This window comes from Euprymna scolopes, chromosome 25 (assembly GCF_053919585.1).
Source record: "Euprymna scolopes isolate OS-2025 chromosome 25, ASM5391958v1, whole genome shotgun sequence".
NCBI lineage: Eukaryota > Metazoa > Mollusca > Cephalopoda > Sepiida > Sepiolidae > Euprymna > Euprymna scolopes.
The window spans coordinates 65752935-65868503 of record NC_136506.1 but is presented as its reverse complement, the minus strand read 5'-3'; the positions used below and the strand labels follow the sequence as shown (position 1 = coordinate 65868503).

The following is a 115569-nucleotide window of genomic DNA, read 5'->3' as shown; positions in this document are numbered from 1 at the left end:
ACAGTAGTCCCTTAAATCTCAGTGGCAATATACCTTATATAGGGTGAATATAATTAAAAAAAAAATAACTTAAATATAAAAAACAAACAATTCTTATCAGGCTGTTATTGTTTTCACGTATTTACTGATGTAACCTCCGATCTTCTTCAGGGGTATCTTTTTGATCTTAGGAATCTTTATATCGAATTAACTTATATGCAATTTCGAACTGAACTAATGATTCATAGTGGTTAGATTGTTCTCGTTCCGTCAACCATGTAATAAGTGTTAATTATTTTATGCAATTCTTAGTTACACCAAAAACAGACTATTTTATGTGAAACAAAATGCTTTAAAAATATTTTTTTACGTTGATTGGATTTTAAATTGATAGGAATTGAAAGTATATTGGATTAAGGCGGATAAAAGTGACATTCATGTTTTGCTTTGTGAAGTAAACCCGCGAGAGTTATCTACCCTTGATTTTTTTTTCTTCTCGTTTTGGCACGTAGAATTATGGGATACATTTGTCCGCCATTTATTCGGAACTCTTACGGATTGACTATTATTATTATTTTTTTATAGAATCAGATAAAATATCATCGGGTAAGTAAACCGCTTCATTTAATAAGGGTTGGTCTCTGATGCAAAATGCACACTTAAAGGATCGGCAATTAAAATTTAATATCAACCCTTATTTTATATCGTCTAATAATCTCTCTCGATTACATTCCGCGCTTACTTCATTTGCATAAAACGGTTCGGTAAAAATTACAGGACGAAGAAACGGATACAAAATTTTCTTTCAGTTTTTTAAAATTAAGAAATTGTTTATCCCTGTTTGATCTTAGTCGATCAAAGATTTCACCCGTTTCTAATTTATCATAGTGGCTTTATATTATTTTAATTCTGTATTTTTTTTTTATTGTTGTGAATTTCTGAATGTTTGAAGAAACGACGTCAAATTACAGGCTCGCACTCGACCGCCATCATGGCCGCGTGCTATCTTGTCTCCTTTTTTAACTCGAGCGCATTTTAAAAACCTACACTACTTTATCGGTGTGTCTTGTTATCCAAAGCCATATCTAAAATCACGAAACAGATTAATTTTAACCGAAATAATCACCGCACGATGCAGATATTGCCTAAAAATAGACTAAACCTGAATTATACAATGTCCATTGTTTGAAATTTAACATGTTTTTGTTTTTGTTACTTTTTAAAAAATGTAATGAAATCTTACAATAGATGTTTTTTTTTGGTTTTGTTTTTTCATTGGATACCAGAAAAATGCTTAAATCATTAAAAAAAAAAAAAAATACTCAGATGAAATTTTTTCTTTATTTATTCAGTCAAATGTTTAATTAGCATTAAAACTAATCAATTATCTCATTTACTAATAACCGCTTCTTGTTTCCATTTAGGAATTAACACTAAACAATGTTATTTTAAAAACTTAGAACCATGTTTTTGTTCAATAATAATGTAACACTAAAAACTATTAAAGCAAGTTTTATTTACGGGAATAACTGACAGAGTAACACGGCACAAAAAAAAAACATGAGCAATGTATAAATAAGTAAAAAAGAAAAAAAAAAAAAATGGAGCTGACATCGGTCGAAACGTGGTGAAATATAAAATGAATTGTAGTTCCATATAATTTACATTTTTATTCATTTCCAGGACAAATGTACTGTTATTGTCCAAAATCTATTAAGTTGTTTCACTTTTTAGGTGCTTCTACAGAATGTGAACCGAACTAAACTTTGTAGAAATACATTTTAAAAATTTTAAAGCTTAAAAACGTTTAACTAAATACTATTTTTGCAGTTTATGGCAGTGCTATTTTTTTTAGATACGATTTTCAAATTAAATCCAATTTCTACTGTATCTTTTGATTATGGACTCTAATTTTAATAGTATTTTCAAGTTAAACTCGAGTTTTATGATGTCCTTTTTTTTTTTTTAAATTGGTAGGTGAAAGTACAGAATAATTACAAAATGCCCTTCCTTCCCCATGTTAAGAATGGCTTGCTAAATAAATTTCAGCATGGTTCAATAAGTGCATAAAGTACCCTTTTGTTTATATTTAAGTGAAAGTGCAAAATTTGGTATTAATGCAGAAATAACATTTAAAAACTCATCCCTAACATGGAAGGGGAGAGCGTTTTGTAATTCTATACTTTCACCTAACAATTTAATAAGCAAAATATATCGTAAAAATTAGATTTAACTTGAAAATCCGAGTTTAGTTAACAATCCACAGATACGAAAAAGGTGGTAAAAAGAAAACCAAATAGAAGAGTAACTTGTATTTATTTGTTATACATTTGTTTAATAAACAATGTTTATTGACCACTTTTTTCCTACCTCTGTGCATTGTAAAACAAACCCTAAAATCCTATCTAAAAATAGCGCGGTCCTCTAACCCCCGTCTGGCCGTCTACATCATGTTAAAAATAGATTTCTAAATATTGATTCAGCACGGTCCGTAAACTGCACAAGTACCAAACATTTTTATTTTTTAAATAATGGTTCTTTTGTTTTTATCACTTGAAAATTATTTTATTAGGGTTTCCCGGTTTCAGTTTGTTCTGTTTTAAACAATTTCTAGCAAAAGTTAAGTGAAGAGAAGAAGTCCTTCTAAACTGAGTCAATTTTTAATTTTGTTCCAATCTAGCCCCCCCCCCCTTTTTAAGCTAAATTTTTCCACAGTTAAAAAAACAAAAAACCTTGTGTCTAATTTTGCCCTAGGGAAGTAAATAGAAACCGACATTTCTTCAAAAATGTCAAAATTCAGAAACATTTCGTTGAAAAACAATTTGATTTGCTTTTACACTAAAAAGTTTGTATTTGCTGTTCTTACAAGAGAGGAAAAAAATTTTCTGTGGTTTATAAAAACAAAAACGTGTTCAATAATAGAATAGTGGCGCAGTCAATTTTTTTGTTGTTTTAGGAACCATAATAGTTGCCGCTAACTTGTCAATTTTAACGTTAATTCCTATTTCAGTCACTTAAATTATTTACAGTGAATAAATTTTGACAGTATTCTCAAGCAACCTTTTTTTTTTTTAATTTACTTAAAGGAAGTTTTAACACTAAAAAGATTCGGTGCTTATTCAAAATTACACTTAAAAATACAGAAAAACCTTTATGATGTACATACTCGTCATGGAACAATAGGGACTGCTAAAATTCACCACAGAATACCCCTCCTATATGTAAAACAATGTAACTTTATTATAAGTTAATATTATCAATATAACTTCTTTTGTACTATTTAAAAGAAGGGCAAAATAAACTAGTAATAATTTTGGGTTTGTATTACTGTACACAGATTCGAAAAAGTTGTCAAAAAACAAATATATAACAAATAAATGTTATCAAAGGCAAGATAAGTTACTTTTCTACCTAACTGGATATGTTTTTAGTGTTTTATTTAATGTAACATGTTTATTCAGCTCGAAAAACATACTGTGTTTACCGATGTATTGGAAAATTCAAAATGGCACCCGACTCTCTCTTTAACCCGGTAGGTTTGGGAAAAGGTGCTATAAATATAAAACTAGACAAAATACTGTTAGAATCTCGCTCAATATATATTCCTGTGACATAGGTTGACATATATTCGGTGTTTTTTTAATAGTATTTTGTCTAGTTTATTATTTATAACATCTTTTCCTGAACTTACCGTGTTAAAGAGAGTGTCGGGCGCCATTTTGAATTTTCCAATACATCGGTAAACAATGTATGCTTTTCGAGCTGAATAAACATGTTACATTGAATAAAAACATGAAGCATATCCAGTTTGGTAGAAAAGTAACTTATCTTGCTTTTGATAACATTTATTTGTTATGTATTTGTTTTTTTTTGACAACTTTTTCGAACCCATAATTTAAAAAAAAATTTTTCATCATACGAAAATAATGAAATTGCGAGACAAAAATCTTGTTTACATAATTGACGCTTTAAAACGTTCCCATGTAGTAGACATTCCGAATGTAAAAACATACTTTAATAAATCTAGCAAAAATCAACTAATGGTCAGATTTTCGTGAAATTTTCGATACTTATCCATTTTAGAATGAAATTACATATAAAATGCAGTTTCCGTAAAATATGAGAAATATTTTTTTGTCCCCCCCTTTTTATTTTTTCGAAATTCGAACAAAATATATTTAAATCTATTGAAATTTCTATTTGTTATGAAACATAAGAGTTTAAATGAATAAAAAATATTTTTTTAAAGTTTAAATACACGTATTGAACAAAAACTTACCTTGAAGTTGCAAATAAAAAATTGATATGAATTTAATAGTTTTTTTTTTTTAAATAGCAATGTTTCTAATTAATATATACTATAATCAGTTGAATTGCTAAAAAGTAACTTCTTAAAAATTAACTGATTTTTAAAAGATTAAAACGATTAAAATTCCATTATTTTAAAATGTCCGCTACAACATAGATTTTTAATTAATTGTGTGAAAATATTTTTCAAAATATAAAGTTATATAAATATCACTCTTGCCAGCTATTTTATGCCCAGATTAAAACCGATTCAAAATTAATATTGCATTAAAATCCAGTTTTTGTACCTGCGATATTCTTGTATGTCTTGTTTTATGAAATAAAATATGGAAGCCGGGACTGAACCAAATGAATTGGTTGATTGGAAAACATTCACTTCCGCAGTTGCGTTCGCCATTCTAAAACTTCACAGCTTAACTCAATTATTCTGTTAGTGTTTACTAAAAACTAACCAAAGTTAAATTATTTTTATAAATTTTTTTCTTGTGTTTTATGTTTAATTTTAAAGTTTATTAAACTTTTTTTCCCAATTTTAGATACTTTAAAAACTCAACTTTTTTCATTAATGTTTGTTTTTAATTTTAGTAGTAATGAAGTGGTCGGAGGCACCAAACTGGTAAAAGGGGAAATTATTCCCAAGTAGCATTCAGGGGGGAAAAAATACTCTTTCGTATAAATAATTTAAATCGTTCCAAAGTATCCAAAAACTTAAATCAGCAAATAACATGTGTAGTGAACTAACAAAGTATTTTATTGTCGCTTCTACTCTTCCGTAGATGTCAAAAAAAGTCGCGTAACATTTTATTTTTGTGTTATGTTTTCTACCCCCACTAAAAAAAAAAACAAATTTTACTTAATTATTTCTAACGAAAATAGTGATCTTTTTTTACATTTCGATAATTTAATCTTTAAGTAAACTATTTGCATGTAAAATAAATTCCTATTAAATTACAGTAGTAAATAATAGTTAAAAAAAACAAAATCGTTTGCCGTGGCTCTGATCAAGCACATCAATTGATGACGTCACTAGATCATGTGTACATTTTGGAAAAGTTCACATAAAAATGGTAGTGCCTATGGAACAAACATATGTGAAAAATCATGTAAATTGATCAAGTATTTTTTTTGTTGTTTTTTCAAACTAAGAAAATAAAAATGTACGATTTTTTAACAATTTTAATACTAAATTTATCAATTATAAAAATGGTTTTGATTTCGCTAGTTCGAATTAAGTTGTCTTCTTATGACTGATCAAATCATTTGATTTTCTTAGTTAAAATAAAATACTTGATCAATTTATGTGACTTTCGGAATATGACATTTTCGTTCCATGACGAGTATGGACATCATAATGATTCTTGTTTTTAATAAATGTAATTCTAAATAAGCACCAAAAATGCTTATGAAAAGTAGACAACACATTGTGGATGTGTTCTCGGCAGCCCCTGTAATACTTGCTTCTTTTAATTTGTCCATCAGATCTCGTCTTGAATGAGTGATATTTCTGACAAAGGGAGAAGAAAAGCTGTACACTAGGTCGACAGACCTTTTGCATGAGCAGTCGCTTGATGCCTGAATTTTTCTCTTTCTCTTCCTATCTTCATGGCTATGTAAACGTTTTAATTGGGCTGACATTATTCACCTGATAGTCAGGGGCCCGAACCCTGGATTAACCCCTAAGGAGGCCGTCCTATCAACAGGTGCAAAGTACTGGGGCTGCTATATTGCTATTTGGTGAATGAATTCTTGATCATGCAGTAGTTTCTGGTGGAGCTTCTTAATCGCATATTCGTGAGTAATGTTATGACATTACCTTATCAAAAAGAAAAATCTTTTGTCACCTTTTCTCCCTTATTTTCCCTCTCTTCCTTGCTCTAACCAACTCTGCCGATCTCTTCCACATATCCCCATATTCAATCATGAAAAGTCTCAAAAAACAATACAAGAGTAAACCCAGAACTCCAACTTTTAACGTAGATCTCCACTATCAGGTCTCCTTCTCCAACATCAGGGGGCTACGTTCCGAACTACCAGAGGTTGAAATCTAATTATAGCAGACCAAGCCAGATCTATTGTTCCCATGCATAACTGACATTGGACTGACTGTTTTCTAGATGACTCTGTGATTAAAGAATACTCTAACTTTACATCAAAATCAAACTCTCATGATTGCCATGGACATGGAATATGTGTCTACATTAGAGACTAGTGGGAATACCCGGCATTGCCTGGGTGTTTGAAGGTGTAAAGAAAAAAAAAGTTTTGGTAGGTAGTTAGGCTTGAACCCGAACCCTTGAGGTTAATAGTCTGATGACTTCTCACCACACTACGAAGTGAGAATGTGTGAAATAAAATCCTTAAAAAGTGATATGACATGTGCTGGTTGAATGAGGTCAAACATCATGCCACAGTGAATGAAACGTTCATAACCGCACAAGTGGCAGGTGCGTGCGGAATTTAATTCCGCACTTTATTTTAACTGCGAGATAGTTCTGTTGTTTTTTTTTGTTTTTTTTACCCAACTTTGTCTTGTTTTGTTTCCCCAATGGAATTATTAGGGGAGTGTCCAAATGGAAGCAATTGTCTGATATGACAGTGAAAACCGACATTGACCAAACGTCCATCGCTTTCTGGATGTTCCTGGCCCATAGCCAAGAAATGTACTGTATCAATCCAGGAGGGGCAGAAATAGCAAGAATTGTGTAAAAGTCGCTGTAAATAAATCTAGACACAACGCGCGTTCGCAAATCCTTGATATTATCTAAGGGGTATATAAACACTTCTAAGCGATAGTAACCCCGGCGAAAAAAGTCTTTCTTGGACATACAAAAACTTGCGCGCCCGTTTTGTATTTTATATATATATATATATATATATATATATATATAGATGGCTTTCCATATAGTAGGCACATCTCCAGAGAAGACACAAATTTTCCCTATGTGCTTCTGAGTAGCATTTGCTCACAGCAACACGCTCATATTTACCCTCTATCACCTCCAACAACAGCAGAGTTACTATTTTTAAGAGCATCTCTGAGAAAATTGATTGCTTCCTGTCTGCTCATCCTTCGACTAACATTCATGTCTGTGGAAACTTCAATGTTGACAATATGGAATGGTTAGCCCACTCAAACAAGACAGATGGTGAGGGGAGGTTCTATCATGATTTCTCCATTGCTTATGACCTAACTCAGATTATTCATGAACATACCCATGTGCCTGACACTGACGGTCAGTATGCAAGTCTCTTAGACTGTTTTCTCACAACTTGCCCAGAGCTATTCCCATCCTTCATTCTGTCCCCCACTGGGATCTTCTGACCACTCAGTTGTCTTGGTTAAAATAAAAACAAAATGTAATAAGTCCTCTGATGTCCTCTCTATTGTATAGTATAACGATATTCTATGGCTGACTGGGATAACTTCTGTACATTTATATCAGATATTTCTCTGTGTTCTAGGTTTAAAATGAACATGTTCTCTATAGTATCAGACTTACTGAATGGTTAATTGTCGATTATAAACCACTTAATATCCTACAAGAAATTCCAGAAAAGACCTAACAACCAATCCTGATTCTCTCCAAAATGTGCCGCTGCCATTGTGCACAGAAACTGTACTTCTCTCTGTGTCTGAAAACATACTATGCAACATACAAATAACTGTGATGTTGCCAAGTTCATCAAAAGTCTTGATCCCAGTAAAGCAACTGGCTCTGATGACATTCCAATTATAGTGCTCAAAAAGCTTCAACCAGAACTAGCCCCCATACGTACAAAGCTGTTTAAACGTTGTCTTAAGGAGAAATATTTCCTAACACCCTGGAAAACCTCATCAGTCTGCCCTGTATTTAAAAATTCACACGATCAGTCATCTCCCTCTCAGTACAGACCAATCAGTCTCCTGTGCATCGCAAGTAAGTTACTGGAATCTGTGTTAAACAGAAGTGATCAACCACCCCAGCAGAAACAACCTACTCAGTGAAATGCAATATGGTTGCCATTCTGCTAGATCTACAGCTGATGTACTAACAGTAATATCTCCGAAGATTAATGAATCTCTCAACATGGGCTTTATTTCTAGGGCAATTGCTGTTGACATATGAAAGGCTTTTGATAGGGTGTGACATAAAGGGCTACTCCATAAGATCTCCAACTATGGAATAGCTGGAAATGTTTTCTCAATTTTTAAATCCTTCCTTTCTGATAAGTGTAAAAGAGTAGTGGTTGATGGGCAGAAATCAGAAGCTCACAGTATTAATGCTGGCGTCCCTCAGGGTTTCATCCTGGCCCCAACTCTTTTCCTGATCTTCATCAATGATCTCCCAAATCATATTCATAGATCATTCATAGACATTAATGCAGACAATACTACCATCTATGGCAACACTTCAAAGGCAGCAAATGGCCAAGTTCTCTCTGATTCTCTCTCCTTTGATCTTGGGCACATGGTACAACGGAGAAAAAGATGGCTGGTTATTTTTATGCATCTAAAACGAAGCTTCACTCTTTCCATCATCAATGCTTTGACTCGCATCTGGCTCCTGTTAAAATGAATCACTCTCATCTTGGGAGGCTCCATGTTAGGTCTTTCACTCCTGATCTAAAATGGAGCACATATATCAAATCCGTTGCCAAGGTTGCTGGAAAAATGGATCATTTTTCCGCTCCAGTAGATATATCACTGACAATGCAATTGTCTACCTGTATAAGAGCCAAGTATGTCCTAGAATGGAGTACTGTTGGCACATCTGAGCAGGAGTTGCTCAGAGCACCTATTCTGCCTTGACAGAGTTCAAAACCAACTTTGTAATCTAGTAGTTGCAATACCAGAAACCATAACTTTCAGTGCTGGACAAGGCACACACTGCTACTTAATTTGACACTCATAGTCTTCAAATCAGTAATAAGTACATTTCTCCTACCTCCATCAAAATGAAACTTATATGACTGGATTCACAATAAAATTTACTTTAAAACGGTATTTTCATATTTATGTTGTGATTTGAAGAAATCACTATTTAAATCCGACTATTAACAATGAAACATGCCAGCATAGTATGCCCACTGATGGTAGATCACTTTTTGCAAGTAAGCGGTCGGGTTGCATTCACATAAATACTCAAAGCGGAAGTTGCACCTGTCAACGATGTTTCTAGTTTTTTTAGCTAATCAGAGAAAAGAATTTATTTGCTACAGAATTTGAACTCAACACCTACATCTTTTCAGTCAAAAGTTAGAATATCTCAGAGTCGACACTTTGTAGTACAAAGATAAGTATAAAGATAGAAACTGTTCAAACGCTATTTAATTGTGAGTATATTAATTTATCCTAAAATTTGAAAATAATTTGATAAAAACTTATGCACGAGTTGATAGAAATAGTGACAAATGCATATAAACATGAGAATTGTTGTGTATAGTGACGCACACAAAAAGTCTGCAAAGTGTTTGTCAACTAACTTACAAACATAAAGTATTCATTTTATTTTTGTTATTATTTAGAAAACAGAAGTTTTTAATTATGGAATATTTGAATGGAAAGGAATATTTGAAAAAAAAAATTATTTTTTGAAAAAGAATATCCGACAATGACCACACTTTTTAATGAGTTAAAACACACAAACCTCTTATCCAGTTAAGTAAAAGAATAATTTGGTAATGAAAGATGAATTAATCCAACTTCTTAGACAGTATAGAGATATGTGTGGAGAACAGAACATGTTGATGGTATGGCTACATTGAAAGAATTGATGAAAGTTCTTGGTCACTAGATGTAGAACGGTTAAGATAGCAGGTTCAGTTCACAAAGGAAGACAAAGAGAAACATTGGAGAAAATGATAAAAATGAATTTGAAAGAAAGAGATCAATAAAAATCTGATCAGAGATAGGTTAGTTTGAAAGTCAATTTCTTAAAACTGTCCAACACATGCTGCTTCTAAAACAGACATTAAACCGAATATAATAATTTTTCAAAACTATTTTTTTGGTGCAAATCAAAGAGAAATTACTTTCTATGGACAAATACAGGTCTATAAAGAGAGATAACTCCTCTCGATTTAATGCTTGTATTTATATTTTACTACAAAGCTATTAAAAACATAATAGATGTTAAATTAACATCTATTATGTTTCTTTTAAAATAGTGTAACATTTGTGCTCCCAAAAGCACTGTTAAGCAATACACATGAAAAAATTGAAATAGCTTAAAATATTTCAATATTGGTATACATAGAAAGAGCTTGATGAGCTAAGAAAGAATCTTTTTAAATTTTCAAAATCTGATTAAAATTAAGGAAGTTATGACTATTTTTGTGCCTCACACGTTTGGATATTTTTCCCTCTTTAAGACCATATGCTTTTCGTCATATTTTTTACACTACCTTTTCAGTAAAAATGTTATATCTTTGTTAAAACACAAGATTAAGTAATGAAATTTACCATATAAGTGTATTTTTGTACAAGGAATCAGAATATGCAACTGAAAATCTCCAAAAGTGCATGGTTTCCAAATAATCTGCAGTAAATGTGCATAAATATGTTGCAATTCCTTAAAAATACCAAGTATCCATAAACAGAAAAGAAGTTGGAGAACTCAAAGTTGAATTGTAATGTGCTTTATGTACAAAAAACTTTAATCTAAACATAGGACCATTTAAAAATGAATATATTGCAATATTTCTTTGGTATTATTGTAGATGAACACCTCTTTAACCCCACCCAACCCTTTCTGACCACCCCTCTCCAAAATGTGATTCTACCTTTTTAGGCAATTATGTATGAAATGCCATGAAAAACTTTAATGAAAGATAAACAAATTATTTTAGAATTTAATGTAAAATAATTCCCCATTACAGGTCACTATAGAGTTTTAGGGCAGTTAACTGTTTTTTTTCTATGGGAGATAAATCCTGTATGCTTTTTGTTTTGTTAAGACAATTATGTGTGGTTTTAAGAGGATTTCTATGCAATGAAAATATGGGGAGGGTTGCCATTTGGACTTAGAATTAATTGTAGGGCTAAGGAAAATTATGTGTGAACATACTGAAGATTTGACAGAAACAAAATCAACAAAAACAATATTAGAGGGTGGGGCGGTTAGTTTCACAAAAATTTAATGTAAAATAATTCATCATTTCCAGGCCATTCTAGCATTTTAGGACAGTTAATTTTTATGGGAGATAAATCATGTGCATTTTTCTTTAAGGAAGGATCTATTTATTGTTTGTTTGTTTTAGATGCTTGTATGTGGCTTACAGAGATATTTTGTTGCTTGTCACTCGAACTTAGTGTTATTGTTAGGGTTAAAGAGTGTTTTAGGAGGAGACTTGCCACTCATAACTGGGGTTAGAGGTGAGGTTAAGAGAGCTTTTTTTCAAAGAGAGCGTTCATCAGTCATTACTCATATTTACTGTTAGTGGTTCATGATTATTGGCTTTTGAAACGTTATGGATTAAATTTGGAATATCACATTACTATTAATTATGTAAACTTATGAACCAAAAAAAAATATGTATATATAACAAATAAATGTTATGCAAAGCAATAAGCATTAAGCAAGCTAAGTTACTTTTCTACCTAACTGAATAAGTTTTTACTGTTTTTATTTAATGTAAAATATTTATTCGGTTCGAAAAGTAGGTAATATTCAGCGACGCTACCCGAAAAGAAAATATGGCCGCAACTTCTACTTACATTTTTCAAGTCTTGATAATCACTTCAAAATAAGAAATAAAGCAAAATGGTGAATGAAATCCACCCAATAAATGTCACGGTAACATTTATTGGGTGAGTTTCATTCACCATTTTGTTTCATTTTCTTATTTTGAAATCTTTGAGACTTCAAAAATGTAAAGAGACATTGCGATTGCGGTCACTTTTCTTGTTCTTCGGTAGCGCTCGCTCAACACCACTTGTTTTTCGAACCGAATAAACATTTTACAGTAAAAATAAATAAATAAATAAATAAATAAAAACTAAAAAGTATCCGGTTAGGTAGAAAAGTAACTTATCTTGCCTTTGATAACATTTGTTTTTGACAACTTTTTCGTACCTCTGTGGATTGGAATACGAACCGTTACTTCATTTTTGTTTTGTTGTCTTAAATGCAAAATGCCGTTTCAATTTCAAATAAATATCTTACAGAATGTGTGTGTGTGTGTATATATATATATATATATATGTGTGTGTGTGTGTGTGTGTGTGTGTGTGTATTCGACAGGTAGACAACTCAGCAAAAGTTATATTTAGTTTTAATTTAATTACGAAATTTCGAGGAAAATTCCCTAAATTTGTTGATTTCTATTTTCGAGGTTGAAGGTGTTTGTTCCATAAGCCGTTTATACTACGCTGGAGCAGGTCTTAAAAATACCTTTCGCTTAATAAGTAGGAAAAAAAAAAAAAACGAAATAAAAAGCTTCCTAATTGTAGTTTGATGTGTTTTCTAACTGCTTTTAAAATTTCAAGAATATTGATTTGAGAGTTTGTATTACTATACACACAGATTCGAAAAAGTTGGCAAAAAAAAACAAAAAAACAAAAAAAAAAAACAAATATATAACGAATAAATGTTATCAAAAGCAAGATAAGTTACTACATTTATATTCATATTTTCATGTTTTTCTTAATTCGTTCTTGAATAAAAATTAAAGAACGCGTGTTGTTTACACTGTGATAATGCTGCTGCTACTAATATTAACTTCATTTGTTCAAATTCGAGAATTAGAAACTTTTTTGGGGGGGGAGGGGTAGGTCCTTTTTTTTTTTTACATAGGCGGCACTACTTATCAAGGCCGAGAGGCCACTAAAGGATAATGGTTAAAGAGTGTACAGTACGGTCCTTTTAAATTATTATCAACTAGCGGGGGTACCCGGCGTTGCCCGAGTGTTTGTTTCCGGGACGGGGGGGGGGGGAGTTTTAAAAAATGTTATGGTAGGTAAGTAGGAAGGATCAAACCCGGAGTTATGAGTAAAAGTAGGAAAATAAAGTGTGAAAAAAAACATCTGCAACGTTAACAGTTCGGCCACCAAGAAAAACGCCCGAGTGTTTGTTTCCGGGACGGGGGGGGGGGAGTTTTAAAAAATGTTATGGTAGGTAAGTAGGAAGGATCAAACCCGGAGTTATGAGTAAAAGTAGGAAAATAAAGTGTGAAAAAAAACATCTGCAACGTTAACAGTTCGGCCACCAAGAAAAGTCCATTCCAGTTGTTTAGGAAAAAAAAAAAAACAAAAAAAAACGACTACGGTAGGTCGGCGCGAACGTGAAAATATAATGTGAATTGTCCAGCACGCTAACCACTACGCCACAGAGCACTGCAGCTTAGTTTAGTGATTTTAAATAACTTCACATGAAAGAACTACGAAGCCAAACTGGTGTTCTCTTCTCAACTGTTCCTTGTGAACGATCCCCAAACGGTGTTAAGTGGTGGCAGGGGGAGGAGAAATTTATTAGAGTAGAGGTAGGGAGTACTGGGTCGAAAAAAGGTCACATCTTCAAAATCTGGTGGGGACCCCCTCAAATCAAAATATAAGGTGTATCTAGGTCAAAATCGAAAAAAAATTTGAAAAAAAAATGTTTTTCATCTGTTGGCGGCATTTTTTAGATCTGGGGCTGGTTTTTCAAGAAATATGTGTCCGAAATGTCAATATGAGTGATTTCAAAGCAGAATTTCGCTTCTTGTGTATCTCCAATGCCCATTAATGGATATAAATAGTTTCAAATGACACAGGGTCATGTATTTAAACAGGTTTTGTGGTATTCTTGGTCAATTTCGGTCAAAAAATGGCCAAAATTGGCCATAAATTGGCCGAAAAACAGGCAAAAATCACAAAAACCATCTTGGGTCACATAAATTATCCTCATCCACCTTTATAAAGGTATATATTGCTGTAGATACCTAAAATAGACATTGGAGTACGATTATATACAGGTCTCAGATCTTTTTGGGCCTTTTTTGAAGAGAAATAGACCAAATTTTGACCCAAAATTGCCAAAAATAGGACGAAATTGCCAAAATCCTGTTCTCGGTCACTTAATCGATCCTTGTTCATTCCCAATGGATATGAATGACTTCAGACACACATATAAGGCAGAGAACCATGATTATTGACAGGTCTTGGGGTCTTTAAGGGCAATTTTAGGGGTGAATTTGGCCAAATTGGACCTAAAATTGCTGAAAATAGGCCGAAATCGACATAATCCCGTCCTTTTATGATTTCCAAGTGCTTAACAGACTTAACAAAAGTGACTCAGATATACACTACAAGCACTACAATAATCCATCAAACTTGGCTGCAATCTCTTTGTGGTTGTGCAGTGTGAATTGCAGGTTTCGGTCCGAAAGAACATCCCAGTCTCCGTTGATTTAGCATTCGACAATTTGATCTGCATCGATAGTTTGCTTATCATCTGGGTTTGGGTACCTCCATTTTAAGTTCTTCCTTTCATAAACACGCTCCAAATGTTCAATTTCGTATTTCTGGTTGTGTAGGATTTTAGTACAGTACCCCAGAAACCATGTTGGCACCCCCTTTACTGTCCACAACACCACACACATCTGATTCACATTCAGGATTAAAGGTAACTCAACCATTTCCTCTGCAACTCGTGGAATGCAAGTGATGGCTTTTAGGGCATCATCATTAGTGGGCAGAGGAATTCTTGTGGATACCGGTCTGTTTGTGACGCAGCGTCAGCGCAATCTACAAGAACTCGAACCAGACCTGAACGAGTCATGCTAACTCCTTCTTGACTGTTCTTTTCACTACCTACTGTAGTACTGTTGAGTGTGTCAACCACCTCATCCATGATGTATGAAAGTTCATCCTCCACCATTTCTACCTCAGCTGCTTCTTTTTGTCGCATGTCCTCCATCTCTTTTTCAAACTCCTCGTCTACTTGTGTCAAGTCGATTCCCCAATTTCGATTCATTTTCAACTGATCATAGTAGAATGTCTTTTCCGCTGGAGCAAACTTCTCAGGATCTACCGCCATGCCTTTGATGTTGAAGAGTTCGGAATGTTCCTTCTTAAACTCCATCTCTGCACGTCTTTTCTTCTTCTTGCTGGTTGTAACAGCATTGTAGTATGACTGCAAAGATTTGCGAATCTTCTTCACCGATTTCGCAGACAGAACATTAGATGCGGAGAACGCCTTCGACCAGGTTATCATTAATCCCTTGGCGCAATCTGACACAGCTTGTTTTCTGAGTCTAGTCTCTTTCTCTTCAGTTGGTTGTCCAGATGGTGCGACTTCAAGAATTTTAGCAATGACTTCATATTCTGAAGGAAGAACATCACCAAAAGAGAAAGTTGTGAACTGCTCTGCAACACTACTCATTCTACCGGCTGACTCTTCAATACAATCCTGAAAGAGAAATATAACTGTGTCAGGATATTCAAAATGGACCCAAATAAAAATATGAATGGACCCAAGGAGAAGGAGATTTCAACTGTGTGCTATGATTATGATAAAAATAACATAGCAAGGAGACTCTACATTTCAGAGTCTCATTTTGAACTGACCAAATAAACAAAACAACTCCTTTCTCAGATAACACTACAATGTTATCAATCATTCGATTCTACTAGTACTAGTCCCCAAGCCCCTTGGGAAACTAGTTAAATAACACTTACAATTTTTGTATGAAGCTTTGTAAGAAACATTCTTATGTAAAATTTACCAGATTTGGAACACTGGATGATTAAGGGTATTTCTTTCCGCAAAATGAATGACATCATCACCGTGAAAATTGTGCTAAAATCCCGATTTTGTACTAAAAAATGACTTTTATATGCTAAAATAAAACTCAATTTAGCTATACATTGTGTCATTCCTATCCTAATTCATTGACCAAGTCAAAAGAAGTGAAAATACCTAAGTTTCAACTGCTATTTCTTATTCCTTCTTTTGCAAAGATGGGTAAATGGGCGTTTTTGGGCCCCCGGAGCCTAAAAATCTAAAAAATGGCGCCAACAGATGAATTTTGATTTTTTTTTTTCAAAATTTTTTCGATTCTTACCTAGGTTTAGTGCATATTTTGATCTGAGGGGGTCTCCACCAAAATCTGAAGACCCGACCCAGTACTTCCTACCTCTAAAGAGAGAAAATATTTTGCCACTTCCATTGATCTTAACCGATTTTGGCCGTGACTTCTCAGCAGAAAAAGTATAGAAATCTAAGATTATCGAGGAATTTGAGAAATAATAAGCCTATAACACACCTCAGATATTGTTCTGCCGTTTGTGCATATTATATTTGCATGAAATATCTTGATTTTTAATCCTATTAAGGTCAAAATCCGACAGGAAAAAATGAGTTCATTTTATTTATATAGAGATTACCACGGTCCTACTCAACATACAATAATACTTTTAATTGATAAAGATAGTAAAAAGATTGATTTACTTACTAATGGGTGTCCGAAGAATTTTTTTTTTTCAAAATGTTCGATACTCGTCATATTAAAGTCTTATTTTTAACACAACAAAAAAAGAAATGGTCAAAAATACTTCGGACACTTGACAGTATTAAGATTAACACCTCTTCTGATTGTTTCCCAAATTTCATGGCGAAATTCTTCATACAATCATGGTACGGGCCTTTAGAAAACAGGGAGGGTCATTACAAAACCTTACCGAAAACGCCATTTTATGATGTTCACATTTTTATCACTTTATTTGCTTAAAACTCTTAAAATATATAATGTACATTCATATTTATTAATTCATTTGAAAGTATATTCATTTCCGAACAAAACAGTAGTAATTTGAAGACTTGAAGTGCTTTGGTTTGAAAAATATGGCTATTTTAGTAGAACTACCTTGAAATCTGTGATTATCCAAAGCGTTTTTTCTGTCCGTGTGTATATTATACACTGTTCTTGAGTGGCTAAGGTCTCTCTGTACAGGGATTTTCCAAAACAACCTGGCACCAGGATACTTTTTTCTATAAGACTAAATCTATCTATATATCTATAAAAGTGAAATTGTCTGTGTGTCTACATTTCCCTACCAAATTACTCTTGTTGCGGACCAGGATATAAAATACCCTAACTCGCTACAAGAAAAAATAATGAAACAAATTGAATGAAGGAAACAAAGAACTCAAATGCTGGAATAAAATAAACGTGTCGTTTATTTTCTGTTGAGAAATGAAAGTCTTCGGTGTACACGTGTTCATTCAGCCGTTGACTACTACGCGCATGGAAGGAAAGGGAGAATGCAATAGAGAAACGCGAAGTGGTAAGCCGGCCTGTAGAAAGAGAGGGTTAAGCTCAGTAGAGTGTCGCGCACATGTCTGTTTTGATGGACCAAAGGCGAAGGGGAGATAGAGTGACGTTAGAGCACGCGGTCGGTTCATCGACTAAACAGCTCGAATGCTGGTCCGGATGAAAAAAGGGAAGTTAACAGGTTTTGTTGACTTTTATACTGGAGTTAGTGTTCTGGGTGCGCATGTCTGGTTTTCACTTTAAAGGAAGTGACGTCACAGCTCGTGTGTGTGTGTGTGTGTGTGCGCACGTTAGCGTGTGTGTGTATGCGCATGAATGTGAGTGTGTGTATGAGGATGTGTATGTGCGTGCGTGCGTATGTGCGTGCGTGTATATGTGTGGGAAAACATGTTCAAACACTCTGTCAATTATCAGTCTACAGACTCGAGATTTGACATAAGGGGTATTGAGATTTGGGAAAATCTTTTTAATCGGTTTTCGGACAGAAATTTTGCTGTCAAGGGGTCAAAGTTCAACTATTTAACCTTTGAAAACTGTACCAAACTTGTCTGCCAATTTTGCGTCTAAACACTTGAAATTTTAGATGTAGGTTCCTTGGACATGGATCAAACTTTTTAATTTGATTTGAGCCCAAAACAATGAATGTTAAGGGGTCAAAATTGGGGACAAAGTTAAAGTTTGACCTCTCAGCCAATTTTTAGTCTAAACATTTGAAATTTTACATAATGTGTATTCAGACATAGAGCAAGTTTTTTAATCATTTTTTTGGGCGAAAATTTGGCTGCGAAGAGATCAAAGTTCAAAAGATTTGACCTTTGCTGTCTCTAGCAAACTATTCAGCCAAGTTGGAGTCTAAACATAGGAAATTTTACATAAAGGGTATTCAGACATGCAACAAGCTTTTTAATCAGTTTTAGAGCAAAAATTTAGCTGCCAAGTGGTCAAAGTTGAAAGTTAACTCTATCAAACTCCTCCGCCAATTTTGGGTCTAAACACTTGAAATTTTAGATGTAGGTTACCTGGACATGAGTCAAACTTTTTAATATATATGTACATATGCACATAAAGTTATGAACAGTACATAGGGCCCGACCAAAGCTGAGCTGAACTGCTAGTATTCAAAATAACCGTATTTGCAGCCCAAATAATTCGTTCCTTTTAAAATCTTGAGAGGAATATTTATATACATATATATATACACACACACACACACAAAAAAAAAATGAAGGGGAAGCGATTAGTTGTAAATTAATGAATTTTAGTTTTCAGTGCTTGAAGAGAAAGAAATGTACATATGCACAGAAAAAAAACCTGATGAAAATCTGCTGAAACTTGGCACATAACAAGTTATTTGCCATTTCTACCCTTAGGAATTATTTTTTTCTAAATTTTAGATATTATACACCCAGGATAATACTGATCAAGAAAATATCATTGCATTTTTGGAATTTTAGCAAAATATACAGACAACTATCCTTTATTTATAGAATAGATTTGAAACATTGTTTTCATTTAGAACCACCCTCCAACAAAAACAATGATTGTCAAACATTTTATTTACAAAAACAAAACATTTATTTTTTTGTAAGATTTTAACAATTGATTTTATCAAAGATTATGAAACAATAATAAAACATTAAAACAAAAAAATAAACAACAATTAAGAAAAACAAAAATGAAACAAGCAAATATTAAAAAAAATGTTAACGCAAATACCTTACAATTTTTGTATATTTTCTTTCTGTATGATCATGACAAATCTATTCATGATAGTTAATATTTAAGAAATAAAAACATTTAATTTTAAGTGTTAATTATTTTTAAATGTTTCAAAAGAGAATGAGTGTCATAAATTGTAAATTTCAAAACATTTCATATTTCTTTAAGGTGTTTATTCAGATTGGCATTTTTGGCGGCATTTGAAATTAAAGCAAATACAGAAATATCTGTATGATGTACATACCACTCATGGAACGATGATGAAAATTTCCAAAAATCACGTAATTTGATCAAGGAAATAAAATTTAACTCTGTTTCGATGAAGGTCAAAAAGGTGTATAACGAATCGGTGGATAAGGGTAGACAACCCAGATAAATGTGGAAAGTCAAAATAATCACTGATTACCTCACCTTATGTTCTAGATAAGTATGGCTTTGTCACTTATTGGAAAAAAACCGCAAATTTGTTTTACATGAATAAAAAAAAACTACTTGATCAATTTTTATGATTTTTTTTTTTTTTTTTTTTTTTTTTACAATATAAAACCTTCATTCTGTGACAAGTAGGTGCAATATAAAAGTTTTCATTCATTTTTGTTTATAATGACAATCTGAATAAGCACCTTTTCTTAATGGAAAAATGTTTGAAATCAATTGTTACAAAATACAAACATAAAATTGAGATGAGTTATCTACCTAACGACAACAATAATAATATGAACGTGAGAAATGTGTATTTTTTGTTTTTAAGCTGATGATCATTTAAAAATAATTCTGATTCTGGTAGAGTACTTTATAGAAAGAATTAAATTGAATTAGATTTTATTCTAAAGATTTTAGGAGATATATTATTTTATTATAGATACATTATATTTCAACCTGAAAGGGCTTTATCAAATGAAAAAAAAGCTAGTTGAGGTATAGTGACTGACTAGGAATTATATATATATATATATATATATATATATATATATATATATATATATAATTATTATTATGACTGACTAGGAATTATATATATATATATATATATATATATATATATATATATATATATATATATATATATATATATATATATAATTATTATTTAATATATTCATTCATTTATTAATTTTTTATTATTGTTTATGTTCAAATTCATGTTTTGGCACAAAAGAAACGTAATTCCTAAAGCTATAATGTTATCAAAGCTATAATTATTTTGTTGAAATAATGTTTTAAGCTCTATTTATAAGAAAGTGCAAATAGGTTGGTAGAACTTCAAACTGAACATCTCAAGGTTTCAGTTTGCGGTCATTATACATCTGCTTTATTTGTTGGAAATTTATTTACTACTAATGCAATGTTCTCTATTTCTAAAAGTAGTTAGATTTCTGATATTTTGAAGTAAGACAAATTCCGCAATGCATTATGTTTAAAATAATTTTGACAAACTGACAAATCTCTAAGATAACCATAAACTTAAAAAATTATTTATAATTCTGTCAGCTGTGAAATGAGTAATGAGTATATCTTACAAGTGAATAAAATTACATGACGACAGAATTTTATTTTTTTATAAATACTTGAATTAAAACGAAAATCCAAAAATGTTTCCGTGATTAAATTATTGTTTGAAATAAGATTTTTTTTTTTTTTTAATGTAATGGTGTAAATTGTATGTTTGATGTCAATAAATATTTTATTAATCTTCTATAATTTTAAAGTAGCACAATTTCTCGCTCTGACAGTGAGATTAAAATACTGATTTTTAACTTTACACAGTTGACGAGCACTATCTTTCTAAAATACTTATCATGTGTATGTGATTGAAGTCGCCCGACTAATTTACAAATAAAAATCTCATTATAATCTAATTATACATTTTATTGTATTTAATTTCAAGATTGTTTTCATTTTAATATAATGCATTTATAAATATATTTTTGCTGTCGATAAAGGATGTATATTTTGTGAAAGTAATATTTCTGGCAAAATTTATTTCTGGATCGATTTACTTGATTTTAAACAAGTTATGATTTGCTTATAAATTGGAAATTTAAAAAAAAAAAAAAAAGAAGCCCCCCCCCCCTACTACACACACACCGGGGCGAAGCAATTTAATTATTGTTAACCCTACAAAAATGATTATTTGCATTACTGTTGAGCTGAAAATTTCCACAGTATGTTTGGGAAAAAATGGCAGCAAGATATATGAAACTACTCAGGACATTGGCAAATGGTGTGAAAAATAGCAAAAATGTAAAATTTTCATAAATAACTAAATGTATATTAGTTGTATATTTTTCCTGAAGTCTGACAGAAGTGGCTTTTTTGACATGCTTCACAAATTATGATTAAATTGTATGATTACAGGAAAAGATCTACCCCCCCCCTCCAAAAATAAATGGGTACAGAAGAAGTTCCCATAATTGGCAAAAATTGAAAATTTTCATAAATATTTAAGTTTACTTATCCACTAAAAATTAAGATCAATAATTATGTGAACAAATCCTGCATGAGTAAACTTCTTAAATCCAAACTTAATCACTTTGTGCTTGCTAATCCTACCCCTCTTTCCCACTCCCTTTTCCTCCCTTTCATCTCCAATTACGTGTTAAAATTTAAAATAATCTTTCACTCTTTTAATACATGAAGATTTGGTAAAAATTTGATTATAAAACCAATTTAAATGATTTTATTTAACTGTTTAAAGGTTTTCAATTTCCTTTCAAATTTAGAAGTAATTTATCTATTTTTCCCTTTTTCAACTATCAACAAAAGATTAAACTGGATGACTAGCCTACAAATAAACTAAAATGAACTATGGTAGATTTGATTTTATAATTAGATTATTTTTTTTTAATAAGATTAAAAAAAATCGTTATTTATGACATTGCATTTGTGATCAGCATAATCATAAATGGAGTGATTAAAATTTTATGACTTCTAAGTACGATTGATAAGTATTATTTTGATTTGAAAAATGACCATGTTGTAGCCAGTAGGGAAGCAGCCCTATATTAAAGCCTTCAATACATGGGAAGTTTTTGGAAAGAAACTCTAGAAATTCTGTTGGACGTTATGCACATGGAGAAAAAAAAAAAAAAAAGAATGTTTGCAGTTGTGGTGGATAGATGAGTTATTTTTGTAAATGTCTTAAGTCTAAACAAATGTACTTGGCAAGGTGTCTATCCTTGGCCAGAGTCCTCAGATATAACCATGGATCCTCCTCCTCCTCCTCCTCCTCCTCCTCCTCTTCCTCCTCCTCAATATCAACTCAGATACCTCTGTTCTGGCTCATAACAAGGCAGCAAATTGATGTTTTTCGACATCTCGATTTCTCTCTTCACCAAATGTGGTCAAAAGATGAAGTCTGATTATCTTCAGATTTTGGTGTAAAGTATTCAATCATCTTTGTTTTGCCTCCTTTTACCTGAGGTCTCCATTTTGAATCCTGTTTTTTGTGACGGTGTTGTCATTTGCATGCAGTGCATGTCCGTATGAACACGACTGATTTTCCTGTGTTGTTTCTTTGAGATTAATGTAACATCCTAATGATGATGGATATTGATATTTCCGACAAGGTCAAATCTGGTCAACCTTGCAGTCCAACACAACATCTTTGTCTCCATAATTGAGAATCTTCTTTGTTTCCTTTACCAACCGCCAGCACTCAGCATTACAAGCGTATGCTGTATTTTTCGTGGACATCGGCAATATTACATACCTAATGTGCTTCAACAAGTCATATCTTTTTTATTTGTTGGTCAATTTTTAAAAGAATTACATTGATGAAAAGAGAATAGAATAAGCATTCCAATGATATTAATTTATTTTTCTTTTATGCGTTCAATATTTTTATGTTCCAAGTTAAAAATAAAAAAAGCGGTAAAAAATGACTACAACAAAAAGGAAAACTGTTTTTTCAATGTTTACATTTCATATGTTACATTTGGATACACATGCACAGGGTTAAATTTGATTGGATATGGCTGAAATTTTACAGGCTATATAAGTATATAAGTTCAGCTCTACTGGACTTAGATTTATATTTTTATGACCACAGGAAGCAAAGTTACGACCGATCAAAGTTGACGAAGAATATTTTTAAATTGATAAAATAAATCAGTATATATCATCCATTTTCATATAGATAATAATTTCAGAATTATTTTCATGTATAATATGTAAATATTTGATAATTATTAATTGTGTGGAAATTTCTTTAAAATGTTATCTTTTATAGAAATTTGAATTTGCTTAACAGGGAAACTACTTGCTATGCGCTAATGCGCTGACCAAAGCAGAAAAATCAGTTTCATTTTTTATTCTGAGTCAATTTAAAAATTATTTTCAAGTTTTTCAAATTTGATTTCCAAACAATACTATTTTGTTGTTTTTAACGCTTTTAGTGCACATGTACTAAAAGCGTTAAAAAACAACAAAATGTACTAAGTACATTTGTTTCTGTTATCATTGTATTTATAACTTCTTAATTGTAAACAAGGTAGAATTGTGTTTTTTAGTTGTAAAAAAAACAACAAATATATAACAAATAAAAGGTACTTGTGCACTTAAGCTACCATGCTAAAATAATAACGTTATTATTAAGAAACTCATTCTTAACATGGGGAAGGAAGGGTGTTTTGTTAACTATTCTGTACTTTCACCTAACAATTGAATAAAATATATTGTGAAACTTCAATTTATTTTTATCTCATTGTCAAGACCATTTTTTCGAATCTGTAAAACAAACCTGTTTTTTTTTAATTGAGGATATCTAAATAATAATTGGTTCGATAAAGAATTTCATTGTGATGCATTTTGTAAATTTTTACCATGTTTCCACCTTAACATTTTTCTTAAAAATGACTACCTTTGAAGGTTTTCAGGTATGCTGAAAACGAATATCGCATTTAAATTTTCCACAAATAAGTAGCTTTCCGGATATTAAACAATGTCATTTCTTATGTTATTGCTGCTGGCCACCTTGGTACGTGCATTTGCGCATAGTTTCTTGGGGTTATGTTTGTGCGCTTGCACGTACCAAGATGGCTACCAGCGATAACATAAGAAATGACATTGCTTAATATCCGGAAAACTACTTATTTGCAGAAAATTTAAATGCAATATTCGTTTTCAGCATACCCTAAAACCTATAAAAGTAATCATTTTAAATGTTAAGGTTGAAACAAGGTAAAAAATTACTGTTTTATTTCTTTGTTTACATAGTTGAATTTTCAGTAAAACAACAGAATAGAAATGACAAAAATTACCATCAACTGGTGAATATATAGTTGTTGCTTATCAGGATTCCTGGTATCCTGGTACTGTGAAAGCTATATCAAGGATTCATGTAGAATACGATTTATGGTTGCATCTCAGAAAATAGAAGTATATTTTGGGCCAGATAGAGTGGATTTACAAAATTGAAAATTGGACTGGTCCCAAAATGCATAAGTTGAATTTCCATCTTTTACAGAAATCCAAAATCTATATGAAAATTTTTTAAATTCATTTCTGAGATTAATTCATATTTACTCAATTTTTTTTCTTTGAGGGGAGTAGTAAATACTGGCCATGAATGCTCTTTAGGCATTCAATGACTACACCCCAGACTAAGCTCTCCTTTGGTGAGGAGGCAGGAAAATGCCTATTCTCAATAAAGCTATCTTTAAATACCACTACAATACTTAGTTTTGTTCATGAATAGACACCCACTGTATGATACCATATGCCAGTTTAAAAAAAAAATGAAATTTGTATACCTTAATCTATAATTCATGGCTTATCGTAAAGAGATACACCATATTTGACTGCATAATCAGAAAGAACACACAATTTTACATAAGAGTGCCAAGTTTCATGAGAATAGCTTGAGAAATAAATAAATGGTGGCAAAATTACTGAATTTCTTGAAATGTTGAGGTCGGTAATTTAGCCCACTTTTTCTAAAGAAAAATGTCTACGGAAAAGCATAAATTTTGGCACTTAAAATTCTCATAACTTTTGAACTACTGATGGTTTTCAAACGGTTTTAATCATCTTTTACATAACTCTTCATGCAAGTTGATAAAATAACAATTATCTTAAAAGAAAAAATCAACTTGTAATATTCTAAGAACTGTACAAAGGAACTGGTTTGCCTATTACTTTCAGATAGCAAGCTAATATGGTTGTTGAAACATTGAAACTTCAAGGATTATTAACTAGTTTCTGATAAAGTTATCATTATGCAAAGCAGGTTAGAGAGTTGAGGAGGGGTCCATCTTATTGTAGTATTGATATCCATATCACTAGATTGGAATGCAAGTAATCAATTTCTGTTATTTGGATTATTCGATGGTATAACTACATTGAAAGAATGGATAAAAGTTCTTGAATCAGCGAATGTAGAACAGTTAATGTAAGTACATCCTGTTCGCAGGGACAGGCCAAGGAAAACATGGAAGGAAGTGATAAGGATGCATTTGGGAGAAACTAAAGACCAGAGATAAGTTAGTTTGGGCAGAGGAGAAAGGGTTGTGAGGAATGAAGAGTGGTTTCAACAGGATTTGATAACTATCTACAATTTAAATGACTTGTTCGAATGATTGCAGGGATCAGCTAAAGAGATTTCACACTCATTGGATTATAACACTCCAGATTTTGATCAGTGGGAATTATATTAAAGAGCATATGCATCAAAACAATTCTCAAGTTATTCCGGAACTGAAGAGGATTATCACAGTTTGGATCATGGTAGTGTCAAAGTTTATTAGTTTTTTTTGCTTAGAGGTGAGTGGGGGCGTATCACTGTAGTTTTTGTCTTCATTTTCATTTCTGACCATTGTGTATGATTTAGTAGTTTGTGGAATAACTTTCAGTGTTTTTTTTTTTTTTTTTTTTTAATTCTTGGAAAGTGTTAGTTTGGAACTTGAAGACACTGGTACATTCTTCTTTGGAATGCAACTTAACCATAATTTGAAATTAATAAAAACTAATTCCAAGATGATTTACAGTGGGCAGTTTTTTTATTTTTTTATTTGGTTCTTACATAAAATCAACACACTGAATGGAAAGGAAGACTTATTTTTTGGTAAAATCCCATAGTCTTTCGAACTTGCTTTCTAATTGTTAACAGATTACTTAACTCTCTTTGAGGACATCATTCCTCATAAAGTTTCTGCTTTTTTCCTACTATTTTTTGACTAAATGTTTTTAGCCAGTCAACTTGTTTTTGAACAATTTTAAATATCATCACACACACAAAAATAGTCACTATTTAAAACTATTTCACATGCTTAAAATTCAAATCATACAAGATCAATAAATATTGATGGTAATAGATTTAAGGACCTGCCATTCTAGTTGATATTCTCCGTTGGTTTGCAGAAGAGAAATTAGCGATGTTGATCTGCTTTGGCTGTTGGGTTGGTCGCTCACCTCGCCTGAAATCAAAGTTGAGGACACAAGTGTGTGATTTGAACTAAATTCACTACTGGTAACCACACTTCGAAAAGCATAGAAATCAAGACCAGAGCTTGCCTAACATGCATGCATCAAAATATAATCTGATTGGTTGTGTGGCTGTCATTTGAATGCCAACTGATAAAATGATGATGAGGATGCTGGAAGTGAGTGCTGGTTGCCACAAAGCGATTAGTTGTTGCAAGGTTAACTAGGTGATTGCCATTGTTATATATTGTACCAAGAAGAAAGCTGCCAAGGGCATACCTGCTGTTTTTGTCTGTTGGTCCTGTGCAAGCGTTCCAACTCCCCGGCTACCAAAAGGAGATGCGGTGATGGTGTACAGTCGACAGCAGACTGAAGGTTATGATAAAAGGTGTTCTTTTCCTCTTCAATTGCATTGAGTATTGGCACATATATTGAGATGATGCTAACATTCACAGCAGCATTCCTAAGACGAATCTTAGCTAACCTATGTGAAATCAGCTTCCATTCTAGAGTGTGTATGTGGATCAAGTGCAATGGTGACTCCATGAAGTCCACTATTATCCGTGACGTTACTATGATAGAGATGATAAAAGGTTTCTAGTCTTGGTATTTTGATCTGACTGTGACCGCTATTCAGTGTTGTATACTGATCTATATAACATGGGTGTATATATTTACATGTGTAATATGTGTGCATACATATTTATACGTGTCTCTGTTATCTTCTAGTGGATATACTGTACATATACATTCAGTTAATATTATTGCAATGTTCTTTTTCATTAAGTGGCCAGTTACGGAATAATAGTTACACATATAAAGACCATTCATTTATTATATGGTATTACATAACATACGTGGACACATACCTTTTCCCTCTGGGTTGGCCTGCAACATCGAAAGAAAATGCTGGAAACATACCTTCTTCTTCTTGGTTGTTTTGTAATTGAAGATTTCTCTGGAAGAAAACACCAAATTGAAATCATATTTTTATATATTTTTATTCACAAGTCATTATTTCCCATCATAGCTGCAAAATGTTAACATACATTTTGCAAGTCGTGTTTCTCACAGCTTCCAAAATTCGAAGATGATACCTTTTGTGTTAAGTTGTCCAACTTTTCCAGTCTGAGTCCCAACTGTAAACTAAAACTTTAAGTGTCTCTTCAAATTATCTCATTATGTCATTCGTACACGTAGCATTAAGATCACCTAATTCGATCACTAAAATCATCTCCATTGTTTATGTTCTAATATTTTTGTTTAAACATTCCTATGTTAACATTCCCGGTACATATTTCCAACATAAATATTTTATCTGTAAAAATACCTTTTGCCTCTACACATATTTTCTAAACATTTGATTTTCCTAACATCAACAACAATCATCATAATAATTGTTCAGGTTATTTGCCATCCACCGGCAGTATTCTATGTAACGCCGGAAGACAGACTTCCAAATGACAGGCCACACCAACTCTGTAATTATTAGGCGCTTTAAGGGATTGAGTTCCGTCACTGTGCAGTGTGCATATATTTCAACCAGCAATTCTAACAACTTCTCTTGTACTTGGAGTGGTGATGACCTGCATATTCCCCTACCTGAAGACTCGCACGTTGGTTATACAAGCAACAGTTGCCATAGCATCATTCGTAGTGTAAATTGTAGTTGTATTCATGGAGGAAGTTTCAATGGAATAGATTTGAGGGAAGGGTCCTAAGTCCTACTCTTTGGAGCATTCTCCTTGCCGCAAAATATTCACAGACACAGAGACAAGATGACCTGGAAGCCGTCTGACTCCGGACAGACACTGCAAGGATTCTTAGTGAGATCAACCATGAATGGATGTGTTCATGAAAACAGCTCTCCTCTGTATTCGTAGAACACTGAATGGAACCTAGTAGCAGGCTGGCTTTTAAGGCGCCAAAAACGTTTGTATTTATTTTTTGTTTGTTTATTGTTGTTTTTTTTTTAAAAATGTGTCACATTTCAATTTAATTGGTGATCCCAGATATTACAATTATGGCTGGATAACAGAGATTCTCCACCTTGCAGAGCAAGTGCTTGAAGCATGGGTGACGGATTCACCATATTTTTGTGATCTGTGATGCTGTGTTACTTAATCAATCCGTGCTGATAGAAACGCATACTGGTGAGAGTTTGTATGAAAAACTGAGCATGTAGCAGCCTATGGTAAAGCAGATGAACCAAGGAGCGTCGTGTGTAAGTGAAACACTTTGTTCACATGACAGTACTATCAGTACAAACCTGGGTGAACGATTGAAGTATTGGAAAGAGCAGTTTGACAAGCTATTTAACCACCCTGTTCCTGTGCCGAAAGTAAATATGGCTCAATTTGAGGAATATGACTGCAACACTGGGTCTCTCATGCTGAATGAAGTGAGAGATGTCTTGCACTGCTTGTAAAATAACAAATCTCCTTGTGAGAATAGGATACTGGTAGAAATCTACAATACTGTGTCTGGGGTGCTTGCCCCGTGGGTTCTACGAGTCTTTGTAGTAATTTGGTGTACTGAAATGTTCCCCTCTGATTGGAGGGAGGTACTACTTCTCCCATTCTTCAAAAAGGGCAACGGAAAAATCTGATCAAATTACCAGGGAATCAGCCTCATTGATGTTGTGGCAAATGCTTTTGCTCTTGCAGCATCGATTTCAAAGTGTCCATGACTCCTGTACATGCCCTTCTCAAGACGACTTTCGACCAGGCAGGAGTTGTACTGATCGAATCTTTAAACTTCAGTGCACCCTCGAAAATTGTTGAGCATTTCAGCAACCCACAGTCCTCTGCTTCATTGACTTTTCAACTGCATTTGATTCCGTTGATGGAGGCTTGCTTTGGCGAATCATGCAGGCAGACAGTATGCCGGCAAAACTTTTGAGAATTGTTGAAAGCTACTGGTCTATGTGGACCCATGTACGGGCCTACAGTGAAGATGAGGTCAGACATTCGACAAGGTTGTATCATCTCCCTCACTCTTTTCAGCTATACAATCGATTATAACCTCAATAAAGCCCTTCAAGGTTATGAGATTAGGGTTGCAGTTGGGTGAAACATCACTGTGCCTGACCTTGCTTATGCATATGATGTTGTCCTGCTTAAATTAACTGTCAAAGAGGTGCAAGTTGTGCTCAACCAAGTGCAGACTGTCGCTTGCAGATTAGGGATGTGCATCAGTGCCTCCAAAACAAAGGTCATATCCTCACTGATTGATGAGGGTACTTGGCAGCCACTCCCCTAAATGGAATTCACCTAGATAATGTGGATTCCTTTATCTATCTTGGCTCTACGATCATGGCAACTGGGCAGGCAGTGGCTAAAAATGGGACAGAGAATAGGATCAACATGGTCTGCATTCTTCTGTCTCAGTCGGTCTCTGTGGTCCTGATAGGAAATACGCTTGGACACGAAGGGACGCATCTATCAGATGATAGTGAGGAGCATCCTTCTCTATGGCTGTGATGAGACGTGGCCTATCAAAATGGCAAATTTGCAAAAACTGGAAGTCTTTGAGAATCTTTACAGCATTCTATACTACCACTGGGAGGATCGTGATCCGGTTTCTATTTGCCAGCAAAGACTATGTCCCCTACCTTCCATCCTTCTTCAACAACGTCTCTGGACATGCACTTCATCGACCAGAGGAAAAGCTCATTCGCAAGGTCTTCTCTCCTCTCTCTCTGCCTGGCTGGCACAAATGTGTCGGTAGGTAGCAACAGCAACAAACTGGCGGTACTAGTAGTAGAATTCTGGCACTGGAATTGGGATTAGTTAACCATTTCTTGCGACCTGGCCCAAGGTTGTTGAAACTGCACTGTGATGGTTTGAAAACCAGTTTATGTACAGGAGGAAGCCAACTCAATACAATCGGGATGATAGCTGCTTTAAGTGCAAGTAATAAAGGTTGAGAACAAACAGAATTATGTTCTTCACGTTGCACTAAATCTGAAAATTCGTTTTTTTCTTTTATTCACCTTAAACAAGACATATTGCCATTGAAGCATAAGGATTACTGTGATTAGAACCAGATTCTACAGTTCTGGATGCTCTGGTGATGTGTGATGAAAGCTGGATCTATTGCTATAACCCAGAGACCAAGAGGCAGAGTTCCTGGTGGAAGCATGCTGGCTCTCCCAGACCCAAGAAGGTCAGACAGAGCAAATCCACCCAGAAACTTTTTTTTTTACAACATGGGCATAATCTGAAATGCACTGGAAATCCACTGGACTGACAGTCAACAAGGAATACTATGTTGAGGTTTTAAGGGAGTTCAGGAAGAGATTCCATCAAAAGAGGCACTTTTCAAATTGGGTCAGTGGTATTTTCACCAGGACAATGCACCAGTCCACAACTCCATCCTCGTCACAAACTATTTGATCAAGATGGGTATCAAGACAGTTCCTAACCCTCCCTATAGTCCATATGTTGCTCCCTGTTACTTTTGGTTATTCCCTAAGTTCAAGGAAAACCTTAGAGGTTGTCATTATGAGACGATTGAGGAGATGAAAAAGGCTGTGACGAGGGTCATTGACATGCTCACACAAGAGGACTTCCATGGGGCCTTCCAGAAATTGTTGGAACAGTACAACAAGTGCATTGCAGCCGGAGATTACTTTGAATGGGGGCTAGAGTTTTATGTGTGTGTTATCAATAAAAGTGCCTATACGAAAAAGTCTGGAAACTAATTGAGGGCACCCTTAGATATTCCAAAATTAAATCAGTTCCAGGTTAAGCTCACTAAAAAATTTGCACTTTAGTTTTGGTTTTGCTGATCGTAGAGATTCGCTACTTGGCCCATGTTGGAGCCAATGAAATCTTGCATTTAATATAATTTTGACCTTTGATTTTTAAAGTTTGGTTATGGTTGAAATTTTTACATTTTTTTCCCTCATTTTTTCTCAAATTCGATGTATTGATGTGATGCTTTTGATAAAAGTAATTGCCTTGCAAAATTTGAGCCTGGTTAGATAAATAGTTTTTAAGTAAGTGTTTCCATGGCATAGCTTTGCTAGTGCTGCATACCATATTAAAAAGTAAAGCTTAAGTTAAATTTTGCTCCATTCTTGTCTGGTGGAAGTATACAGTCTCGTGACTGACATGTTCTTGTTTTATTATGTTTCAGAATGTTTCATACAATAACTTGCACTATTCAGACTAATATGATCAAGGGAAGAGTTTATTAGGAAAGTGTATGAACTGTGATGAAGTATGGGATTGAAACTTGGCTAGTGAGAATTGAGGAACTGTGTTGAATGGAGAGAAATTATATGAGAATGATATCATGGATGTGTAATATAAGTTTTAAAGACAGGTTTGGATCTGATAACCTGATAACTTAGATTAAATCTGGACAGTTTAGAGAGATGTGTGCAGAACAGAAAACTTCAATGGTCTGGCCATATTGAAAGAATGGGCAAGAGTTTTAGGGTTAGATGTAGAAGAATTGTGGTGGGATCAGTTCATAGGGGAAGGCCAGGGAAAACATGTGAGAAAGTGATAATGGATGTGAGGGTTAAATAAAGACCTGGCCAGAGATAGATAACTTTGTAAGTTAATTTCTTAAAGCTATCCAATACATGCCAGCATGTAAAACAGACATTAAACCAAATGTGAAGATATTCTCATCTAGGTTGCTATGTTCACGTTTTTGACTTATTTAACTTCCAATCTTGAAAATGTGTTTAGATTTCTAAATTCAAGATAACGATCCACTAGCTTGAAAGGCTACATTTGAAGAAGGTCGGTGGTTACATCGTCGAAAATTTAATTGTGAAGATGAGAATTAGCAGTCAGAATAATTTTTCGTTCCATTTCAATATTTTATTATTTTCATAGAGACATTGAGGATATCATAAATTTTGCCCCCCCCCCCCCCATTAAAAACTGTGAATAAATATGACTTTCCCTTTCTCCCTAAGATTATGCTCTGATTTGGATTAAGATGCAGTGATTGAACAAATAGGGCAACCGAATGAAACTAGGTCAGTTAGTTGGAGGTCAGCCTTCAATAACTATTTCTTCTAAATAAACCTTGTGTCACATTTATCTACAGTATTACACATTTTAAATATATTTTGGTATATTCGTTTTATTCGTTTCTGTATTAACAAAATTTTGCAACCACTTCTTGTGTGCTTGTGTGTGTATAATTCTTTTCATTGCCTTACACATTTTTTTTTTGCTATCATTTATTTAAATCAAAAATAGAATAGCATAAAGTACCAAACATAATTTTTTAAATCCTATTAAAAAAATAATAATTTACTACAAATTAAATTTACCACAATGCATTTCAGTTTCTGTGTACAGATGTCAGTCATTTTAATCTTTTGTTAATAGTTTGAAAAAAAAAAAAAGACCGAATTATGACATAATGACCCTTTGAAAAATGAAAAGAATTTAAAAGCATTTAAACTGTCAGGAAATTATTTAAAGTGGCTTTAAAATTCTTAATTAAAAAAAGTTTTCGAAATTATTTACACTCAATCGTTTTATAAATAGAAAAGAAACAACATTACTTTAACAAAATTAGTTATAATTTTATAACAATTTCATTCAATTAATAATTTAATGGCTAAACAATACTGTATTAATTAAATTTCATTGTTCTCATCAGTTTAACGTTCATTTTACCTACTGGCATGTGTTGTTTAAACTTTTAGAAAATTGACTTATCCCTTTTTCTCTCAAATCCATTCTTATCATTTCCTTCCATGTTTTCTTTGACCTTCTTCTGCCAACTGTTCCTGCTACCTCAACTGTCCTACACCTACTAAAAGAATTCTTGTTCATTCTTTCCATGTGACCAAATCCAACATATTAAAAAAAATGGAACATAAACAAATGGCATAGTTAAAAAAAAACAAAAAACAAAAGCATCAAATAAAATATGCAAGTAAAAACTCCCCATCCAGTGCTAAGTAGGTAGAGTGAATGGTAAATAAAATATTTGAATTATATTTCTGAGTTTTTGAGATGAGGATTGATTATTTAGAGTCTTTGGATTTTTTGGACTACTGTTATCATTTTGAGTGCTATTTTCATTTTTTGGTCAATTTACCCTCTGACCTTCTTCAGGTGTCAAACTTGGGTATCTGCAAGGAATTTTGAATAGAACCCTTTATTTAATCCACAGGGATAGCATGCTCTTGTTCCGTCATCCATGACTGGATAGAAGTCCTAAGTAAATACCAATTATATTTTTAGGAGTTTGAATGTTCAATGTGAATTACTTAGGACTTCTACTTAGTCTTGACTGACGGAAAAAAGTATGCTGCCCACTTGGATTAAATAAAGAATTCTATTCAGAATTTTGTGCAGATTCCCGAGTTTGACAGAAAGATTATAGAATTCCAACAACATACATGTGAAGAAGGTCAGAAGTTACAGCGACCAACATATTGTGGAGATAGTACTTCAGTTGAATGGAGTTGTTTGCAAAAGTATGGATAATTGAGAAGGATGTGGGGGATGTTTTTGTTATTAGCCGTTAATTTTTCAGTCTTCTGGTTTTCTCCAAATTGGTCTGTTAGCTTTACATGAAATTTTGTGATAATGACTGTGCAAAAAATGACCGACAGATTTTTGGGATGATTACTGCTTTTTCATCTACGAGGCTAAAATATCCCCAATTGTTGCAAATATCTCAAATTTTCTTCATTGAATTTTACTCAAAATCCATCAAAGTTAGGATTAAAGGTTCCACCACCACCTCCTTTTTTTTTTCTCACTTTTAATGCTACATAATTGCTTCACATAGTGATTTGAGAAAACAACTAAAAATCAGTGTACAATATCCACACTGCTCTGAAATAGAGAACTTTGAAAAGGAGGTTATACTCTCAAAATATTAGTAAAACTATTGCACACTATTGATCAAAGATTAAACACTAAGAAATAAAAAGGAAATGATTACATATTGCTCTTTTATGACTTTTTGTCACTTCATTTCTCACCCGTTCTTTCAATTCATGAGCTATTCCTGTCTTTACAGTGTTACAGACTTCTAAAACATAAAACCTATCTATACAATATGCATAATGCTTCAAGCAAACTATAAGTCTCTTAAAAATCTTTAAAATAATAAACTAGTTTATAACCGCTCCTTGAGCGATACTTATACAGTAGTTGTGTATGCCAATTTCTAGGTATGGGCAATTAATGGTTGCTTCAGTACCGGGGGGGGGGGTATAGTTTTTAACGTTGGTTAATCATAATAATTTTTTAAATTTTCGAGTACTTTTTTATTGTATTTGAAAGATTATAGTTTAAAGTTAATTTCTCAAAGAAAAAACATGTGTGAAATAAAAAAAAAATACATGGAATAATTTTATCTTAAATCTGGAAAACCCTAGATTTCACGTAAAAATTCATTATGACAAAAATCGCGTTTACATTTTTCTGGCAAGAAAAATATAAGTTTTCTGGAATTATTTCCAAGTTAAGTATTTAGTTAAAGTCTTAAGATAATGAATTAATACAATAAATGTACTTAACTTTTGCAAAAAAAAGTAATAATTATACAAAAATGTATCACTGATAGAAACGAGACTTGTTCATCGTATCAAAAAAAACTCTAGTGGCAAAATTCAAATATGTATGGAAGGACAAATTAGAAATAATTTATGTCTTTATTTAACACTAGCAGGGGGTACCCCGCGTTATCCGGGTGTTTAGAGGTATATGTGCTTGGGTGGGTAAATCAAAACAAAAGAATAAGCTAAGTAATCACCCTGTTTAAATATTATAAAAAAATGCTAAAACTTAAAAAAATCGGAAAACAAAACAAAAAAACTAACATAAGGCAAACGAATGATGTTAAAATTTCTTAAAATCAGAAAAACAAAAAAGAAAACGCGAATGTGATGGAAAAACCCCCCAGAAAAACGAACGTTAAAACTTCTTTAAAAAATCTGAAAAATAAAAACAAAAAAAAACATAGAACGTGAAAAATAGCTTAAATAACCCTGTTTCAATATTAAACCTTTAAAAATAAAAAATAAAAAACATCTCACACCACGATTCGAACTCACAACCTTTAGATAAAGTGTGCAAAAAAACCTGACACGTTACCCGCTCGGCCAGCAATACAGAGTAGCTGAAACACGTTTGAATTTATTTAAAAGTATTAAAAACAGAATTAACACGTGCCCACAATAAAAGTTAACTCTTCTGCTTCTATTTGACCTCATCAATGAGGCCAAATAGAAGTAGCGGAGTTAACTTTTGCTGCGGGACAGCTTTTAGGTTTGTTTACCCAACTTTGGCTGGTTGTTTCCCCAATATGTTGAGGAGGGGGAAACCAGCTCCCCATTGTCCAGATTGAATAGCGTCTGATATAAGGAGTTTGGCCTGACATTGATCAAAGCTGATTGCTTTTGGACGTTCCCCGGTGCGATTGCCGGGAACAGTGCCTTACCGTTGAATTAGTTTCGGTTTTATACAAAAAAGCTGAACGAACACAAGATGAAAAAATACTGAAAATTTCATTAAAATTAGTTAATTTCCTGATTTTTGGTGAATTTTTAAGTAAAGGGAGGGGGCATTCATTTTGCCCGTACCTACCAATTTCTATTTTTTTTATTTAGGTTCTGTTACTTTAAAGTCAGTATGAAGAAAAAGATTTGAAATTTTATTGATAAAAATAATCTACTTAGTATTTGCATGAAAGAGTAAGTAACCATGATGAATATATTCCTGTTTTTTTTTTTTTTTCTGTTTGGGGGCAAGAAATCTTAGAGATTATGCTTTTAAGCAAAAATAATTTGCTTAAAAACTAATTTTTATACCCTTATGTGCCTCTTTTTACAGAATATTAAAATAATGTCACTTAGTTTTAAAAGAAAAATATTTATGCAATATTTTTTTATGTTATCTTAGTTTCTTTAAATTTATAAAAACCACATTTCCAGTAAAAAGCAGAATCCTTTAGGCTTACATGAAATCCAGACTTTGATATTAACATTATATCAAAAACTACTGCTTTAGTAATGTCTACTCTACATATTCATTTTTTTTCAACCAATGACTTTTCCATTTGTGTATGAACATGATAAATTCTAAAAACAATTTTTACAGGGTTTGCACAGACTTGAAAAGTCCTTGGATTTTGACTTTTGCCTTGAAAAGGCCTTATTTCTAATATTACCTTGAAAAATACCTGGAAAAATTTGTGTCTAAATAAAATCAAAATAAATTCTATTAAATTATTTTTTAAGCATTAATAAAATTACCATTAAAATAATTTAAAAAAATTAAAAATAAAATCAAAATAAATTGTTCTGAAATCATATAGTATTGTGGATACAGGAATTACGTTCCTTTATCACAAAACTACCTCAGGTAGTTTTGTGATAAAGGAACGTAACTCCACTTTTTTTTTTTTTTTCTTCTTCTTTTTTTCTTTTGGCTGGGCCAACCTAGTTTTCGATTATCACAAATTTTTTTGTTGGGAGTGGGCATTCAGATCTCACTCTATTTTTATTCTCATTTATAATTTATCTTTTTGGGGGTGGGGGGAGTAGTGGTGACTGCCATAAATAAACTTTACGCCCTTCCCCGCTATAAAAATACTTTCCTTGTGTGGATGGGACTCATTAATGGTGAATCCCCCCACTCCCTGTCTAGAGAAGGCCTTGAAAAACTTTGAAAAGTCCTTGAAAATGGATATTGAAAAGAACACTGTTTTAAATAGTATTGGGTTGGTGCAAAAATTGTCATTTTTTGATGTATAAATATCTGATAAAAAACAACATTATTTCTGCACCAACCTAATATATAGATTTTAATTATATCAAATATTAATTTTTCAATTTCTTTTTGTCTTTTTTAGTTTGATACAAAATGGAGTGTCAGCAAGTCAGTCAGATTATAAACGAAGATGGTTCGATCAGTCAGGTGATGGGTTCCGCAGAAACAGTGACCATAAGTCTTGAAGACGCAGCACAGATAATCCTTCAAGAACAAGTAATGGATGGCACCTTACAAATTCCACCTGGCACTTACCATATTCTCACACAAGACTCTGTTCCAGACAACCGTCTGATCGTGACGGGCGCAGATGGTATGCCTGTTATTATGCAATCCGAAGACGGCTTAAACGACTTCACTGTGCAAACTGCTGAACATACCAACCTCTCGGAAGTGGTCAATACAGTCGTCTCCGAAGGATCTACAATGGATTTAATACGAGTGGATCAGTCCGAAGAAATGCATGTGACAGACAACATGGACGAAACAGCAGAAACTCCCATGGAGTTACCGTCAGACCTGGGACAACCAGATTGTACAGACGCACAAATGGTTAATGGTTGCACCAATGAATCGCAGCCTCCAATGGAAGAGAACCTCATTGAGACGGCTGCTCATGATGCTGCCATCGCTCGAGATGACGGAGAAGGAGGAATAGAGGAAGCAGCGCTGGCACCTCCACCTTCCCGGAAGCCCGATTTGACTAGTCCCATTCCTGTCACAGAAAGTACAGAGGTTACTATTAATGGAAAGAAATGTGTGATGATGTTGAACCCAGACTCTGGACTGATGTGTGCATACCCTTTGCTGCCCCCAGAAGGTGAGTTTAAATTTATTTATAATAGCAATAGAAGGCATATCTACATCCTAAACATAAATACCCCAACCAATCTGATTAGCAGCAAAATTTCACTCCTTTGCTGTAGCGGTCCCTAGATTCTGGAAGATTTTTTACTACTTCCTTCTTCAAGCCTCTAGCCATTTCTACTCCCTTCTTTCCCTGTGACAGTACGGACATGCAGAAATTTAAATGTAATGTGAACATTTTACTGCCAACTCTTCACATAGATTACCCCATTATAAATCTAATTCCTATCACAGTAGTCCTTACAATTCAGTGGCAATATGTCTTGTTTAGTGTGAATAAAAGAAAAAAAAAAAAAGAATTAAATATTAAAACCAAATGCAGTGTGAGCTATTCAGAAAATGCTGTTTGTTCTCAATATTTATTGGTCTCTTATTATATACTGAATTTCAGGTATGTGAACTAGTTTTAAATAGTGGTTATTTTTGTATGTAGAATCGTTCAGGGACAAGCTGTCTGTCAGAGTTAAAAGGTTGGATTAGTCAAAACATGAGAATGAAAGGAAGAAAACGGGAACTGTATATTTGTACTTGTGACAGCATTCACCTGGGACGGGTTGAGCTGACTCCAAGTGCATCACGAATCAAGACAGCCCATCCAAGTCTGTCCACTACCAACTCCTTAGCATATCTCAGCCATTCGCGATTCTATCATCGCAAACTGAAGATGCAAGGACCGGTCATAGCTTCCAAGTCAGTTTTGCCGGTTGTGAGCTACGTTTTCAGTTGACCGCAGCTCTTCTTGCGCCATCCTGGTAGCAGTGTTGCTTAACTTGCATAATTATTTTCTTTTTCTTTTTTTTTTGTTAAGGAGATTATGTATGGTTTTAAGAGAGGGCTTACCACTTATTGTTAATGATAAAGTAATTGGAGTTTTGTTTTTCAGGGGTGGGGTGTTTGTCATTCTGATGCAGGTTTAGTGGTACATAGGTAATTATAATTTTTATTTCAGCATGAGAAATATCAAAAGTATTTGGAGGAGGGCACTAACAACCCAAAAAGGCTAGAATGACCTGGAAATTGCCTTAAAAAAGTATATATATTTTTTTTTTAAGTGGCAACTAGAAAGTAATTTCTTACTACAATCTATATATCTATAAAAGTGAAAGTGTATGTGTGTGTGTGTGTCTGTATACATTTCCCTATGCAATAACTCTCTCAATTTTCAGTCTACAGACTCGAAATTTGATATACAGGGTATTGAGATTTGGGAAAATCTTTGTAATCAGTTTTCGGTCAGAAATTTAGCTGTTAAGGGATCAAAGTTAAATGATTTGACATTTGAGAACTCTACCAAACTTCTCCGCCAATTTTGGGTATAAACAATTGAAATTTTAGGTTCCTTGGATATGGATCTAAATTAATAACTTGATTTGAGCCCCAAACAATAAATGTTAAGGGGTCATAATAGAGGACAAAGTTAAAAAAAATTTGACCTCTGTGATCTCTACCAAATTACTCAGACAATTTCTGGTCTAAACATTTGAAATTTACATAAAGTGTATTCAGAGATAGGGCAAGCTTTTTAATCGGTTTGGGTCGAAAATATGAACTACCAATATATAAATGTATGTATGTATGTTTGCATGTCTACCTAAAACTTTCGACAGAGGCGACGGATTTTCACTAGATCAGTATCGTTTTGAAACTCAACCTTTCAGACGACAAATACCAAAAAATTGGCTAAAAACATTAATTTCTTCACCCTCAACTTGGCACTTTTCTACAGGGAGGGGTCGCTTTTTTCGCTGATATTTTCGAAAGTCATTCCCTCTTTTCGATTGTGTAGCCTTGATTTAAACATACGTCACTTCCAGTTTGGTGGTGGTCACGTTCTTTTCCTCCCTCACAGTAAGGGTTCGAGCCTGCCTTCCTACTACCACTTTTTTTTTTTTTTTGCTCAACACACACGTCCAAACACCCGGGCAACGCCAGCACCCATGCTAGTTAAAGTTCTAAAGTTCAGTAAACAGTGTTTTGTGAAAGAGATTCAAATGCATCAACTTTTTGATAGTCAATTTATTTGAAAAAATAATATTCAAATGCAGTGAAAAAAAAAGTCCTTTTTTTCTTTTCAAAATAAAATATACGTATTATTAATTATATTTTCTGATCACAGAATTGGTCTAACTAATCATTATGAACATTTATCAGTATTGGTATTCTCAATGTTTCAAATTTGTGCTGAATCGCAAACAGAAATCTCCAGTCATGTTTACAGTAAAGCTGCTGCTGTTGTTGCTTATTCATACTATAACTATTACTACTTATATTGAAATAGAAGCAATATATTTTCAAATAGGGTAATTAAAAATTGCTACTTACAAAATAATAAAACAACATATAATTTTAATACATTAAAAAGAGTAAATAAATTGATTTACTTATCAGTTGGGTTATGAAAATATATTCATTAAAAAATGTTCAATACTTGTCATGTTGAAGTGTTCTTTTAAACATAATTAAAAAAAATTTCATCAGTTTTTTTTTTTTTTTTTTTTTTTTTTTTAGTCCCCACACTATGATTAAGAGCTTTATCTTGTATTTGGTTACCAAATTTCATGATGATGGTTGCATTTTGAGGGTTTTAAGTGTTTTGCTCTTTTAAATGTGACTATTTTAGCAGAACCTCCTTGAAATGTGCGCTGATTCAAAGCATTTTTATAGTCAACTAGCCTGGGGGCACAGCGTTGCCTGGGTGTTTGGAGGTGTGTGTTGAGCAAAAAGAAAAAAAAAGTGGTAGTAGGCAGGCAGGCAGGCTCAAATGAGTGACGCGAAGGTGGAAGAGAAAGTGAAAAAAAAACAAAAAAAAACTGACATGACGTCCATGATGTGACCGGAAGTTAGGAACGTTGAAATTAAGTAAAGTCATTCCAACTGATACAATGATTTGCAAAAATGGCAGCGCAAAGAAGAAAAAACGACCCTCCCTTTAGAAAATTACCCAGTTGAGGGTGAAGGAATTAATGTTTTCAGCCAATTTTTCAATATTTCTTGTTCGATCTCGTGAAAATTTGTCGCCTCTTTTGAAAGTTTTAGGCAGACATACAAACATACATACATACATTTAAACAGACAGGTGAGATTTATATTATAGATGGATATTGCTATTTAGAATGGTTGTTTGTAAAATCAAAGACATAACTTCTGAATTATGTTCTATATTTGTAAACGAGTCACTTTGTGTCGAGGTTGTTTTGTAATAGAACTCTATTATTAATCTATTTTTTGTTTTTGTGTGCTCCATTTCTTCCTTTGCAAGGTCTTTAGTTTGTGTTGATCACATTAAGGGTCAACTTTGCAATTGGCCTTCTCATATTGACATTTTCTTTAATATGGGACTTGCATAGAGATACACAGTATCACATGCATTTAATTTGGAAAATACCAACAGATTTTTTCAAATAAAGAATAAATTGCCTTTCACTGAAAATAGTAGCCTAACTTGAAATCTTTTGAAAAAAAAAAAAAACTATTAAAAATACACAAGAAAAAAATTATACATTTATAAAAAACAAACTAAAATTTTGTTTACGTCCAAATATTATTAGAATAACCCAAAAAGTAAATAAGTTATCGCTTATTGCAATTGAAGGGAGTTTCACTATGTTTACCCGTTTCCATATGCTAAACTAGGCTGGTTTGTAATACTTATTTGAGCCCCAACGACAACATTCATAGTGGAATTGAGAGTGGATCAGTGTTTTACCTGAAGAAGGCATGAATAGTCATGTATGACCAAACTTCTATCTTTCCATCGTCAACGCTCTGATTGCTGTCTAGCATCAATTGAAATGAATGACTTTCATCTTGAGGAGGCTCCATGTTTTGACAAACTTCTGGGCTTGACCTTTACTCCTGATCTGAGATGGAACACGTACATCAAATCTGTTGCCAGTACTGCTGGGAAAATGGGATCATTCTACCGTTCTAGTAGATATCTCACAGCTGATGCAATTCTCTATATGTATAAGAGCCGCATGTATCCAAGGATAGAGTACTGTTGCCACATCTGGGCAGGAACTGCTAGAAGCAGGTTATCCTGCCTTAACAGAGTTCAAGATAGATTTTGTAGCCTAGTGGGGGATGCCCTTTTCTCTTCCCTGGAACTTCTTTCCCACAGAAGAGACATCGCGAGCCTGTCTCTGCTTTATCGTTATCTTCATCGCAAGTGCTCATCTGAGCTCCAATGAAACTACTTATATTACTACTGCTGCTGCTACTACTACTACTACTACTACTACTACTAATAATAATAATAATTTGTCTAAGAATGTGATAAATGTCTTCAGTTAAAATATCTGGAAGATGTTTCGTCAGGGACACCAAATCATCTATCACTGTCTAAAAAACAGGGGAAGTAATGCAATAATGAAATTTTTCAAGGAATATGCTGGAATACCTTAAAATTTAACTTAATACTTGATAGTGCTACGTGTTTCTGCATGCATCAGACTACTACATGTAGATCACAATGATGATGCCTAAGGGTTGTTGAGGCTGCACGAAGCATTAGTTGCAGATTTTTACACTTGATACTAAGAACCAGCAAGGATCAGCAGTTGCATGCAAAGTCGGGAAAACTTTTACTCAGAATACACAAAGAAATATTGTAGGCACATCATTGTCACTTTCTCTCTGGTGATTTGTGGTTCCGCGTCTGGCACTTCTTTCTTTGCTTGGCATACTGAAACAAAGACGACCAGTTGACGATGGATCTTGGTGCTAATATCTGGATTTTTACTAGAATCGTGTTAGTTGGGTAACCTTGATATTACCATGTTGCAATTACTCCTATTATGATGAGAAAGGGTTGGGTTTTAGGGAACGTTGTTGCAGGATGTTATAGTAATGCTACTTGGTGCCAAACTTGTCTGCAATATGTCTCTACCAGGAACTGAAGTTCCAGGTGGCATAGCTCTAACACTACCATGTTACCACTACCCCTACCATGGAGAGAAAAGACTAGGGGAGAGGAGGTTTGTAGGTGTTTGTTCGTATCCAAATGTTGTACCATAAAAAAACTTAACAATTTAGATTTATTGTTTTGAAAATTTTTTTGTTTTACACAAAAAATTTACAAATTCCTAAGGATTTTGCTTTTTTTTCTTTTCTTTTTTTTTTTGCATTCTTACAATTCAGGCAGACGAAAACGTGGCCGTCCTCGAAAACAAATCAAGACTGAAGATATCACTATGGAGCTTAATACCCTCGAACAAAATGTTCCAGTTTGTGACATTGACACAAAACCTGTGAATGTTGACTCGAGCCCATCCAAACAAGAGAATGATGTCACCCAACAATGGTTGAATGTCGAAACACCAACAGTGGTTCCTGATGGTGCTAATTCACAAAAAAACGGCAATAACAATGGGGAATTAATGACAGAAACGGACCAAACAAATGCTGCTGAAGGTCTGCTAGAATTATCAGCAGTCGGTAAGGACACTTTATCCATTTTTCACAGAATAATCAGGTTTTAATTTTATTAAAATTTAGAAGAACACCAATCGCAAGACGCGTAAAGTAAATTATCTGAGTAGAACAGTTTTGTACCACGTTTACGTCCCACTTACAAAAAATTAAAATCAAGATACAATGCTGCTAAAGCTTATGGCTAGAATTCTTATTCTAATGTTTATCAAAATACATTACATGAATTTTTTTCTTATTTTAAAAAATCTCTAATCTTGAAGGTTTCATTTATTTTGTTGTATTTCAGGTCCAGATGGTGTACGCAGAAGTGGCCGAGTTCGGCAGAGGGCTAAAGTTCTAGATGGTAAGATATGTAAATCATGGTTTCTATTACCTGAGAGAGGAGGAGGGTTGATTTGTTGATTATATAGTAATTTTATTTCTTTGGAATTTTCTTTCACTTGTTCAGTCAGTTGATATGATGGATTTCTTTGTAAAATTGCGGTGAAGGAAGATGCTTTATAACTCCAAATCACTTGATGCTCACGATCTGACTTGTCACTCAAACTTGACATCCACTTACTGAAACGGATTGATTATCTGTTAACATTTATTGGTTTGATTTAGTTGTTTTGTTTTATGGCATATCAACCCTTTTTGGGTTATTCAATACTGAATTCAGTAATTTTGGAAAACGTTCTTTATATCACCAAATATTTACTCATAGTGTTTGGTTTGGTTGCTTTGTTTTACAGCATATCAACCCTTTTTTGGTTATTCAATGCTGAATACTGTTATTTTAGAAAAAGTTTTTATGTATCAAGTTTTTTATATCTTCAAATATTTGTTCATGGTGTTTGATTGTTTTCTAAAGGAAAATTGTTGTTTTTGACCTTGCAGGACATGATTGAGTTTTGCAAAAGAAGGGAACAAAAACAATGACATCAATATTTGGTGCATTTTAGGTCAGGAAGCCAGTATCTTCGAACAGCCTGATCTAGTAGCATCAGGTTAACATTTATTTCTACCAACATAGCAACACATCTTAAAGAAAAAACCCAGTGAAAATAACATACAGAATTTATTCAATAAATGATAATAAATTAATACAATATTTTTTTTTTTAAACTATTATGCAAATATCAAGAAGTCTCATTGAGTATCCTGTTGGCTTGGCAGACTGAGAACAGGCTCAAGTTGTTTCCACGAATACTGGTGATGGAGACGTGCTTGTAAAGCCATCAATTCATGATAGTCCCCAGTGTGGTGCAACATCAAGTCTGTTGAGGAAGTTGCGCATGACTTGATTTGTTGGAACACAAATCTATCAAGAAGATTGGCATGTTTTGATTACATGTGCTGCTCTGTTTTCTTGTGAAAATAACTGTTTTAGTAAATCCATTTGAACTAATGAAATATCCTTAAGTAAAATTGTATTTTTCATTATATCTAAAAACTTTTAACATGGGAACATATGTCTTTGCAAGCATAAACAATGATACCAAATTTAATTTTGTAGTATAATTAATTATCAAATTGTGACTTTAAAATTTGTTGAAAATTAGAAAATTTGCAGTCTTCAATGCCATTGGTTCCCAAATCCAATCTTCACAGTGTATAACTAAAAATATAGCTGTCATCTTGTGGTAAGTGGAAATTATAGAAGCAATAATGATTAGAATTATGGAAGCAATAATGATTAGAATAAAACAGCCTAAACATCAGGCAAAATCTTATCTCCTGAAAAGGCAACTTTGACTCATTTCAACAGCTAATACATTGAATCTTCATAATATGATTCATAGCACAGTAGAGATCAAGTTAGATTTTTCTTTTAATAGTAGCTATAATAAAAAAGAAATTTAAATCTGTGATACCCCTCTTGCCAAACTTTCATAAAAAAACACTCAATTTTGTTTACATCCACTGTCAAGTTTCCCCCATTCTCTATCTGTGCCTAAATCTAAATGCAGATTCCATGAACAAAGCTTTTTTCCTAGAACTGCCCACCTGTGGAACACTATTCCACTGGCCTGCTTCTCAGCCAATTACAATGTGGTAACTTTCAAGACCAACGTAAACAAGTTCTTGTTGAGCCGTCCCCTTAAAAAATCCAAATTCTACCTAATCTACATTATTAACGGTTACTACACTACCACCTTACATTTATTAACCTTTATCCTCGAGTGGCCTTTGGACCTTGATAACTGGTGACTCCATTGTAAAAAAAAAAAAAAAAAAAAAACAACTTGAATCTGGATTATGCAAAAGTAGACAGAAAGGCACATTTCTAGTAGGGCAAGCATTTTCCTTAGTATTTCAGTCACCAAATTTTCAACTTGGATGGTTTTGTGGAAAACAGTTAAATCCCTATATTAACTCGCCATATTAATGATTGAACCTTTTTCTTTAAGCACGGATTATTTTTTATATGCATAATTTAAAAACCACCAATATTTTTAACATCTATTACTAAAAAGAGCAATCTATCTTGAAATAACCTGGGAAAAAAACAATCTATTAATAACATAAGAGAAAGAATTGTACGTTTATAAAAAAAAAGATTAAATTTTGTTTACATCCAAATTTTATCAAAATAACCTAAAATATAAACGAGATATTGTTTGAGATACCATGGAATGCCTCCCTCCCACTTCCCTGCAACTGAAAGAGATTAGGTAAGAAAATGAATGACAGTAAAAAGATCCATTAAACTCCACAGACCGGTGATACCATGACAGTTATTTGTTAACTTTCTGGGAACTCGGATAGCAGTGGTGAAAGTAAGCCGAGGAAAGAAAAATTGGATGCTGCCAGTTTCTGAGATATCCAATTTTTGGTTTAAAGTAAATATATTTTGGGGACACTGGTTATTGAAAAAGAATCTTTACATAAGACAAAGGTTATCACTGACACAACTGGATAATGATCAACAGATAGCAGATGGCTCCAATGGTTTAGCACGTTTCCTGAACACAACTAGATTATTATGTGTTGTTTTTAGTGTAGTGTGACCACTAGGATGATGATCAGGCTATATTGCAAGTTGAAATTGTAAGTTACACCGTTTCTCTCGCTTTTGGCCACAATTTGATTGGATCTATTGCTCTATTTTTCAAACTGAAAAGCAAAACAACAACACCTTCTTTTGAGCAACAGATCATGACCGGGCTTTTAAACCTCTTATTTTTTAAATTTTTTGTTGCTACAAATGATGGCGATAGGCAAACCAGGACCTCTTTCATCAAGGTTTGATAGCTGACCCTAGTTGGCTTCTGTCATTAGTGGAGTGCCACTTTCAGAGATAGAAAAGTTTATACTATTGTTTGCCTCTTCCTGCCCGGAGTATACATCGGTTGAGGGGACATTTTTATTCTGCTAGTATTTAATTTGGTTTTTATTCATATTTTTCTGAGTTTCTTCATTGTTTACAAACTGTTTATTTTTATTAAAAGCTGCTCTCAATTTATAAACAGAGTGCCCTGTCTGCAACCCAGGGGACGTGCTGAATGGCTTCATGAGATAGCACACCATTTTTCTTAATTTTTTCTTTTTTAAATATTTTATTAGGGTTTACTTCTCATGAGAAGGATCTTCATGTCAGTGTCACTGACAAACTCCTCTACAGAGAGAACGTAGACACCCGAGAATGGTGCCTAGTAGGTATTGTGATGTGTAATACATTGGATGCTCCTGCATCATTAGCAGCAGCAGTCGTAGTTTAACATCAGTTTTACATGATGTCATGTATTGGATGTATCAGGAGAAAATGAATGACTTTCCTGCAAAGAAATTAATGAATTTGCTTGATTTTAGAAAATATCAGAAAAAATAGATGTTTTTTTTTTTTTTTTTTTTTTTAATGAAAATAATTAATTTAAGGCAATTCTTGTTAGTATTCTCAAATGAAAGATGCGAGTATATAAATATAATGTAAACATAAGATATATAATATAATAATAAAATATAAAAATAACAGTATATGTTCAGAACAAGCATAAAATGTCCATATTAATAAAATTGTATGCATGTGTCTGTCTTTCTTGTGACTACGTGACTTTACTATTTTTCAAATTTATTATTAACTAGCCTGAGTGCCCGACATTGCTCGGGTGTTTGGAGGTGTGTGTTAAGCAAAAAAAAAAAAAAAAAAACTGGTAATAGGTAGGCAAGCAGGCTCGAACCCATACCGCGAAGGAGGAAAGGAATGTGAAAAAAATTAAAAAAAAACGTGACGTCATTGCCGTTGTGTCCATTGCCAAACCGGAAGTAGCAAAGGTTTAAATTAAGGCTAGTCAATCGAAGAGAGGGGATGACTTTCGAAAATGTCAGCGAAAAAATCGGGCCCTCCTTGTAGAAAATTGCCCAGTTGAGGGTGAAGGTATTAATGTTTTTGCAAAATTTGCAATATTTGTCGTCCGAAGGGTCGAGCTTCAAAACGATACCAATCTTGTGAAAATCCGTTGCCTCTGTCTAAAGTTTTAGGCAGATGTACAAACATACATACATACATTTAAACAGACAGGTGAGATTTATATTATAGATGAATCATTTCTTGAAATCAAAAATGCAATAGAATAAAGCACCAATAATATCTTTAAAATCCTCTTGAAAACATAAGTACAAAATTAAATTCATCAGAATGCATTTCAATTTCTCTATAAAGAAATCAGCCATTTTACTCTTGTTGTTAAAAAACAATTGTGTTGCTTAGAAATTTGAAAGCATTTAAATAGTCAAATGGAAAGTCATTTAAAATGTTTTTAAAATTGTTTGTAAACCTCATATTTTAAAAGGCTGAAAGTTTTGGAAACTATTTCCATCAAAATATTTTATAAATAGAACATAAAACATTGATGCCTCCATTCAATTTCTAGAGACAATGGATACCCCCTGTATGGGTAGCTGCGTGAGTAGTTGTAAGGCAAGGGTTGCACAATCTCCAACCACACTTCGCCTGAATCGGCACTGCTTGAGTCCAGTGGAAAGGAAAAGTGTTAAACAACTGGAAACAATGCCGAGATAAGCAGAGAGCACATACAGCACCTGAAATTCCAAAATGGTTACCTATTTTAGTACTGACCAGGCTCAACATTGTTTAACTTTAGTGATCTTATGAGAATTGGTGTGTCAACGTGATTATGCTGTATATAGCATAAAACATTAACTTAATTATTTATCATATTTTAATAATAATTTGGTTTTAATTATTTAATGACCTAACTATATTATAATAGTTAAATTTTAACTCAATCCCTGCAAAATAATTTGGTTAAAAAAAATGTACCTGCAACTGGGGATCACTTATGAATTTAATATTCAGGGGAAGCTGACTTAACCAGCTCAAAGTAACTTCTGCACGAAGTAAGCTCAGATATACTTGTTTGAACATCTGTGTTTCAAGCATGTGCATTTTGTAGGCAAGAATAGGCAGAAGACTGATGTTGGAAAAACTATTATCCATGGTAAATATAGCAGATATGATTTGCTTTTCTAAAAGAAACATGGAAGAAATGCATATCAGAATAACACTAGCACATAACATTGAGCTACATCCCTGCAAAAACTAATGTCCTTAAAAACATCTCCTTTAACCATTTATATAAAACTGGGGATCGCTTATGAATTTAATATGCAGGGAAAAGCCAATTCAGCCCATGTAGGGTGAATGCCACAACAGAACAACAGGGGCGTGGATACACATTTTTTGTATTAGTAAAAATTTTAATGCTGATATATTTTTTTTTTTTTTTCAATTTCAGACTATGAAGTTCTTGAAATTTCCAGTGAAGATGAAGGCGCGGCAGTTCCAGATGATGAAGTTACGCCATTGGGTTTGAAAAAAAGACGTACTATACCAAAAGAAAACAATACGTTGACTCCTTACTTATTAGGAACAGGTAAAAAATTAATTTTAAATGTTAAAATTTACGATTAGTTTCTGAACTTTTGAGATAAGGATTGGTTATTTGTATTATTTGGATCCATCATACTACTGTTCTCATCTTGAGTGTGATTTTCAGATTTTTATTGATGTAACCTAAGACCTTCTTCAGGTGTATCTTGTTGAACTCGGGAATGTTTCTGTCAAACTCGGGAATCTAGATCGAATTTCGAATGAAACCCTTCATTTACTTCATGAGGGTAATATACTCTCATTCTATTGGCCATGACTGGATAGAAGTTCTAAGTAATTTGCGATTGTATTTTTCAGTTGCCCACACTGAGAATTAAACCTTCAAGAGAATATCACTTTTACAATTGATTTTTCCAAGTACTCTAACCACTGTGCCATGGGTCCAACTTCTTGAGTTCGACATGATCTAATAAAATCAAGAACTTTATCATTAATATCATAACCTCAAAGTTTATATATATAGAATATGCATAGCATCTCGGGTGGTTTAGCTACATACAGTTGTAATCTATTACATCGACTTCATAACCATATCTCTAAATCTTGAGTACATGGAAAAGCAAGGAAGACATAACTTCATTTCATCAGAAATGATATGACTGCATGCAAGCTAATATCAGCCTTTTGGTCTTGACCGCATTGAGAGCAGACATGAAGCCTAGCCTAGTGTTGCCCACCCTAGAGTTCAGAACACTTGCAGCATCTTAAATAGGAAAACCAAATGATAATGATGATAGCTTTCTTCCTACAAAAATCATTCTGGTTCGTCAGTTCAGATTTTCCCCTCAAAAGTAGTTTAGAAAAATTTGAGAATAGAATGTGGTGTCATTAGCAAATATACCCATCTTGGATGCAATTGCATCAGAGTGGTTGTTTATGAAAATGGAGGAATAATAAAGTTCCAAGGATCAACCCCTGGTAGACACCCGCATTAATGTGATGACAATAAGATGTATGGCCATCGAGGACGACTTGTATGAAAAGATTGAAAGTTTTAGAAGCTATTTTACATATAATAATTTATAAATAAAGATTAAAACCATGTTACAATAACCACAAATAAAATAGTTTTATGGATGGTAAATTGCAGGCAAACAACTGTGTCTTCTGCATCATTTTTTTTTTTTTTGTAAACTTTTAACTTTTTTTTAATTGATAAACAAGGAATTAAAATTCATTGTTAACAAAACTTTCTAAAAGGAAACTGTTTACATTTTCTCTTCATTTATGAACAACATAATTGAAATTCATTTTTATATTTTTCTTTTATAAATAAAAAATATTTAAGTTGTTTCGATTTTATTTTTTTAAAACTATTAAATTAATAATATTCTTTTTTACTATTTTTTTTTTTGTATTTAAACAGAATACAGGGTTCGCACATACTTGAAAAGTCCTTGAATTTTGACTTGAAAAGGCCTTATTGCTATTATCTTGAAAAATCCCTGAAAAAAAAAGAAAATTTCTTGAAAATGTCTTGAAAATTATATTCTTTATGTCCAATAAAAATTTGTATTGAAATATTAAAAATAAAATCGAAATAAATACTATTCAATTATTTTTTAAGTTTTAATAAAAATATCATTAAAATATTTTTCAAATATTGAAAATAAAATCAAAATACAATGTTCTGAAATTGCATAGTAGTAGTGTGGATACAAGAGTTATGTCCCTTTATCACAAAATTACCCAAGGTAGTTTTGTGATAAAGGAAAGTAACTCTATTTTTCTCAGCCTGGTTGGCTTAGTTTTCAATTATAACAAATTAAAAAAATTTTTTTTTTTTTGGGTGGGGATTCAAATCTCCCTCTATTTTAGCTTTTATTTATAATTTAAATTTTGGTGGGGGGTACAAGGGGGGAGTAGTGACGACTTTCATAAATAAAAAAATACTTTCCTTGCGCGGACGGGATTCTCCAATAGTGAATACCCTCATCCCTCACCCCCCAAAAATGGACAAGACAGCAGCTATCTTGGTTGGATAAAATCAAAAGTAATTAAAACTACTTAAAAATACCAAAAAAATGATGTAGGTGGATTGCAAAGTAAATTTCATTGGCTATGGTAACATTTATTTGTTGTATATTTAATTTTTTTTTTTTACCATTTTTTCGAATTGTTGTCGATTGTAAAACAAACCCCAAATTTTATTTTGGAAACTTCAATTTTAAAACTTTGAAAATTCCTTGAAAATCTGTACAGACACTGAAATATAAATTATTAAAAAAAAAATTATCATTTCTTTCAGATTTAAATTTTATTTAATTTTTTTAATAAATTATTAAACTAGTCTATTTAGTTTTTGTTTTTATTAACAATATAGAAATTCTATTTTGTCAAAAGATTATTTTATCATTTCTTTCCTTTTTTTCTTCTTTATAAATACTATAATGGAATTTTCTTTTTTTATTCTTCGAGCAAGTTAATTATTTGAATGTTTTCTACTCCAGGTGTCAAAAGAGGGCGTGGTCGGCCTCGACGATATCCCCCATCTAGTCAGAATAACCTACACACACAAATCCCTGCAGTAATCATACCGACTTCTAACGGACAAACTTTAATGATGGCACCTGTTCAAGTAAGTAATTGCTTTCTTTATTCAACAATCTAACAACAGTAGTAGTAGTAGTAGTAATAAAAATAATCATAATAATAATAATAATAATAATAGTTTCAGTCGCTTCTCTCTATGGACTGGTGACAAATAAATTCACCTTCTCAAATAATAATAAATTTTTGTCTTTAATGAATGAATTTAATTGAATAACAAAATTTTTGTATTATATTTCTCTTTGTTTGTCCATTTTACTTTTTCTGATCTGACTGTAATTTTGTATGCACCTTCGTTATAATAATGTACATTAAACTAACTATTAAGATATCTATTCGATGCATATTTAGTGATTAATAGGATTGTTATTTAATGCAAAAACAAGCACAAATCATCATGCAAGCATCAATTTGTCATAAAGCACTCCTAAATCAACAGGCTATAATTTTTTTTTGCCTGTTTTTAACAAGCAAAAAGTCTAGAACATAACATTTTTAATTAATTTTTTTCATTTATTTAGTTTTAAAAAAATGTTGATGTGATGCAGAAAATCAGATGTCTTTTTAAAATTTATTTTAAATAAACATCATATTTAATCCAGGCCTTGTATTCACCAGTGTTCTTGCTTCCTGTTGATTCTGTAACTGGTTGGCCTACACATAGAGGAGATGGTAAAGAGCCTGATGGTTTTTCTCTTCTCTAACAACAAATCTTTAATATGAGATGCACCTTGTGTTGACACGTTTGCTCTCTTGTCAGTAATAGAATCAGCGACATATAGTATGGTCAACAGAAGGCTACAAGCAATCAAAATACACTGGTCTTAACAGATTCGTATTCCAACTGTTGCAATAAATTTTGCAATTGGTTCTGCCATACTACAGGGTGGCCGAAAAGTCCCAGGACACTATACATGTATTTTTAATAAAACACTATTTTTTAATGAAACACACAGAAAACATATATATTCAACAAAAAAAGAGAACTTTATTAGAAACAAAGCAGAAAACAACTAGAGTAATTTAGTGGTCTAGGGGATCAGTATGTTGGCCCTCGTTGTTCTTGCACAATTCCATTCGCCTCCAGGTTCTTTGTGCCATTTTTTTTAGAGAATTCCTTGATACGCTAGCAAAAGCTGCAATAATCGCATGCTTTAGCTGATCAATGGTTTCGTATCTAATACAAGAAACTTGACATTTAATTAAACCCCATAGTGTCCTGGGACTTTTCGGCCACCCTGTAGATTTCCTCAACTGATTGCATTTATCAGAGTTTTGCCACATGAGAGATGCTTGTTTCGCCATTACTATTATTTGAGGGAAAGCTTTGAGTTTGTTTTCGGTCTGTCAATATACATATAAAGACTTTTTTAAATTTGTCAGTTAAAAGAGATTAGAATTCTTCTATATTAAAACACAAAAATAAAGAAAAATCTGTGTGATGTACGTATCTGCGATTGTTCAAGTAGTTTTATTTTTCAATAATAAAATAAAATTTTATGAGTATCAAAGGAGTGACCCCTGTCCGCCATTTTGTAAAGAATCTCTAAAATAAGACATATAGCTCAATAGTAATTCAAAATTTGTGAGATTCATGTTGTAATGTCTATGAATTCCTGTTAATCACTTAAAAATGATTTTCTTTATAAAAATAAAACTACTTAATCAATTTACATGATTTTTGGAATTTCCTGTCGTGTATACATACAGATTTTTCTTTATTTTTGTTTTTTTAAGATAGGCAGAATTTTAGACAAGAACTAATTTATCTTCTCAAACCCTGTATACAAGTAAAGAATTTTTTTGTTTCAAATGAATCCAATTGAACAAGATTTACATTCATAAAATTTATTTATTTTTAAAAAATGTTGATGCAATGCAGAAAACCTGAGGTCCTTTTTAATTATATTTTTTTAAAAATCAAAATCAGATCTAATTCTAAACATTGTATTTACTAGTGTTCTTGCTTCCTGTTGATCCTTGAACTGGTTGGCCTAAATAGAGGGGATGGCAAACGGTCTGATGGTTTTTTTTCTTCTCAAACAGAAAATCGCTAATATGAAATGCACTTGTGTTGACACATTTGCTCTCTTATCAATGATAAAATCAATAACAAATTCTGGATATATGACAGCATTAATAGAAGCCACAAGTAATCAAACACGGTTAAAAAAAAAAAATGATGTGGCGATCAGCTGAAAACCTGGCTCAGAACAATGAAACATGATACTGAGCTGATCTTGGGCCCTTGCTTCTACAGGGTTTGATGCTAGAACCGTGATTGGCTAACACTTGTATCTTGTGCTGCAATGGACTGTCACGTCTGGTTAGCATTTGTTCAGGACATGGCAAATTCTCTGGATGGAACCTGCTCAACCACTCCAGAATGAATGCCAAAATAAGTACAGTAAAGTGAAACACATTGGTTTTGTTAAATTCATATTCATGAGTCTTGGGATTAGTTCTGTATGCTAAACTTTCTCTGCCGACTGCATCTATATCAGTGTAATGCCACACCAAAGATGCTCAGTTCTTTATCGTCATCATTTTTAAGGAACGCTTTGAGCTTGTTTTCGGTCTGCCAATTTTCTTATGTTTCGGATGCACAGAGGCTTTTTTAAATTCATCAGTTAAAAAGATTATTAGTAAAGGACCGTAACAAAGTAAATATTTCATAATGTCTATAACATTTAATTTTAAAATTTAAATCTAAAAATCATTTTTATTTTTTCATATTTTGTTCCAGCTGGGGATGGGGCATCCTACCAGATGCCAGAAATTTGCCTACTATATCATACATTCCAGACAAAAGATCTTTCTAAGATTCTAACCTTCCCTTTATGTGCAATTTCTTGTATCTCTCTTTCGCTTGCCCCAAACTATATTTACCAAGTAGTTTTTGAAATTCTTTTTCGTGAGTCTGGTTGTTCCTATCCTTACTGAAATGATGGAGATCTTCCTAAAATTCCAGTTTCTTCTTGTGGTACATAAAACCTCGCTATTTCGTTATTTTTTCTCTCTCAGCTCTGTTTAACTCAGCGTCATTGGTGATACTAACTTTTACTAAGGTTAGTTTTCTAGTTATTATCCTATATCACTATGTTGTGTTTAATAGCTCTGTTTTCTAGGTACGTAGTTGTAGGAATGCATAGTCATAGTGGATGGTGTATGACTTATTTCCAACTGTTTTTTTCTGGTAAACATGTTCCCAAGATGTGCTGCTACATTCGAGATTCAACTGTTTACATTGTATAGTAGCTATCCTCCAGCAGAACCTTACAACTGGATGTCAGGTGGTTTAGATTATCTACTTCTGTATGGCAGAACCTGCACTTGTCATTGCTGAGTCCACTCATTTTACAAACATTGGTCATGAAACATTGATCTTGGGCAGCCATTATACATTTATCAAATGTGGGATTAGATATTTACATGAAATAAAAAAATTGCTGGATTTAAAAGTAAAATAAAATATTATGTAATTTTTTGTGATTCTATTTTTCTTCTTTTCCCTTTTCAGGGAATCCAGAATCTTCAAGCCCTTCAACAACAATTTAAACAATTGCCAGCATTGATACAAAAACCTTCAGAAAATGGTGGGGCTGGAGGAGAAGCAGAAGGAGGAGGGATAGCAGCGGCAATTGCAGCAGCAGTAGCAACGGGCGAAAATAACCAAATTTTGACAGTTTCTGTTAATTCAAATGAGGCAACAGAATCCGAAACAAATGCCACGATAATCAACTCGGCCAAAGATGAAGCACAAACTATAACGGGTGAGAGGTCTTTTCTTTGCTTTTTCCAAGATGAAAAGAATTTTGAACTTATTTGAAAAAGTCAACAATTATTTCATTTCGGTTCTATCTTTAAATTGGAATTTTTGGAGTAAAGTTGGCAAGCTTAGGAAGCTGAATAATATATATGCCTACATCTATATAATAATACGCTAAGGCACTTGTATATATGTCATCACCTTTCACATACATTTTTAAAAAATGAGATTGTCCGATTAGCAAAGATGTTGACTGGTGATTAATCTGACGCCGGTAAGATAAAAAAATTCCAACCTTACTCATTTTGAAATAAATTGTTCTAAAATCAAATTGTGTCCTTCCATTGATTAAAACAGTCCAATTTTAAATAAATACATTTTGAAAAATGACATTTGTTTTATTGATTTCTAGAATATTTACCTAATTATTTTTATAGTAAAAAGACTGGGAATATTTGTTATTTCAAAAAGAATTAATAAAATAAAAATAAGTAAATAAACGACATATATTCACTTTATTTATTTAAAGAATAGATTCTTGTCCAGAATTCTCCCTATATTAAAAAAAAAAGTAAAGAAAAATCTATATGTATCCATGACGAATCAAAAATATATTCCAAAGATCATGTAAATTGATTCAATTTTATGAGTATCTGAGGAGTGACTGTCTTGCCAGCCATTTTGAAAAATATTCCAAGAAATAAAGAGAGATAATTCAACAATAATGCATACTTACCAGATTTATGTTGTAATGTCTATGAATTCTTATTAATTGCTTTAATCTAATATATAAAAGGCTATATATCTGTCTATCTGTCTCCATATTTTCAAACTCTATCTCCTCCGAAACTATAAGTCGCAGAGTGGCGTTAAGGACCTCAAATGATTGGATCTTTAACCAGTTGAAATAGTTTTTAAAGGATCAAAAATGAGTCAAAATTGAAAAAAATTGTTATACATTTTGTATATTCATCTTTGTTTATTTTTCATATTAATTTTTAATCAGTTCATATTTGTGTCCTGTTGGTACAGTGGTAACATCACCAGCTTTGAATGCTAGTTTCGGTTTCGATTCTAGCTGATGGCACCCAAATATTTTACTTTTTTACTTTTGAAATCACGACTCTATAATAATATATACGAAATCTGGACGAATTAAAATATCATATTTAAACATATTTTATGCTTAGGCAAAGTCCCCCCACCTCCACGCTAGTTTTTTAAATAAAAATAAAAAAAGTCAGAGGATCACTTTTGCGGGTAAATGGGTGATTGTCTAGAATTCCTGTAATATTAAAAAAAACAACAATACAGAAAAAATCTGTATGATATACGTACCTATGACGGAACAAAAAGATCACATAAATTGATTAAGTAATTTTATTTTTATAAATAAAATTATGTATAAATGATTTAGAGTGATTAATGTGAAATTGGTAACATTACAAGCCTAATTCTGCAAATTTTAATTATTGTGGAGTTATCTGCTCTTATTTCTTCAAGATGGTAATGCAAGACAATCATTTTTGCTTACTCATAAAATTGGATTTTTTTAGTTAACAAGCAGAGTATACAGAGTCCCCCTCCACGAGTGAAAAATTTACTTTCACCATGACTAATGTTTGTGAAAAATTAAAAAAAAAAAAATCTTATTGAGAAAAGTGCGAACAAATGATTTTGGGTCAATTTTACCCATACAAAGCCCCTAGGGGGTCAACTAGAGTTATCCTGGAAAATCCATTCTGGCAAAAATTTACTTTCACTATGACTAATGTTTGTGCAAAAGTTTTAAAAAATCCGAGGCGTGGTTATTGAGAAAAGTGCGAACAGATGACTGGACAAATAGGAGTGAATTAGTAGGTGCATTCTATCGTGGGTACGTATATCAAACGATTAAAAAAATTTGTTTTGTAAAATGGAGGGAATTCTGGACAAGAAGTAGTAAATATAATGTAAAATGATCATCAACTTTTAGTCTTTCACTTAAACATTAAAAGCTAGTCAATTTTGCAACCCATACCAACTGTTGTCCAACTTCACATTTTGTCGTAACTTTCCAGGAATTTTGACCTGAACATTTTATTCTGTTCACTTGGGAGGGGGAGTAAACCATTTTCTTTCCTTTCATTTCCTGTCATCAGATATATTTTAATTTTATGCATTTTCTTAATTTCTATCAGTTTATTAGATCACGTCTCGTACATCTTGTCTCGTTCAAGCTACCACCAACGCTCACTATTTTCTCACAAAAATTCTGTCAGCCTGAGAATAGATGATTTCATATCCACCCTTTTCATCGTCCTCCAGTTCTCACAAAGCAAGATCAATCCATTAACTCCTTGTCTAAAATATTTCCTCTTTTCCAACTTATATCGAAACAATAAATACCAATAGATAATAACTATTTGTAGGTATAATAATCCCATCCATATTTAACTTGTATGTTTAAATATCATGGTTTTTCTTTTTTCTGCTTTAAAAGAAAACAATCAAATGAAGGAATCCAATGGAAAAATGGAAATGCAATCCCTTGGAACACAGAATAATCATTCCAAAGAGGAAAATGTCGGAGGTAAAAAAAAAATAAATTTAAAAAAAAAATCTTTTGATGTCATTTAGACGTTTTTCTTTTTACAGCAAAACTTTTTAAAAAATTGACATTGATGCGGGATACATTTTGGAGCATTTCAGATGACTAGCATTGGGTGATGTGGTTATACTATTTGGGACGTGCTTTCTCATCGTTTTTTTTTTTTTTTTTTTTTTATAAGTTATAATCATGTTGACACAGATTCCAGAGTTTAACAGAAAAATTCCTGAACTTGACAAGATACACCTGAAGAAGTTTGGAGATTATATTGTTGTGAGAATAACACTTGAGATGAGTACAATAGTTAGAAGAATCCCTATCATACAGAGATAGGTTGATTGTAAAGTCTATTTCTTAAAACTGGGCAACATATACCAGCATCTAACATGGATATTAAACTGTATATAATGATGATGATGATAGATCATTCTCTAGTTTTTTATCTGTAGCTGCAGTTTGATCTCTTTTTGAGCCGTTGTTAAGGGCTAACCTGCATTTGGTTTGAAGTTGCCATTCAAATTCAGATATTTGACATTTTTAATTCATTTGTAAATTCATGTAAGCCAATGTTATTCAATCTTTGCTAAACAAATTGAATAAATCTAAATCAGAAGAAAAATGGAGGTGAACCATTTCAAACCAATGTCATTATATTAACAACATAAATAAAAGACCTGATCACTTAATCAAGTTAAGAATTTTTCTTGGATTTTCCTGATTCATTCCCTACAACTATTTTGTCAGCAGATCCTCCTGAGTCTTTTACAAGTTGATTAATGTAGATTTTCTAATTGATCTTTTGTCAAGTAATGTCCAAGGGGTGACGAGCAAATGAAAGTTTTCTCTGTTTCCGAGACTGAGATTGGAAAGTGTGCATACAGGCATTACTTGGTCGAATGTTTCCTCCAATTGATATCAAATATAACTTGTAACATCCTTGTGTGTGTTTCATCAAGTTATGTTTCTTTCTGTTTGATCAGTGTCCAAGCTGTAGAGCAAGACAGATTCCACTATGGCCTTAAAAATGTATCCTTTTAGATTGGCAAAAGCAATGACTTCGAGATGGTCTGCAGATGATTTCCAGATGGTCTTGCTTTTGCATATTTTATTGTCCTTTTCCACTGATTAGACATTATTGCTGGCCAGAGATAGGTTGTTTTATAAGTAAATTTCTTAAATCTGTTCAATGCATAGCAATGTGTAAAACAGGCATTTACTGAAGATGACAATGTTTTTTTACTAAAAATACAATTATTTCCCCATATTATCTCTACCTAAAAAGTTATGTTTTGGTTTGTATATAGTTTAGCATCCGCATCACTCAGTTATACATAATAATCATTTTCTTTTTCCTCAGTAATGACAAACATTTAATTTCAGAGGATTATTATTATTATTATCATCAGTAAATAGCATGTGTGCCCCCTCAACGTACCTAATCCTGACCAACCTGACAAGCAGCCAAATCCGCCCCCTACACTGTTGAGATCCTTAGATGCCAGGAAGCCTTCCACTCTAATAGTTACTTCCTTTGGACTGTTAGACTTTGGAGTTCCTTCCCTATTTCCTGCTTCTCTTACTATACTGACATGCAGAAGTTTGAATCTAATGTGAACAAACATCTTGCTACTCAACTCCACACAATTCTCTGTTAGACATGATCCCAAGTAGTAACTCCTTACATCCAAGTGGCAATACATCTCTTTTAAGGTGAAAAAGAGTTAAAACTTATAAAAATTGATGTAGAAAGCCTTCTAGAATTTTCATAGGCTTCAACTAATATAGTAATATTAAGTTTTTCCTTTGTATGATCTGTTTTCTCCACATCAGACATGGGTGGCACATTAGCCATGCTGATACAAAGTGACTTTCTCAGTGATATTCTATCCCTTCCGTTTGTTTTGATGTGCGATTGGTTGAGGTCATCCTTAACTGAGTAAATTAAAAATCTTTTTCGGCCTGCTTTTTCTTCGATTGCCCTCAATTGAAATGTGTGTACATGTGTTTATCTAACTAGAGCTTGGTTGAAAATGTTCATACCATTGTAGGTGGTTTCAACTCTGACTCGAGTCTTGGCACATTTATCTTCAATGATAAAGAGTAAGAACCAATTCTATCATCAAGATATACACCATAAATCCACCAGACCATCATCCAGTCATTCTTCTGCATTCTTGGAACAACCAAGTTTCTGAAAGTTTCACATTCACTCACATGTAACACAGCACTATGGACGTAGCTATTGTAAACTTGATCTCGACGGGTTAAGATGAAATTTTACGCAACTGAAACAAAAGATTGTCAAATTTAGTTATCTTCCCTATTTTACAAGATGAGAAAAAACTCAGACAAAATATATTTTTATAGACATTTTAAAATGGTTCTTATCCAGAATTTACCCTATATTAAAAAAACAAAAATAAAGAATGATCTGTATGATGTACATACCAGTGACGAAATGAAAAATATCATATTCCAAAAATCACATAAATTGATCAAGTAGTCTTATTTTTAAACAAGAAAATAAAATTTTATGAGTAACCGAAGAATGGTTGTTTTGTTAACCATTTTGAAAACTATCTAAAAAACAAAAATAAAGGAAGATAACTCAACATAATTCAAACTTGTGAGCTGTATGTATGCCTATGAATTACCATTAATTGCTTAAAAATAATTTTCTTTATAAAATTATAACTATTTGATCAATTTACATGGTTTTTGTAATATATTTTTGTTTCATCATAGGTATGTACATCATACAGATTGTTCTTAATTTTTGTTTCTTAATACAAAGGGAATTTTGGACAAGAACCTTTTTAAAATTGTAAAAGTATATAGTTTTTAATTAAAAAAAAATATTTTTGTGCATTTTTAAAGTAATGTCATAGTATTAACACAATATATTAGTAGCTGATTTTTTAAGTTATTTTTTTCCATTACTTGTTTAATGTATAACAACATTTAATTGTTTCTGATAGTTTAAAAAAAAAATAATAGCAAAAATTATTTCAAATTTTTGTTTAGAATTTTGGAGAATACAATTGATGAAATTGAAATTCATACTAAAATTGATTGAAAAATTCAATTTTTCCTTTTTTTGAGATTAAACACTGTTTTTATTGTGAAATTTTTAATATTTTTATTTTATTTTAATTAAAACCAAAAGATGAAGCAAAGTCCACTTCAATAAGTGAAGTCACGACTAACTCCAACCAGCCAACCATCATTCAGATCCCGGAAAGTTTATTACCAATGTTTTTACCAAAAAAAGATCCCATAAAACTTGGTAAGTTTATACTTTTAATTTTTATTCTATGATTTCTTTCACTGATTAATTTGACTAGTAAAAATATGTGCCTGGAGCACGCATATATTAGCAAGTATCAAATTTTTCCCAATAGTCAATCATATTTTTATATTCATTGATTAGCGAATTATATTTATTAATCACCTCCATAGGTATTAATAATCACCTCCATAGGTATTAATTAACTGATTATATTTATTAATTAGTTTAATATAAAAATTTAGATTTATTGATTGGATCTAAAAGAAAGAGCAATAAAGGCTTAGTCAAAGATATGTTAGTTTGTAAATCAATTTCTTAAAGCTGTCCAATGCATGACAGCGTGTAAAACTGATGTTAAACTGAATTTGATGATGATTAATGTATTGTATAAAGTAGGGGTCTCCAAACTATGGCTCACGGTCCAGATCTGGCCTACCAAAGTCTTTAATCTGGCAAGTAGAGCTCTTATAGAAAACATAAAAAAAAATCAGGAAAATTGTAAAAAATGGAAATGTGCGAAAATAGTGTGGTTTTTCTTTTTGTTAAAAAAAATGAGGTTTTGGAGAACCAGTTTCACTAAAAAGCAAAGCTAATCAGCAAAACAGTATGAAACACATCCAGCTCATTTTTTTTTATTTTGGCCTGCGTAGCTCCAAAAAGTCAGTTTGAAAACTTTGGAGACCCCTAATATAAAGGGCAATTGTATGTGTAAATATTTGTATATCCAACTAAAAATTAAAAGCTACTAACCAAAGATCAATAAAGTTTATATTTTTGTCATTGGTATTGCTCCAGCTGTATAAGATCTAAAATTTAGAAAAAAAAAAGTATTTATGTTTTAAAGTTAAACTGGTTCCGGTTTTGTTGTGGGGAGGGGTCTACTAATTTGCACATTTTCTAATTATCTATTAATTTAGAAAGAAATTACAGATTCATCTATATTTATATATAAAGTAATAGTGTTCGTGCCTGTGTGTACAACTCTCCTACAGTTCAAACCACTGGATTGATTATGACCAAACCTGGCATAATGATGGTCTCCCACCTAGGTACGGTGCAAACCATTTTGCAGGTTCAAAGGTCAAGATTATAGCCTATGTATATATATTCTCCTACAGCCGACACCACTGGACTGATCATGACCAGACCTGACATGAGGATGGTCTTCAACCTAGGAATAGTGCACACCATTTTTCGAGGTTAAGGTCATATTTGTTGCAGCTCTTACAACATCCACTTACTGCAAGGCTGCCCGCAAAGTGGATACCTGAGCATACAGCAAAGTTCCGCGTGAAGAGCAAGTATCTTTGCTAGTTTTTCAGTACAGAAAATATGGCAACTTTTTTTCCTTTGCAAATTAAAATTTCAGTAGATGATAATCTGGATTTTATTTATCGGAATTATTTGATGAGTCTATAATGAAGCAAGGATTGCTTACTCCCTAATCGTAATCCCCTTCTGAACTGGTACTGCTTGATGAATCTATGGTAAAGCATGTGTTGCTTAATCTCCAACCACACCTCCTATTTAGTTTTTATGTTCCCAGACAATGCTGTGCTAGTCAATTATATTCATTGATTAACTGATAATATTTATTAGCAAATTATATTTATTGATTGGCTAATAATATTTAGTAGGAAATTATATTTATTGATTGGCAAGTTATGCTTATCAATCACTTTTTAATATTTATTGATTAACAAATTATGTATCTATGTGAAAGAGACTAGAAAAAAGAAATCTTCCCCCTACTAGATTGCGGTCCTGGATATGACCTAAAACTATATCCGATGGTGAGGCCTCACCTTGCGGGCCTTGGCGAGTGTGGAGCCACCCTTTAATTGCCATTGCTCCCAGGTCCACTCTGACCCAGAGTGGTAGTACCTAATAGGGTCCCAACTATGGATTAAATAGAATCTGACTTAAAAACAAATATACTCCATTAAAAATCGTTCCTCAAAATCACTAGATTCGGCATTAAATAACCTGAAAAGGGTTGATATGCCATAAAACAAAAGCAACCAACCAACCTACTAGATTGCAAAGTGGTACTTTGTCGAGGTAAGAAATGAGTGTTTTGAGTGGTTACCAGATCCCCAGATGTGGAAGCAGTATTTCGTCTTAAGACGTATCTGATTCGCATATAGGTAGAAAATTGCATCAGGAATCGGGTACTTCTAGAGCAGTAGAATGATGCAACCATTTTCCAGCAACCTTAGCAACACACATTTTTTTTATTTTAGATTTGGAGTGAAATTTAATCCTAGGAGCTTGTCAAAAAAGGGCTCCCTCAAAGAGAGAGCTATTCATTTAAATTGGAATAAAATTGGTGGTGTAAGTAGATGTGTTTAACGGTTACAAGCCACATTTTTTCCCATTGCACCACCTACTCTAAATCAAAAGAGAAAAAAATCAACAAGATATTAATCACTAATACTCTTTGAAGTGTTACCATAGGCAGCTGTATTTTCTCCATAGATGTCAACAAATGATTTTGAGGATCATTAATGAAAATCAGAGAGTTGGGCCTAGAATAGGTAAGGTGTGCTGGCATTGATATTATGTGCTTTAGACTTCTGCTCATCAACAATTGCCTATTAACAACAAATTAACGTATCAGTGAGAAATGGTTTGATGCTTGAGAAGACATTTCCAGACATTCCATAGCTAACAAGTGTGTGAAACAACTCTTTGTGTCAAACTTATCAAAAGCCTTCAACATGTCAAGCTATTCCTCTAGAAACAGAGCTTCCATTGAAAAATTCACTGATTGTATGCCATATTTCAGTGAATACATCAACAATTGATCTTGCAGGATGAAATCCATATTATTTGTCACTAAGTATATTGCTTTCATTAAAGTGATTGACAACTTGGTTTATCACAGATTCAAGCAACTTATGATACACAGGAAACCAATTGGTTTATACTGAAATTTAAAAAAAAAAAAGACATGACATTCATCCTAGGTGGGTTAAAAGAGGAAGTATCATGAGAATATTAAACCCCAGTCATATGTATATCCTCGTCAGAAGAGATGATGATATTAGGTTTTAGTAGTTCTTGAAGAGAGATGTTAAGTATTCCTACATACAGCATCTGGTATTCCTAAATGGTTAACCATCTTGTACTGATTAGCCTTAACATTGCTTTTCTGTGATCTAACTAGAATTATACTTTACTGAGATGAAGAAAAATGATCACCAGTATTTTTAAGCCTTTCTACAACAATTGAATAGTTTTGTAAGGATAGGAGCAAGTTCCAGCAACAGATTTTTAAGCACAATGACTGCAACGTTGTCAGCATCAGTTGTCTAGTTGTTTAACAACATCCTGAATATATGGATATCATTTAGAGTATTTTCAGTCGTATGGAGAAGATCTGAAAATATTTGCAAAACATTTAACTTTGACAGACACTGAGAAGTTGTTCATTAATAAAGGTTAGAATCTTGCATCTAATTTGTTTTTTATCCTATAAAACTCTTGAGAACCAAGTTTGTTCAACAAGTCTGGATTTAACATGTTGGACAAAAAACCTTTATCACCTCTTATCCTTTAACAGCTGTTTAGCAAGATTTGTGTGTGATAGGCTTCCATCAATTCTGCAAAAACAGTTGTCTTTTCAATAAATTTTGGGTCGTTAGGATTTTCGGGTGGTGATTGAATAACTTTGTGTAGTTTCTGTATTCTTAAATATCCCAGAAATTTCATCTGCCACAATTCAAATTTTGATTTTGATCCGTTAAAGTAAAGTCAGTTGCTGGGCCCATAATCTCTCGAGGGTAAAGTCATTCTTGAAATAGAAAAGTGTAGTTGTCTTTCCCCGCCTCCCAAAAATAGCATAGATCCAGTCAGCTTTTCCAGGAAAAAACTAATACAGTCAGGATCAGCATATTGTGGTTTTCTTGTCAAGATGAAAAGTTATCACTGAAGAATTCAAAGAGATTCAGTCTATTTTATAAAACGATTCTGGCATCTGATTGGTTCGTTCATATTACCCATGATTATAAATGCAATCGTCCCAATATTTATGATCGTACCCTTTTTATTATGCTAAAAAATATTGCAATAGTTTCCTATAACCTGTTTGCATTATTATGAAATCTTGTTTGATTTGTTCTGGTATTTTTGTCAGTTTCCAGCCACCAAAAGTTTTGATCTTGGTCATCTAGTGGTTGGTGGGGTTGAACTGCTGTGGAAGCTGAAATTATAAAATGTTTCAAAAACCTTTTTGTTTTCAAGATCCATTTAATATGCAGGATATCTTCATATCTTAACCTGTGTTTTTATTTTTCAGCATATGTGTAGTGGAATTTGAACGTGACATTTGTATATGAACAAGACTGTCTTTTTCTTTTAGGTCTTAAAACATATGAGCATGATTTGGACCATCTGCGATGTAGCAAGTGTCAGTTTCAATCGTATTACCCACAACAATTGCAGGAACATTTGTTGACAGAACACACGGAGAGTGTTGAGAAATGTAAATGTTGTACATATGTATCGTTAGATAAAACAGAGTTATTAAACCACTTCAAAGTAAGTTACAGTTTTCTTTCCCTTTTATCTTTTTTTTCTCACGGAGTTATCTGGTGTTGTTTGCACTTTTTATAAAAATATTAATAATGGTGAATATAAAAAAATGATGTGTTACATTAAAAAGCTTAGTGAAAAATCAGCAGCTGCATTATCATCACCAGCAGCAGTAATAATAATAGTAGTAGTTTAACATCCGTTTTACATGCTGGCATGTGTTGAACGGTTTATAGAAATTCACTTCTCAGGTAATCTATTTCTGACCAGCCCTTTATTTATCCCTTTTTCTCTAAAGTCCATTTTTATTACTTCCTCCCATGTTTTCTTTAACCTTTCATTATGAACTGGACCTGCTCTCCCAACTGTTTTGCATCTACTGACCCAAGAACTCTCATTCATTCTTTTAATGTGGCCATACTATCAAAGTTTCCTGTTCTTCACACATCTCCCTATACTATCCTCTTCTGCCATTACTAACCAGCAGAGCATTACCATTATCGACAAATAGAAAAATCTATCGGGCATGTCATGCAGTGTGATGATGCACGAAAGTGATACCTGGCTAGTGAAGGTTGAGGACATGCATTGCATGGAGAGAAATGATATGATAAATGCATAATGCAAGTTGTAGCGATAGGCTTGGACCTGATGACCTCAGAGGAAGATTAAATTTGGACAGTATAGGGAAATGTGTGCAGAACAGGAGACTTTATTGGTTTGGTCACATCGAAAGAATGGATAAACGCTTTTGGTTTAGTAGTTAAAGTAGCAGGGTCAGTTGGCAGAGAAGGCTGAGGAAAACCTGGGAGAGAGTGATAAAGATGGGTTTGAATAGAAGGATAAATAAAGACCTGACCAGAGATAGGTTTAGTAAGGAAGTTAATTTCTAAAAGCTCTCCAACACATGTCAGCACGTAAAACGGATGTTAAACTAAATATAATGAGTAAATATTAATTTCATTTTTACCCTTGAATCCCAACTTTATTATCACTACTACTATTACTACTACCACTACTACTACTACTACTCATTTTCAGTTCTTACACCAGTCATTACCACTCAGTTACCCTTGAATCTGGATGACAGCAAGATTTTCCAGATTTCTGATACACTAATGGTTATTTTCTCACTAAGCATTCTCACATAAGTTGTTATCAGTGATCATCTCTCACGGCTACAAATGAGTTTCCTGGATTTCAAGTGGCAACAAATTTCTTCATCGTTCTACCACCATTGTAAGTGATTTGGTGTTTTCGCAATGACCCATTACACTGGAAACCACTGTGAATTATCTTGGTTTTATGAGAGTCTCTTTATTGCCACTAATTGGGGAAACACCTTCAGTCTGCTATCGGCCTGCCAGGTGAGGAGGATATCCAATAAAATTTCCTGATATTTGTAATAGATACTTTCTTAACTTTTTTCAATCAATATGGTTAACTCATTTGCTTTTTTTTTTTGGTTGTTTCAACTCATTTTCTGCTTCTGATTTTCAAAAAAATCATGAATTGTTGTTAGGTTTTATGGCATGCTAACAATTGTTGGGTCATTTTATACTGAAACCGTCCATGTTTTTTGTATGCGATTAACTTGCACATTAATTTGAATTTGAAGCGATTTTTGTTGCATAAATCACTTGGTTACCCATTTAGTACTGGCCAAGTTCAAAAATGCTTAACTTTCATAATCTTATGAGAACCAGTGTGTCAATGTCATTTTAGAAGATATAAAGAAGATCATAAAAAAATGCAAGTCTTATTTTTTTTTTTTTTTTAAAGAAATGCTAAATTAACTCTTTGCTTTTTTTTTTTTTTTTTTTGTCAGGAAAATCACCCACGTTGTATTTGTCAAGTTTGCGACTTTACATCGGAATATTCTTACATCATACGACGGCATATGATGCGTCATAATGCGACTGGTTCTACATGTGAACTCTGTGGAAAAACATATAAAGTGAGTGTTGTGAATTTTTTTTTTTAGACAGGGTTGTTTTGTAATTTTAAATATCAATTTCCTTATTTCAATTTTTTTATATCACAAGTTTTAAAAGAAAGTTTTAACATTTAAACAGGGTTAAAGATTTTTATTTGCCATAACATTTTTCTTATTTTGTAATGTAATGTGATTTTTTTTTTACTTTTAACTAATCGTTTTGATAACGGTTATTTCACTTAAAACAAATTCCACTTTTTAAAACTGAATTATTTTCACTTTGTTTTCATTGCAACACACCGTAACAAGAAATCCTTCTAGACTGAGTTCGCTTAAACTGGTTTTCACATACTTCTTTGTCTGCCCGATTACATTTTCCTGTTTTTATTCGTTCTTTTACTTTCAAGTTAGCAGCTGTGTCCAAACCCAACTTCATCTCCACCTGGGCAATGCCGAGTACCCATGCTACTTCATTTATAAAGCGTAGAACTGGATTCCGGAATATGAGAATTTTTAGAGCTCAGTCAATCAGAATAGACAGACTTAATCGAGGGATCCTTTATTATTTATGAATCGGAAATTGGAAAGATTATGTTAAGTCCATGTATATATGAGCCAGTTATAGTCGGTGTAATCACAAAATCTGTGGAATGTGTAGAATTTGTTCCGATGACAACTGGTAGCAGTGGTAGGACTAAATATTTAGAGAGAAAAGTAGGGACTCCTTCCTCTAAAGATGTTGCGATTGTGGTGTTGCTCGTAGGATTGCAAACCTACAATACTTTGGTCCAGAGGGGAATTTTTGTGGTTACTTTATTAATATAGAGATTAGACTTAATGAAAAAAAAAATACATAAAAATCTTTATGATATACATACTTGCCACGGAATGAAGAAGACACATGCGAAAAATTACATAAATTGATCAATTAGTTTTTTTTTAACTAGAAAATCAAAATTCATAATTTTTAACCATTAAAGAATTTTTAATTAAATTCCTGAACGTAAATAAGTTCTTGATGAGCCGTTCTATATAAGTTATCAAATTTACCAAATTTTCATTACTAATGAATACTATGTTGTCCAATTTCTACTGTACACTCTTTAACCCTTATCCTTGAGTGGCCTCTTGGCCTTGATAAGTGGTGAAGCCTATGTAAAAAAAAACTAAAAAACAAAAGAAAACAAGATCTAGGTAGCTGGATTGAATTGTTACTCTTGAATTTTAAAACAAAATGATGAATCCCGGACTCCGTCTCATTTCTTCATAAAATTTTATTTTCTAGATTAGTTTACACAATTTTTGGAATATGACATCTTTGTTCCGTAACGAGTATTTACATCATAAAGATTTTTCTGTATTTTTTTTTTTTAGTTAGTGTAATTCTAAATAAGCACCAACGCATTTATCCACTGAGCCATACGTATCTTGGGGGACAATTTAAAATTGGACTTGTATCTCTTTTTTACTTATCTAGTTAAATCTGTATTTCTATTGACCCATTATCATATGCAATAAAAAGAGCAAAATAATGTTCAGTACCGACATAATCTGATTTTTGATTTCTTTCTTCTCTCCAGGACCAATACATCTTAAAGATGCACGTTAAAATGGTCCATCTTCCAGCAGAAGTCTTATATGAATGTACTGTGTGTGCCAAAAAGTTTACCAGAAAAGCTCATCTCAAACGGCATCTCCGGATACATGATCCTGAAAAGCCATACAAATGTCCAAGCTGTGATTACAGGTATGACCCCCCCCCCTTTTAATCTATAATTTTTGATTCTTTATTCCAATGTCTTAACTATCTGAAAATTACACAATGATTCCTTAATTTGTGAGGTTTTCATCTAACATATGAAGTTATTTTGTTGGATTTCGAGACCCAAACAACTATCTAATTATTCATTTTCCAAAAGCATTTATATGTTGCTACACATTCATGAGCATGTTTCGGTTAACTAGTTACAAGTAACTAGAGACCTCTTCAGGTGATACTACTTATACAAAAGTAGAGTCCATAGATTATGGATTCTACTTTTGTATAAGCAATATCACTTGAAGAGGTCTCTAGTTACTTGTAACTACTTGACCGAAACATGCTCATGAATGTGTAGTGAATGTAAAACTAATAAAAAGTATATCCGGCCCTACTTCAGTATTGAGCATTCTTGTATGAATCTTGTTAAAATTCATTGGTTGCTTCATCTCTTAAAAATATTAACCTGGATTAATTTATATATATATATATATATATATATATATATATATATATATATATATATATATATATATATATATGAGACTACCCATGACTCGTTGGGCCAGTATATGTTATAGCTAGCTATTGAATAGTATACAGAATTATTGAATAAATGCGCAAAAACAAACATGGCGACCAGTGTAACAATACGGAATACATTGGATAATAAATCTCTTAACATCATTGCCCTTAGATTAAATAAAAAAATTTTAAATAAGAGGCGTGTAATCTATTGAGAAAAATTGAAAAAAAAATGAGAAGAAAAATAGAATACAAGGAGGGAGTGTGCATTGTACAGGTCCACCCTATTTTTTTTTGTATGTGTTAACAGCCTTAAAAATATCAGGAAATAATAATTAGCTGATTAAGTAATATTTAACGATGACACCTTTTCAAAGCAAATCTTAAAAACAAAAATATCCCCCCCCTTCCCTAACACATTTTGAAGTGTTTTTATGCATTTTTAAAATAGTTGGAATTTATGAATCCCCCCTCCATCCCCCCCTTTGCGCCACTAAACTTGAAAAAAAAATGCTAACGATTACATGTCTTGTTTACTTATACATTGCCAAAAAGTGGGTGCTCATTTTACGTTCAATTTATATAGGAAACTGATTCCCCACTTTAAAATGTTAAATTTTTATTATCTTTTATAAATTCCTTCTTTTATATTATCTTTAAAAGCTATTGGGATGTATTAGCCAAAAAAAAGTAGATTTTGATTTCTTTTTAGGAAGTAAACTATGTTGGGTTCGTTGATAGCAGAATGTGAATTAATTTGATTTGTCAGTTCCTATCAGCAGCGTTTATAAATAGAATCTCCAACTTTTAGGGAGCATACCCCATTAGATATCAAAAATATTGCAGCAGTAGACTGCAATGCATTGTGCACTAAGTCACTGTTGGGAGGTATGTGAAGCTTCCTCATGGTGCACTCTGGTGAATCCCTAATTCCTAATTAGAACAGGCAATCAATCGATTTGATTGAAAAATAGGTGATTTCACTGCTTTCGATGATATTAAAAGTATTGGAAGTGTGGAACATTTGTTGATCCTCATTCAATCCCAGGCAATGTCGGGTCTCCCTGCTAGTATTAGGTATATTAGATTAATAAAATTTTTTTTAAATATTTGATTTAAATAAGGAGACTTTTGGATTGTTTTTCTTTTTTTTTTTTTTTTTTAATTTTTTTATGAGTAGTAAGACATTTAACCACCTTTTTCCGCCGGGATAACAAGATTTTGGAACCACCTTTTCCCACTAGGGTAACAAGACTTTGGAACCACCTTTTCTTTAGGATCTTTTTATGGGGATAACAAGATTTTTGGACCACTTTGATTTGGTAAAGCTAACATAACTTTTGGACTTCCATTTTTTTGGTGGAAGTAACAAGATTTTCAGATTATCCTTTTTCGATCACTTTTTTGTAGGGGAGTAACTTTCACACCATTTTTTTTTTATTTTGTTAATTACAAGACTTTTCCCTCCTCTATCGAATATGTGTAGTATGTAACTGTCACATTTGTATTCCCATTTTATACTAATTATATACAATGATTTGTCTTTCAGGGGTTGTGAGCGATCAGACATCTCGAAACACATTCTTATTCATGATGATCCAAAACATATTTGTGAAGAATGTGGCAAAGCTTTTCGACATATCAAGAACAAAGAATTACATGTAAAAAGGTGCGTTTTTCTTTCTCTTTTCTTTCTTGTCAACTTTAAAGAGGAAAGACCCTTTTTATCAACTCTATTCACTCATTTAATCGACAAAAAAAAAAAAAAATGACAAACAACCATCTTGAATTATTAGAATTATTTCCATTACTATTGTTATCTTGTTCTTTTCACAATGTTTTGGCCAATGTTATCTCCAGTCTTTGTATGTTTAGCTTGGAAACCTATGCATAATTTGTAACTGACTCCTTTATTTTATCTGTCGGGGTAAATTGTTCTCATTCTGTCAGCCATGATTGAGCAGAAGTATTAATTCATGCTATCTTTAGTTATTATTGTTTTGAACCTATGCCTTCCTGTACTGTTGTATACTTTTACATGGAACTCACACATATATGTTGCAAAGGAAACCAAAACAAAGAGTAACTCAACTCACTTTTTTGTGTTCTAGCAACAATATTTATTTCCTCATTTTCCTGCCACACGTGACTTCTTGTTATGGTTGCAACATCTTTCATGTGATCGTCCCTCTAATGTGCTCTCTCTCCTTTATATAGTCTTTTCCCTTACAGTGATGTCATTTCGCATTTCGTATTTGCTTATCCACGCTCTGTTACACTCCAGAATATTTTCACTTGAAGCTGATTTTTAAAGAACATATTTAACCATTGCACTACGGGTGTAAAATAGCAATTGTTAACACTGAAAAAAATAGCAAGAAGCATCATTTGATGGAACATACACAAAAAATTTATGAACTGCACTGAACATCAGCTGGAGGAAACACCCAATCAAGAAATGCCTGTATCTCAGTTCCTCCTATCGGTAAATGAGAGAAGGCTTTATTGCTGATGTTCGATAAGTCATACTTCATGCCACCGAAACTTGGCATCTCCTCTTTGGAAATTATCCTGAGGTGTGAAAGATTGAAATGATTTGGGCATGTGAAGAGAATGGATGTCAACCTTTGGCAACACAGAATGTTGTACTTTGATGTCAGAGGCAAATACAGCAGCTGGCCAAAGAAGCAAAGGCTGAACAACATCAAAGCACTTGGTTGATAATCGTAATGCCTGGTGAGCTGTCATCAGCACCAACAGTAACATGACAAGGTGTTCAACCCTCGTAGCTGGGAACAGAAGACGTCAAACTGTGCAGTTATTGTTGTAATGTTAGAAGAATTCTTCATCTGATTGATTGATAACAAAACTCATATTTTTCATTTATGTTAATCCCATGCTCCTGTGGAGTCTGTAATAATGGATTTTTGTCTCCACTTGGAACAATTACAGGTTTGGTTTACGTGAACAGCAATTTTACAGAGAACAATGTGCAGAGCGTCTGCCCATTACATCATCAGCATACCTTTCGGTTGATTACAGATGACTTCTAATGTAAAGACAAATTTTGCAACAATGTGATTTTACGACCCTACACACAATAACTAAACTATCTAAGCCACCATTCTCCCACTTTGCTTTGGATTGATGAAATGCCATAATGACTCATAGATGTCAATATTTTAGAAAATTGTACTGATGTTCCAAGAAACTTGCTTAAATGTCATTCTCATAATGTTTCAGTCGATGTAACCTCCAACCTTCTTTAGGTGTATTTTTGTGTCAAACTCTGGAATCTTTGTGTCAAACTTTGGAATCTGCATGGACTTCCAAACAGAACCTTTTGTTATATTATAACCGGTAGGAGTTGTCTCTAGATGCCTATTTATTTGCTTGGTGTGTTTTTTTATTTACTTACTAGCGAGGGGTACCTGGCGTTGCCCGGGTGTTTTTCGGGGTATGTGAAAAAACCCCGAAAATGTGAAAAACAAAACGAAGCCTTCACAACGCGCAGTTGGAAAATAGTAAAGTGTTTAAAAAAAAAAAACAGTTGCGCGTTTTTGATTGACGTGACGGCGATAGGTATTCAGCAGTTATTTTGTGCGCGACAGTTTTGAATGAGGTGAATAAATCGGTTTGTTTGTTTTTAAAAATCCGCTCCCTGTTTATTCGGAGGAGCGAAATGAAAGCTACAGTCTGATATGACGAAGTCGACATTGAACAAACGTTACTTAGCTCTCATGAGACAACTGGTTTTCGGCCTGTGATTAGAGTCGAGTTTCGCTTTTTTTTATACCGAAAACCAAATGTAACACGTGCCTATGTGGGAAATGTTGAATAATTTACGTTTGAAAGTCAATAAAATTAAATAGACAGGCGAGCTCCGTGGGTAACTCTGAGATATTACAATTTATAGATGATATAAAAAGTTTTAAGAAGTTGTGAACCGAGCAAGCGCTTCTCTGAAAGAAGCCTTTTGTGGACATCGAGGAAAAGCGTACATACATACACACATGCATTTTCGCTTTTATATATATAGATTTAACTGTTTCTCATCAGTTATCAAGTTCGTGATTGTCTAGTTATGTATGGGTGTGTCAGAACATCTATATATATATGACAAACATGACGTACCTGGTTCTGTTCTGCTGCCTTTTGGAGAATTCCATCATCGATCATCTTGAGGGAGCCGATTCTGCTAACTAAAGAGGGATGCGAGATAGACTCAAGACAATGGTTGGTTTTTTATATATATATTTATTCACTCCACAGGTGTTTCTTAGCAGACTGGAGTGAACGGGCGATCTTGGACTGAGAACAAACCATCGCCCTCTTTTAAGGAGACCTTGATCTCACATTTTGCCTCTGTCATGTGTAGAAACCAACTCAAGTTAAATTACTTTCTCTAGTCAAACCGGAAGTCCTGTTACGTCAGCCCCGGTCTTGTTTGCGTGGCTTTCGGTGCAAGTTTCGATCGGTCATAGGGTTTGATGTATGTCATAAGGTGACTTTTGACCTTTCTTTGCACTTGCAAAACTCGCTAACCTACTGTTTTCCACAACTCACTCAACTATTGTCATTCTCTCAGCTAACAAATAGATATATATAAACCCGATACTGAATAATTGCTTTATACACGATTACATAACATCTTTATTTAATCCATGAGGCTAGTATGCTCTTGTTCCGTTATTCATTACATGGATTAAATAAAGGTTTTGGTTAGAAATTCTGTGCAGATTCCTGAGTTTGACAAGATACACCTAAAGATGAAAGGGATTACATCAACCGAAATATTGTGAGAATAACAATCAAGATGAGAAAAGGAGTTCAAAGAATCCAAAAAATATAAATAAAAAATTCCAAAACATGTTTGAAGATAAGTTATTTTTGTGTATGATTTTATTTTCTTGTGTTTGATCTTTCTTCTCCCCCTCCTATTTTGCAGGCACAAAGGTCAAAGGGACTATAAATGTGGTGTTTGTGATTTCTTTGGCTACACATTCACAGACATTCGAAAGCACATCGAACGCAAACATTCCGACGTCAAAACTTTAGTATGTGATAAATGTGGACAAGCCTTCCGAAATGAAACTTCATTAATTGTAAGCAATTCTTTATTCTTTATTTATGGTCAATTCATGCGGATCTTTAACACAATTTGTCATCTGATTGTTGTTCTTGTATTTCTTTTCAAGTTCCGTACATAGATTCTACGTGTAAATGAAATGTGTCTATTTACTAATGTCTCACAACTCCCCATACATAGAAGATATGGCAGTGGATTAGTTTAATGAATATCCTTGAAATCATTTTGAGAAAATGTGAACTCCATATTTCGTGCTTTCTCATTTCTATTTCAATTTGTTTTGCCATTGTCCAGGTTTGATAGACTATGGAATTATAAATACTTGGTCTTTGCATGGTCTGTAAAACGAACCCCTAAAGAATTGCCAAATGAAAGGAAAACAAACTCTTTCTACAAATAATAACTAAATATTTATTTAAGTGTAGGTATCGGTTGCTAAAAGCAATATCACAGTGGAGGAGGTAAAAAAGTAAGGTCAGATGTCAAAAGTATTTTGTTGAGCCATATACCTTCCAGTGGAAAATAGCCTTGCTCGGCATCAAATTGATCAGGACAAGAGAGAGGACGTCTTTCTATGTTAGTGGTTGGAAGCTCTCTCTGGCTGCTGTATAATTCCCATAGGGTAAGGAAGTAGTTCTTTAAAACTATGGTTGAAATTAATAATTCCCTAGATGCTGATTGGTCATCATTTGACCAAACCACTTTGCAGGGGTTGTTCACCACAAGAAATAAGAAATGTAAATGTTTATGACTACTGTGCTTTCTTGTAAAGCTAATAGTTCTTCTCAGAGTGCAAAGATTTGGCAAATAAATATGGTGTATAAGCTGTTACCCATGTAGCAAGTCAGATCTGCTTTTTTTCCTGCTACTAGTTCTAGGTACGGGCAAAAATGGATGATTAAAGCTAGGGGAACCTAGTTTTGAAAGCCGATTTATCATAGTTTTTTGGAGGTTTCCGACTACTTTTTGATTGCATTTGAACGATTAGAGACTAAAGTTAATTTCCTAAAGGAAACAAATATTTGTACACGTGAAAAAAAAAGTTATGAAAAATATTTTTACGGCGATCTAACCAGTTCAGCTAAATTTTGAAGTTAAATAAATTCATTGTAAAAATCCTTTAAAAGATAAATATTAGTTTTCTGGGTCTATTTCAAAGATAAATATTAGTAAAGTCCTAAGATATTGAATTAAATTTAAAAAAAAAACCCACCTTGTTTGTACAAAAAATAGCTTAATTAGTCCCCAAAAAGCGAGTAATTCTGGTGTTCACCCAAACTCAACAAACGAGGGTTTTGTAAACACTACGAATATGAAAGCCCAAAATTACAGCCAATCGAAACGCTGTTTCAAAATGGAGTCATGATATTAAAAGGAGGTAGTGGTATCAGTTTTCTTCTTTTTTTTTTTCTTAGACGTGCATCCATACATTCCTATCCTGAACATTTTGTATCATTTTTTAATTTAATTATTTTTTATGCTCCTGTTTTTAAATATAATTTTTTTTTAATTATTGCTCAAGATTATATAAAAATTATGTTACGCCGAAAGTTTCACATTTATGCGAGCAAGGGAATTATTAAAATCTTGCATATAAAAGCTATGCAAAATTTGTAATTTAAAAAAAAGTAGAAATATTTTTGCTATAATACTTTTTTGTGTGAAAATATTAAATAAACAATGCTTAATTCAATGGTAATATTGGTAGTTCCAGAAATTAATTTTTCTTCAAGTTATATCGAATTCATTAATACAGACTTTACAGACTTTTTTCATAATGTTCCTGTAAAAATTAAGTAATTTTTTAAAAATTGTTATAATTTACGATGCTTTATTTTTATAAAAAAAAGCAAAAATAAATTCCCTTAAATTTTTTTTATTACTGAAAACCATAACTTTAATAAAGGTATTTTTTGTTTAAACAAAGTAATACATATTCACTAAGATTTAAATAAAACTAATGGGTTCATTATATTCTGTGATCATTATTTTATAAATACTGAAAATTTCATTAAAATTGGTTAATTTCCTGATTTTTGGTGAATTTTTAAGTAAAGGGAGAGGTCAAAATGTTTATACATTTTGAGCATCGGCATTAATTTTGCTCGTACCTAACTAGTACCATGTAAACTAATACTACTTGTACCATAGTCAGTGATTAAACTGTCACCATCGGACACACCTTGGCTTCTCTGATTAAATGCGTAGTTGGAAACTCAGCAATGTTAAAAGAAAGCTGCTAAAGAGCAGATGATCTCCATGGAAACCAATGATCATTCACACTGATGGAAAGTGGATCTTGGATTTATTTTTAATAAGCTCATAACATTTGTTAACCTCTTGTCAGATTTTATTCCTTAGTTCTCACATTTCTTGAACAACTTTTCTGATAAAAGCAAAAAGAATGATTTTATATTGAATGTTAAGGTAATATGACTATTATAGACATGTTTATAGTCATTTGTTTGAGAAAATATCAGTTTTGATTTTCATAACATATGTTCTAAAATTATTCCCTCCTTTTTTATGAAACCCTGTAGACTAGCAATATGGTCAACCTTGGGATTATAATTGATTAACAGGACTACTTGATATTACTTGGAAATGAATAAAGACCTATTTGTTATCCTTCTCCCAGCCCTGATCCCCTATATTAACATTTCTATTTTTTAAAAATTTATTTCTAGAATTACAAATTTAAATATGAAAAAATAATATGAAAACTAGTTATTTCCTTTGATTTCGAGAGTTTCTTGAATAAAATAACAATATATATTAAAGTAATACTTTTACCATAACCTACTTGAGGTATACTACATCAGATCATCTAAGTTTAGTAAATATGTTTTTGATACTTTCCGAGTTTTAAATGGACAGAATAGGTAATGTTTTTTTATATATTCATAAAATATACCAATAAATTTGGCTGTAACTGTTTTGTCTTGTATTTCTAAAACTTTTCCCCCCTTTTTATCTGTTTAAACAGGAACATCAAAAGCAGAAGTGTGATGTGACAATGATCGAACAAGCACTAACAATAGCAACTTCATCAGGCACAAGTGAGGCTCGGATTCAGATTCCTTCGTCATTACAAATTGATGGCCAACACCTCACCATCGGTGATCAGCACATTCCGATAGATGGAAACCAAATGAACATTACGGTAGAACAAGTCAGCCTCACAGGTTGGTCATCATATCTGTATCTGTTACAATTCGCAATCAAATCATTGATTTAAGTTTTAATCATTGATTTTATGCCCTTTTGGGAATTTTGTATTTTATTCGATAAAATGTTTCAATTTGGAATAGAATTTAAAAAAATACATGTATTACATACTATTCATCTCAGGATGGGCATTCTGTTAGTCTAATATATTAAGTTATTTCATGAATAAAATTATGTGGCTTGATTAAAAAAATTTGGACTTGAATAGCAGTAAAGTTAACAAATCAAACTTTGCTTCTGACTAGCCAATTTTCATTTGTTATTGTTGTACCATGTTACTGCCAGTAAAGATTAACCATTTATTTATGCCTTTTTTGGACATCTCTTGATTTAATTTATCATCTCCTGTCAATTTTTAATGAGAGAACAAAAAAACATCTACCCACACACACACAATTCGAATGCCTACTAGACACTGTCCTCGAGTGGCTTAGGTCTCTCTATACAAGAGTTTGTCAGGTCAACCTGGTATGAGGATACTTTTCCCTACAAGTAAACCCTGACTAAATATTTAAAATCACATTTCATATTTACGGCCCAAATAAGATCTCCTTAGTATACATAAACCACAAGGAATGGTGCATCTTCTCCAAGTGATGTTACCTCAAGTAACACTAGAGGCTGGATACTCCACCAGACCAGAGGAATTCTTGTCCTGGAATCCAGTAAAACCAGGAGACCCCAAGAAAGATATACTATAACATATTTAAATGGTCAATTGATGAGAGGAAAATTATGTTCTCAACTTTTTACTAACTCGTGTTTGAGAGGTAAAGGGAGCTTTATATATATATATGTATCTCATATAGAGATCAAGTGTTAGCCCCAGGTAGGGGCCTCTTGATTTCTGAGAACTTTGACCGACGTAAAATTCAACATAAAAGAGCAATTATATAATCCCAGGATGAGTATTTGCTACTCTCATATATAAAATTATAGATAGATAATTTGCAGAGATGTTACGGATATAAGCCTATTGAAAGCAAAATAAGACATGTGAAAGTGAATAGAGTTTCTTTAGTTTTTGTTTTCTTATTGTTAATATGATTTTTTGTTTTATAAATTATTAGCTCTCGATGTGGCTTAATGTAGGGTCTATATGACATATTTTGGGAAAAATTCTCCTTTTCAGATGTGTGTTTTAAATTATTTTGCTTTCAATCTGCTTATATTCATTACTCCTCTATATTGAAATTGGTGTGAGTGTGTGTGTGTATGTGTGTGCAGCAAACTTTAAATTAAAATAAATCGTATTAAAATATTTTTATCATACAAATATGTGGTTTATTCCAAAGATTAATTTTTAGCATTGATAATTTGAATACAATTTCAGGCATCCGTATGGCTTGTGCAATATGGCAGAGGTCCAATTTTCACAAACTCTACACATTAAATTAGGCTACATTTTGTCAATACCATATCGAATGTTGTCTTCCAAATAATTTATTGTGTCTGGTTTATCAGCTTAGACATGGGACGTAACATACTCTCAAAAAAAATAATCTAATGGGGTTAACTCACATAAATGAGGTGCCCAGTTAGTTGAGAGATCCATTTTGTGAAATTATTCATTCATCAAATGTTTCTCTTATGCGCTATATAGCGTGCCCTGCTGAAACTATATCAAAATAACCGATAGTTGCCAGATCTGCAATTAAAGAAAATGGAGTTGTTAATTTAAAGTTTGCCATCTCTAAAAAAACATATATATATATATATATATAAAATTAAATTTTAGTCATTCAATGAACTAGTTCGGCAGTTTGCTAATTGGAAACTTAAACATTTAAAAAAAAAAATCAATTAAGAAGAATAATTTGTATTCTTTTAGTAAGAGTTATTCCCCTTAGCTGTTTTTTTTTTTTTGTGCCTAGATACTAAGTCTTACAAAAGAATAAAACAGAAATATTTACAAAAACAAAATTTAGTGTAATGGATCCCGAGCAACGCCAGCTTGGTACAGCTAATTAATAATAAGAATTAATTCACCAAACAGAATAGTTTTGCACCATTTTTATTTTAAAGATAAAAATATACTACTAAATGTATAGATATAATGCTATATATCTATAATATAAAGCTGTGTGTCTGGTCACGAATAGGCTCCTATATGGTTGACTATTTTAAAAAACTGATTACATATAATGATAGAAGATGTATCAAGACACAGGAATGGGTATGTTTGATCTGGCAGAACAGTGGTTCATTAAAATTGTGGGGTCTGCGTTCGCGCCTGGTCAACAAAGTATGAAAATAAAAAATTAAAAAATTAAAAAAAAAACGTTTACAAGTGTTTTTGATATAGATGTACATAATTATACTTTGATAAGTATGTTTTAACTTAAATAGGGATGGTATATTAAAATTGTGGGGTCTGCGTTCGCGCCTGCCCTCCATAGAATGGAAATAGGCACAAACTTTAATAAAGACTTTTCATATCTATCTGAGTAAGTATACTTTGATAATTATGTTTCAATTTGAAGAAATATGGTATAATAAAATTATGGGGTGTTCATTCGCGCCTGACCTCTATAGAATGTAAATATGTCACAAAGTTTAACAAGGTTTTTTAATATAGATTCACAGAATATTGTGATAAGTGTTTCAGTGTGAAGATGTATGGTATAATAAATTATGGGGTTTATCTATTTTATTTTTACTTTCATCATATTTTGCTTTGGTTTTGATACCCCCAAATTTGAAGCTATCTCTTTACAACCCTTCCTTTTCATAACCTATCATACTTTCATAAATCAGAGTCCATTTTCAGTAGGCTGTTTTTGAACCCAGTCAACGACGGGTACTTTTGCTAGTAATATATATATATATATATATATATATATATATATGAATGTGTATGTATATGTGTGTATATATATATAGTAGAGATGTGTGTACCCGTGGCTGCAACCGCTAGCTGACCCTCTCCTAACAATTAACAACAAAATAAAAACTAAAAATAAATAAACCGAATCATACCCCCCCCTCCCCGCCTCCAAACATAAGTGAACACCCAACAGCCCAAGACATACTTACCAAAAAATCACCTCACCAATGAGACGCTTAAAACTTTAACACTAAGACTCGAACTTTAAAGTAACCCCCCCTCCTCCCACCCCCCACATATTCCCCTTCCCCTCATGTATCCCTATGCCCTCAGCCACACCAGAAATGAACTTCCCAGACCCTCCCCCACAAGTTCCTTAAACCCCAAAACTAAAATATTATCGACGTACCAAACGCCCCCCCCCACCTTCCCTCCTTGTTCCCTTCTTCTTCCGCTCTCCTCGCAACCCCTCTCCTGACCTTATTCACTCTTCCACTCTTTCATCCCAAAATAGAATATTTCTGTAAAAGTCTGAGGACGGTACAGACGGCCAAAAAAAATGGCCATGTAGCCAAAACAATAATGTAACTTAACAGAAAGATACGGTAATAAAAAATAAAACGTGTATATATATATATATATATATATATATATATATATGTATGTATAAAAGCGAAAATGTATGTATGTTTGTGTGTCTGCTAAAACCTTTTGACCGACGGAACAAAAATTCACAAACTTGGTCTCATATGAAAGCCCCACCCTCCGGACGACAAATATCGAAAAATTGGCCCAAAAGGACCATCAGAAGTGCGTCAACTGATCGATTTTCTGCAGGGGGGGGGGGCAAAAAAGTGACATTTTATGTTAAACATTACATATTTTTAAATCGATTTATAACTGCACCAAAAAATACGGGCGCCAATCTTCTACATAAAGTATACACGGGGCCGTTTATTTTGGGTCAACTTGTATTTAAAACACGCTGAGTCATGTCACGTGATCTTGACGTCAGCAAGCTGTAATGGCAGTTTGAATTTAAAAACATTGTTGTTATCGTTAAAAAAAAATTTAACCCTCACACAAGCTAAACTATGAACTTCTACGCTATGACAACGTTACCAAAGTTATTAACACGTTAAAAATAGTTAGATACGATAGTTAAACAAAAAATAACAAGCCAAAAATGTGAAGTAAAAAAAAAAAATATGCTTACAAAAAATATTAACGATCGAAGTTTTTACAAAAAAACAAACCCAGACGCCATTTTCTTTTTTAGTAACACTCTTTAGAGTAAGGAAGACGAAGTGTGAGAGAGAGAGAGAGACGCAAACAGAGAGAGAGAGAGAGAGAGACGCAAACAGAGGGGGAGAGAGAGAGAGAGAAAAACGTTAACTTTTTCACCCCGAAATCGACAATTTTTGACGGGGGGGGGGGGTCAACAACGCATGCGTCAGATGACGTCATGACGTCGTGATCTGATTTACTTTAAATAGTTGAAAAACCGAACAAATTTCATATACGTCGCTTTAGCTCAGGTAGTTAAGGCCTTGGTTCATTATCTAAACGTTTTGGGTTCGAATCGTGGTGTGAGATGTTTTTTTTTTTTTTTTCGATTTTGTTAAAATTTAAATATTGAACCCTGTATTATTTAAGCCATTTTTCACGTAACGGTCGTTTTCCTGTTTTTTTTTTACTTCGCTTATTCTTAGCGACACCCCAAAACACCCGGGTACCCACCGATTTTTAAAAATTTTAATATCGAAACAGGCTTATTTAAGCCATTTTTCACGTGTTCATTTTTCTGTTTTCATCGTTCGTTTGCCTTACGTTAGTTTTTTGTGTTTTTTTCTCGATATTTTGATTCCCCCCCCCCCCCCCCCGCTTAATTGTTTTCTTTTCTTACTTCACTTATAACAATGCTTACATCGTCATCGTCGTCGTCGTAACGCTCGACGACTTTCAAAGATCTTTCACTTATTCGCTTATAACAATGCTTCATTCTGGCTGGCTGATTTTATTTTCAAACTTCGCCTCAGGGCTTCGGCTTCGATCCTACCCCCCCTCCCGGTTTCTTTTTTATTTAACACCACACACACCTACAAACACCCGGGCAACTCCGGGTACCCCTTGCTAGTATATATATAAAAGTGAAAATGTATGTATGTGTGTATGTTTGTGTGTCTGCTAAAAACGTTCGACAGACTGAACAAAAATTAACAAACTTGGTATCATATTGAAGCTCCATCCTTCGCCCGACAAATATTGAAAAATTGGCCAAAAACGTTTATTTTTTCACTCTGAAATCAACACTTTTCTACGGGGGGGGGGATTGGTCAGCAAAAACCGTCCTCTCATGACAAAATCGGTTCTACACATGTGTCAGACGACGTCATAACCTGATTTAGTTTAAATATTTGAAGAACTGACACAATTTCATGTGCGTTGTGTTAGCTCAGTTGGTTAGAGCGTTGGGTCATTATCTGAAGGTTTTGGGTTCGAATCGTGGTGTGAGATGTCTCTTTTCTTTTTTTTTCTTTTCAAATTTTTAAATTTTAATATTGAAGCAGGGTTATTTAAGCCATTTTTCACGTAACGTTCGTTTTTCTGTTTTTTTTTTTTTTTTTTTATGTCGCTTATTCTTAGGTTTTCATTAACACCCTCCACCCCCGACCGAGACAACACACACCCAAACTCATACATAGAATCTTTACTTCAGTTTTGAACTAATCCATTACATGGTTTTGATTCTAGAAAAATGTGTACAATTTGAAGATTAATTCAAGAAATTTTGTTTGGCGTCTAATGACCATGTAAATTTTAAATATTCTTAATGTTAAAATGGAAGGCCATGTCCAAATTTTGATTCTTCAAAAACCTTTGAAATACTCGAAGTAAGAGAAATTGTTTTGAATATTAATTGAAAAAGCTATTGTTAAAGTGCCATTGAAATCAGAGGTATCTGAATTTCTATAAGTGTTTTCATCCCCTCCTCACCTTCTCTATTATATAAAACTAAATTAAATATAGTTTACATTATCTACACTTATGTCTAGCAGCACTAATAACAAATATCTACGTTTTCTTTTTAATGTTAAAAAACATTCCAAAATTCTAACATAACTATCTCTGGCCAGGTCTTTATTTATTCCTCTTTCCTACAGGTACATTTTTATCTCTTTATTAATTCAAAATTTAAACAAAACTTAAGTTGAAATGTGGCATAAATTTTAAATTGGATTGTGTTTTGAAGTTAATTCCTAATTTAATTTGATGCTTGTTTATTTATTTAGTCGAAACATAATCTGCCGTTGTAAGTATGAAAACAAAATGTTATTTATGTTATCTTACTATTTATTGTGTAATCTTTAATATAAATTTCACTGGTCTGTTTAAATGTATGTATGTCTTGCAAAAACTTTCGACAGAGGCGACGGATTTTCATTAGGTTGGTATCATTTTGAAGTTCGACCCTTCGGACGACAAATATAAAAAAATTGGCCAAAAACAGTAGTTCCTTCACCCTCAAGTGGGCACTTTTCTACAGACAGGAGTCGCTTTTTCCCCAATATTTTCGAAAGTCATCGCCTCTTTTCGATTGTCTCGCTTTAATTTAAGTTTACATCATGTCCGGTTCGGCGATGGGCGCAACAGCTAACATGCCACTTCCCCTCCCCTCACTTTCTTTTCCTCCTCGGTACAGGCCTACTACCACATTTTTTTTTTTTGCACTTGCAATTTTCCTTTTCTTTTTTTTTTTTTTTGCGCTTGCAATTTTCTTTGCTCAACCAACACCCTTACACACACCTCCACTTTCTTTTCCGCCTTCACATCACGGGTTCGAGCCTGCCTGCCTGCTACAACTTTTTTTTTTGCTCAACACACACCTACAAGCACCCGGGCTAGTCTTTAATAAAGAAAATCTAAAAAATTTAGATTGGTTATAGTCAGCTAACATACTTCCTAACTTCCAGCATGGCTGCTACCGGAAGTGGTGACAATCGGTTCTTTTACTTTTATTGCTCTTCAGTATTTCTATTGTAAAGCGATTTATTGAAATAAAATAGAAGAAAGGACATTATTGAAAAACATACAATAAAAGTTAACAAAAATTATACGGACACAAATAACACAATTAGTTTTTATTTGCATTTTTAATAACAAAATTAAAAAAAATAAGTTTTTATTTTATTTGAAATTCTATTAAGAAATATGTTTTTTGAAATTATAAAAATACGTTGTTTTTTTTTTAATTTTAAAAATAAAAGATTCTTATTTGAATTTATATAATAAATGTATGTTTTTGAAATAAAATTATTAAAATCAAAATAACAAAATTTCAAACCTCATAAAAAAAATGTATCCAATACATAATATTCTCCAAATAGTTTAAAAAGATTTTAAAGAATTTTCAATAATTCTTTAAAAAAAAAAAAACTAATTTCAATAATTCTTTTAAAAATTATAACTAATTTCAATAATTCTTGATTAAAATAAGACTGAAAAAAAACATTTCGATGATTATTAAATAAAAAAAGAACGATCGAAAAAACACAAAAAAATAGTACATGCACAGGGGAGATATAGGTGTGAGAGAAAAAAAATGAAAGAACTGATTTGCTTCTGGTAACGGCCATGCTCGAAATAAGGAAGTACATTAGCTGACTATAACCAGAAAATCTGAAAAATTTAGCTTCTGTAAGGTGTGGGGATTTGTGTACATTAGCCTTTTTTGTTTTACACATAATTTCTGATTTGTTTTAACAAATTTTATAAAACCTACAAAATCTTATAGTACTTATTCAGAATAGACCCCTAAAAATTTAATGGAGACTCCTGGCTTTAATGACAAATTTTGGACTTGTCTGAGATATGCAGATGATAAATTGACAATGATGAATTGGTTGATATCAATAAACAAAAGCAGTCCTGTCCCTCCAAAGTACTCGAACCCGTACCATTGATCCTTACCTGAAGTTCAGATGCCAAAAATAAATAAAAAATAAACAGACTAAAAGAGTAAAAAATTAAGAAGCAATTTATCAGCTTCCCTTTCTATTTGCTCCCTTCTTCCCCCCCCCCTCAAAAAAAAATACAAAACAACTAAAGACATTTTCATCACCTGAGCAGTCAAGAAAAATATGTTAATTGTCCCCCCCCCAAAAAAAAAAAGGTTTTGTTTTTGAGCTTCAGGTTGAACATCAAGATTTGTAAATATTTGAAGATTTATTCTGCATAAGCACAAAGTTTATTTTAAAATTAAATTTAAAGCGATTTTTAAAATATCATTTTTTTATAGTCAGATTTACAAAAATTGCAATTATATTGATAAAAATATGTGTATGTCATTAAAGTAAAATTTTTTGTTTGCATATTTTGAAATTAGCAAGCCGCCTAGCATTGCCCAGTTTTAAATATGATACTTTGATTAATGCAGATTTCATATTTATTATTATACTAGCATGGGTGCCCGGCATTGCCCGGGTGTTTGGAGGTGTGTATTGAGTAAAAAAAAAAAAGTGGTAGTAGGAAGGCAGGCTCGAACCTGTACCGTAAAGGAGGAAAAGAACGGGGGAAAAAAATTACATCTTTGCTGTTACGAGGGTGAAGAAATTAATGTTTTTAGCCAATTTTTCGGCATAAATAACCTGACAAACCTGACTAGTAAACAAATCCCACATCTTCTCTGTAGAGGTCTGAAGACTTTCTACTTTCAATACCTTCTTCCACTAGACTGCTTATGTTTGGAATTCTCCCCCTGCTATCGACTAAAATTTATGCAGAAATTTAAATGTAAAGTGAACAAATCTCTTACTGTCCAACTCTCCACTTTGGATGCCCTCTTTATAAATCTGACCCTTAATCATGGTAGCATGTAGAGGAGGTCATGGCATTGAAAAATAGAATAAGACTTTGACATTCTAATTTTTTTATGAAATAGTTTTGATTGCAAAGAAAATGATAATCTTACAAATAATATGTTAATCAAACAACAGAAAACTTCAAACATTCAACAACATTTTCCATTGAAGATTTTTTTTTTTATGTTTGACGTTTTTGATAAGACTAGCCCGGGTTTTTGGAGGTGTGTATTGAACAAAAAAAAAAAAAATTTTTTTTAAAAAGTGGTAGTAGACAGGCAGGCTCTAACCCATATCGCGAAGGAGGAAAAGAATGTAAAAAAAAAAAGTGACGTCTTTTCTGTTGTGCCCACTGTCAAACCGGAAGTGGCAAAGGTTTAAATTAAGGCTAGTCAATTGAAAAAAGGGGATGAATTTCAAAAATATTGGCAAAAAAAGCGACCCCTTCCTGTAGAAAAGTGCCCAGTTGAGAGTGAAGGAATTAATGTTTTTAGCCAATTTCTTGATATTTGTCGTCCGAAGGGGCGAGCTTCAAGACAATATCCATCTCGTGAAAATCTGTTGCTTCTATCAAAAATTTTAGGCAGACATACATACATACATTTAAACAGACAGGTGAGATTTATATTATAGACTAGCTTGAGTGCCCAGCATTGCCTGGGTGTTTGGACGTGTGTGTTGAGCACAAAAAAAATAGTGGTAGTAGACAGGCAGCCTCGAACCTGTACCGTGAAGGAGGAAAAGAATGTGAAAAAAAAAAAAAAAAATGTGACGTCTTTGCTGTTGCACCCATTGCCAAACCGGAAGTGACGTAGGTTTAAATTAAGACTAGACAATCGAAAAGAGGCGATGGCTTTCGAAAATATTGGTGAAAAAAGCGACCCCTCTCTGTAGAAAGGTGCCCAGTTCAGGGTAAAGGAATTAATGTTTGTGACCAATTTTTTTATTTGTTGTCCGAAGGGTCGAGCTTTAAAATGATACCGATCTCGTGAAAATCCATTGCCTCTGTTGAAAGTTTTAGGCAGACATACAAACATGTGAGCGGAAGTGTAAAATGTTCAAATTTTGTGATGATAAAGAAATGAATGAGGTAACGCAAGCGCACAAATGAATGCCTGCCAGTCAAGCTTTCTGCTTTCTGCCATATTTATTTCCCAACGATATTGGAGAAAACCAGCTCCCCCAAATAGGGGGAACTCTGGCGGTGTCCAAATGAATAGCCATTGTCTGATATGAAGGGTTTGCCCCACATTGATCAAAGCTGATTGCCTTCAAGATGTCCCGGCCCACAAGACGAATGTGCCTTTGCTTCGATTAGTTTCGCTTTATTTATACAAGAATGACAAACCAGGGATTTTTTTAAAACTCGATCAAAATAAAGATAGAGACGACGTCCGTTTTCAAATCGGAGATATTATAATCTAGGGAGTATAAGGAAATTTCTCCAAAATAATAACCTTGTTGAGAAGCCCCGCGAAAAAAAAAAAAAAGCCTTTCTTGGACATACACGAGTGCATGCGCCCATTTTGTCTTTTATATTATAGACTAGCGGGGGTGCCCGGCATTGCCTAAGTGTTTGTCGGTGTGTGTGTAGGAAGAAAAAAAAAAGAAAGTATTAGGAGGCAGGTAGCCTTGAGGCGAAGGCAGAAATGAAAGTGAAAGAAAACGTGATATCTTATCACGACGCTAAGAGGGCAGAGGAAGTGATAATCATTGAAATCAAACAAGTAAAAAGTTAAGTGAATGAGTTCACGCAGGTGCATGGAAATCAAGCACTTAACTTTGGCTGCAAGCTAGTTAAGCTTGTTTCCCCAAGATGTTGGGAAAAACCAGCTCCCCATAAAAAGGGAGTGTCCAAATAAATAGCAATCGTCTGATATGATGAGTTTTCCCCACATTGATCAAATCTCATTGCTTTCTGGACGCCCCTGGCGGGAAAGCCAAGGAACTGACTTTGTTTCAATTAGTTTCACTTTATTTCTACTAAAAAGCTGACCAAACAGGTGAGAAGAGAGAATAGCGGGAATTTTATAAAATAAAAATCGCTCAAATAAGAAATAGACGCAACGTCTGTTCGCAAATCATAAATATTGTTATCTAGGGAGTATATAAGAAGTCCTAAGATAAGGTAACCCCCCCCTCATCCCCGAAAAAAGCCTTTGCTGGACATACAAAAAAAAAACGCACACACAAACATTTTCGCTTTTATATTATTTTGGTGGTAAAAAAAATTATAATCTTACGCGGCATAAATTAAGTGAAGAAAATTTAAGATTCAGCTACATTACCATTGCAAATTTTTTTATAAGTTTTATTTATTTTTAAATTTCTTTCTGCACTTGTAACTTCTTCTTCATCATCATCATCATCATCATTGTATTTGATTTTACCATACTGAAATTTGTTAGATGGCTGTAAGAAATTGGCTTATAAACTATCTCTGGCCAGGTATTTATTTATCCCTATTTTTGGCAGGTTCATCCTTATCACATTCTGCCATGTTTTCCTTGGATATCCCCTGTAAACTGACCCTGCTATCTCAAGTGTTATACATTTATTGACCCAAGAACTCTCATCCATTCTTTCATCATAGACACACCATCAAAGTCTTCTGTTCTGCTCACATCTACCTATATTGTCTAGATTTCATCTGCCTCTGAGGTCATCAGATCTAAACTTGTCTATAAGACTCATCGATTGTATCATTCTCATATCATTTTTCTCTCTACAACTTAAGTTTTATTTGTTTGTATTTAATATATTTATTTGTTTAAACTTTATTTTCATTTGTTTGAAATTTATTTGTTTAAATTTTATTTGTTTTGGTTTTAATTAACTTTATTGTTTTTTTTTTGTTGTTTTTATGCTTATTTAGAATGAAAGTTATTTTAAAAGACTAAATTGCAGAAAAGTCTTTATGATGTACGTACTCCTCATGGAACAAAGATGCCATATTCAACAAATCACAAATTGATCAAGTAGTTTTATTTTTATAAAGAAAATCATTTATAAACGATTTAGAGCAATTAATGTGAAATTCGTAACATTACAAGCTTAATCCTGCAAGTTTGAATTTTTGTGGAGTTATCTGCTTTTTTTCTTTTTTTTTTTTTCAAGGTGGCAACCTGAGAAAGTCCCCTTTTGCTTACTCATAAAATTGGATTTTCTAACTTAAAAATAAAACTATTTGATCAATTTACTTAATTTTTGGAATATGACATCTTCATTCCATGGCTGTACATCCAGTGTTTTTCTTTTTTAATTGTAAATAAGAACAAAAAATATTTAACATTTATAGTGGCTAAAATTTTCTCAAAAATGTATATATATTTGTCTAATAAAAAAAAGAAAAGAAATTCAGATTTTAAAAGAAAAAGTAATTACAAATATTTGTAAAAAGAAAATTTGAAGGAAATAAAATTTGATTTATTGAAGTATTTAACAAAATCGGAAAACAGTTTTTGTCCTTTAAGTTTGAAAAATAAAAATATTAATTTATTGAAAATTATTAACAAGAAACATATTTATTAGCATTCTTTATTTTATAAAAAATTATTTCATAGATATGCACATTATATAGCAATATAATACACTGTGTATATATTTTCAATATTTACTTCAATAGTGCTGAATATATGAGTAAAGCTTAGTAGTAGTATTGAAAATATATCTATTAATATCATGTATTTATAATTATATAATATATCAAGTAAATGGGACAGAGGCGTCCATTATATATATTATAGTAGGAAATTATCGGGCTGAAGACAGTTATATGGATATATTCATACTAATATATATATATTTGGTAAAACTGGTAATTAGTAAAAACCTGAAGAGAGTGCTCAATACTATTGCAGGGCAAATATGTGTTTTATTTTTTTATTACTGTTTCATCTGTTTGGATACATATGTTTTGGATGTTGGACCATGTTTACGATCCAACATCCGGAACATATGTAACCAAACAGATAAAACGGTAATAAAAAATAAAACATATATATATATGTGTGTGTGTTTTATTTTTTTATTACTGTTTTATCTGTTTGGTTACATATGTTCCGGATGTTGGATTGTAAACATGGTCTAACATCTGAAACATATGTAACCAAACAGATGAAACGGTAATAAAAAAATAAAACACATATTTGCTCTGCAATAGTATTGAGCACTCTCTTCAGGTTTTTACTAATTACCAGTTTTACCAAATATATATATATATGTATTTAACAAATTTTTTTAAAAGAGTCACAACTTATGGCCCGAAGGCCAATCGAAGATAAGGGTTAATGTATGTAAGGTGATAGTTTAAGGAAATATTTAAAGGGACAGTTCAACAAGAACCTATTTATATATATTGAATTTGAAGGATATATATATATATATATATATATACTAGCGGGGGTACCCGGCGTTGCCCGAGTGTTTGTTTCCGGGACGGGGGGGGGAGGGAGTTTTAAAAAATGTTATGGTAGGTAAGTAGGAAGGATCAAACCCGGAGTCATGAGTAAAAGTAGGAAAATAAAGTGTGAAAAAAACAAAAAAAAAACATCTGCAACGTTAACAGTTCGGCCACCAAGAAAAGTCCATTCCAGTTGTTTAGGGAAAAAAAAAAAAAAAAAAAAACGACTACAGTAGGTCGGCGCGAACGTGAAAATATAATGTGAATTGTCCAGCACGCTAACCACTACGCCACAGAGCACTGCAGCTTAGTTTAGTGATTTTAAATAACTTCACATGAAAGAACTACGAAGCCAAACCGGTGTTCTCTTCTCAACTGTTCCTTGTGAACGATCCCCAAACGGTGTAAAGTGGTGGCAGGGGGAGGAGGAATTTATTAGAGAGAAAATATTTTACCACTTCCATTGATCTTAACCGATTTTGGCCGTGACTTCTCAGCAGAAAAAGTATAGAAATCTAAGATTATTGAGGAATTTGAGAAATAATAAGCCTATAACACACCTCAGATATTGTTCTGCCGTTTGTGCATATTATATTTGCATGAAATATCTTGATTTTTTATCCTATTAATGCCAAAATCAGACGGGGGGGGGGAAATGAGTTCATTTTATTTATATATATATATATATATATATATTGAAATAAAATTTTTCAATCCAGTTTCTGAATTTTTGAGATGAGATATGAATGTTTGTATTGTTTTGATTATTCAGACAATTATTTTCACCCTGAGTATTATTGGCGCAACGTTTCGGTCAATGAAACTTCCAACCTTCATCAGGTGTAAACTCCAGGTTTTTTCAACTAAGGAACTGTATTACAAGAAATTTTTTCTTAGAGTCGCCTCCCTTGCACTGTGTTTTCTAGAAAAAATGAAAACACAGTTTCATAAAAAAATTTTTTTCACTAATATTTACAATTAGCAGAAGGATTCAGTTAAAAATTGAATCATAAAGTCTTAAAAAGTATCCTAGTGACCCCTAAAAATTGAGCTTTATTTTATAATTTACGGACACACCCTTAAACCAATAGTCCAATTTTTTGCAATAATGAGTTAACCCCTGTTTCCATTAGTTGAAAAAAGCATGGAGTTTACACCTGATGAAGATTGAAGGTTTCATTGATCGAAACGGTGTACCAATAACACCTAAGATGAGAATAATTGTCCAAACAATACAAAAAATTTTAAGTTTGTATTCAAATATAAATATTAATAACATAAAGTTCATTTAAAAAGCTCAATAGTGCAATACTAAAGCTATAAATACTTTTTAATATCATACTGCTTCACTGTGAACAGGCGCTCATTATGTAGCATATGATGTGAGGCTGTAAAAGACTTATACCCACCTCCAAAAAAACCAAAACATTTTTTCAAATTATAAATGCGTGAACTGTCTGAGAAATAGAATATCTTTAGTTTGATGTGATATTTTTTTTGTTGTTTGGTTTTTATGTGTATTCTTAGCGCTGATGAGTTTCTCATACTGGAATATAAATAAAAACACATGTACAGAGAACTATAAATAAAACTATCCATACAAGTGAAAACAATTATACGCTTGTATAGTAACTAAATTGAACATTTCTTGGACAAGCATAAAATGAGTGTAAGTGAAGTTATATGCAAATAAATGACAAAAGTCTATATTCCGAATTTCATGATGTTGACCATTTTACAATTTATTCCTTGAAGGATGTTGATATGCACAATTCTTGACAGCAACTGTTTCGTAGCACAAAACCATTCATTTAATTATTATATCAATCAATGAATCTATTCTGCTCTTAACCCCTCAAAAGAAATAGCAACTCAACTCCGTTAAACATACTTCAAGAAATAAATTGTAAGATGGTCAACATCATGAAATTTGGAATATAGACTTTTGCCATTTATTATACGCTCTGTAATTATATTGAGCCTCATAAATTAAGGATTGATATAAATAAAAGGTGAAATATAATTGAAAAGAAAACCAAGAAACAAACATATTTTTAAAGAAATATATATATATATATATATATATATATATATATATAAAATTAGTGTCTTCCAAAAGTGTGTGGCCATCTTCTCATATATATATATATAAGTACAGCTAATATATTTATATATATATATATATATATATATATATATATATTAGCTGTACTTATCTATTGTCTGGACACAGTGAAGTCATTTTTCATTTGAAATATAAGAAATATAATTTAAAATATAATTTTTATTGGAGCGAGCTAATACTGCCCCACCCTTGTCCATAAATCTCGAGACATGTGAATTTTGCAATTTTTTTTTTCATTTTTATTAAATTTCTTTCTGTCTTTTGATTTCAGAGCAACACAATGATGGAACTTTGTCGTTAGACACTGAAACGTTGACAGACAGGGAAGAAATAGCGGTGGCAGCACAGACGGAAGATCTTGAAGAGGAGGAGGAAGAAGAGGAGGAGGAAATGTTAGAAGAAGAGGAGGAAACGAATATAACGGGTACAGAACCTACTCAGACCACAGTAACCACGACAACAGTAACCACGACACCTCAAATTATTGAAATGGTCAGCACGGAATTAGCAGCTGCAAATCCGACAGATGAAGATGTTAATAAAGTTTCGATGACAGTTCCGCTTGTCGATCACGTAAAAGAAGTGACAGTTTTAGCAGAAGAGAACATTCCGATTGCAGAAAGTTCAGAGACGACCATTTCCGATGCAGGTGCCAACTTGGTAATTAGTTGATAGAGATATTACTGATATTCTGCTGATCCTTGATATCAATTCCGTCTAGGACAATCTTCCGTCTTCGTCTTGTGTGTTCGCTTTCTGGCGGCACTTATTGATTTAGTAACACAAGAGTCAGAGTAAAAATAAGAAAATCTAAAGTTCTCTTTCTGCGTCTTTTCTCTTTTTTTTCCTCATTTTTCCCAAAATAAAATGGAAAAAAAAATGAAGAGGCTAATTGTTCTCAAACATTCTTCTGCAGATGTCAGCACCAATCTGACTGTAAAGAAAACGGTACATTTTGGATGTGAATCGCAACAAATATTGCACAGCTTTTAAGATTAAAGATAATTGTTGAGAAACTGATATCAATATATTTTGATGCTTACAGTGTTAATTTTGCCGCACTCCCTGTCACACTCCCTGCCGCTACCTTTTTATTATACCGTTTTTCTTTGGAATAATATCACTTCCACCTCAAATTTTCAGATTATAAAAATATGTGTTTAAAAACTTTTTTTAGTAGAAGCATCCAATTTGCTATGTAAATGTGATATAGAACGGGCTCTCGTAAGTTGATTTGAGAAAAGTTTATTCTGCTTAGAATAACTGATACAAGTAAAGCGAGATTTATAGTTTTGTATTTAATTCAAGAGTTCTTTGTGTGTATGTGTGTTTGTATGTCCGACTAAAAGTTAAAAAAAAATATACAAAACAAATATCCACAAAGTTGATATATTCTTGATTAGCCTTACACTAAAATATTAAGATCATTCTCTAGGGGTCAACTGAGCCGTTTCGTCATGGGGGGGCAGTGTTATTATGTACTAATTTGGAAAGAAATACTGACTCATGCAAGAAATCTATTATATAAAGGAAAGTTGCATTTATGTGTGTGTCCAACTAGAGGAATAGGCTGGGTGGACAAAAAAAAGGGCACTGGGAAGAGAGAGAAATAGTTTTAATAGAAATAGATTACTTTTGCCTCGGGCCTCACTAGGTAGCCCTGCTAATCATAAGATAAGAAAGGTTACTCTCTATTGTTTATTACAATAGGAAAAGAATAACATAAATGGCCAACCCGCACACTTCCACACTGGAAATTGATATTTTCCAAGGATTCCTTCGCTACCCAATTTAGATTCACTATATTCAGTTAGCAGCAATCCCCATAATTATTATTAGAAAAACATTTCAAAAGCATTAACATAACAAACTGATATTTCCTACTTGAAATTCTGAAAGGGCATTTGTGAACGGGAGCTTTTCTGCAGAAATACAGGTTGAAAAATCAGGTTTTATTGTAAACTTACATAGGGAACTGAACTCCCTTCTACAAATTAAGCTTTTTCTTTTTTATAATCTGCTTAATCGATAGTATGTCTGGCAAATATTCAAAGTCTGATCGAATGGTGAGGCCTCAATTTGAGACAGTCAACCCTTAGTTATTATTCCCAGATCCATTCTGACCTGACATGTCAGTGTTTCATCTATGACTTTAACAGAATCTGATGTTTACAAGATATATACATCTACAAAACAAATTAATCTGCAAAGCATTTTCTTTCTTTACTATATCGCTTATTAAGGCTTGGAGGCCACTCAAGGATAAGAGTTAATGAGTATCGGGTGCGACAATACCGTGATGATTGATGATGGTGAAAATTGGGTATAAATTGATTATTTAAGATGGCTCAACAACAATAACTTGTTTATGTTGGACTTCAAAACAACCATTTTATATTTAGCTGGGAAGCAGCTCTGTGATATCATGTTCAACAGATGAGCAGTTATGATAAAAAAAAGTTATGCTCATGGAATTTTCATTTAATTTTAAGCACAGATCGATAGTAAAGGAAATTTCTGATAATTGTTGCAGCTAAATGAGTGTTTGCTGTGAATGTTTTGTAGACTCTATACACATTTGCAACGTGAATTAATAATTGAAGATATGAAGAATTCAAAACATAAAACTTATTTTTACAAGAAAGTTACCCTCATTAAGGCCTGGAGACTACTCGAGGATAATGAGTATCAGGAAGTTGGTGAGACAACACTGCAGTGATGGGAATAGTGGAAATTGGGTAGAATTTGATTATTTAAGAGGATGACTCAACAAGAACTTGTTTACATTGGACTTGAAACGGATCATGTTGTAGTCAGCTGGAAAGCAGCCCTTTGGGATAAAGTTCCCTAGACAGGCAGTTCTAGAAAAAAAATCTTTATTCATGGAATTTGAATTTAGTTTTAGGCACAAATAGAGAGTAGGGAAAATTGTTGGCTTTAGTTGTAGTTAAATGAGTGTTGTCAATGTTTTTTAGGAGGGAGGGCATAGATTGAAGCTCAGTCAAGCACTTACCATGAAAATAACAATAAGGTAGAAATAGGCTTGTAACATTTCTTGTTTAAGAAAGTGTAAGGAGAAGAAAAGGACATTGCCTATTAGATTTTGAAGCTGGTTTTGAGCCCTGTCAAGGCAGGATAGGTGCTCCAAGCAGCTCCTTCCCATATGTGGCAACAGTACTCCCTCTTAGGACATGTTTAGGTAGAGGATTGCATCCGGCATGAGATACCTTCTGGAGCGGTAGAATGATCCAACCATTTTTCTAGTGACCTTGGCAACAGATATGATATAAGTTTTCCACTTTTTTACCAAAATGACTTTGCATCAAATAATCGGACAAGTGTTGATATGCCATAAAACAAAATAACAAAATCACCCATCCCAACCGTCGGTAAAGTAACAGTTCACCTTGAATAAATTATTTTGTTTAACGCCTGTTATTTGTAAGATAGATTTCTTATTAAATAAAGAGATTAACTTATGTTTTTACTTATATTATTACGTATATGACTTAGCGACTTTGTGGGTAGATGACAATCTGGAAACTGAATAGCAAAAGAAAAATGCAGAAAAGGTAAACCTGAATAAATAAGTGATGCGGCTTCAAGCAAGAAAATTCACATGACATACAAACATTTCGATTAATAATTAAGTTGTTAATAATAATAATTTTGATTATTCAGATTACAATTCTCATCTTGGATGTTATATATTCATAATGATTTGGCTGATGTAACCTCTGACCTTCTTCAGGTGCTATCCTTGTGAACCATCTATTTTTGTTTGTTTTATTTTGCTTTTCTTACTAAAGTAATAAGTGACAAAAGCCGCCCGATGATAAAGGTTAATAAGATGGATGGATTGTCAGTTGAATGATGAAGAGTATTATGAGAGTGAACAATATTTGATGACTTATGAGGACAGTTTATGACAAGTGTTTATTAATATTGAATTTGAAGTTGTAGTCTGCAGGGAATCAATTTTGTAAGTTTTTTCATGAATGGGAGGTTCTTAGAAAGAAACTGTTCATGAAAATTCCATTTGGCATATGGAGAAAAAAGGAAAATAAATTTGTGGTTTTTGTTCAAAATTCCCCCTGTATTAAAAAACAAAAATTAAGAAAAATCTGTATTAGGTATATACTCATGAAGAAATGAAAAAAAGTAGCTTTGGTTTCAAATAAGAAAATCATTTTGAAGTAATTAATGGGAATTTGTAGGCATTAAAAGATAAATCCCCCAAATTTGAATTAATGAGTTGTCTCCCTTAGTTTTTTGTTTTTTTTATAGATTGCTTTCAAAATGGTGGACAAGACATCCACTTTTTTGTTCCTCCTAAAATTTGATTTTCATATTAAAAATAAAACTACTTGATCAATTTACATGATTTTTGGAATGTGATCATTTTCGTTTTGTCACAGTTACGTATATCAGACGGATTTTTTATTTTTGCATTTCAATATAGAGGGAATTCTGGACAAGAACCTTTTTGCAGTTGTGATAGAAGGATGAGTTGTGAATACCTTTAACTCGGAGATGTTCATACCCCAAGTTTGAATAGATGCACCCAGATAAATGCAGAGTTTACATTGTTTGAATATAACAACCAAGTTGAGCATTGGTAGTCCAAATAATACAATAAAAAAAAAAAAATTTTTTTTAATCAGTAACGTAAGAAAGTTGTCTAAAGAAAAATCAAAAGATAACACAAACTTCTGTAAGAAAGTTACGCTACTTAAAACGGATATTTAAAATCGAGTGAAAAGAGATAGTCATTAAAACTAAATAATTGATATAAGTTTGTACAAATACATTCACGCAATTTATAATGATTCTGATCAGATGTACAAAGAAACGTACGCACACAACAGAAATGCTAGTCATAAAAAAGAATAACAATTAACACAGCTTCAGTTCCAAAACTTGTAGTTCCATCCAATTCTATAAATATCAAGATTGCAATGGGAGTCAAATAAAAAGCTTTTTTCTTTTAAAGCAAAAATTATTCATGATTGTTGCAAGTTTAGCTTCTTTTTTTTAATTGACTTTGTTGTATTTAAAATTTTGTGGCTGTGTAATGTCGATCCATCAAAATGAAACCAGCAGAATTTTTAGACATTTGATTACATTGCGACATCGTCTGAAGATCTGTGGAAAAGTTTCGGCTCAACTAAAAGATGAAGATGCAATCATTGAACACTTAATTCCCAAATTCATTTTCAATTTTCTCCATATTTAACTGGCAACATTTCACAGCTAAATTGAAAAGTTTAGCTCAGATTCATTATTTTAAAAAATAAATCTTCCTTTTTTTCATGTAATAAAAATCACAAACCTAAATTGTTTTTGTTATTCAATTTTTGTTTTATCAATATTTTAATTTATTGATATTTTGTTTTATTGTTTTCTAATCTTATATAGCCAGTTGGTAAATGTATGTTATTCCACTTTTTTGTTTGCTTGTATTAATTAACAAGATATACATTCATTATCTACAGTAGGGGTAAGCAACCTTTTGCTAACTAATAACTTAAGTTTTCGAATTATTCAGAGTGCCAACAACACATATTCTTATAAAAGTAAAGATCAATATACTTACACTTTATTTAATTTTTCTATATTAGTATATTCAATATGTAAAGTGGTAAACAACATTAAAAGAAATGGAGTTTCTTAAAAGATTTTTTAAAAAACTTTTTTTGGTAAAAAGTCTAGACATAGAGTAAAACCTCGGTGCTTTATTGAAATTGAAGCCAAGATTAACAGCAGCCAATCAAGGCACAGCACCATGATTTCGTCTGAAAGAATTTGAGAAAAAAATAAATGTTTTCTTAAAAATATAGTTTGCTTAGAATATATATAATTCACCTTTTTCGTTGTTGTACATTGTACCAAAGCAAATTAAAATTGCAACTTAAACGAAAAACGTTTTCATCAGTTTGAGTCTTGACCTTGCATGATCTTGGCAAGTTACTCAATATCGAAACAATTTCAGTTTAATACAATTTTCTGAATTTTCAGTTGCTAGGCAACTACTTTGTGGATTTAGCACTGCTTTGATGCAAGTGAAAATTTGCTCACAGCAATAGGTTGATCCAAAAGCTGAAAGAAAAATTTTCTTCAAACAGATGAAATAATTCGGGAGTGATATCCAACAGCTGAGAAAGCAGCAGACTTTTTAGATTTTCGTTTTCCAGATACTTCCATAGTTCAACAAACTTTGATGTCCATAATTCTGAAGACCGGAAGTTCTCAATATCCATCCAACTAAAAAATTCTGACTAGGTAATTTTAATTATATCAGGCTTAATTGTATATGAAAATAAGGATCCATGACTGTAGAAGTCTTTCCTTTGATTATCAAAGTCTGCTTTAAGTTCTTCAATGTACTCCTGAAGCTCATCTACATTTACTTCAAATTGATTTAAAAGATTCTTCACATTTGGAAAATGCTTGAATGCCTTGATGCTAAGGTCACAGATAAAAATGTCTAGTTTCATTGCAATGTATTGCAATAGCTAAAAAGATGAAGTACTGTTTTACCTTGTTCTTGTAATTTCGGATTAAATTCATTTAAATGTGTTCTTATATCAGTCAAAAACATCAACTTCAACAACCAGTTTTCATCATTCAATTCAGGAAAATGTTTCTTTTTCTCATCAAGAAACACCTTAATAACCTCAAGACAACTACCAAATCAAGCGTAGATTCCATGAGCAAAGCTTCTTTCTTAGAACTGCACGCCTATGGAATTGTTTTCCGTTTTTCTGCTTTCCAGCTGACTACAATATGGTTGTATTCAAGTCTAACGTAAACAAGTTTTTGATGAGCCGTTCCATATAAGTTAACAAATTTACCAAATCTCCAATACTAACGGTTACTATATTGTCCAATTTCTACTGTACACTCTTTAACCCTTATCCTCGAGTGGGCACTTGGCCTTGATAAGTGGTGATGCCTATGTAAAAAAAAAAAAACAAAAAAACTTTGCCCCGACTAAGCAAGCGAACATTGCTGTGTGATAAATCTCCATATTCACACTCAATTTCTAATAGGAGAAACTTGAGCTGCTGCGAAGCAATGAAAAATGAGAAACAATAAAGTTGACTATTTCAACACCCCCACAAAATCTCCAGCTATACCATAGCTAGAGATGTCTTCTCAATTATTAAATCATTTCTCTCTGATAAGTTCATGAAGGTAGTGGTTGATAGGCAGAAATCAGAAGCTCACAGTATTAATGCCGGAGTCCCTCAGGGGTCCATCCAACTCTCTTCCTGATCTACATCAATGATCTCACAAATCACATCCTAAGATCATTCATAGACATTTATGCTGACAAGACTACCATCTATGGCAACACTTCAAAGGTCGTAAACGACTAAGTTCTTTCTGATTCTCTCTACTCTGATCTTGAGCACATAGTGCAATGGGGAAAGAAGTGTCTGGTTAATTTTAATGCATCTAAAACCAAGCTTCTATCTTTACATCATCAATGGAAATGAATAGCTTTCGCCTTGGGGAGACTTCATGTTTTGACAAGCTTCTGGGTCTGATCTGAGATAGAACATGTACATCAAATCTGTTGCCAAAGTTGCTGGTAAAATGGTGAGATCATTCTGCCGCTCCAGTAGATATCTCATTCCTGATGCAATTCTCTATCTGTATAAGAATCAAGTACGTTCAAGGATAGAGTACTGTTGCCACATCTGGGCAGGAGCTGCTAGAAGCACTTTATCTTACCTTGACAGAGTTCAAAATAGACTTCGTAGCCTAGTGGGGATTGACGTTTTTTCTTCCCTGCACCCTCTTTCCCACAGAAGAGACACTGTGAGTCTGTTTCTGCTTTATCATTATTTTATGGCAAATACTTGTCTGAGCTCCAATCTATGGTTCCCCCAGTACCTGACTTTCACGAAAAACACTCCTCTAGCTAAAACCACTATCAATAATTTCCCCCACTCTCTATCTGTGCCTAAATCTAAATGTAGATTCTATGAACAAAGCTTCTTTCTTAGAACTACATACCTGTAGAACTGTTTCGTTTTCATGCTTTCCAACTGACTACAATATGGTCGTCTTCAATTCCAATGTGAACAAGTTCTTGATGAGCCGTCCCCTTAAAATAATCCAATTTACCAAATTTTCACTAACGATAACTACAATATTTTCTCATTGACTTCTGTACACTCATTAACCCTTATCCACGAGTGGCCTCCGGATTTTGATAAGTGGTGAATCCTTTGTTTAAAAAAAAAAAAAGACGCTCTTCTGGTGTATAATACAATGCAAATTCAAAAGTTTGCAGCCAATCCTTTCTTCTTGCCAACCATTGCAGGAACACTATCTGTTGCTATACAAAATAATTTGGTTAAGTCAAAATGTTTAGCAAAATAACTAATAAATGCAATCAAATGTCTTCTGCTTTAGTTGTGTTATGAAGGGATAATAAGCAATACAATACTCCATAAATATTTGGCAACCACTAATAAGCAATACAATACTTCATAAATATTTGGCAACCACTAATAAGCAATACAATACTTCATAAATATTTGGCAACCACTAATAAGCAATACAATACTCCATAAATATTTTGCAACTACTAATAAGCAATACAATACTCCATAAATATTTTGCAACTACTAATAAGCAATACAATACTCCATAAATATTTGGCAACCACTAATAAGCAATACAATACTTCATAAATATTTGGCAACCACTAATAAGCAATACAATACTCCATAAATATTTTGCAACTACTAATAAGCAATACAATACTCCATAAATATTTGGCAACAACTATGAGGTGAGACAAATCATTTAAATCTGCTTCTATCAAGAGCAACACTGAATCCTCGGGATTATTTTAATCCAGATAGTTGTTTAGTTGATACATTTTCAAATAAATCAGTTATGCGCCTCTCAACTGATCTTGCAGAAACAGGTATTTTTCTAATTCCATAAAATATAATCTCCTTCTTTGGTAAATCACCACTTCTCAAAAAAGTTTCTTTGATGTATTCTCCATCTGCAAATGGTTTTCTTTTCAAAGTCACACATTCAGCTATTCTATAACTACATTCAGTTGCTTTATTCATCATTGCAGTTGCTTGGCTAGTTTATTTTTTGAAACCAAAAAAACTTTTTTGATGGCTTCACTTGACTCTTCTGAAGTTTAACATAGACTGGTGTTTTGTTTGAAAGTGTTTTTGTACCCTAGATGTGCAGCGCACAACACTTTCACAGCAGAAAGCACACACAGCATGATCGTTTTGTTCTAAAAATCCATATTTTTTTGTTTAATTTTCTTGAAATAGTCGATGATCAAGTTTTCTTTTCTTTGCAGCCATAATTAACAAAAATGATTTTCTGAAAATATACATAAATCATCAAACACAAATTTTGATATTTACATATACTTAAACTACATTTACATAAATTAACTATGAAATACAATTCATTATAACATGAACAAACCACAAGCTTTATTTCAAAAAGGAAAAAAAAATTCTTTAGAAAAATACAAAACAAAAGAATATTTTTCTGCATTTATAAAGAAACGTCCAATTAGTAATTTTTCTTTACCACAAGGGAGAATACTTTAAGCATCTGTGTGCCATTGGTAATTGCTTGGCGTACCAAGTGTGGCACACATGCCATAGGTTGCCAACCCCTGATCTACAACACCTACAAAATGGTGTGTAATAGCATGTAAGGTTTGCGTCTGGATTAAACATTGAGGAGAATAGAGATAATTTGGATTCGATTCAAATATATATTGTTTTGTTTTACAATGCTTATAGAATTTTTAAAAAAGTTTTCAGGTTATACAAATCATCATCATCATATTCAGTTTAAGCGTATTTTCCGTGATGGTATGCATTAGATGGCTTTAAGAAATTGATTTCAAACTAATTTATCTCTAAGTTTTTATTTATTCTGCTTTTCCTCAGATCCATTTTTATCACTATCATGCTTTCCTTAACATTTCCTCTGAAAACTGAACCTGCTACCTCAAGTGTTCTACTGACCCCAAACCTGTCATTCATTCTTTCAATATGACCATACTATTGAAGTCTACTGTCCAGATTTAATCTTCCTCTTTGGTTATCAGAACTAAATCTATCATATCATCCTCATATCACTTCTCTCCATGCAACACCTATCCTCAACCCTCACTGGCCAACTTTCACTTCCATACATGACTTTGTACCCATGCCTAGTAAACTCTCCCATTGGTTGAATATGATAAATCTCTGCTGATAATGACGGATGTACCCTGAATTTATTCCATCGACTCCTAATTCTTGTAATCGCACTTGCATCTGCTCTTTTCATCTACACTTTTCCACATTTGAGTTCTCATCCATCTTCCTGTCATCCTCCAGAATTGTTGCATTGAAATTTACGACAAGCATGCACCTGTAAAAAATATATTCTTCATCAGTGATGCTCAAGTTTTGAATCTTGTTCTTCCTTTACATACTCTATCCACCATTTTTTTTTTACATTGATAGCTTTTTAATAAAAAGCTATTAATGTAGATACGTCATTTTGATCTAAATGCATTATTTTTATTAAAGTATTTAATTATTTTTTTTATGAGTGAGTCGCCACTTACTACAGGCCAAGGGCCACTCAAGGACAAGTGTTAATGATTTTCTCACCATAATAATAGTTGAAACTGAGCAGAATTTGATTTAAGAGGATAGCTCAACAAGAATTTGCTTACATTAGACTTAAAAATGAATAAGTTATAGTTATCTGGAAAGCAGCTCCTTGGTATTGTGATCAACAGACAGGCAGTTCTTGCTCATGGAAGTTCCATTTAGTTTTAGGTGCATATAGAAAGAAAGGGAAATTGTTTATTATGGTTGTAGTCAGTTGAGTTTCTGTTATGAAGTGGGAGAACCATAGGTACGTGCTCGACTGAGCTCTAATCATGAAAATAATGATAAAACAATGAAAGATTAGTAGCATGTCATTAAGAGAAAGGGGTATTCCTCACTAGATTTTGAAATCAGTTTTGTACTCTGTCAAGGCAGGAAAAGATGCTCTCAACAGCATCTCTCCAGATGTGGCTACACAACTCAAACTTTGGAGATGTTTGACTGTTATGCAAGTAGAGGCTTGCATCAGGTTTGCGATACTTTTTAGAGCGGTAGAATAATCCAAACGTTTTTCCAGTGACGTTAGCAACATACTTAGTGTAAGTCTTCCATTTTAATTTGAAGTGAAGATCAATCCCAGAAGCTCATCAAAGCAGAGAGATTTCCTCAAGGAAATAATCATTCATTTCAATTCAGGAAAGATAAGGATTAATTGTAAAAGTAGAGAAGCTTAGTTGTCGATTTATTTAAAGTAATCAACCACCTTTTCCCCACATTACATTCTCCAGGTTTGAAGAGAAAAAAACAGGAAGATCTTGATCACTATTGCTTTTTAAAGAGTTGCCAGAGATCGTTATGTCATAAATGTCAATGAATAATCTTATAATATGATTTGGGAGATCATTGATGAATATCAAAAGAGGCTTAGGTTCAAGTATAGTTTTCTTGACTCTTCTGAAAAAAAAATGTTATTAAAATTAGTTTTTATTTCCAATCAATTTTTATAATTAATCCTGGTCAATATTTGACCTTGGATTACTATAGAGGAAGAGAGAAGAGCCTCACTCTCACACTCAGAACTACTCTTATTGTTATGACTCATTAAAAATCCTACGTTCTTTAATGAGATATTCTTTGTATGCAGTTGTATTTTGATTAGATAATCATATTTCATATGGACTCCATCTTGGTTATGTGCAAAAAATGGTATCAGCTTTAAAAATGGTGTCATCAGCAAATATACTCATCTCAGAGACAATTTTATCAGGGAGGCCATTTATGAATATCTGGAATAGTAAAGGTCCAAGGATTGATCTCTGAGGTATGCCCGCATTTATATCATATTGTTTTGATGTATGACCATCGAAGACAATCTGGATTCTTCTCTTATTTAAGAAGGATTTGATTATGTTAAGTGTTCGTCCAGTGATACCATATAATCTGATTTTCCTGAGAAGACTATCGTGCCCATGTCATACCCTGTCAAAAGCCTTAGATATATCTAGGGCTATTGCGCTACCTTCTCCTGCTTTGTCCAGTGTATGGTAAATACATTCAGAGATCACAGTTAGGATATCTGCAGTATCTTGCCTAAATCCATATTGTTGGTCAGACAGAAGGTTAACAACAGCAAGATGATGAACTATAGTTTGATTAATTATGGACTCAAATATTTTGACAAAAAGAGTGAGGAGGCTGATGGGGCGATAATTCAATGGGTTAGTTCTTTTGCCATAATTCTTGTAAACTGGTAGTGCTGTGCTTGCTTTACAAATACTTCAATGGAATGTGCTCTGACAAACTTACTGCTCTTGTGCTTCTTCAGCGTAAATACATCCGAGCGATCCAACAATTAGCAAAATCCCACCCCTTCAATGTGGAGGTCCCCAAACATCGTATGGCTTTCTACTATAATAGCTTTTTTCTCTAACACTTCTAGCTGTGAAATTCCCTCCTTACTTTCTGTTTCCCCAACTACACTAACATGCAGCAAATTAAATGTTATATGAACAAACATCATGCTATACAACTTCTCTCTACTCTGTCCTGTAGTCTTCATCTTCCAAGAGCGATGTTTCTGACAAAAGGTGAAGAAAATGGTGTCCCTTGCATTGATTGTGTTTACTTAGTGTTAGCTGTATGTAGTGATGACAAGTTAATTTTCTTTCATCTATCTTTGTTGCCATATCATTAATAAGAGTGCCGGAGGTAAATGTTTTATCTGGGCTGGTATTCCAAGAATCTAAACATTGGATTATCTTCCAGTAGGTTGTCCAATCAGCAAGTTCGAAATACTGGGGCTGTTGTATTGCCATTTAGTGAATGGAGCCTAAATCATGCAGTAGTTTCTTAATGCCTTATTGTTGTCAACTGCTCTGGCTTTTCTTTCTTCAGTGGTTTACAAAGATTATCTCTTCTTCTGTGTGTCATCTTTCAACTCATCTATTTATTGCTTCGACAAATGTTGCGCCAATACCAGCATGAAAGGAAAAAAAAAAAAAGAAGAAACTTAAACTCAGTTTTCCAATTTCTACTACCAGCTCTCCTTTTCCGGCATTAAGGGTCTGTATTCCAACTTCTCAAAGGTTGAAAAGGTTGAAATCCATTTACAGGTTAAATGAATAAAAGTTATTCAAATATGCCATCAAAATTCGACTATTAGGAACCTCATGGAATTTGTGCCTGAATTAGGGAAGGCTTCCCATGTGGCAGGAACATCTCCAAAGAAAACCATAAATTGCTCACTGTTTTTATACAGCACTTACTCATCACACTGCATTCCTTTTTGCCCTTTATTACATACAGAATGATACAGTTACTATCTTTGAGAGTATCTCTGAGAAAATTGACTATATCATACCTGTTTGCTCTTTTGCAAGCACTCATGTATGCAGTAACTTTTAATATTCATAATGTTAAATGACAAGCTCATTCAAACAAAACTCAAGGAATATTTTTTTACAATTTTTCTGTTATGATCTAACAGAGATTGATGACAAATTTACTTGCACAACCAATGCTGACAGACATTTTACAAGTCATCTTTAGCTTTTCCTGATAACGTCCTGAACAATGCTCATCCACTATTCAGCCTCCATTAAGATCTTTGATGCCATTTTCCATCACAGAATGTATTGTTACTTGATGACTCATATCTTTCATATTAGAAATTCTTCAGCATTCCACTTTTGAAAAGAATGTTTCTTGTATTGCAATTGGTCAATCGTTGATATTGAGAGCTTCATTTCACAAGAAATTCTAACAGAGACCAAACAGCCAGTCTTAGTACATCTTTGAATGTTCCACCACAATTGCTAACAGAAATCATTATATCAATTACTTTCATCGAAGTGTATGCTCTGAAAAGATAGCTGTTTTTAATACTGCCTGAAACTACTGTAAAATGTTATGGAAATGGAGTTCTATACTAAATCTGTTAAATCTACAGAGGTTGAACAGAGTGGCTTGCTTGGCATATAACCAACAGATTCCTAAACAAATGTAAAACCTCTATTCCAACTATTTTCAATGAACCAGAGATGATTTTTTCAGCATTTGATAAAATGAAACATTTTACAAAGAACTTTATATCAAATTCCACTCTTAGCAATCATCTACCTCCTGAATCTCCCCTTATGATTGTATACATGCTGAGTGACATCTGTATATCTGTCTGTGATATTACTAAACTTATCAAGAACCTTGATGTCAACAAAACAATTTGTCTTGACAACATTCCCATCATAGTGCTTAAGAAGTTGCAACTGAAAGTAAATCTTATTCTTAAAAAGTTGCTCAGTCATTGTTAAATGCTTCCCATCATCTTGGTAAATTTCGTCAGTTTGACCAGTATTTACAAATACTAGAGATCGATCTATTGCATCTCAGTACAGACTACTCAATCGCCTGCATGTAGTCTGTACTGAGATGCAACAGACCGATCTCAAGTAAGTTGCTTGAATCTGATAACTCAAAAAGATGTTAATCACCTCAGCACAAAAAATCAATTCAATAACAAGCAATATGAATTTCATCCTGAAAAATCAACAGCTGATGTGCCTATTAATATCACACAGTGTATCGATCGAGAGGAGAGTCATTTCTAGAGCAATAGTTTTTGACATATCAAAAGCCTGGCAAGAAGGTTTCATTTCGAAACTTGCTTACTATAGAATATTAGGAAATGTCTTCTCAATCATTAAGTCCCTTTTCTCTAATACGTTTAAAGGAATCATTATTGATTGCCAGAAATCTGAAGCACATAGTATCAATGCCAGCTGCCTTAAGGATCCATTCTGAGCGTGTCTCTCTTTGTGATCTTCATTAATGATCTTCCAGATCACATTCTAAGATCATATGTTGACATTTATGTAGACACAACCATCTATGGTATCACTTTGAAAATCATTAATAATCAGAACTTTTCTGTTTCTCTCTCTCTCTCTCTCTCTCTCTCTCTCTCTCTCTCTCTCTCTTCTTATTTTTAACACAAAACTCTCCTTTCACTACTAATGTTTGGATTCTCACGTTACATTTATTGAAATGAATGATTTTTTTCTTTGAAGAAACCTCCTGCATTAATAAACGTCTATGATTATCCTTCATCCGACGATAAAATGGAAAACTTAAATCAAATTAGTTGGTAAGGCTGCTGGAAAATGGTTGAATAATTCTGCTGCTCCAGAAGGTATCTATCTTCTGCTGAAATCATCTACCTAACCAGAAATTTCATGTTTTATACCCAACAGTGTGTCCTTCTGCTTCTTCCACTGTTTTTCTGTATTTCTTGAAGTGGTCTATTGTCATTAGTAAAATGGTTGGATCATTCTACTAATCCAATCGTCTACCTGTATGAGTCAAATATGTGCTAAGATGGAATAGTGTTGGCACGTCCGGGGAGGGGAGCTGCTAAGAGTATCCTGTCCTACTTTGACAGAGTTCAAAATTGGTTTTGAAATCTAGTGGGCGAATCTTTCTTTTTCACCTTACTTCCTCTTATAAAAGAGACATTGTGAATTTGCTCTATTGTTAATTTCATGGCAGGTGCTCAACTGAATTTCTATGTATGATACCCCCCCCCGTAGAACATTCACAGCAGACCCTCGTCTAGCTACAACAACTGCTAATAATTTCCCTTATTTTCTATCTGTGTAAATGTGAATTCCATGAACAAAGTTTATTTCTGAGAATTGCCATGTGTGGCCTATTGTCATTGGTAAAATGATTAAATCATTATACTGCCCCAGAAAGTATCTCACTCCTGACTTAATCCTCTATCTTTGTGAGTCAATTATGTTCTAAGATGGAGTACTGTGGCCACATCTAGGGAAGCACCACTCTTTCCTGCCTTGACAAACTACAAAAATAGTCTTTGAAATCTAGTGGTGGATGTTCTTTTCCATTCTATACGGCCTCTTTCTCACAGAAGATATGTTGCTAGTATTTCTCTATTCTATCTTTATTTTCATGGTAGCTGCTCACCATGGCTCCAATTTACGGTTCTCCCTGTAAAACATTCACAAGAACTTGTCTGGCTACAACCACTATAAATAAAATTCGTTTCTTTCTTTGTACACCTAAAACATAACTTTCATTTCTTTCCAAGAATTACCCATGGAACACAACACAATGGGACTGTTTCCCAGCTGACTACAACATGGTCGTTTTCAAGTTCAAGTTAACAAATTCTTCTTAATGTGTCCTCTTAAATAATCAAGTTTTGCTCAGATTCAACCACTGTTACCAATCCTTACCTTATCCTTCAGTAGCCTTTGGGCCTTGATAATTAGTGACCTATTAGTACACACAAAAACGTGTACAAATATGTATATATGTAAACATTTTCACAATCGGACAATGCCACAGCCCACACAAACTATGTAAACCACAAACTGAAAGCCTTGAGTCACTTGTATGCGAGTACTTGAGTTTTGAATAGCAAAGTACTTACCTTCCATGCAAGTGACTCTAATTCCAAATCCTAAGTTCGAATGTGTCCTACTGATGAGCCCAAAAGAGAGTGAAACTTAGATCTAGGGCTTTCAGGGTTTATGTGAGCAGTTACTTGACTGTTGAAATAATTATATGATATTTCACATTAAAATCTAATATATATATTAGATTCTATCATAATAAGTATATGTTTGATATTGAGGATAAAGCACTGTTATAGGAAATATTAAATTAATGATGCAAAAAGTAAAGTTACATACATTCCAATTATGAGCAGAAAGTCATTGCAGTATATATATATAGTCATTCATATACAGCACTGTTTTGTTGGATCACAATCACATCATGGTATATATGCTGGAGTCCTTCAGGGATCCATCCTGGGCCGAACTCTCTTCCTGATCTACATTAATGATCTTCCAAATCACATCCTTACATCATTCATAGACATTTATGCTGATGACACTACAATATATGGTAGCACATCAAAAACCGTGAACAAGTTTTTTCTGATTCTCTCTGATTCTACCTTCTTTGATCTTGAGCATGTGGTACAATGGGGAAAGAGGTGGCTGGTTACTTTTAATGCATCTAAAACCAAGCTTTTATCTCTACATCATCTACGCTCTGATGCCAGTCTGGCATCGGTTGAAATGAATGGCTCTCGTCTTGGGGAGGCTTCATCTTTTGACAAGCTTCTGGGCATGGCCTTTACTACTGACCTGAAATATATCAAATCCATTGCCAAGGTCATTGGAAAAATGCTGGGAACCTTCAACCAGTAGATATCTCACTCCTGATGCAATTCTCTACCTATATAAAAGCCACATATGGGCAAGAGCTGCTAGAAACAGCTTATCCTGCCTTGACAGAGTTCAAAATAGACTTTGTAGCCAAGTAGGGATACCCTTTTCTCTTCCTTGCAACCTCTTTCCCACAGAAGAGACGTTGTGAGCCTATCTCTGCTTTATCGTAATTTCCATGGCAAGTGCTCATCTGAGCTTCAATCTAAGGTCCCGCCTCGCCAAACTTTCACAAAAAACACTCATCTAGTCCAAACCACTATCGATAATTTCCCACACTCTTTATCTATGCCTAAATTAAAATGTAGATTCCATGAATAAAGCTTCTTTCTTGGAACTGCACGCCTGTGGAACTCTCTTTCGATTACTTGCTTTCCAGCTGACTACAATCTGATTGTCTTCAAGTCCATCATGAACAAGTTCTTGATGAACCGTCCCTCTAAGAAATCCAATTTACAAAATTCCCACTACTGTTGTTTAATATGCTATAATCACATTGACTAAAATATACCCATTAACCCTTATCCTCGAGTGGCCTCCGGGCTTTGATAAGTGGTGATTCCTATGTAAAAAAAAAAACCAAAAACTTATCAGTACGGCTAAACATCCATTTTTCCTCAGTAGTGGATCGAACCTACAACCGTCATGTTGACAGCTCTAACCATCAGACTACAGATCAGTGCCCGTAAATATTTCTCCTCAAGTGTCTATTAAATTAACAACTTGCCTATCGCAGACAGTGCTCAAACCATCATTTGTATATAAACAAATAAATAGTGGGCTTCGCTTAATTGCTTAAATACGCATCGAGTGAAAATATATTTACAAAGTGCTCAACCCAAAGAGGTGGGGGGGGGACTTAATAGTCTTCTACATACAGTACTGTTTCGTTGTATCACAACTCATTCACGGCTAGACATACACCTTTCCCCATTCGTGGATCAAACCTACAACCGTTGTGTTGACAGTATATATATATATATATATATATATATATATATATATATATATATATATATATATATGCTTTTTATTTTTTATTACGGTATCTTTCTGTTAAGTTACATTATTGTTTCAGCTACCGGCCGTTTTTTTGGCCGTCTGTAGCTTCCTCAGACTTTTACAGGGTTCTGTAAAAGTCTGAGGAAGCTACAGAGTGCCAAAAAACGGCTGGGTAGCTGAAACAATAATGTAACTTAACAGAAAGATACCGTAATAAAAAATAAAACGCATATTTGCTTTACAATACAACAGTATTGAGCACTTTCTTCAGTTTTTATTAATTACCATTTCTACTATATATATATATATATATATATATATATATATATATATATATATATATATATATATATATATATATATATATATATATATCGTGACTCAGTCTTTCTTTATTGCCCCTCATCTTTCCCTTTCTTTGGAGGGGACAACTTACTTATGATCCTTCACCGCTAACACCGGGGCTGGCCTTTTTCGCTTTTTCCATGGGTTGACAGCCTCGAGCGTTTAACTCCTACCGCCTCCACCTTTCTCTCCTCGACGTCAGACCTTTGCTGTAAGTTTTCCCTTTATTTCGTTTCCACATTGGGACTTTGATTAATTTCTTACTTTCTATTTCGTTAGTATTTTGGACTTATTCAATTTCGACGTATTTTTAAGCATTTACTGCTTTCCCCTTCCACACCAAGCTTATGCTAATTCTGTTTAATTCTTTCTTTCTGTTTTCAGTTTTTACCTTCTTCATTTTTAATAAACCTGTTGATTCAATGACAAAATTTCTTCAGAGTTTTAATTTTGGAGAAGTGTTTATACTTTCTGTCATAAGATTAAAACACTCTAGACAATGGAGCACATGATCTTTACGGGACGGAACAATATATATATATATATATATATATATATATATATATATATATATATATATATATATATATATATATATATATAATGAAATAAGAATTACAGTTAAGTTTACCAAAATGATCCAAGATGGCAAAACTAAAGTATATTATAAATGTTAAAGAATTAATATTTATAAAGTAATCTCAACCTGATGTAAAAGCTTGATAAAACCAAATAGGAGATAGAGCTTATAATAAGAACAAGTAGTTAATAAAACATGTTAAAAAACACTTTGAAAAATAGTTAAAAACATATTTAATTTTAAAAAGGAAACACTAAATAAGGGGATAGTCCTTAATCCACGGAGTTTCAAAGAAATACTTTCCTTCTCATCAGAGGGTAGTATTTAGCAAAATGCGGGATCGGATTTTGCTTGCAAAAGTATTTAATGAAACTACAAGTAAGTCATATTTGATAACAAAAAGTGGAGCAGAGGGAATAGGGTGAAGAAAAAAAAAAAAAGAAAGTGATTTCACTTGAATCGATAGTCTGGTGAAGGGTAAAGCATCCAATGACGGTAAAACCCAAAAATGCAGAATCCAAGAAAATTTGGGACAATTAATCAGAATCGAAATTGGGAATCGGAAAAATCAGAACCTTTTCGGGTATCGAAATCGGTATCAGAATCGGAAAAATTTATGCTGATTTTCCAATGCCAAAAACGATTCTTTTAATTGACTTTTTTATTTGATCTTGCTTAAAATAAAATCTTTCTACTAATAAAATAATAAATATTTATTGATTTTTTAAACTACCAGTAAAACTGAAAACTATAGATCATCCCCCGTCAAGTGTATTTTTACGTTTAAAAACATATCTACACATTTGACATGTGTTTCAACAGTAATGAGGAAATATAGCAACTTTATAAATATTTAGAGATTTATGAAAGATTGGAATTGGAATCGGTAATTGTATCGGAATCGGGGATTTAGTACGGAATCAGTAAATGTATTGGAATTGGGAAAAATATTGGAATCGTCTCATCACTAATATATATAAAATAAGAAAAACGTCAAAGACGTCGTTTAAGAATATATTTATTATTAAAGCATACAGAATATCTGAAACTGAAAATTTATAAAGAAATTTCTTGTATAACTAGGCATGAGTGTATTGAAAAAAGAAGAGTCAGGTGTTTATTTTATCTAACGATATCCCTTAAAAAGAACACATCCATCAGAATCATGTCTTCATCTTCAAGAAGCTTGGGGTTTCTTCGTGCTAGTAGGGTGAGCATCGTTCTGCGTGACCGTCTGTGGAAGGAAAAAGAAAATAAATAATCATGAAATTACAAACAACATAAACTTGTTGTTCAAAACATTAGCTAAAATAAAATATTCATGTTATTAGATTTTATTCCGAATAAACTACCATTGAATGTTGGGTCTGAAATACTAGAGTTAATCTGGGTGTAAAAAATAAAGAAAATGGAGAAAAAAAAATAAAAAAGAGGAAAGAGGAGGATACCCCCTCCCCCCGTAATATTTTAATAAAGCGCTGTTAATATTCATAATATTAATATCACTTACGTTACTTTTTACTTTAGAGGGTGCTGTAGCAGGTGCTTCTTGAGCGTTTCTTTTAACTGAAAAAAAAATAAATAAAAATAATAATTATAATAATAATAATGCTGGATGTCGTAATAATTAACAAGAAAGAAAAGTCCTGCCAAATTATATATTTACAAATTGTTTCAGCTAGAGGAAAATCCTCAAAGAGAGGAAAAGTCCAACTAGCATCGTCAGAATTCATAGAATATAAAAAAGGCTTAGCACAAACTCATCTAACTCCAGCATTTTTAGCCTACACAAACCCTTCTTTGAAAATGCTTTAAAGGAATCTGGATATTCCAACCCTAATATTACATACTTGGACCCTAATAAACCCAACAATACAAATAGGAATAACAGATCCCGCAAAGTCCTCTGGTTTAACCCTCCCTATAATAATATGATAAAAACTAAATTAGGTAAAAAATTCTTCATGCTTCTTAATCACCACTTCCCCCCTAGTAATATTCTACATAAAATTTTTAATAAGAACACTATTAAGCTTAGCAACAGTTGCACAAATAATCTAGAAAATAAAATTAAAAAACACAACAATAAAATACTAAATAACCACAACTATAATAACAATGGTCAAAATAACTGTAACTGCCTTAACAAACCCTAATGCCCGCTC

General features: G+C 33.0%; 2 protein-coding genes across 52 annotated transcripts in view; one reads left to right on the top strand and one right to left on the bottom strand.

The window, feature by feature from the left end:
- Nucleotides 1-452: 452 nt before the first annotated feature.
- On the top strand, nucleotides 453-94918 carry LOC145247408 (uncharacterized). 2 transcript variants are annotated; one of them, XM_080109113.1, is made up of 16 exons: nucleotides 453-585; nucleotides 37510-38247; nucleotides 43434-43730; nucleotides 44014-44070; nucleotides 49469-49606; nucleotides 52074-52201; nucleotides 55694-55946; nucleotides 58425-58514; nucleotides 61699-61818; nucleotides 66185-66363; nucleotides 68186-68314; nucleotides 69874-70040; nucleotides 72127-72246; nucleotides 75526-75682; nucleotides 78653-78851; nucleotides 94381-94918. In XM_080109113.1, the coding sequence occupies exons 2-16, from the start codon at nucleotides 37521-37523 to the stop codon at nucleotides 94779-94781; spliced, it is 3162 nt and encodes a 1053-aa protein (XP_079965239.1). In that variant the 5' UTR covers nucleotides 453-585; nucleotides 37510-37520; the 3' UTR covers nucleotides 94782-94918. The 2 variants fall into 2 exon arrangements, with proteins under 2 accessions (XP_079965239.1, XP_079965240.1); XM_080109114.1 differs by lacking the exon at nucleotides 94381-94918 and adding an exon at nucleotides 85015-85031.
- Nucleotides 94919-114408: 19490 nt separating this feature from the next.
- The window catches only part of LOC145247411 (uncharacterized), a 116850-nt gene continuing 115689 nt past the window's right edge, over nucleotides 114409-115569 (bottom strand). For all 50 annotated transcript variants that reach the window (XM_080109128.1, XM_080109129.1, XM_080109141.1 and 47 more), the window contains 2 exons: nucleotides 114915-114970; nucleotides 114409-114638 (listed from right to left, as the gene is read on the bottom strand). In XM_080109128.1, the coding sequence (XP_079965254.1) occupies nucleotides 114582-114638; nucleotides 114915-114970 (113 nt within the window). In that variant the 3' untranslated portion in view covers nucleotides 114409-114581. The remainder of the gene's footprint in view (nucleotides 114639-114914; nucleotides 114971-115569) is intronic.

What these genes read in the sequence shown, in the direction of transcription:
- LOC145247408 (XM_080109113.1), top strand. Translation starts at nt 37,521, where the DNA reads ATGGAGTGTCAGCAAGTCAGTCAGATTATAAACGAAGATGGTTCGATC. An exon ending in TGAAGCACAAACTATAACGG is followed by an intron (nt 55,947 to 58,424) that starts GTGAGAGGTCTT and finishes CTGCTTTAAAAG; the next exon opens with AAAACAATCAAATGAAGGAA. An exon ending in AAAGAATTACATGTAAAAAG is followed by an intron (nt 72,247 to 75,525) that starts GTGCGTTTTTCT and finishes CCTATTTTGCAG; the next exon opens with GCACAAAGGTCAAAGGGACT.